A 144,179-nucleotide genomic window follows, 5' to 3' on the forward strand; every position below is an offset into this window, starting at 1 on the left:
CTTTACCCTCTTGATAGAAAAAACCATCTAACAAAGTGTTATTAGGTTTGTCTCTCAAGGGGAACCCAAGCTGACGACGAGCCAAAGCAGGGTTGTAGTTAATTTCTCCTTGTGTACCAATGAGAGGCACATTAGAAAATTCACCATAACTATCAATAATCTCCAAACTGCTTAAAGACGGATCATACCAAACTATATCATCATTAGTGAGAGACATAAGTCTCTGGGACCACCTTAGACATTGTTTGTTCTCCATAAAAGCAGGTGTCTGAGGAAAGTGAGAAATAAACCACTTGTACAAAAGAGGAATGCAACAGACAATAGTTCCACCACCCTTAGAATTCCTTAGATGCAAAGAGAAATACATATCACCCAACAAAGTAGGCACAGGATTCCCAATCAAGAAAAGTCTAATGGCGTTAACATCAACAAAACCATCAATGCTAGGGAACAAAGCCAATCCATAAATGAGAAACACAAAAATAGCTTCAAAAACATCCACACTACCGGCTTGAGCAAAAGCAGTAGCTTCCTTGATGAGGAAATCAGATGGCAACCCAAACAATCCTCCTTTTTTCACCCAATGAGCCTCTATCTTAGACTTCTTTAAGTGAAGAGCTTCAGCAATAAGATGAGATCTGGGAATCTCTTCCAATCCACTAAAAGGAACTCTACTAGAAACAGGTATCCCCAAAAGATGAGAATACTCCTCCAATGTAGGCACAAGATGAAAATCTGGGAAAGTGAAACAACGGTAGAGAGGATCATAGAACTGCACTAACACACTCAAGAATCCTCCAACCACATCTTGGGTTCCCCTTGAGAGACAAACCTAATAACACTTTCAAGTCGGGACATCTGAAACTGTACTTCTCAGTGTTCCTTCGTCCACAATCCATGGTCTGAAAATATTTGCAAATAATACCTCAGTTCCTTGAAATTTTCGTGTGATGAATGTTATGATGCGCATGAATGCATGAATGCAACAATCACAAATAAGGGATCACACACAAGGCAAACAAACAAAGGTCAAGGGATGAATCAAGTCATTATCAAGATCAATCATACATTTTGGTGGATTATGGTTTACACCTTATCAACACCCAAGTTCCATTGATATTGACAAGACTTGATTGGATCAACCAAGAATCAAGGGTTTGTTGTAAATCACAAGCATGGAGTCTAGGTAAGAACCATTCCAAAGGAGTGAACTAAGGATAAAAACTTGTAGATCATGTTCTAAAAAGTTCCTAGAGTCTTAATTCCATTTATCGGATATTACAGGTTAAGATGACTGACTCATCGACCCATAATATTCTCAAGAGAAACTCGTCTGAGTGTAGTGACGCGTAACAACTGTTATCAAGTCTACACTTGAACAGTTTCCACACTACGTCCTAAATAGTCCAAGAGGGGGTAAATTTTCTACGGTCCTCAGCTTCTCGGACCCAAATTAGAGATATTAATGCCTAACCACAAATACTTGTGTGACATTTCCAAATCTAAAAGAGTCTCCACTGAGCAGATGGATCTCAAGCCAACTTGTTAAGGACTACTCCACACAAGTCGAACATGACTATACCATCCTCTTATCTTAATTGCACTCAAGTTCGGGTTAGAACTTATCTCGCTACTCAGATATCACCAAGCACAACAAGCAGATTATATCACACATACATATATACAAACATCACATATATATATAAATATATACACACAAAAAGTAGGCTAAACCCACTGGAGACTACTCCCCAGTAGAGTCGCCACTTAATTTCTGTAGCGGTAACTTCATGACCATCAAGCTATGGATAAGTTAGAGATCAAATAACAAGAGTCGCCACCGCTCTTTTAATGTTTTCAAGGGAAAAGGGAAAAAGTACAAACAAAACCCAAAAGTAAGAAGTTTTCAAATCAAAACAAATAAAATGTCAGAGATCACAGGTAAGGGGGTTGGTTACACAGAGGGAAGGTCTTAGCTCCCAAAGTGTCCTAGGTACTCCTAGGGAGCCCTTTTTGTGTGCATATGTATTTGGTACAAAAATGATGTTTACAAAGAAATAGAATGAGGGGATGTGAAAAGAAGTCACAGGTTCAAACTAACAGCTTCACAATGATCATGTTGTAGATGAACTCAGAGGGATCTTGAATGATGTGTCAGAGGAAGTTCAAATTGCAAGCACTTGGTGTCTCAATAATTTGGCATTGGCCAAGTCCTTTAGCATAGGAATGTTGCCTAAGTTCTAAGTCCATTTGTCCAAGATCAAGCCAACAGTCCACACAAAAGTTTTTTAGGGTTTTTTGTTGTTATTATAAACATTAATGGTCAAAGACCACACAAACAAGCAAAGTATATACAAACAAGAAATATCACACAATATAGTCCAAGTGGACAAAGTGAAAATTTCATTAACATAAACAATTAGAATGATATGAACAATGGCAAATGAATAAAGGCTAGAATTAAATGACATTAAGATAAATGGCTTGAAATTAAAAGTTAGTTGTTAATGGGTTAGAAGTTAGTATTGTCTTGATTTTGCTTTTCATTTTTTTTAGACATTCTTTGGAGAACACTCAACCCACTTACCATAAGCATGTATCCTTGAGCCAAGACATCTTCCAAAAGGAAGGAAAAAAGGCCAAGTTTCCACACAATACCATGAAAGAGTGGAGACTTACAATCTCACTAACTAGAATGCTATGCCTTTTATGTCACAAATTTAGCGATCTGTTAAGCAATCGTAATTGGACTTATGTAGAAGTCACAACTATTTGAGGCTGGGCAATAGAATTTGAGTGTTAATGCATGTTAGATACATAGTATAATGGACTATGCTCATGAAACATACCACACACAAAAAGAAATATGCAAAAGAGGTGGCCTACTCTCATTCATACTCATATTAATCTTCAATCAACTAGCTTTAGGACTTTGAGATATCATAGGCCAAATGAGATGAATGCATAATGAAGGGGAATGAGATGAAGAGGGATGAGAATGGATCAAAACTCAAATTGATCAAAGGAGGACTTTTATCAAATTAGCTTTAGGACTTTGAGATATCATAGGTCAAACAAGGTCAAAGGACCTTGAAGAATTTTTTTTAGAATTTTTAAAGACTTACAAGTATTTTTAAACAATTAAAAACAAATGCAAAATCAATTAAATCATGAAAAATATTAATAATGATCCAAAAAATAATTTTAATTCATAATATGAAAGAGGAAATTACTTGAAATTTTTTGGTGAAACTCTCATATTTTTTGGATCAATATTAATATTAATATGAATTAATGAAAATAAAGCAATTAAAATGAAATTCAAATAATCAGAAAAAACGTGGACCACTTGATCTCCCTTATTAATTGAGGTGGCATATCAAGTGGTTGAGCCGGCGCGTTCCATGATGCGCCTGAGTCAAACATCCACACGCTTAGTAATCAATATGTATGCTCATGATTAAAACATTTTGAATCCATCTAATAGCTCTGGACCGTGCCATATCATTGCCGGAGCAAAGCGTCGGTCGTCTTCTCAGGCAGCCTTGGCCGGACTGGTCCATTTATCACCACATCATAAATGAAAAAGGAGGACATGATATGAAAGAAAAAATGGCGTAGAGCACGAATCTGACCTCAATTTTAACTAACTCCACATATATAGAAAGATATGAGGAGTTGAATTTTGAGGTGTGTGAACTGAGTTGCTTCTATTTGACCTCTAAGCAACTCAATCTTCTTGCCTACATTGGTAGGACTTCAGACAACCAAGGATCAAAGAGAATTGAGTGGAATTGAGAGAGAATCGAAGAGATGAAATTTTCTGGAAAATACCTTCAATGAAGGTGTGGATTCACTTGTTCTTGCTTTGGCTCGTGCTTGATCTTGCTCAGTATGCTTGCAGAAGTAGATTAGAATGCACAAAAGGTCTTGGATCCCTGGAGTTTTGAATCTCAAAATAGTGAGATTCAAACTCAATTTCCAAAGTAAATTCTTAGGATTATCCTCTCAAATGGAAAGGTTTGGTGTTTGGGATCAAAGCTGGCGCGAAGGGATTCTTAATTTTGGGCATATGGAGCTCTATTTATAGTTGGATCATTTGATATTTGCACCTTCCAAATGAGTTTCCAAAATTGGCAATGAGTGATGCATGTGCGCATGGGCGTGTACAGGCCCATGAGATCATTCCTTTAGGTCTATAATTGAGTGTGAACAAGTCTGAAATCAACTTGGAATGCAAGGCAAATTTATATGGAAGCTTGAAGTTTGATTCTTGCCAAATGATGATGCAATGTTCCAGCCCTGCGCAGCCCTAGCAAATCTTGTCCAAAATGGATGAAATTGGTCTTTTTGGAAAGGTTAGATCAACAGCAACAACTTTCATGTTCAACACTTTTTCATGTGGATCTTGGATCATGGAGAATTTTGAGGTGGAAGCTTGGAAATTTCAACATGTTGAAACTTTTTCTAAGTGTCAAGCCATATATCTCAATATTCCACCTTGCTTAACTTTTTATGTGAGCTTCAAATGAGAAAATTGTCTTCATCAAAGTTGTATTTATTTCAAATACCTTCAAAATGGTCACCAATTTCATGTCATTTGTATTTAGAATGATAGATTTATGCATTTTTGAAGTTTGGAAAAATCACTTGTTCAATGGTATAGGTCAAAAGTGACCTATAATGTAACCTCATATCACATGCTCATAAAAGTTGAATTTGCTTTCACTCCTAGCATCAAAGTTTAAGTAGACACCTTGAATTTGATTGTGAAACTTGTAAATCTTTCATCTCATAAAAATTGAGCAAGTTATGGCCTTGGGAAGTTGACTTTCAAATTAGGGTTTAGACAAAATGACCTATAATGTTTCAACATAGAAAATAATTTTACAAGCAAAACTAGCTCTAGGTCTAAACATGAAAGTTGTTTGGAATGTCATTTAGAGTAAATTTGATCTTCAAATCATTTTCATATGGTGAAAATTGTAGGAGATATGGTCTAGGGAGACCCAGTTTTGATCTTCAAATCATTTTCATGATGATGTAGATGATTTTTAGAAACATTTTGAGATGATGACAATGATGATGATTCACTTGTATAGTTGGCTTTGTGATGTGAGAATTATTAACGATGGTGTTATCACTAATTATATTATTCTTATGTTTGAATTGAATCATATAATAAGACACCCGGAAGAATATTCATTTTGTATCATATTAAAAAACCTTTTATTAGGCCATACCTAAGATCAATAACTTATGAGTTAGTTTAATGTTAAAAACAACAATTTCTTTAGAAACATAGTAATGTGCCATTAAACACTTTGACGATTAAGTTAGTTAGTTATCATGTTATTAATGTTTTCCCAATAGCAATGGTTTTCTATAAATTCTCTGGTAATGTTGACACTACTAAGGACATAAATTTCTTATCTCAATTTTAAATGTATTTTTCAATACATGGAAAAGTTACTAGTATGTGGCTTTGGACGTAAATAGTTCAACCATATTTTATTTAAGTTTGTTAAAAATGTAAGGTGGTGAGATAATATTTTTTTAGTGATATATTAGCTGAAAAAAAAACGTCGCCAAAGAGATTCAAACTCTCGCAGGGAAACCCCATGTACGTAGCAGGCACACGACTTAACCACTCAGCCAAAGCGACTTGTTAATAAATCTTTACAAATAAAAGTGATAATACGTGTATATGTGATGTGTATACGACATAACCTTAACATTAAATTTTTCACACTACCTATTCCTAATATGTATTCATTAAATTATCCATGACACTAAATATTTTAATATTCTTATCCTCTTAAATGCTTTACTTCACTTTATCACTAGCTTTTAATACATATGCTCCATAACCCAAGACGGCCTCTCTGTTGAACATCTCTATTAACTTATTGATGTCTTTGTTTTTTTTCATGAAATATAACTCTCAAATCTCCACTGACATTCATGTCTCTATGATCTAGTAACATGGGCTATGAAACAAAGGAAGAACTATGTCAAAGAACTGACACACATGTATTTTATACCTTTGAATTAAGTCATGGAACCCATTTCAAGCTCATGACAAACAATTTACAATTGAGTGATCTCCTTGTGTCTATAAATAAAAGGCTATATCCATTGTTTCGACTCGATTTCCTTGATGGTGGTTTTGTCCAACGACTCTTATGAAAGATGTTTGTTATGAGACCTTGACACATCATTGTTATTTATTTTTTTGGTGAAATTCAGTTGAGATCGGAAAACCTAAAAATTATAAGTCTAAAAAAAAAATAATGATGGGAAAAAATATATCCATGCAAGGTGAATGTGTTTTCTCAGCCACTACCTTAATGATTTAATTGTAATAAAAAAAGAATCCACCTCAAACTCGACCGTGAAGACTACATGTTAAAACAGTTATTTTGAGGGATATTCAGCTTTTGGATGGAAACTAAGGAAAGAGTTGTTATCGAAATCTCTTGATTTTAATTCATTAGATAATTTCATGAAATGAAATTGGGAGCATCTTTAAAAGTAGCATGACGAGGAACTGTTAGTCACGGGCTTACGAGAAGTAGGTTTCTAGCAAAATCCAAATGGAGCTCACCATTTTTGTTCTTAATAAAAGAAAGTTATTCTCCATTCTAAAATCTAGTGTGTCATTACTTTTGTACACTTTTTAACAAGTCCATAAAAAGGTTTCTAGACATCTGGACCCAAGTAAAGATGACGGTCAAGGAATCCTTTTGTTCGGTGGTGGAAGGCCATGATGATGCAGATGATTTTTAGAAATATTTTTAGATGGTGACAATGATGATGATTCACTTGTATAGCTGACTTTGTGATGTGTGAATTATTAATGATGGTGTTATCACTAACTATATCATTCTTATGTTAGAATTGAATCAGAGAACAAGAGACTTGGAAGAATATTCATTTTGTATCATATAAAAAAACGTTTTATTAGGTCATACCTAAGATCAATAATGTGAGAGAATTCTTTACCTTGAATTAATTTTTAATGATAGCAAATTGTGTGATCATCATCCAAATGTTGGTTGTGCATTGCATTACATGATACATGTGTGTTTTATTATATTTTTCATCCCACTCTATTGTTGCATAACTGTACATATAGACCTACATTGATACTTCCCTCAAAATAACAATTAAAATGCATTTGGTGTCAGTATGCATCAATACATAAACCTCTGCATCGATACACACAGCATGTGATAAATCACAAAACATTTTTGTTCAGTATGCATCGATGCATACGAGTCATGCATCAATACATGAAAGGCAAAAGACTCTATGCATCGATCCACATGATCCCTGCATCGATACATGACTAATTGAAACAGCCTGTGTATCAACACATACGCATCAGGCATCGATACATACTAGTGTAATAAGCACATGCATCGATACACACGACTTTTGCATCGATACATGAATAATCAATTTCACCAAAAATTCACATATCCTACAGTATGCATCGATGCACACTCTTATGTATCAATACATAAAGTTGTTTTGTGTTATAACAACAACTGTTTTTGCAGCATATATAAGACAAGTTATGAAAGCAGTGCAGACAACGAATTCATTGAGGGAAAAACAATTGAACACAAGATCAAAAGCAGTGTTGGAGCAATTGTTTGAGAGCAATTAGAAACCTGAAAGAGACTTCATCTTCTTCATCTTCTCAATCACTTTTCTTCAAGAACATTTACACATAACCATTCTTGTTCTTTGGATTAAAGAAGCATCGAGATAACGTTCAGTGGTACGATCAAGGATCTAGCTGTGGTTTGCAGTGGAACGATCGAGGATCTAGCTGAGTTGAAGATTGAAGGGGGTTTCTAGGAAAAACCTACTGGTTTGTCCTTCAAGAACTGGAGTGTTCTTGAGGGTTTGGGAGTCACGTTTGCAGAACATATTCAGCCGCAGCGTTGCGTTTGGAGATCGGAGGATTTCGCAAGCAGGTCGTGGAACCGGTGAATTGTTTGCAATTTCGTGTAGGAAAATCTTGATCGTGCTCAGATCAAGTGAAGGTTCATACAAGAAGAAGTTCTTAGAGTTTAGAATTCTGTCTTTGTATCATAACCTTGTATCAACGGAGTCGGCAAAAATTTATAATCAAAGTTCTCAATTTCATTTGAAATTAAGAGGGAGACGTACCCACACGCGAGGACGACGTGGGGAACTTCCTTACCAAATCTCTGGGTATCGTTTTCTTACCTTACTCCTCTTTACGTTTTAAAACTGTTTTCGTAATTTCAGTTAGTGTGTGGTGATTGTTCCTGTTGCAAGACAGCAGTGGCAAGAAAACTTTTAATCAAACTCCATTGTTGTTTATCATCGATCACATACACACCAACTGTTTGACAAAACGGTTAGCTAGATTTTATTCATTGGAAATAGACTTTAATGATAAGTGCATTCAATTAGTTAAAATTCTGGTGTGAATTGTTTCGGTCATTCTCATTAAAATCCAGCAATTAAACTTGTGTGTCCGGCTTTCTAGTAGCGGTTCAGAATAGACGGAAGTCGATTCGGGACTGATTTTTCCGCCAACTTTGAAAACTCTGATAAAATTTCAAATCCGTTAAATTTCAAAGAGGTGATCTATTCACCCCCCCTCTCGATCACTAGCCACACCGTCTAACAAGTGGTATCAGAGCGCCGGTTCGCTGGTGCTCTGTGGCTGCCTGTAACAGTATGGATTCTGAACCAAAGGGGGCGTATAATAGAGCGCCTATTTTCAACGGTGAAAATTATGGCTACTGGAAAGACTGCATGCGAGTTCATATAAATTCTGTGGATAGGTTAGTATGGGCTGCCATTGAAAACGGTCAGTTTCAAATTACTATGACTAATGCAGCTGGCGCCATAGTACCTAAACCAGAAGATGATTGGAATGAGAAAGATGAGAAAAAGTGGTCGTGTGATTGGAGAGCTCGAAACATGTTAATTTCAGCACTTGGTGTTGATGAGTATTATTGAGTATCCCATTGCACGACAGCTAAAGAAATGTGGGACGCTTTAGAAGTTGCCCATGAGGGTACTACTGAAGTAAAACAGTCCCGCATTAACACACTCAATCAAGAGTTTGAGCTCTTTCGCATGAAACAAGGAGAATCCATCTCTGACATGCAAAAGAGATTCACTCATCTAACTAACCGATTGAATGCTCTTGGAAAACCTATTTCCAATGAAATTGCTACTAATAAAATTCTCAGGTGTCTTAGCAGGGAGTGGCAACCTAAAGTAACAGCAATCAAGGAAGCCAACGATCTAACAAGACTTACGATTACAACCTTGTTTGGAAAGCTGGAAGAACATCAGCAAGCATTGGAAAGTCTTGAAAAATATGAGAACAAAAGTAAGAAGGAAAAGGAGAAGAAAAGAGACAAAGAGGGAGAGAAGAAGCCAATAGCTCTTGTGGCCTCTAGCTCTAAGTCCTCACGAAAAGAGCAAAGCGACAATGATTCAAGTAGTGACAAAGACTCTGATGATGAGGAAATGGGACTGTTTGTAAGGAGATATAATAGATTCATTCGAAAGAATGGAGTCAAGCATTCCGACAAAAATCTCATGAAATTTCGAAGACAATCTATAAATTCGAAACAAGAAGAGAACAAGAAGAGTAGAGGAAGAGGATCATGTTTTAATTGTGGTAAATCTGGACACTATAAAACGGACTGCCCTATGAAGTATAAGGACCAAAGAAAAGATTCGCCAAAAGGGTACAGCAAACAAAGAAGAGCGTATATTGCATGGGAAAGTGATAGTGATTCATCAAGCACACAAAGCTCAAGTGATGGTGATGAAGCTGCAAATCTGTGCCTTATGGCTCACACAAAAAATCTGCCCTACCACAAGAAGAAAAACAATGACAAAAAGGTAAAACAAGCTTATTACAATAATTTCTCCTCTATGTCTTTTTCGGAACTAAAAATAGCTTTTGAAAAACTGCATAACGAAGCTGTAGATGCTTTTAAAAGACTATCTTCCGACAAACATATCTTCTCTTTTTTGGAAAGTAAAGTAAACAAAGCTGAAATTGATTTAGAAGCATTGAAAACTAGTATTGCAGAAAATTCAAAAACTATTGACATTGACGGATGTAGTAGAGTTAGGTATTGTGACGCTTGTTATATTTGGCAAAAAGAGGTAAACACTCTTAAGGTCAAATTAGAGAAAGCGCTACAACCTAAAGTTACTTATGCCGTTGACCCCAAGTTGTTTAAGAAGTCATTGAATCCTCCATATGCAAAATACTCTTTTATTCTAAAGGATTCAATGAACAAGAAACAACAAACACATCATCATGGTTTATGTCATTATTGTTGCCATGCTGGCCATACCATTGAGAAATGCAAATTTAGGAGATTTCTTGTCCCTAAAGGCATTTATCAATGGAAGCCAAAAGGCAACCATGTTAGCACTTACCCACTTGGACCCAATGAAAATTGGGTACCAACTTCTCTCTTTTGATGTTGTAGGATGAGTGCCTTGCCTCCGAAGATAGAAGGTGGTTTCTTGACAGCGGCTGCTCGAGGCACATGACCGGTGACATATCGCTCTTTATAGACTTCAAGGCAAAGAAGAAGGGATATGTCACTTATGGAGACAACAACAAAGGAGCTATACTCGGCAAAGGTAGTGTAGGTAATCCCTCCACCACTACTATTTCAAATGTCCATTTAGTTGAGGGACTTAAACACAATTTGTTAAGCATAAGTCAACTATGCGACATGGGCTATAAAGTGTCGTTTACGAAAACTTGCTGCATAATTGAACATGTTGAACAAAACATTGTGTTTAAGGGTGTAAGAGTAAACAATATCTATATGCTTGACTTGTTTGATGTACCTTTAACAAATACCAAATGTCTAGTCACCTTGAATGATGATTCTTGGCTTTGGCATAGACGTTTAGCGCATGTTAACTTCGATCTGCTAAATAAGGTTGTATCTAAGGATCTAGTAGTCGGTCTACCAAAAATAAAATTTTCAAAAGACCACCTATGTGACGCGTGCCAAATGGGAAAGCAAACAAGGGTGTCTTTTAAATCTAAAAATGTAATCTCAACTTCACGACCCCTTGAGCTTCTCCATATGGACCTCTTTGGACCTTCTAGGACAAAGAGCCTAGGTGGAAATTACTATGGCTTTGTAATAGTTGATGACTACTCTAGATTCACTTGGACTATATTCCTTCATAGCAAAGATGAAACTTTTTCTGCTTTTAAAATTTTTGCAAATCTGTCCCAAAACAAAATGAATTCCAAAATAGTTACAATTCGTAGCGATCATGGTGGTGAGTTTCAAAATTATCACTTTGAGAAGTTTTGTGACAAGTATGGTATTGAGCATAACTTTTCAGCCCCTCGCACTCCACAACAAAATGGCGTTGTGGAGCGTAAAAATCGTGTTTTAGAGGAGTTGGCAAGAACAATGCTTAATGAGGGCGGATTGCCAAAATACTTTTGGGCTGATGCTGTTAGCACAGCCTGTTATGTTTTAAACAGAATCTTAATTCGCCCTATTTTAAATAAAACTCCTTATGAACTTTTGAAAGGAAGAAAACCAAACTTGTCACATCTTCACGTATTCGGTTGTAAATGTTTTGTTTTGAATAACGGTAAGGAAAACATTGGGAAGTTTGATGCAAAAGCGGATGAAGGTATCTTTCTTGGTTACTCACTGTCAAGTAAAGCATATAGAGTGTATAATAAGCGTTTACTTACTGTTGAAGAATCTGTTCATGTTTCTTTTGATGAGTCTTATCCGAAAAATGTCGGAAAAGGTATTTCTTTTGATGACGCAGGTGTATCTACAGAAGACATACTCAAGGAAGCTGTTGAGGAAACTGATCAGTCCAAAACAGCTGCCCATGAGGAGGAAAACACTAGTCATGAAGAAATTGAGGAAGAAAAGACAGCTGAAGTGAATGATCTTCCAACAACTTGGAGATCCTCAAAAGACCATCCCATTGACAACATCTTGGGAGACATTTCAAAGGGAGTAATGGCTCGTTCTAAGATAAGTAATTTTTGTTCTCACTTCGCGTTTGTTTCACAAGTAGAACCTAAGAATGCCAAAGAGGCCTTGATTGATGAATTTTGGCTAATGGCCATGCAAGAAGAGCTTAATCAATTTAAAAGAAATGACGTTTGGGAACTTGTCCCTCGTCCACGAGATCATCATATCATAGGCACTAAGTGGGTTTTTAGGAACAAGCTTGATGAAAACGGAGTGATTACTAGGAACAAGGCACGTTTAGTAGCACAAGGGTATAACCAAGAGGAGGGCATAGACTATGAGGAAACTTATGCTCCAGTTGCTCGCCTTGAAGCTATACGTCTTTTGCTTGCCTATGCGTGCTCTAAGGACTTTAAGCTTTACCAAATGGACGTAAAGAGTGCCTTTCTTAATGGTGTCATAAATGAAGAAGTATATGTTTCACAACCTCCCGGTTTTGAAAATGCTGAAAATCCAGATCATGTGTACAAATTAAAACGAGCTTTGTATGGTCTTAAACAAGCCCCTCGGGTTTGGTATGAAAGACTTAGCAAATTCCTAATTGATCATGGATATTCAAGAGGTAAAGTGGACAATACTCTCTTTATTAAACACAAAGGGAAGCACATTCTTTTAGTTCAAGTTTATGTCGACGATATCATATTTGGTTCAACTAACATACACTTGGTCGAAGAATTTTCTAAGGTTATGCAGGGTGAATTTGAGATGAGTCTAATGGGGGAGCTGAACTACTTCCTAGGACTGCAAATAAAGCAACTTGATGAGGGTACAGTAGTATGTCAAACAAAATACTGCAGAGAACTACTCAAGCTCTTTGGAATGAATGACTCAAAATCGATTGACACCCCAATGCCTACCAACGGAAATCTAGATTAGGATGAGCACGGTAAGTGTGTAGATGTCAAAAGGTTCAGAGGTATGATTGGATCTCTCTTGTATCTTTCTGCTTCTAGACCTGACATCATGTTTAGTGTTTGTATGTGTGCACGCTATCAATCAAATCCTAAGGAATCGCACCTAAAAGCGGTGAAGCGCATATTTAGATATCTTCATGGAACACCTAAATATGGGCTTTGGTATTCCAAAGGAAGTGATTGCAGCTTAGTAGGGTACTCCGATTCTGATTTTGCTGGCTGCAAATCAGATAGGAAAAGCACAAGTGGTACATGTCACCTGTTTTCAAATTCCTTGGTCAGTTGGCATAGCAAAAAGCAAGTTTCCGTGGCCTTGTCAACTGCAGAGGCAGAATACGTTGCAGCCGGTAGTTGTTGCGCTCAGATTTTATGGCTGAAGCAGCAACTACAAGACTTCAACATTCAACTAAAACGTATTCCTATCAAATGTGACAACACTAGTTCCATAAACCTTACAAAAAACCCTGTTTTACACTCACGCACTAAACACATAGAGATTAGACATCATTTCCTTCGTGATCATGTTGAAAAAGAAGACGTTGTCTTTGAGCACGTTGATTCCAAAAATCAGCTTGCTGATATTTTCACTAAACCGTTGGCAACGGAACCTTTCTTCAACATTCGTCGCGAATTGGGAATCTTAGATCTTTCTCAATTGATGTCATAAGCATGTTACCTCTTAATTATATTATGCCTCACTATGGTTGATAAGAGCTGTTTTAGATGTCAATTATCCATCACAAGAGTTCTCCAACAGAGGTAATATCAATCCTTTCTACAATTTCCTTATTGCTAAGTGATTGTGTATGTTAAAACAAATGTTCTCACTCTAATTGACATAAAATTTGATTGCATATATTCCTTGTCTATATTGTGTGCACATTAACAATCTGACTTCTGAATCTCTCTTGAGCATAATCATCATGACATAGTGCATAATGCATATTCATACTGCATTAAAATTCACTAAAAGCCAGTTCAGCATCAGTATGCATCGACACAAACGAAGCAAGCATCGATCCATACATTCTGAAATTCAATTTTTTAAAAACTGCTTCAGGATGCATCGATGCATCCATCGCATGTATCGATACACATGCCCATTGTGAATATTTGGCATCGACGCATGACCTCCTGCATCGATACATACTGATGCTATCTGAATTAAATGCATTTCTTTCTCTCTCATGCATCGACACATCAGCCAATCATATCACTTCCTATCTCAAGACTTCATATCATCTGCCCTCAAAAACCCCAAAACCAGTGGCTAACCCTAATCCTCCTCATCTTCACTCTCTCTCTAAAACCCTAAATCTCACATCACCATGCCTCCACGCACTATTCCAGCCAGAGCCAAAGGAAAAGGAAAGGGAAAGGAAACAGCCGGTACATCTCAGCAACCACCAGAAGTCCCTTCAAATGCCTTAGAGCTACTTCATCCTGCTGTTGCTGCTGAATTTGAAGAGTCCTTCAAGACAATGTTAGTCATGAAACCTCACGTCTTTGATAAAACAGATGCTATTCACCTACACCTAAATGAAGTGGTTGAACTCTTACAAGCACAAAGACTTGGGTCGTTTCTGTCCACAAAGGATGATTATCATGAGGATTTCATTCGGATCTTTTATGCTGGGTTACAAACTGGTAGAGGCTATATGTTTCGGTGTTCTATCGGAGTCAGAACATATACCTTTGAAGCCTCTGATTGGGAAACGGTATTTCAAATGCCGCCTCCGTCGATGGTTTTCAAGTGCTGGCATGACCTGCATTTTGATCCTGAATTTGACATGAAGGACTTTACAACTTCTATCCTAAAGATTGATAGACCCTTGAGTGAGGATGAACACGTCACGTCAGGTATGATCAAGCAAACTCCGCGTATTCTTCACTGGATTATCACACATATTCTGCGTCCAACAAACAGCGGACACTCTCGGTTGGATAGGCCTAGCATACATCTTCTCTACATTCTGCAAAATAAGGTTCTCCTAAATTGGGCGAACTACTTTGTAAAACGTCTATTTTTTGTGCGAGACAGCTCCAAGAATGTGGCTCTAGGTTATGCCTCTCAAATAATGAAAATTCTTAAGTTTTGGAAAGTTGCAATACCTATTGTTCCTTTCCTATCTCCATCTGCTGCCCAAGAGTTTGACTCTGCCACTCTATCGCATATGGGATATCGGTGGGACAAGGACCGCAAATGTGTCTATTTCTTCGAAAGAAAATCCAAAACCAGAATTTACAACTTTGACGTGCCCTCGGGACGCATCCATGTTGCTGAAGATCAGCCTGATGAAGAAATGCAGGATGCGGCTGAAACAGATGCACCACAAGCTGAGGCCAATACTGGTTGGGGTGATTGGGTGCCACGAAGGTGGTCTCCTACCAACTATGTACCTGAACCTACAGCCCCTCCGTTCTCCGGTGGTACTTCAGCCTCAACACCAAATGCGGACATCACTCATATGCTTCAACAGATGGAAATTGTCAACAAAGAACGCCATGAAGAAGCACGGTACTGGCATGTTCAACAATCTGAATGGCACAACGAGCATCGGGACTGGCATGATGAGCATACACGGATGTATCAGAGTCAACACGCTTGGCACCAAGACTTGGTTAAATGGCATCAGGTTTTCTACAACGAAATGTCCGGCTTTATGGATGACTGCCGTGAAAATCCTGGTATTATGGACAGCTTTAGAAGCATTGAAGTTCAGAACCGATTTAGGCAATACTCCTTCATGGGCCAAAATCCAGACACAATGCCTCCTCCTCCGCCTCCGCCAAGCTACAGAGATCCTGACAGACATGATGAGGAGTCCTGTGGTGGCAACAATCCAAATTAACCAACCATCTTTTCATCTCACTGCATTTCATTTCATATTGCTCAAGTTTTATTTTGTTGCACAATATATGGTTTAGCTTATGTAACTCTTAAACTCGTTCGTATCTTTAAAATGCTTTTATAATTCTGTTTATCTCTATTGTTATTGCCCTTATTCTTCATTCCTTGTGAATGATTCTTTACTTTGACGCTTCATTCTTTGTGATTGATAGCCTGTTATCCATTTTTTTGCCATGTCTTGCTACACTATGCTGCCTTGATAAATCTGTTTCTTCCTCTTTTTGATGTTGACAAAGGGGAAGAAAATGCAGATATGCACAAACTCAGGGGGAGTATCACACATCTTGCCAAGAATTTGCCATCATCAAAAAGGGGGAGTTTGTGAGAGAATTCTTTACCTTGAATTAATTTTTAATGATAGCAAATTGTGTGATCATCATCCAAATGTTGGTTGTGCATTGCATTACATGATACATGTGTGTTTTATTATATTTTTCATCCCACTCTATTGTTGCATAACTGTACATATAGACCTACATTGATACTTCCCTCAAAATAACAATTAAAATGCATTTGGTGTCAGTATGCATCAATACATAAACCTCTGCATCGATACACACAGCATGTGATAAATCACAAAACATTTTTGTTCAGTATGCATCGATGCATACGAGTCATGCATCAATACATGAAAGGCAAAAGACTCTATGCATCGATCCACACGATCCCTGCATCGATACATGACTAATTGAAACAGCCTGTGTATCAACACATACGCATCAGGCATCGATACATACTAGTGTAATAAGCACATGCATCGATACACACGACTTTTGCATCGATACATGAATAATCAATTTCACCAAAAATTCACATATCCTACAGTATGCATCGATGCACACTCTTATGTATCAATACATAAAGTTGTTTTGTGTTATAACAACAACTGTTTTTGTAGCATATATAAGACAGGTTATGAAAGCAGTGCAGACAACGAATTCATTGAGGGAAAAACAATTGAACACAAGATCAAAAGCAGTGTTGGAGCAATTGTTTGAGAGCAATTAGAAACCTGAAAGAGACTTCATCTTCTTCATCTTCTCAATCACTTTTCTTCAAGAACATTTACACATAACCATTCTTGTTCTTTGGATTAAAGAAGCATCGAGATAACGTTCAGTGGTACGATCAAGGATCTAGCTGTGGTTTGCAGTGGAACGATCGAGGATCTAGCTGAGTTGAAGATTGAAGGGGGTTTCTAGGAAAAACCTACTGGTTTGTCCTTCAAGAACTGGAGTGTTCTTGAGGGTTTGGGAGTCACGTTTGCAGAACATATTCAGCCGCAGCGTTGCGTTTGGAGATCGGAGGATTTCGCAAGCAGGTCGTGGAACCGGTGAATTCCTTGCAATTTCGTGTAGGAAAATCTTGATCGTGCTCAGATCAAGTGAAGGTTCATACAAGAAGAAGTTCTTAGAGTTTAGAATTCTGTCTTTGTATCATAACCTTGTATCAACGGATTCGGCAAAAATTTATAATCAAAGTTCTCAATTTCATTTGAAATTAAGAGGGAGACGTACCCACACGCGAGGACGACGTGGGGAACTTCCTTACCAAATCTCTGGGTATCGTTTTCTTACCTTACTCCTCTTTACGTTTTAAAACTGTTTTCGTAATTTCAGTTAGTGTGTGGTGATTGTTCCTGTTGCAAGACAGCAGTGGCAAGAAAACTTTTAATCAAACTCCATTGATGTTTATCATCGATCACATACACACCAACTGTTTGACAAAACGGTTAGCTAGATTTTATTCATTGGAAATAGACTTTAATGATAAGTGCATTCAATTAGTTAAAATTCTGGTGTGAATTGTTTCGGTCATTCTCATTAAAATCCAGCAATTAAACTTGTGTGTCCGGCTTTCTAGTAGCGGTTCAGAATAGACGGAAGTCGATTCGGGACTGATTTTTCCGCCAACTTTGAAAACTCTGATAAAATTTCAAATCCGTTAAATTTCAAAGAGGTGATCTATTCACCCCCCCTCTCGATCACTAGCCACACCATCTAACAAATAACTTATGATTAAGTTAGTCAAGAGTCATTAAAGTGAGGTTTTGAAGTTATTAATGTGTTAGTGAATAATGAGTTAGGTTTTATACAAAAAGGATTATGGTGTTAAAGTTCCATGTTTAAAACCCTTAAAGGATAACTTTCTATGAGAATGTTGTAGACAAATTAAGATATAATAGCCATCATACCATCTTGACCAATTCATTGACACTCCTTAGGCATCCTTAATGGGCGTGAGATGGCTTGCTAATTATCTTAAGGATTAGGAAGACATATTGGATGTTTAGTTAGTTATCATGGTATTAATGATTTCCCAATACCAATGGTTTTCTATATGTTCTCTGGTAATGCTGACACTACTAAGGACCAAAATTTCTTATCTCAATTTTAAATTTATTTTTCAATTCATGGAAAAGTTACTAGAATGTGGCTTTGGAGATAAATAGTTCAACCAAATTTTATTTGAGTTTGTTAAAAATGTAAGGTGGTGAGATAATATTTTTCTAGTGATATATTAGCTGAAAAAACAACATCGCCAAAGAGATTCGAACTCTCGCGGGGAAACCCCATGTACATAGCAGGCACACACCTTAACCACTCGGCCAAAGTGACTTGTCAATAAATCTTTACAAATAATAGTGATAATACGTGTATATGTGATGTGTATACGACATAACCTTAACCTTAAATTTTTAACACTACGTATTGCTAATATGTATTCATTAAATTATCCATGACACTAAATATTTTAATATTCCTATCCTCTTCAATGCTTTACTTCACTTTATCACTAGCTTTTAGTATATATGCTCTATAACCCAAGACGGCCTCTCTGTTGAACATCTCTATTAACTTATTGATGTCTTTGTTTTTTTTCATGATATGTAGCTCTCAAATCTCCACTGACATTACTATCTTTGTGATCTAGTAACGTGGGCTATGAAGCAAAGGAAGAACTATGTCAAAGAACTGACATACATGTATTTTATACCTTTGAATTAAGTCATGGCACCCATTTCAAGCTCATGACAAACAATTTACAATTGAGTGATCTCCTCGTGTCTATAAATAAAAGGCTATATCCATTGTTTCGACTTGATTTCCTTGATGGTGGTTTTGTCCAGCGACTCTATGAAATATGTTTGTTATGAGATCTTGACACATCATTGTTATTTATTTATTTTGGTGAAATTCAGTTTAGATCGTACAACCTAAAAATAATAAGTCTCAAAATAATAATAATGATGGGAAAAAATATATCCATTCAAGGTGAATGTGTTTTCTCAGCCACTACCTTAATGATTTAATTGTAATAAAAAAGGAATCCACCTCAGACTCGAACGTGAAGACTACATGTTATCACAATTATTTTGAGGGATATTCAGCTTTAGGATGGAAACTAAGTAAAGACTTGTTATCGAAATCTCTTGATTTAATTCATTAGAGAATTTCATGAAATGAAATAGGGAGCATCTTTAAAAGTAGCATGAGGAGGAATTGTTAGTCACGGGCTTACGAGAAGTAGATTTTTAGCTAAATCCAAATGGAGCTCACCATTTTTGTTCTTAATAAAAGAAAGTTATTCTCCATTCTAAAATCTAGTGTATCATTACTTTTGTCCACTTTTAAACAAGTCCATAAAAAGGTTTCTAGACATCTGGTCCGAAGTAAAGATGCCGGTCAAGGAATCCTTTTGTTCGGTGGTGGAAGGCCATGATGATGCAGATGATTTTTAAAACATTTTGAGATGATGACAATGATGATGATTCACTTGTATAGTTGGCTTTGTGATGTGTGAATTATTAATGATGGTGTGATCACAATTATGTCATTCTTATGTTAGAATTGAAACAGAGTACAAGAGACTTGGAAGAATATTCATTTTGTATCATATAAAAAAACCTTTTATTAGGTCATACCTAAGATCAATAACTTATGAGTTAGTTTAATTTTAAAAACAACACTTTCTTGACAAATAGGGTGATGTGCCATTAAACACTTTGACGATTAAGTTAGTCCAGAGTCATCAAAGTAAGGTTTTGAAGTTATTAATGTGTCAATGAATAATGAGTTAGGTTTTATACAAAAACGATTATGGTGTTAAAGTTCCAAGTTTGAAACCCTTAAAGGATAATTTTCTATGAGAATTTTATAGACAAATTAAGATATAACAACCATCATACCATCTTGACCTGTTCATTGACACTCCTTAGGCATCCTTAATGGGCGTGAGATGGCTTGCTAATTATCTCAAGGATTACGAAAACATATTGGATGTTTAGTTAGTTATCATGTTATTAAAATTTTCCCAATATCAATGGTTTTCTATAAGTTCTCTGGTAATGTTGACACTACTAAGGACCAAAATTTCTTATCTCAATTTTAAATGTATTTTTCAATACATGGAAAACTTACTAGTATGTGGCTTTGGACGTAAATATTTCAATCATATTTTATTTCAGTTTGTTAAAAATGTAAGGTGGTGAGATAATATTTTTCTAGTGATATATTAGCTAAAAAACAACATCGCCTAAGAGATTCGAACTCTCACTGGGAAACCACATGTACTTAGCAGCCACACGCCTTAACCACTCAGCCAAAGCGACTTGTTAATAAATCTTTACAAATAATAGGGATAATACGTGTATATGTGATGTGTATACGGCATAACCATAACATTAAATTTTTCACACTACCTATTCCTAATATGTATTCATTTAATTATCCATGACACTAAATATTTTAATATTCTTATCCTCTTAAATGCTTTACTTCACTTTATCATTAGCTTATAATACATATGCTCCATAACCCAAGACGACCTCTCTGTTGAACATCTCTATTAACTTATTGATGTCTTTGTTTTGTTTTTTCATGATATATAGCTCTCAAATCTCCACTGACATTACTATCTCAATGATCTAGTAACGTGGGCTATGAAACACAGGAAGAACTATGTCAAAGAACTGACACACGTGTATTTTAAACCTTTGAATTAAGTCATGGCACCCATTTCAAGCTCATGACAAAAAATTTACAATTGAGTGATATCCTTGTGTCTATAAAAGAAAGACTATATCCAATGTTTCGATTTGATTTCCTTGATGGTGGTTTTGTCCAGCGACTCTTATGAAATATGTTTGTTATGAGACCTTGACAAATCATTGTTATTTATTTTTTTGGTGAAATTCAGTTGAGATCGGACAACCTAAAAATAATAAGTCTCAAAATAATAATAATGATGGGAAAAAATATATCCATGCAAGGTGAATGTGTTTTCTCAGCCACTACCTTAATGATTTAATTGTAATAAAAAAGGAATCCACCTCAAACTCGACCGTGAAGACTACATGTTATCACAATTATTTTGAGGGATATTCAGCTTTTTGATGGAAACTAAGGAAAGACTTGTTATCGAAATCTCTTGATTTAATTCATTAGAGAATTTCATGAAATGAAATTGGGAGCATCTTTAAAAGTAACATGAGGAGGAATTGTTAGTCACACGCTTACGAAAAGTAGGTTTTAAGATAAATACAAATGGAGCTCACCATTTTTGTTCTTAATAAAAGAAAGTTATTCTCCATTCTAAAATCTAGTGTATCATTACTTTTGTCAACTTTTAAACAAGTCCATAAAAAGGTTTCTAGACATCTGGTCCGAAGTAAAGATGACGGTCAAGGAATCCTTTTGTTCGGTGGTGGAAGGCCGTGATGATGCAGATGATTTTTAAAACCTTTTTAGATGATGATTCACTTGTATAGTTGGCTTTATGATGTGTGAATTATTAATGATGATGTTATCACTAATTATGTCATTCTTATGTTAGAATTGAATCAGAGAACAACAGACTTGGAAGAATATTCATTTTGTATCATATAAAAAAACCTTTAATTAGGTCATACTTAAGATCAATAACTTATGAGTTAGTTTAATTTTAAAAACAACAATTTCTTGACAAATAGGGTGATGTGCAATTAAACACTTTGACGGTTAAGTTAGTCAAGAGTCATCAAAGTAAGGTTTTGAATTTATTAATGTGTCAATGAATAATGAGTTAGGTTTTATAGAAAAAGGATTATGGTGTTAAAGTTCAAAGTTTGAAACCCTTAAAGGATAACTTTCTATGAGAATGTTATAGACAAATTAAGATATAATAGCCATCATACCATCTTGACCAGTTCATTGACACTCGTTAGGCATCCTTAATGGGCGTGAGATGGCTTGTTATTGATCTCAAGGATTAGGAAAACATATTGCATGTTTAGTTATTTATCATGTTATTCATGTTTTCCCAATAGCAATGGTTTTCTATAAGTTCTCTGGTAATGTTTACACTACTAAGGACCAAAATTTCTGATCTCAATTTTAAATGTATTTTTTAATACATGGAAAAGTTACTAGTATGTGGCTTTGGACGTAAATAGTTCAACCATATTTTATTTCAGTTCGTTAAAAATGTAAGGTGGTGAGATAATATTTTTCTAGTGATATATTAGCTAAAAAAACAACATTGCCTGAGAGATTCGAACTCTCGCGGGGAAACCCCATGTACTTAGCAACCACACGCCTTAACCACTCGGCCAAAGCGACTTGTTAATAAATCTTTACAAATAATAGTGATAATACGTGTATATGAGATGTGTATACGGCATAACCTTAACATTAAATTTTTCACACTACCTATTCCTAATATGTATTCATTAAATTATCCATGACACTAAATATTTTAATATTCTTATCCTCTTAAATGCTTTACTTCACTTTATCACTAGCTTTTAATACATATGCTCCATAACCCAAGACGGCCTCTCTGTTGAACATTTCTATTAACTTATTGATGTCTTTGTTTTTTATTCATGATATATAGCTCTCAAATCTCCATTAACATTACTATCTCTATGATCTAGTAACGTGGGCTATGAAACAAAGGAAGAACTATGTCAAAGAACTGACACACGTGTATTTTATACCTTTGAATTAAGTCATGGCACCCATTTCAAGCTCATTTCAAACAATTTACAATTGAGCGATCTCCTTGTGTTTATAAATGAAAGACTATATCCATTGTTTCGACTTGATTTCCTTGATGGTGGTTTCGTCCAGCGACTCTTATGAAATATGTTTGTTATGAGACCTTAACACATCATTGTTATTTATTTTTTTGGTGAAATTCAGTTGAGATCGGACAACCTAAAAATAATAAGTCTCAAAATAATAATGATGATGGGAAATAATATATCCATGCAAGGTGAATGTGTTTTCTCAGCCACTACCTTAATGGTTTAATTGTAATAAAAAAGGAATCCACCTCAAACTCGATCGTGAATACTACATGTTATCACAATTACTTTGAGGGATATTCAGCTTTTGGATGGAAACTAAGGAAAGACTTGTTATCGAAATCTCTTGATTTAATTCATTAGAGAATTTCATGAAAGGAAATTGGGAGCATCTTTAAAAGTAGCATGAGGAGGAATTTTTAGTGACAGGCTTACGAGAAGTAGGTTTTTAGCTAAATCCAAATGGAGCTCACCATTTTTGTTCTTAATAAAAGAAAGTTATTCTCCATTCTAAAATCTAGTGTATCATTACTTTTGTACACTTTTTAACAAGTCCATAAAAAGGTTTCTAGACATCTGGTCCCAAGTAAAGATGACGGTCAAGCAATCCTTTTGTTCGGTGGTGGAAGGCCATGATGATGCAAATGATTTTTAGAAACATTTTGAGATGATGACAATGATGATGATTCACTTGTATAGGTGGCTTTATGATGTGTGAATTATTAATGATGGGGTTATCACTAATTATGTCATTCTTATGTTAGAATTGAATCAGAGAACAAGAGACTTGGAAGAATATTCATTTTGTATCATAGAAAAAAACCTTTAATTAGGTCATACTTAAGATCAATAACTTATGAGTTAGTTTAATTTTAAAAACAACAATTACTTGAGAAATAGGGTGATGTGCCATTAAACACTTTGACGATTAAGTTAGTCAAGAGTCATTAAAGTGAGGTTTTGAAGTTATTAACGTGTCAGTGAATAATGAGTTAAGTTTTATACAAAAAGGATTATGTTGTTAAAGTTCCAAGTTTAAAACACCTAAAGAATAACTTTCTATGAGAATGTTGTAGACAAATTAAGATATAATAGCCATCATACCATCTTGGCCAACTCATTGACACTCCTTAGGCATCCTTTATGGGCGTGAGATGGCTTGTTATTGATCTCAAGGATTAGGAAAACATATTGCATGTTTAGTTAGTTATCATGTTATTAATGTTTTCCCAATAGCAATGGTTTTCTATAAGTTCTCTGGTAATGTTGACACTACTAAGGACCAAAATTTCTTATCTCAATTTTAAATGTATTTTTCAATACATGGAAAAGTTACTAGTATGTGGCTTTGGACGTAAATAGTTCAACCATATTTTATTTCAGTTTGTTAAAAATGTAAGGTGGTGAGATAATATTTTTCTAGTGGTATATTAGCTAAAAAACAACGTCGCCTGAGAGATTCGAGCTCTTGCGGGGAAACCCTTATGTACTTAGCAGGCACACGCCTTAACCACTCGGCCAAAGCGACTTGTTTATAAATCTTTACAAATAATAGTGATAATACGTGTATATGAGATGTGTATACGGCATAACCTTAACATTAAATTTTTCACACTACCTATTCCTAATATGTATTCATTAAATTATCCATGACACTAAATATTTTAATATTCTTATCCTCTTAAATGCTTTACTTCACTTTATCACTAGCTTTTAATACATATGCTCCATAACCCAAGACGGCCTCTCTGTTGAACATCTCTATTAACTTATTGATGTCTTTGTTCTTTTTTCATTATATATAGCTCTCAAATCTCCACTAACATTACTATCTCTATGATCTAGTAACGTGGGCTATGAAACAAAGGAAGAACTATGTCAAAGAACTGACACACGTGTATTTTATACCTTTGAATTAAGTCATGGCACCCATTTCAAGCTCATTTCAAACAATTTACAATTGAGCGATCTCCTTGTGTCTATAAATGAAAGACTATATCCATTGTTTCGACTTGATTTCCTTGATGGTGGTTTCGTCCAGCGACTCTTATGAAATATGTTTGTTATGAGACCTTGACACATCATTGTTATTTATTTTTTTGGTGAAATTCAGTTGAGATCGGACAACCTAAAAATAATAAGTCTCAAAATAATAATAATGATGGGAAAAAATATATCCATGCAAGGTGAATGTGTTTTCTCAACCACTACCTTAATGGTTTAATTGTAATAAAAAAGGAATCCACCTCAAACTCGATCGTGAAGACTACATGTTATCACAATTATTTTGAGGGATATTCAGCTTTTGGATGGAAACTAAGGAAAGACTTGTTATCGAAATCTCTAGATTTAATTCATTTGAGAATTTCATGAAATGAAATTCGGAGCATCTTTAAAAGTAGCATGAGGAGGAATTATTAGTCACAGGCTTACGAGAAGTAGGGTTTTAGCTCAATCCAAATGGAGCTCACCATTTTTGTTCTTAATAAAAGAAAGTTATTCTCCATTCTAAAATCTAGTGTATCATTACTTTTGTACAGTTTTTAACAAGTCCATAAAAAGGTTTCTAGACATCTGGTCCCAAGTAAAGATGACAGTCAAGGAATCCTTTTGTTCGGTGGTGGAAGGCCATGACGATGCAGATGATTTTTAGAAACATTTTGAGATGATGACAATGATGATGATTCACTTGTATAGTTGGCTTTATGATGTGTGAATTATTAATGATGGTGTTATCACTAATTATGTCATTCTTATGTTAGAATTGAATCAGAGAACAAGAGACTTGGAAGAATATTCATTTTGTATCATATAAAAAAACCTTTAATTAGGTCATACTTAAGTTCAATAACTTATGAGTTAGTTTAATTTTAAAAACAACAATTACTTGAGAAATAGGGTGATGTGCCATTAAACACTTTGACGATTAAGTTAGTCAAGAGTCATTAAAGTGAGGTTTTGAAGTTATTAATGTGTCAGTGAATAATGAGTTAAGTTTTATACAAAAAGGATTATGTTGTTAAAGTTCCAAGTTTAAAACACTTAAAGAATAACTTTCTATGAGAATGTTGTAGACAAATTATGATATAATAGCCATCATACCATCTTGGCCAACTCATTGACACTCCTTAGGCATCCTTTATGGGCGTGAGATGGCTTGTTATTGATCTCAAGGATTAGGAAAACATATTGCATGTTTAGTTAGTTATCATGTTATTAATGTTTTCCCAATAGCAATGGTTTTCTATAAGTTCTCTGGTAATGTTGACACTACTAAGGACCAAAATTTCTTATCTCAATTTTAAATGTATTTTTCAATACATGGAAAAGTTACTAGTATGTGGCTTTGGACGTAAATAGTTCAACCATATTTTATTTCAGTTTGTTAAAAATGTAAGGTGGTGAGATAATATTTTTCTAGTGTTATATTAGCTAAAAAAACAACATTGCCTGAGAGATTCGAACTCTCGCGGGGAAACCCCATGTACTTAGCAGCCACACGCCTTAACCACTCGGCCAAAGCGACTTGTTAATAAATCTTTACAAATAATAGTGATAATACGTGTATATGAGATGTGTATACGGCATAACCTTAACATTAAATTTTTCACACTACCTATTCCTAATATGTATTCATTAAATTATCCATGACACTAAATATTTTAATATTCTTATCCTCTTAAATGCTTTACTTCACTTTATCACTAGCTTTTAATACATATGCTCCATAACCCAAGACGGCCTCTCTGTTGAACATCTCTGTTAACTTATTGATGTCTTTGTTTTTTTTCATGATATATAGCTCTCAAATCTCCACTAACATTACTATCTCTATGATCTAGTAACGTGGGCTATGAAACAAAGGAAGAACTATGTCAAAGAACTGACACACGTGTATTTTATACCTTTGAATTAAGTCATGGCACCCATTTCAAGCTCATTTCAAACAATTTACAATTGAGCGATCTCCTTGTGTCTATAAATGAAAGACTATATCCATTGTTTCGACTTGATTTCCTTGATGGTGGTTTCGTCCAGCGACTCTTATGAAATATGTTTGTTATGAGACCTTGACACATCATTGTTATTTATTTTTTTGGTGAAATTCAGTTGAGATCGGACAACCTAAAAATAATAAGTCTCAAAATAATAATAATGATGGGAAAAAATATATCCATGCAAGGTGAATGTGTTTTCTCAACCACTACCTTAATGGTTTAATTGTAATAAAAAAGGAATCCACCTCAAACTCGATCGTGAAGACTACATGTTATCACAATTATTTTGAGGGATATTCAGCTTTTGGATGGAAACTAAGGAAAGACTTGTTATCGAAATCTCTTGATTTAATTCATTAGAGAATTTCATGAAATGAAATTGGGAGCATCTTTAAAAGTAGCATGAGGAGGAATTGTTAGTCACAGGCTTACGAGAAGTAGGTTTTTAGCTAAATCCAAATGGAGCTCACCATTTTTGTTCTTAATAAAAGAAAGTTATTCTCCATTCTAAAATCTAGTGTATCATTACTTTTGTACACTTTTTAACAAGTCCATAAAAAGGTTTCTAGACGTCTGGTCCCAAGTAAAGATGACGGTCAAGGAATCCTTTTGTTCGGTGGTGGAAGGCCATGATGATGCAGATGATTTTTAGAAACATTTTGAGATGATGACAATGATGATGATTCACTTGTATAGCTGGCTTTGTGATGTGTGAATTATTAAGGATGGTGTTATCACTAATTATATCATTCTTATGTTAGAATTGAATCAGAGAACAAGAGACTTGGAAGAATATTCATTTTGTATCATATAAAAAAACATTTTATTAGGTCATACCTAAGATCAATAACTTATGAGTTAGTTTAATTTTAAAAACAACAATTACTTGAGAAATAGGGTGATGTGCCATTAAACACTTTGACGATTAAGTTAGTCAAGAGTCATTAAAGTGAGGTTTTGAAGTTATTAATGTGTCAGTGAATAATGAGTTAAGTTTTATACAAAAAGGATTATGTAGTTAAAGTTCCAAGTTTAAAACACTTAAAGATAACTTTCTATGAGAATGTTGTAGACAAATTAAGATATAATAGCCATCATACCATCTTGGCCAACTCATTGACACTCCTTAGGCATCCTTTATGGGCGTGAGATGGCTTGTTATTGATCTCAAGGATTAGGAAAACATATTGCATGTTTAGTTAGTTATCATGTTATTAATGTTTTCCCAATAGCAATGGTTTTCTATAAGTTCTCTGGTAATGTTGACACTACTAAGGACCAAAATTTCTTATCTCAATTTTAAATGTATTTTTCAATACATGGAAAAGTTACTAGTATGTGGCTTTGGACGTAAATAGTTCAACCATATTTTATTTCAGTTTGTTAAAAATGTAAGGTGGTGAGATAATATTTTTCTAGTGTTATATTAGCTAAAAAACAACGTCGCCTGAGAGATTCGAGCTCTTGCGGGGAAACCCCATGTACTTAGCAGGCACACGCCTTAACCACTCGGCCAAAGCGACTTGTTAATAAATCTTTACAAATAATAGTGATAATACGTGTATATGAGATGTGTATACGGCATAACCTTAACATTAAATTTTTCACACTACCTATTCCTAATATGTATTCATTAAATTATCCATGACACTAAATATTTTAATATTCTTATCCTCTTAAATGCTTTACTTCACTTTATCACTAGCTTTTAATACATATGCTCCATAACCCAAGACGGCCTCTCTGTTGAACATCTCTATTAACTTATTGATGTCTTTGTTTTTTTTCATGATATATAGCTCTCAAATCTCCACTAACATTACTATCTCTATGATCTAGTAACGTGGGCTATGAAACAAAGGAAGAACTATGTCAAAGAACTGACACACGTGTATTTTATACCTTTGAATTAAGTCATGGCACCCATTTCAAGCTCATTTCAAACAATTTACAATTGAGCGATCTCCTTGTGTCTATAAATGAAAGACTATATCCATTGTTTCGACTTGATTTCCTTGATGGTGGTTTCGTCCAGCGACTCTTATGAAATATGTTTGTTATGAGACCTTGACACATCATTGTTATTTATTTTTTTGGTGAAATTCAGTTGAGATCGGACAACCTAAAAATAATAAGTCTCAAAATAATAATAATGATGGGAAAAAATATATCCATGCAAGGTGAATGTGTTTTCTCAGCCACTTCCTTAATGGTTTAATTGTAATAAAAAAGGAATCCACCTCAGACTCGACCGTGAAGACTACATGTTATCACAATTATTTTGAGGGATATTCAGCTTTTGGATGGAAACTAAGGAAAGACTTGTTATCGAAATCTCTTGATTTAATTCATTAGAGAATTTCATGAAATGAAATTGGGAGCATCTTTAAAAGTAGCATGAGGAGGAATTGTTAGTCACAGGCTTACGAGAAGTAGGTTTTTAGCTAAATCCAAATGGAGCTCACCATTTTTGTTCTTAATAAAAGAAAGTTATTCTCCATTCTAAAATCTAGTGTATCATTACTTTTGTACACTTTTTAACAAGTCCATAAAAAGGTTTCTAGACGTCTGGTCCCAAGTAAAGATGACGGTCAAGGAATCCTTTTGTTCGGTGGTGGAAGGCCATGATGATGCAGATGATTTTTAGAAACATTTTGAGATGATGACAATGATGATGATTCACTTGTATAGCTGGCTTTGTGATGTGTGAATTATTAAGGATGGTGTTATCACTAATTATATCATTCTTATGTTAGAATTGAATCAGAGAACAAGAGACTTGGAAGAATATTCATTTTGTATCATATAAAAAAACATTTTATTAGGTCATACCTAAGATCAATAACTTATGAGTTAGTTTAATTTTAAAAACAACAATTACTTGAGAAATAGGGTGATGTGCCATTAAACACTTTGACGATTAAGTTAGTCAAGAGTCATTAAAGTGAGGTTTTGAAGTTATTAATGTGTCAGTGAATAATGAGTTAAGTTTTATACAAAAAGGATTATGTAGTTAAAGTTCCAAGTTTAAAACACTTAAAGAATAACTTTCTATGAGAATGTTGTAGACAAATTAAGATATAATAGCCATCATACCATCTTGGCCAACTCATTGACACTCCTTAGGCATCCTTTATGGGCGTGAGATGGCTTGTTATTGATCTCAAGGATTAGGAAAACATATTGCATGTTTAGTTAGTTATCATGTTATTAATGTTTTCCCAATAGCAATGGTTTTCTATAAGTTCTCTGGTAATGTTGACACTACTAAGGACCAAAATTTCTTATCTCAATTTTAAATGTATTTTTCAATACATGGAAAAGTTACTAGTATGTGGCTTTGGACGTAAATAGTTCAACCATATTTTATTTCAGTTTGTTAAAAATGTAAGGTGGTGAGATAATGACTTTCTAGTATTATATAAGCTAAAAAAACAACATTGCCTGAGAGATTCGAACTCTCGCGGGGAAACCCCATGTACTTAGCAGGCACACGCCTTAACCACTCGGCCAAAGCGACTTGTTAATAAATCTTTACAAATAATAGTGATAATACGTGTATATGAGATGTGTATACGGCATAACCTTAACATTAAATTTTTCACACTACCTATTCCTAATATGTATTCATTAAATTATCCATGACACTAAATATTTTAATATTCTTATCCTCTTAAATGCTTTACTTCACTTTATCACTAGCTTTTAATACATATGCTCCATAACCCAAGACGGCCTCTCTGTTGAACATCTCTATTAACTTATTGATGTCTTTGTTTTTTTTCATGATATATAGCTCTCAAATCTCCACTAACATTACTATCTCTATGATCTAGTAACGTGGGCTATGAAACAAAGGAAGAACTATGTCAAAGAACTGACACACGTGTATTTTATACCTTTGAATTAAGTCATGGCACCCATTTCAAGCTCATTTCAAACAATTTACAATTGAGCGATCTCCTTGTGTCTATAAATGAAAGACTATATCCATTGTTTCGACTTGATTTCCTTGATGGTGGTTTCGTCCAGCGACTCTTATGAAATATGTTTGTTATGAGACCTTGACACATCATTGTTATTTATTTTTTTGGTGAAATTCAGTTGAGATCGGACAACCTAAAAATAATGAGTCTCAAAATAATAATAATGATGGGAAAAAATATATCCATGCAAGGTGAATGTGTTTTCTCAGCCACATCCTTAATGGTTTAATTGTAATAAAAAAGGAATCCACCTCAGACTCGACCGTGAAGACTACATGTTATCACAATTATTTTGAGGGATATTCAGCTTTTGGATGGAAACTAAGGAAAGACTTGTTATCGAAATCTCTTGATTTAATTCATTTGAGAATTTCATGAAATGAAATTGGGAGCATCTTTAAAAGTAGCATGAGGAGGAATTGTTAGTCACAGGCTTACGAGAAGTAGGTTTTTAGCTAAATCCAAATGGAGCTCACCATTTTTGTTCTTAATAAAAGAAAGTTTTTCTCCATTCTAAAATCTAGTGTATCATTACTTTTGTACACTTTTTAACAAGTCCATAAAAAGGTTTCTAGACGTCTGGTCCCAAGTAAAGATAACGGTCAAGGAATCCTTTTGTTCGGTGGTGGAAGGCCATGATGATGCAGATGATTTTTAGAAACATTTTGAGATGATGACAATGATGATGATTCACTTGTATAGCTGGCTTTGTGATGTGTGAATTATTAAGGATGGTGTTATCACTAATTATATCATTCTTATGTTAGAATTGAATCAGAGAACAAGAGACTTGGAAGAATATTCATTTTGTATCATATAAAAAAACATTTTATTAGGTCATACCTAAGATCAATAACTTATGAGTTAGTTTAATTTTAAAAACAACAATTACTTGAGAAATAGGGTGATGTGCCATTAAACACTTTGACGATTAAGTTAGTCAAGAGTCATTAAAGTGAGGTTTTGAAGTTATTAATGTGTCAGTGAATAATGAGTTAAGTTTTATACAAAAAGGATTATGTAGTTAAAGTTCCAAGTTTAAAACACTTAAAGAATAACTTTCTATGAGAATGTTGTAGACAAATTAAGATATAATAGCCATCATACCATCTTGGCCAACTCATTGACACTCCTTAGGCATCCTTTATGGGCGTGAGATGGCTTGTTATTGATCTCAAGGATTAGGAAAACATATTGCATGTTTAGTTAGTTATCATGTTATTAATGTTTTCCCAATAGCAATGGTTTTCTATAAGTTCTCTGGTAATGTTGACACTACTAAGGACCAAAATTTCTTATCTCAATTTTAAATGTATTTTTCAATACATGGAAAAGTTACTAGTATGTGGCTTTGGACGTAAATAGTTCAACCATATTTTATTTCAGTTTGTTAAAAATGTAAGGTGGTGAGATAATGACTTTCTAGTATTATATAAGCTAAAAAAACAACATTGCCTGAGAGATTCGAACTCTCGCGGGGAAACCCCATGTACTTAGCAGGCACACGCCTTAACCACTCGGCCAAAGCGACTTGTTAATAAATCTTTACAAATAATAGTGATAATACGTGTATATGAGATGTGTATACGGCATAACCTTAACATTAAATTTTTCACACTACCTATTCCTAATATGTATTCATTAAATTATCCATGACACTAAATATTTTAATATTCTTATCCTCTTAAATGCTTTACTTCACTTTATCACTAGCTTTTATTACATATGCTCCATAACCCAAGACGGCCTCTCTGTTGAACATCTCTATTAACTTATTGATGTCTTTGTTCTTTTTTCATTATATATAGCTCTCAAATCTCCACTAACATTACTATCTCTATGATCTAGTAACGTGGGCTATGAAACAAAGGAAGAACTATGTCAAAGAACTGACACACGTGTATTTTATACCTTTGAATTAAGTCATGGCACCCATTTCAAGCTCATTTCAAACAATTTACAATTGAGCGATCTCCTTGTGTCTATAAATGAAAGACTATATCCATTATTTCGACTTGATTTCCTTGATGGTGGTTTCGTCCAGCGACTCTTATGAAATATGTTTGTTATGAGACCTTGACACATCATTGTTATTTATTTTTTTGGTGAAATTCAGTTGAGATCGGACAACCTAAAAATAATGAGTCTCAAAATAATAATAATGATGGGAAAAAATATATCCATGCAAGGTGAATGTGTTTTCTCAGCCACTTCCTTAATGGTTTAATTGTAATAAAAAAGGAATCCACCTCAGACTCGACCGTGAAGACTACATGTTATCACAATTATTTTGAGGGATATTCAGCTTTTGGATGGAAACTAAGGAAAGACTTGTTATCGAAATCTCTTGAATTAATTCATTAGAGAATTTCATGAAATGAAATTGGGAGCATCTTTAAAAGTAGCATGAGGAGGAATTGTTAGTCACAGGCTTACGAGAAGTAGGTTTTTAGCTAAATCCAAATGGAGCTCACCATTTTTGTTCTTAATAAAAGAAAGTTATTCTCCATTCTAAAATCTAGTGTATCATTACTTTTGTACACTTTTTAACAAGTCCATAAAAAGGTTTCTAGACGTCTGGTCCCAGGTAAAGATAACGGTCAAGGAATCCTTTTGTTCGGTGGTGGAAGGCCATGATGATGCAGATGATTTTTAGAAACATTTTGAGATGATGACAATGATGATGATTCACTTGTATAGCTGGCTTTGTGATGTGTGAATTATTAAGGATGGTGTTATCACTAATTATATCATTCTTATGTTAGAATTGAATCAGAGAACAAGAGACTTGGAAGAATATTCATTTTGTATCATATAAAAAAACATTTTATTAGGTCATACCTAAGATCAATAACTTATGAGTTAGTTTAATTTTAAAAACAACAATTACTTGAGAAATAGGGTGATGTGCCATTAAACACTTTGACGATTAAGTTAGTCAAGAGTCATTAAAGTGAGGTTTTGAAGTTATTAATGTGTCAGTGAATAATGAGTTAAGTTTTATACAAAAAGGATTATGTAGTTAAAGTTCCAAGTTTAAAACACTTAAAGAATAACTTTCTATGAGAATGTTGTAGACAAATTAAGATATAATAGCCATCATACCATCTTGGCCAACTCATTGACACTCCTTAGGCATCCTTTATGGGCGTGAGATGGCTTGTTATTGATCTCAAGGATTAGGAAAACATATTGCATGTTTAGTTAGTTATCATGTTATTAATGTTTTCCCAATAGCAATGGTTTTCTATAAGTTCTCTGGTAATGTTGACACTACTAAGGACCAAAATTTCTTATCTCAATTTTAAATGTATTTTTCAATACATGGAAAAGTTACTAGTATGTGGCTTTGGACGTAAATAGTTCAACCATATTTTATTTCAGTTTGTTAAAAATGTAAGGTGGTGAGATAATATTTTTCTAGTGTTATATTAGCTAAAAAACAACGTCGCCTGAGAGATTCGAGCTCTTGCGGGGAAACCCCATGTACTTAGCAGGCACACGCCTTAACCACTCGGCCAAAGCGACTTGTTAATAAATCTTTACAAATAATAGTGATAATACGTGTATATGAGATGTGTATACGGCATAACCTTAACATTAAATTTTTCACACTACCTATTCCTAATATGTATTCATTAAATTATCCATGACACTAAATATTTTAATATTCTTATCCTCTTAAATGCTTTACTTCACTTTATCACTAGCTTTTAATACATATGCTCCATAACCCAAGACGGCCTCTCTGTTGAACATCTCTATTAACTTATTGATGTCTTTGTTTTTTTTCATGATATATAGCTCTCAAATCTCCACTAACATTACTATCTCTATGATCTAGTAACGTGGGCTATGAAACAAAGGAAGAACTATGTCAAAGAACTGACACACGTGTATTTTATACCTTTGAATTAAGTCATGGCACCCATTTCAAGCTCATTTCAAACAATTTACAATTGAGCGATCTCCTTGTGTCTATAAATGAAAGACTATATCCATTGTTTCGACTTGATTTCCTTGATGGTGGTTTCGTCCAGCGACTCTTATGAAATATGTTTGTTATGAGACCTTGACACATCATTGTTATTTATTTTTTTGGTGAAATTCAGTTGAGATCGGACAACCTAAAAATAATAAGTCTCAAAATAATAATAATGATGGGAAAAAATATATCCATGCAAGGTGAATGTGTTTTCTCAGCCACTTCCTTAATGGTTTAATTGTAATAAAAAAGGAATCCACCTCAGACTCGACCGTGAAGACTACATGTTATCACAATTATTTTGAGGGATATTCAGCTTTTGGATGGAAACTAAGGAAAGACTTGTTATCGAAATCTCTTGATTTAATTCATTAGAGAATTTCATGAAATGAAATTGGGAGCATCTTTAAAAGTAGCATGAGGAGGAATTGTTAGTCACAGGCTTACGAGAAGTAGGTTTTTAGCTAAATCCAAATGGAGCTCACCATTTTTGTTCTTAATAAAAGAAAGTTATTCTCCATTCTAAAATCTAGTGTATCATTACTTTTGTACACTTTTTAACAAGTCCATAAAAAGGTTTCTAGACGTCTGGTCCCAAGTAAAGATGACGGTCAAGGAATCCTTTTGTTCGGTGGTGGAAGGCCATGATGATGCAGATGATTTTTAGAAACATTTTGAGATGATGACAATGATGATGATTCACTTGTATAGCTGGCTTTGTGATGTGTGAATTATTAAGGATGGTGTTATCACTAATTATATCATTCTTATGTTAGAATTGAATCAGAGAACAAGAGACTTGGAAGAATATTCATTTTGTATCATATAAAAAAACATTTTATTAGGTCATACCTAAGATCAATAACTTATGAGTTAGTTTAATTTTAAAAACAACAATTACTTGAGAAATAGGGTGATGTGCCATTAAACACTTTGACGATTAAGTTAGTCAAGAGTCATTAAAGTGAGGTTTTGAAGTTATTAATGTGTCAGTGAATAATGAGTTAAGTTTTATACAAAAAGGATTATGTAGTTAAAGTTCCAAGTTTAAAACACTTAAAGAATAACTTTCTATGAGAATGTTGTAGACAAATTAAGATATAATAGCCATCATACCATCTTGGCCAACTCATTGACACTCCTTAGGCATCCTTTATGGGCGTGAGATGGCTTGTTATTGATCTCAAGGATTAGGAAAACATATTGCATGTTTAGTTAGTTATCATGTTATTAATGTTTTCCCAATAGCAATGGTTTTCTATAAGTTCTCTGGTAATGTTGACACTACTAAGGACCAAAATTTCTTATCTCAATTTTAAATGTATTTTTCAATACATGGAAAAGTTATTAGTATGTGGCTTTGGACGTAAATAGTTCAACCATATTTTATTTCAGTTTGTTAAAAATGTAAGGTGGAGAGATAATATTTTTCTAGTGTTATATTAGCTAAAAAACAACGTCGCCTGAGAGATTCAAACTCTCGCGGGGAAACCCCATGTACTTAGCAGGCACACGCCTTAACCACTCGGCCAAAGCGACTTGTTAATAAATCTTTACAAATAATAGTGATAATACGTGTATATGAGATGTGTATACGGCATAACCTTAACATTAAATTTTTCACACTACCTATTCCTAATATGTATTCATTAAATTATCCATGACACTAAATATTTTAATATTCTTATCCTCTTAAATGCTTTACTTCACTTTATCACTAGCTTTTAATACATATGCTCCATAACCCAAGACGGACTCTCTGTTGAACATCTCTGTTAACTTATTGATGTCTTTGTTTTTTTTCATGATATATAGCTCTCAAATCTCCACTAACATTACTATGTCTATGATCTAGTAACGTGGGCTATGAAACAAAGGAAGAACTATGTCAAAGAACTGACACACGTGTATTTTATACCTTTGAATTAAGTCATGGCACCCATTTCAAGCTCATTTCAAACAATTTACAATTGAGCGATCTCTTTGTGTCTATAAATTAAAGACTATATCCATTGTTTCGACTTGATTTCCTTGATGGTGGTTTCGTCCAACGACTCTTATGAAATATGTTTGTTATGAGACCTTGACACATCATTGTTATTTATTTTTTTGGTGAAATTCAGTTGAGATCGGACAACCTAAAAATAATAAGTCTCAAAATAATAATAATGATGGGAAAAAATATATCCATGCAAGGTGAATGTGTTTTCTCAGCCACTTCCTTAATGGTTTAATTGTAATAAAAAAGGAATCCACCTCAGACTCGACCGTGAAGACTACATGTTATCACAATTATTTTGAGGGATATTCAGCTTTTGGATGGAAACTAAGGAAAGACTTGTTATCGAAATCTCTTGATTAATTCATTAGAGAATTTCATGAAATGAAATTGGGAGCATCTTTAAAAGTAGCATGAGGAGGAATTGTTAGTCACAGGCTTACGAGAAGTAGGTTTTTAGCTAAATCCAAATGGAGCTCACCATTTTTGTTCTTAATAAAAGAAAGTTATTCTCCATTCTAAAATCTAGTGTATCATTACTTTTGTACACTTTTTAACAAGTCCATAAAAAGGTTTCTAGACGTCTGGTCCCAAGTAAAGATAACGGTCAAGGAATCCTTTTGTTCGGTGGTGGAAGGCCATGATGATGCAGATGATTTTTAGAAACATTTTGAGATGATGACAATGATGATGATTCACTTGTATAGCTGGCTTTGTGATGTGTGAATTATTAAGGATGGTGTTATCACTAATTATATCATTCTTATGTTAGAATTGAATCAGAGAACAAGAGACTTGGAAGAATATTCATTTTGTATCATATAAAAAAACATTTTATTAGGTCATACCTAAGATCAATAACTTATGAGTTAGTTTAATTTTAAAAACAACAATTACTTGAGAAATAGGGTGATGTGCCATTAAACACTTTGACGATTAAGTTAGTCAAGAGTCATTAAAGTGAGGTTTTGAAGTTATTAATGTGTCAGTGAATAATGAGTTAAGTTTTATACAAAAAGGATTATGTAGTTAAAGTTCCAAGTTTAAAACACTTAAAGAATAACTTTCTATGAGAATGTTGTAGACAAATTAAGATATAATAGCCATCATACCATCTTGGCCAACTCATTGACACTCCTTAGGCATCCTTTATGGGCGTGAGATGGCTTGTTATTGATCTCAAGGATTAGGAAAACATATTGCATGTTTAGTTAGTTATCATGTTATTAATGTTTTCCCAATAGCAATGGTTTTCTATAAGTTCTCTGGTAATGTTGACACTACTAAGGACCAAAATTTCTTATCTCAATTTTAAATGTATTTTTCAATACATGGAAAAGTTATTAGTATGTGGCTTTGGACGTAAATAGTTCAACCATATTTTATTTCAGTTTGTTAAAATTGTAAGGTGGAGAGATAATATTTTTCTAGTGTTATATTAGCTAAAAAACAACGTCGCCTGAGAGATTCAAACTCTCGCGGGGAAACCCCATGTACTTAGCAGGCACACGCCTTAACCACTCGGCCAAAGCGACTTGTTAATAAATCTTTACAAATAATAGTGATAATACGTGTATATGAGATGTGTATACGGCATAACCTTAACATTAAATTTTTCACACTACCTATTCCTAATATGTATTCATTAAATTACCCATGACACTAAATATTTTAATATTCTTATCCTCTTAAATGCTTTACTTCACTTTATCACTAGCTTTTAATACATATGCTCCATAACCCAAGACGGCCTCTCTGTTGAACATCTCTATTAACTTATTGATGTCTTTGTTTTTTTTCATGATATATAGCTCTCAAATCTCCACTAACATTACTATCTCTATGATCTAGTAACGTGGGCTATGAAACAAAGGAAGAACTATGTCAAAGAACTGACACACGTGTATTTTATACCTTTGAATTAAGTCATGGCACCCATTTCAAGCTCATTTCAAACAATTTACAATTGAGCGATCTCCTTGTGTCTATAAATGAAAGACTATATCCATTGTTTCGACTTGATTTCCTTGATGGTGGTTTCGTCCAGCGACTCTTATGAAATATGTTTGTTATGAGACCTTGACACATCATTGTTATTTATTTTTTTGGTGAAATTCAGTTGAGATCGGACAACCTAAAAATAATGAGTCTCAAAATAATAATAATGATGGGAAAAAATATATCCATGCAAGGTGAATGTGTTTTCTCAGCCACTTCCTTAATGGTTTAATTGTAATAAAAAAGGAATCCACCTCAGACTCGACCGTGAAGACTACATGTTATCACAATTATTTTGAGGGATATTCAGCTTTTGGATGGAAACTAAGGAAAGACTTGTTATCGAAATCTCTTGATTTAATTCATTTGAGAATTTCATGAAATGAAATTGGGAGCATCTTTAAAAGTAGCATGAGGAGGAATTGTTAGTCACAGGCTTACGAGAAGTAGGTTTTTAGCTAAATCCAAATGGAGCTCACCATTTTTGTTCTTAATAAAAGAAAGTTATTCTCCATTCTAAAATCTAATGTATCATTACTTTTGTACACTTTTTAACAAGTCCATAAAAAGGTTTCTAGACGTCTGGTCCCAAGTAAAGATGACGGTCAAGGAATCCTTTTGTTCGGTGGTGGAAGGCCATGATGATGCAGATGATTTTTAGAAACATTTTGAGATGATGACAATGATGATGATTCACTTGTATAGCTGGCTTTGTGATGTGTGAATTATTAAGGATGGTGTTATCACTAATTATATCATTCTTATGTTAGAATTGAATCAGAGAACAAGAGACTTGGAAGAATATTCATTTTGTATCATATAAAAAAACATTTTATTAGGTCATACCTAAGATCAATAACTTATGAGTTAGTTTAATTTTAAAAACAACAATTACTTGAGAAATAGGGTGATGTGCCATTAAACACTTTGACGATTAAGTTAGTCAAGAGTCATTAAAGTGAGGTTTTGAAGTTATTAATGTGTCAGTGAATAATGAGTTAAGTTTTATACAAAAAGGATTATGTAGTTAAAGTTCCAAGTTTAAAACACTTAAAGAATAACTTTCTATGAGAATGTTGTAGACAAATTAAGATATAATAGCCATCATACCATCTTGGCCAACTCATTGACACTCCTTAGGCATCCTTTATGGGCGTGAGATGGCTTGTTATTGATCTCAAGGATTAGGAAAACATATTGCATGTTTAGTTAGTTATCATGTTATTAATGTTTTCCCAATAGCAATGGTTTTCTATAAGTTCTCTGGTAATGTTGACACTACTAAGGACCAAAATTTCTTATCTCAATTTTAAATGTATTTTTCAATACATGGAAAAGTTACTAGTATGTGGCTTTGGACGTAAATAGTTCAACCATATTTTATTTCAGTTTGTTAAAAATGTAAGGTGGTGAGATAATATTTTTCTAGTGTTATATTAGCTAAAAAACAACGTCGCCTGAGAGATTCGAGCTCTCGCGGGGAAACCCCATGTACTTAGCAGGCACACGCCTTAACCACTCGGCCAAAGCGACTTGTTAATAAATCTTTACAAATAATAGTGATAATACGTGTATATGAGATGTGTATACGGCATAACCTTAACATTAAATTTTTCACACTACCTATTCCTAATATGTATTCATTAAATTATCCATGACACTAAATATTTTAATATTCTTATCCTCTTAAATGCTTTACTTCACTTTATCACTAGCTTTTAATACATATGCTCCATAACCCAAGACGGCCTCTCTGTTGAACATCTCTATTAACTTATTGATGTCTTTGTTTTTTTTCATGATATATAGCTCTCAAATCTCCACTAACATTACTATCTCTATGATCTAGTAACGTGGGCTATGAAACAAAGGAAGAACTATGTCAAAGAACTGACACACGTGTATTTTATACCTTTGAATTAAGTCATGGCACCCATTTCAAGCTCATTTCAAACAATTTACAATTGAGCGATCTCCTTGTGTCTATAAATGAAAGACTATATCCATTGTTTCGACTTGATTTCCTTGATGGTGGTTTCGTCCAGCGACTCTTATGAAATATGTTTGTTATGAGACCTTGACACATCATTGTTATTTATTTTTTTGGTGAAATTCAGTTGAGATCGGACAACCTAAAAATAATGAGTCTCAAAATAATAATAATGATGGGAAAAAATATATCCATGCAAGGTGAATGTGTTTTCTCAGCCACTTCCTTAATGGTTTAATTGTAATAAAAAAGGAATCCACCTCAAACTCGACCGTGAAGACTACATGTTATCACAATTGTTTTGAGGGATATTCAGCTTTTGGATGGAAACTAAGGAAAGACTTGTTATCGAAATCTCTTGATTTAATTCATTAGAGAATTTCATGAAATGAAATTGGGAGCATCTTTAAAAGTAGCATGAGGAGGAATTGTTAGTCACAGGCTTACGAGAAGTAGGTTTTTAGCTAAATCCAAATGGAGCTCACCATTTTTGTTCTTAATAAAAGAAAGTTATTCTCCATTCTAAAATCTAGTGTATCATTACTTTTGTACACTTTTTAACAAGTCCATAAAAAGGTTTCTAGACATCTGGTCCCAAGTAAAGATGACGGTCAAGGAATCCTTTTGTTCGGTGGTGGAAGGCCATGATGATGCAGATGATTTTTAGAAACATTTTGAGATGATGACAATGATGATGATTCACTTGTATAGCTGGCTTTGTGATGTGTGAATTATTAAGGATGGTGTTATCACTAATTATATCATTCTTATGTTAGAATTGAATCAGAGAACAAGAGACTTGGAAGAATATTCATTTTGTATCATATAAAAAAACCTTTTATTAGGTCATACCTAAGATCAATAACTTATGAGTTAGTTTAATTTTAAAAACAACAATTTCTTGAGAAATAGGGTGATGTGCCGTTAAACACTTTAACGATTAAGTTAGTCAAGAGTCATTAAAGTGAGGTTTTGAAGTTATTAATGTGTCAGTGAATAATGAGTTAAGTTTTATACAAAAAGGATTATGTTGTTAAAGTTCCAAGTTTAAAACACTTAAAGAATAACTTTCTATGAGAATGTTGTAGACAAATTAAGATATAATAGCCATCATACCATCTTGGCCAACTCATTGACACTCCTTAGGCATCCTTTATGGGCGTGAGATGGCTTGTTATTGATCTTAAGGATTAGGAAAACATATTGCATGTTTAGTTAGTTATCATGTTATTAATGTTTTCCCAATAGCAATGGTTTTCTATAAGTTCTCTGGTAATGTTGACACTACTAAGGACCAAAATTTCTTATCTCAATTTTAAATGTATTTTTCAATACATGGAAAAGTTAATAGTATGTGGCTTTGGACGTAAATAGTTCAACCATATTTTATTTTAGTTTGTTAAAAATGTAAGGTGGTGAGATAATATTTTTCTGGTGATATATTAGCTAAAAAAAACAACGTCGCCTTAGAGATTTGAACTCTCGCGGGGAAACCCCATTTACTTAGCAGGCACACGCCTTAACCACTCGGCCAAAGCGACTTGGTAATAAATCTTTACAAATAATAGTGATAATACGTGTATATGAGATGTGTATACGTCATAACCTTAACATTAAATTTTTCACACTACCTATTCCTAATATATATTCACTAAATTATCCATGACACTAAATATTTTAATATTCTTATCCTCTTAAATGCTTTACTTCACTTTATCACTAGCTTTTATTACATATGCTCCATAACCCAAGACGGCCTCTCTGTTGAACATCTCTATTAACTTATTGATGTCTTTGTATTTTTTTCATGATATATAGCTCTCAAATCTCCACTAACATTACTATCTCTATGATCTAGTAACGTGGGCTATGAAACAAAGGAAGAACTATGTCAAAGAACTGACACACGTGTATTTTATACCTTTGAATTAAGTCATGGCACCCATTTCAAGCTCATTTCAAACAATTTACAATTGAGCGATCTCCTTGTGTCTATAAATGAAAGACTATATCCATTGTTTCGACTTGATTTCCTTGATGGTGGTTTCGTCCAGCGACTCTTATGAAATATGTTTGTTATGAGACCTTGACACATCATTGTTATTTATTTTTTTGGTGAAATTCAGTTGAGATCGGACAACCTAAAAATGATAAGTCTCAAAATAATAATAATGATGGGAAAAAGTATATCCATGCAAGGTGAATGTGTTTTCTCAGCCACTACCTTAATGATTTAATTGTAATAAAAAAGGAATCCACCTCAAACTCGACCGTGAAGACTACATGTTATCACAATTGTTTTGAGGGATATTCAGCTTTTGGATGGAAACTTAGGAAGGACTTGTTATCGAAATCTCTTGATTTAATTCATTAGAGAATTTCATGAAATGAAATTGGGAGCATCTTTAAAAGTAGCATGAGGAGGAATTGTTAGTCACAGGCTTACGAGAAGTAGGTTTTTAGCTAAATCCAAATGGAGCTCACCATTTTTGTTCTTAATAAAAGAAAGTTATTCTCCATTCTAAAATCTAGTGTATCATTACTTTTGTACACTTTTTAACAAGTCCATAAAAAGGTTTCTAGACATCTGGTCCCAAGTAAAGATGACGGTCAAGGAATCCTTTTGTTCGGTGGTGGAAGGCCATGATGATGCAGATGATTTTTAGAAACATTTTGAGATGATGACAATGATGATGATTCACTTGTATAGCTGGCTTTGTGATGTGTGAATTATTAAGGATGGTGTTATCACTAATTATATCATTCTTATGTTAGAATTGAATCAGAGAACAAGAGACTTGGAAGAATATTCATTTTGTATCATATAAAAAAACCTTTTATTAGGTCATACCTAAGATCAATAACTTATGAGTTAGTTTAATTTTAAAAACAACAATTTCTTGAGAAATAGGGTGATGTGCCGTTAAACACTTTAACGATTAAGTTAGTCAAGAGTCATTAAAGTGAGGTTTTGAAGTTATTAATGTGTCAGTGAATAATGAGTTAAGTTTTATACAAAAAGGATTATGTTGTTAAAGTTCCAAGTTTAAAACACTTAAAGGATAACTTTCTATGAGAATGTTGTAGACAAATTAAGATATAATAGCCATCATACCATCTTGGCCAACTCATTGACACTCCTTAGGCATCCTTTATGGGCGTGAGATGGCTTGTTATTGATCTTAAGGATTAGGAAAACATATTGCATGTTTAGTTAGTTATCATGTTATTAATGTTTTCCCAATAGCAATGGTTTTCTATAAGTTCTCTGGTAATGTTGACACTACTAAGGACCAAAATTTCTTATCTCAATTTTAAATGTATTTTTCAATACATGGAAAAGTTACTAGTATGTGGCTTTGGACATAAATAGTTCAACCATATTTTATTTTAGTTTGTTAAAAATGTAAGGTGGTGATATAATATTTTTCTAGTGATATATTAGCTAAAAAAACAACGTCGCCTGAGAGATTCGAACTCTCGCGGGGAAACCCCATGTACTTAGCAGGCACACGCCATAACCACTCGGCCAAAGCGACTTGTTAATAAATATTTACAAATAATAGTGATAATACGTGTATATGAGATGTGTATACGACATAACCTTAACATTAAATTTTTCACACTACCTATTCCTAATATGTATTCACTAAATTATCCATGACACTAAATATTTTAATATTCTTATCCTCTTAAATACTTTACTTCACTTTATCACAAGCTTTAAATACATATGCTCCCTAACCCAAGACGGCCCCTCTGTTGAACATCTCTATTAACTTATTGATGTCTTTGTTTTTTTTTCATGATATATAGCTCTCAGATCTCCACTAACATTACTATCTCTATGATCTAGTAACGTGGGCTATGAAACAAAGGAAGAACTATGTCAAAGAACTGACACACGTGTATTTTATACCTTTGAATTAAGTCATGGCACCCATTTCAAGCTCATTTCAAACAATTTACAATTGAGCGATCTCCTTGTGTCTATAAATGAAAGACTATATCCATTGTTTCGACTTGATTTCCTTGATGGTGGTTTCGTCCAGCGACTCTTATGAAATATGTTTGTTATGAGACCTTGACACATCATTGTTATTTATTTTTTTGGTGAAATTCAGTTGAGATCGGACAACCTAAAAATGATAAGTCTCAAAATAATAATAATGATGGGAAAAAGTATATCCATGCAAGGTGAATGTGTTTTCTCAGCCACTACCTTAATGATTTAATTGTAATAAAAAAGGAATCCACCTCAAACTCGACCGTGAAGACTACATGTTATCACAATTGTTTTGAGGGATATTCAGCTTTTGGATGGAAACTTAGGAAGGACTTGTTATCGAAATCTCTTGATTTAATTCATTAGAGAATTTCATGAAATGAAATTGGGAGCATCTTTAAAAGTAGCATGAGGAGGAATTGTTAGTCACAGGCTTACGAGAAGTAGGTTTTTAGCTAAATCCAAATGGAGCTCACCATTTTTGTTCTTAATAAAAGAAAGTTATTCTCCATTCTAAAATCTAGTGTATCATTACTTTTGTACACTTTTTAACAAGTCCATAAAAAGGTTTCTAGACATCTGGTCCCAAGTAAAGATGACGGTCAAGGAATCCTTTTGTTCGGTGGTGGAAGGCCATGATGATGCAGATGATTTTTAGAAACATTTTGAGATGATGACAATGATGATGATTCACTTGTATAGCTGGCTTTGTGATGTGTGAATTATTAAGGATGGTGTTATCACTAATTATATCATTCTTATGTTAGAATTGAATCAGAGAACAAGAGACTTGGAAGAATATTCATTTTGTATCATATAAAAAAACCTTTTATTAGGTCATACCTAAGATCAATAACTTATGAGTTAGTTTAATTTTAAAAACAACAATTTCTTGAGAAATAGGGTGATGTGCCGTTAAACACTTTAACGATTAAGTTAGTCAAGAGTCATTAAAGTGAGGTTTTGAAGTTATTAATGTGTCAGTGAATAATGAGTTAAGTTTTATACAAAAAGGATTATGTTGTTAAAGTTCCAAGTTTAAAACACTTAAAGGATAACTTTCTATGAGAATGTTGTAGACAAATTAAGATATAATAGCCATCATACCATCTTGGCCAACTCATTGACACTCCTTAGGCATCCTTTATGGGCGTGAGATGGCTTGTTATTGATCTTAAGGATTAGGAAAACATATTGCATGTTTAGTTAGTTATCATGTTATTAATGTTTTCCCAATAGCAATGGTTTTCTATAAGTTCTCTGGTAATGTTGACACTACTAAGGACCAAAATTTCTTATCTCAATTTTAAATGTATTTTTCAATACATGGAAAAGTTACTAGTATGTGGCTTTGGACATAAATAGTTCAACCATATTTTATTTTAGTTTGTTAAAAATGTAAGGTGGTGATATAATATTTTTCTAGTGATATATTAGCTAAAAAACAACGTCGCCTGAGAGATTCGAACTCTCGCGGGGAAACCCCATGTACTTAGCAGGCACACGCCATAACCACTCGGCCAAAGCGACTTGTTAATAAATATTTACAAATAATAGTGATAATACGTGTATATGAGATGTGTATACGACATAACCTTAACATTAAATTTTTCACACTACCTATTCCTAATATGTATTCACTAAATTATCCATGACACTAAATATTTTAATATTCTTATCCTCTTAAATGCTTTACTTCACTTTATCACAAGCTTTAAATACATATGCTCCATAACCCAAGACGGCCCCTCTGTTGAACATCTCTATTAACTTATTGATGTCTTTGTTTTTTTTTCATGATATATAGCTCTCAAATCTCCACTAACATTACTATCTCTATGATCTAGTAACGTGGGCTATGAAACAAAGGAAGAACTATGTCAAAGAACTGACACACGTGTATTTTATACCTTTGAATTAAGTCATGGCACCCATTTCAAGCTCATTTCAAACAATTTACAATTGAGCGATCCCCTTGTGTCTATAAATGAAAGACTATATCCATTGTTTCGACTTGATTTCCTTGATGGTGGTTTCGTCCAGCGACTCTTATGAAATATGTTTGTTATGAGACCTTGACACATCATTGTTATTTATTTTTTTGGTGAAATTCAGTTGAGATCGGACAACCTAAAAATAATAAGTCTCAAAATAATAATAATGATGGGAAAAAATATATCCATGCAAGGTGAATGTGTTTTCTCAGCCACTACCTTAATGATTTAATTGTAATAAAAAAGGAATCCACCTCAAACTCGACCGTGAAGACTACATGTTATCACAATTGTTTTGAGGGATATTCAGCTTTTGGATGGAAACTTAGGAAAGACTTGTTATCGAAATCTCTTGATTTAGTTCATTAGAGAATTTCATGAAATGAAATTGGGAGCATCTTTAAAAGTAGCATGAGGAGGAATTGTTAGTCACAGGCTTACGAGAAGTAGGTTTTTAGCTAAATCCAAATGGAGCTCACCATTTTTGTTCTTAATAAAAGAAAGTTATTCTCCATTCTAAAATCTAGTGTATCATTACTTTTGTACACTTTTTAACAAGTCCATAAAAAGGTTTCTAGACATCTGGTCCCAAGTAAAGATGACGGTCAAGGAATCCTTTTGTTCGGTGGTGGAAGGCCATGATGATGCAGATGATTTTTAGAAACATTTTGAGATGATGACAATGATGATGATTCACTTGTATAGTTGGCTTTGTGATGTGTGAATTATTAAGGATGGTGTTATCACTAATTATATCATTCTTATGTTAGAATTGAATCAGAGAACAAGAGACTTGGAAGAATATTCATTTTGTATCATATAAAAAAACCTTTTATTAGGTCATACCTAAGATCAATAACTTATGAGTTAGTTTAATTTTAAAAACAACAATTTCTTGAGAAATAGGGTGATGTGCCATTAAACACTTTGACGATTAAGTTAGTCAAGAGTCATTAAAGTGAGGTTTTGAAGTTATTAATGTGTCAGTGAATAATGAGTTAAGTTTTATACAAAAAGGATTATGTTGTTAAAGTTCCAAGTTTAAAACACTTAAAGGATAACTTTCTATGAGAATGTTGTAGACAAATTAAGATATAATAGCCATCATACCATCTTGGCCAACTCATTGACACTCCTTAGGCATCCTTTATGGGCGTGAGATGGCTTGTTATTGATCTTAAGGATTAGGAAAATATATTGCATGTTTAGTTAGTTATCATATTATTAATGTTTTCCCAATAGCAATGGTTTTCTATAAGTTCTCTGGTAATGTTGACACTACTAAGGACCAAAATTTCTTATCTCAATTTTAAAATACATGGAAAAGTTACTAGTATGTGGCTTTGGACGTAAATAGTTCAACCATATTTTATTTTAGTTTGTTAAAAATGTAAGGTGGTGATATAATATTTTTCTAGTGATATATTAGCTAAAAAACAACGTCGCCTGAGAGATTCGAACTCTCGCGGGGAAACCCCATGTACTTAGCAGGCACACGCCTTAACCACTCGGCCAAAGCGACTTGTTAATAAATTTTTACAAATAATAGTGATAATATGTGTATATGAGATGTGTATACGACATAACCTTAACATTAAATTTTTCACACTACCTATTCCTAATATGTATTCATTAAATTATCCATGACACTAAATATTTTAATATTCTTATCCTCTTAAATGCTTTACTTCACTTTATCACTAGCTTTTAATACATATGCTCCATAACCCAAGACGGCCCCTCTGTTGAACATCTCTATTAACTTATTGATGTCTTTGTTTTTTTTTCATGATATATAGCTCTCAAATCTCCACTAACATTACTATCTCTATGATCTAGTAATGTGGGCTATGAAACAAAGGAAGAACTATGTCAAAGAACTGACACACGTGTATTTTATACCTTTGAATTAAGTCATGACACCCATTTCAAGCTCATGACAAACAATTTAAAATTGAGCGATCCCCTTGTGTCTATAAATGAAAGACTATATCCATTGTTTCGACTTGATTTCCTTGATGGTGGTTTCGTCCAGCGACTCTTATGAAATATGTTTGTTATGAGACCTTGACACATCATTGTTATTTATTTTTTTGGTGAAATTCAGTTGAGATCGGACAACCTAAAAATAATAAGTCTCAAAATAATAATAATGATGGGAAAAAATATATCCATGCAAGGTGAATGTGTTTTCTCAGCCACTACCTTAATGATTTAATTGTAATAAAAAAGGAATCCACCTCAAACTCGACCGTGAAGACTACATGTTATCACAATTGTTTTGAGGGATATTCAGCTTTTGGATGGAAACTTAGGAAAGACTTGTTATCGAAATCTCTTGATTTAGTTCATTAGAGAATTTCATGAAATGAAATTGGGAGCATCTTTAAAAGTAGCATGAGGAGGAATTGTTAGTCACAGGCTTACGAGAAGTAGGTTTTTAGCTAAATCCAAATGGAGCTCACCATTTTTGTTCTTAATAAAAGAAAGTTATTCTCCATTCTAAAATCTAGTGTATCATTACTTTTGTACACTTTTTAACAAGTCCATAAAAAGGTTTCTAGACATCTGGTCCCAAGTAAAGATGACGGTCAAGGAATCCTTTTGTTCGGTGGTGGAAGGCCATGATGATGCAGATGATTTTTAGAAACATTTTGAGATGATGACAATGATGATGATTCACTTGTATAGTTGGCTTTGTGATGTGTGAATTATTAAGGATGGTGTTATCACTAATTATATCATTCTTATGTTAGAATTGAATCAGAGAACAAGAGACTTGGAAGAATATTCATTATGTATCATATAAAAAAACCTTTTATTAGGTCATATCTAAGATCAATAACTTATGAGTTAGTTTAATTTTAAAAACAACAATTTCTTGAGAAATAGGGTGATGTGCCATTAAACACTTTGACGATTAAGTTAGTCAAGAGTCATTAAAGTGAGGTTTTGAAGTTATTAATGTGTCAGTGAATAATGAGTTAAGTTTTATACAAAAAGGATTATGTTGTTAAAGTTCCAAGTTTAAAACACTTAAAGGATAACTTTCTATGAGAATGTTGTAGACAAATTAAGATATAATAGCCATCATACCATCTTGGCCAACTCATTGACACTCCTTAGGCATCCTTTATGGGCGTGAGATGGCTTGTTATTGATCTTAAGGATTAGGAAAATATATTGCATGTTTAGTTAGTTATCATATTATTAATGTTTTCCCAATAGCAATGGTTTTCTATAAGTTCTCTGGTAATGTTGACACTACTAAGGACCAAAATTTCTTATCTCAATTTTAAAATACATGGAAAAGTTACTAGTATGTGGCTTTGGACGTAAATAGTTCAACCATATTTTATTTTAGTTTGTTAAAAATGTAAGGTGGTGATATAATATTTTTCTAGTGATATATTAGCTAAAACAACAACGTCGCCTGAGAGATTCGAACTCTCGCGGGGAAACCCCATGTACTTAGCAGGCACACGCCTTAACCACTCGGCCAAAGCGACTTGTTAATAAATTTTTACAAATAATAGTGATAATATGTGTATATGAGATGTGTATACGACATAACCTTAACATTAAATTTTTCACACTACCTATTCCTAATATGTATTCATTAAATTATCCATGACACTAAATATTTTAATATTCTTATCCTCTTAAATGCTTTACTTCACTTTATCACTAGCTTTTAATACATATGCTCCATAACCCAAGACGGCCCCTCTGTTGAACATCTCTATTAACTTATTGATGTCTTTGTTTTTTTTTCATGATATATAGCTCTCAAATCTCCACTAACATTACTATCTCTATGATCTAGTAATGTGGGCTATGAAACAAAGGAAGAACTATGTCAAAGAACTGACACACGTGTATTTTATACCTTTGAATTAAGTCATGACACCCATTTCAAGCTCATGACAAACAATTTAAAATTGAGCGATCCCCTTGTGTCTATAAATGAAAGACTATATCCATTGTTTCGACTTGATTTCCTTGATGGTGGTTTCGTCCAGCGACTCTTATGAAATATGTTTGTTATGAGACCTTGACACATCATTGTTATTTATTTTTTTGGTGAAATTCAGTTGAGATCGGACAACCTAAAAATAATAAGTCTCAAAATAATAATAATGATGGGAAAAAATATATCCATGCAAGGTGAATGTGTTTTCTCAGCCACTACCTTAATGATTTAATTGTAATAAAAAAGGAATCCACCTCAAACTCGACCGTGAAGACTACATGTTATCACAATTGTTTTGAGGGATATTCAGCTTTTGGATGGAAACTTAGGAAAGACTTGTTATCGAAATCTCTTGATTTAGTTCATTAGAGAATTTCATGAAATGAAATTGGGAGCATCTTTAAAAGTAGCATGAGGAGGAATTGTTAGTCACAGGCTTACGAGAAGTAGGTTTTTAGCTAAATCCAAATGGAGCTCACCATTTTTGTTCTTAATAAAAGAAAGTTATTCTCCATTCTAAAATCTAGTGTATCATTACTTTTGTACACTTTTTAACAAGTCCATAAAAAGGTTTCTAGACATCTGGTCCCAAGTAAAGATGACGGTCAAGGAATCCTTTTGTTCGGTGGTGGAAGGCCATGATGATGCAGATGATTTTTAGAAACATTTTGAGATGATGACAATGATGATGATTCACTTGTATAGTTGGCTTTGTGATGTGTGAATTATTAAGGATGGTGTTATCACTAATTATATCATTCTTATGTTAGAATTGAATCAGAGAACAAGAGACTTGGAAGAATATTCATTATGTATCATATAAAAAAACCTTTTATTAGGTCATATCTAAGATCAATAACTTATGAGTTAGTTTAATTTTAAAAACAACAATTTCTTGAGAAATAGGGTGATGTGCCATTAAACACTTTGACGATTAAGTTAGTCAAGAGTCATTAAAGTGAGGTTTTGAAGTTATTAATGTGTCAGTGAATAATGAGTTAAGTTTTATACAAAAAGGATTATGTTGTTAAAGTTCCAAGTTTAAAACACTTAAAGGATAACTTTCTATGAGAATGTTGTAGACAAATTAAGATATAATAGCCATCATACCATCTTGGCCAACTCATTGACACTCCTTAGGCATCCTTTATGGGCGTGAGATGGCTTGTTATTGATCTTAAGGATTAGGAAAATATATTGCATGTTTAGTTAGTTATCATATTATTAATGTTTTCCCAATAGCAATGGTTTTCTATAAGTTCTCTGGTAATGTTGACACTACTAAGGACCAAAATTTCTTATCTCAATTTTAAAATACATGGAAAAGTTACTAGTATGTGGCTTTGGACGTAAATAGTTCAACCATATTTTATTTTAGTTTGTTAAAAATGTAAGGTGGTGATATAATATTTTTCTAGTGATATATTAGCTAAAACAACAACGTCGCCTGAGAGATTCGAACTCTCGCGGGGAAACCCCATGTACTTAGCAGGCACACGCCTTAACCACTCGGCCAAAGCGACTTGTTAATAAATTTTTACAAATAATAGTGATAATATGTGTATATGAGATGTGTATACGACATAACCTTAACATTAAATTTTTCACACTACCTATTCCTAATATGTATTCATTAAATTATCCATGACACTAAATATTTTAATATTCTTATCCTCTTAAATGCTTTACTTCACTTTATCACTAGCTTTTAATACATATGCTCCATAACCCAAGACGGCCCCTCTGTTGAACATCTCTATTAACTTATTGATGTCTTTGTTTTTTTTTCATGATATATAGCTCTCAAATCTCCACTAACATTACTATCTCTATGATCTAGTAATGTGGGCTATGAAACAAAGGAAGAACTATGTCAAAGAACTGACACACGTGTATTTTATACCTTTGAATTAAGTCATGACACCCATTTCAAGCTCATGACAAACAATTTAAAATTGAGCGATCCCCTTGTGTCTATAAATGAAAGACTATATCCATTGTTTCGACTTGATTTCCTTGATGGTGGTTTCGTCCAGCGACTCTTATGAAATATGTTTGTTATGAGACCTTGACACATCATTGTTATTTATTTTTTTGGTGAAATTCAGTTGAGATCGGACAACCTAAAAATAATAAGTCTCAAAATAATAATAATGATGGGAAAAAATATATCCATGCAAGGTGAATGTGTTTTCTCAGCCACTACCTTAATGATTTAATTGTAATAAAAAAGGAATCCACCTCAAACTCGACCGTGAAGACTACATGTTATCACAATTGTTTTGAGGGATATTCAGCTTTTGGATGGAAACTTAGGAAAGACTTGTTATCGAAATCTCTTGATTTAGTTCATTAGAGAATTTCATGAAATGAAATTGGGAGCATCTTTAAAAGTAGCATGAGGAGGAATTGTTAGTCACAGGCTTACGAGAAGTAGGTTTTTAGCTAAATCCAAATGGAGCTCACCATTTTTGTTCTTAATAAAAGAAAGTTATTCTCCATTCTAAAATCTAGTGTATCATTACTTTTGTACACTTTTTAACAAGTCCATAAAAAGGTTTCTAGACATCTGGTCCCAAGTAAAGATGACGGTCAAGGAATCCTTTTGTTCGGTGGTGGAAGGCCATGATGATGCAGATGATTTTTAGAAACATTTTGAGATGATGACAATGATGATGATTCACTTGTATAGTTGGCTTTGTGATGTGTGAATTATTAAGGATGGTGTTATCACTAATTATATCATTCTTATGTTAGAATTGAATCAGAGAACAAGAGACTTGGAAGAATATTCATTATGTATCATATAAAAAAACCTTTTATTAGGTCATATCTAAGATCAATAACTTATGAGTTAGTTTAATTTTAAAAACAACAATTTCTTGAGAAATAGGGTGATGTGCCATTAAACACTTTGACGATTAAGTTAGTCAAGAGTCATTAAAGTGAGGTTTTGAAGTTATTAATGTGTCAGTGAATAATGAGTTAAGTTTTATACAAAAAGGATTATGTTGTTAAAGTTCCAAGTTTAAAACACTTAAAGGATAACTTTCTATGAGAATGTTGTAGACAAATTAAGATATAATAGCCATCATACCATCTTGGCCAACTCATTGACACTCCTTTGGCATCCTTTATGGGCGTGAGATGGCTTGTTATTGATCTTAAGGATTAGGAAAAGATATTGCATGTTTAGTTAGTTATCATATTATTAATGTTTTCCCAATAGCAATGGTTTTCTATAAGTTCTCTGGTAATGTTGACACTACTAAGGACCAAAATTTCTTATCTCAATTTTAAAATACATGGAAAAGTTACTAGTATGTGGCTTTGGACGTAAATAGTTCAACCATATTTTATTTTAGTTTGTTAAAAATGTAAAGTGGTGATATAATATTTTTCTACTGATATATTAGCTAAAGCAACAACGTCGCCTGGGAGATTGGAACTCTCGCGGGGAAACCCCATGTACTTAGCAGGCACACGCCTTAACCACTCGGCCAAAGTGACTTGTTAATAAATTTTTACAAATAATAGTGATAATATGTGTATATGAGATGTGTATACGACATAACCTTAACATTAAATTTTTCACACTACCTATTCCTAATATGTATTCATTAAATTATCCATGACACTAAATATTTTAATATTCTTATCTTCTTAAATGCTTTACTTCACTTTATCACTAGCTTTTAATACATATGCTCCATAACCCAAGACGGCCCCTCTGTTGAACATCTCTATTAACTTATTGATGTCTTTGTTTTTTTTTTATGATATATAGCTCTCAAATCTCCACTAACATTACTATCTCTATGATCTAGTAATGTGGGCTATGAAACAAAGGAAGAACTATGTCAAAGAACTGACACACGTGTATTTTATACCTTTGAATTAAGTCATGACACCCATTTCAAGCTCATGACAAACAATTTAAAATTGAGCGATCCCCTTGTGTCTATAAATGAAAGACTATATCCATTGTTTCGACTTGATTTCCTTGATGGTGGTTTCGTCCAGCGACTCTTATGAAATATGTTTGTTATGAGACCTTGACACATCATTGTAATTTATTTTTTTGGTGAAATTCAGTTGAGATCGGACAACCTAAAAATAATAAGTCTCAAAATAATAATAATGATGGGAAAAAATATATCCATGCAAGGTGAATGTGTTTTCTCAGCCACTACCTTAATGATTTAATTGTAATAAAAAAGGAATCCACCTCAAACTCGACCGTGAAGACTACATGTTATCACAATTGTTTTGAGGGATATTCAGCTTTTGGATGGAAACTTAGGAAAGACTTGTTATCGAAATCTCTTGATTTAGTTCATTAGAGAATTTCATGAAATGAAATTGGGAGCATCTTTAAAAGTAGCATGAGGAGGAATTGTTAGTCACAGGCTTACGAGAACTAGGTTTTTAGCTAAATCCAAATGGAGCTTACCATTTTTGTTCTTAATAAAAGAAAGTTATTCTCCATTCTAAAATCTAGTGGATCATTACTTTTGTACAGTTTTTAACAAGTCCATAAAAAGGTTTCTAGACATCTGGTCCCAAGTAAAGATGACGGTCAAGGAATCCTTTTGTTCGGTGGTGGAAGGCCATGATGATGCAGATGATTTTTAGAAACATTTTGAGATGATGACAATGATGATGATTCACTTGTATAGTTGGCTTTGTGATGTGTGAATTATTAAGGATGGTGTTATCACTAATTATATCATTCTTATGTTAGAATTGAATCAGAGAACAAGAGACTTGGAAGAATATTCATTATGTATCATATAAAAAAACTTTTATTAGGTCATATCTAAGATCAATAACTTATGAGTTAGTTTAATTTTAAAAACAACAATTTCTTGAGAAATAGGGTGATGTGCCATTAAACACTTTGACGATTAAGTTAGTCAAGAGTCATTAAAGTGAGGTTTTGAAGTTATTAATGTGTCAGTGAATAATGAGTTAAGTTTTATACAAAAAGGATTATGTTGTTAAAGTTCCAAGTTTAAAACACTTAAAGGATAACTTTCTATGAGAATGTTGTAGACAAATTAAGATATAATAGCCATCATACCATCTTGGCCAACTCATTGACACTCCTTAGGCATCCTTTATGGGCGTGAGATGGCTTGTTATTGATCTTAAGGATTAGGAAAATATATTGCATGTTTAGTTAGTTATCATATTATTAATGTTTTCCCAATAGCAATGGTTTTCTATAAGATCTCTGGTAATGTTAACACTACTAAGGACCAAAATTTCTTATCTCAATTTTAAAATACATGGAAAAGTTACTAGTATGTGGCTTTGGACGTAAATAGTTCAACCATATTTTATTTTAGTTTGTTAAAAATGTAAGGTGGTGATATAATATTTTTCTAGTTATATATTAGCTAAAATAACAACGTCGCCTGAGAGATTCGAACTCTCGCGGGGAAACCCCATGTACTTAGCAGGCACACGCCTTAACCACTCGGCCAAAGCGACTTGTTAATAAATTTTTACAAATAATAGTGATAATATGTGTATATGAGATGTGTATACGACATAACCTTAACATTAAATTTTTCACACTACCTATTCCTAATATGTATTCATTAAATTATCCATGACACTAAATATTTTAATATTCTTATCCTCTTAAATGCTTTACTTCACTTTATCACTAGCTTTTAATACATATGCTCCATAACCCAAGACGGCCCCTCTGTGTAACATCTCTATTAACTTATTGATGTCTTTGTTTTTTTTCATGATATATTGCTCTCAAATCTCCACTAACATTACTATCTCTATGATCTAGTAATGTGGGCTATGAAACAAAGGAAGAACTATGTCAAAGAACTGACACACGTGTATTTTATACCTTTGAATTAAGTCATGACACCCATTTCAAGCTCATGACAAACAATTTAAAATTAAGCGATCCCCTTGTATCTATAAATGAAAGACTATATCCATTGTTTCGACTTGATTTCCTTGATGGTGGTTTCGTCCAGCGACTCTTATGAAATATGTTTGTTATGAGACCTTGACACATCATTGTAATTTATTTTTTTGGTGAAATTCAGTTGAGATCGGACAACCTAAAAATAATAAGTCTCAAAATAATAATAATGATGGGAAAAATGTAGGTGTTTAATTGGCTGCATTATATGGTAAAACACTAGATGGGTACTAATGTCTTGACTGATGTCATGACATGTATGTGTGACTACATTGTAGTTACTGCAGGACTAGCTAACACAGGATTTATTGAATGTCAAACTGGAAGCTGTGACATTCATACCTGGCAACAGATACTAAGGAATAGAATAGCAGGTGTTCTGTTAGAACTTAGTATTTATTTCCAGTCTGGTTATCAAGGAAAGACCAGACCTGGCATAAGGCCTACTGACTGAATGTCAAACTGGATGTTATGACATTCATCATTGACAGCAGCTACTGAACATTAGACAGAATGGTGTTCTGCTATACTTCAGCATGTAACTTAGTTTGTTCTTCAAGAGAATAAGAGAACTAACTTAAGGCCAAATGTGTAAATGTTAAGTTGGACACTTTGACATTTATTAATGTAAGCTGTTACTGTAGTATGGTCTTTTTGATCATGTACAGGTCACCAAAATTGTACAGTCTGTTTTCTGGAAAAACAGACTCAGCATATGGACCTTGATGTCAAGCTGAATGTCGTGACATTCATGCCTGACAGCATATGCTATATTGTAGGTTGTTCAGTTTTCTGTTTCAGCTTTTTCTCAGGCTATTCTTCAGGGATTCAACAACTGAGAGAAAATCCAGGAAATCAACAACCAAGCTACATTCAATGAACCTAACAAATAGCCTATTTGTTAGTAACCTAAATGTTGAATTTATGGGAACTCGCGTGACCTTAAATTCAGGAGAATACAGGTGCAAAAGCCCAGGACACTGCAATATAAAAGGAAGGCGTTCCTTCATTCAGTTTCAGGGATTTTGAGGCGTGAAGATTTTGTGTGTCCATCATACTTCACTGCTGTATTATTGTGAGTCTTGTATTAGACGTATCTTGTAAGCCAAGCCATTATCAAGTAGATGATAGCTGTGGCATAGGGTGTTCATTGAGTTGTAAGTGTTGTGTCACTCAAAGCTTTTAAGCGTGAGTGCTGTGTATCTTGATTAAAGCTATGAAGCACAATCAAGAGTTGTTTGAAGTGTGACTTCAACTTGTCTTTAATATTGTTTAAAGATAGTAATCACTGAGGTGATTGAGGGGGAGTGAGTAGGAACTCTGATCTTAGGTTAAGATTGAAATTGCATTGGGTAGGGATTAAGTGATAAGTTGTAAACGGGTGAGTTTAGCTTTGAATTGATACTACTAATAGTGGATTTCCTCCCTGGCTTGGTAGCCCCCAGATGTAGGTCATGTTGGACTGAACTGGGTAAACAATTACTTGTGTTATTTACTGCACTTACTGTTAAAGTCTACATAATCCCTGTCTGTGCAGAATTGGATGTCATAACAACCCGTGTTACATCCAAAGTCTGATAACTAGAATTTCAATTAGCATCAGAGCAGGCACCCTACCTGTGAATTTCTGGGTGAGATCTAGGGAAGTTACTTTCTAGTACCATGGACAAGGATTTAGGACACTCAAACAGACCACCCATGTTGGATGGCTCTAATTATGATGACTGGAAGCCTCGTATGATAGCCTTCTTAAGGTCTCTAGACAACAAAGTCTGGAGAGCTGTCAACAAAGGATGGGAACATCCAATGAGGACAGGTGAAGATGGAGTCAGTGTGCAAATTCCTGAAGAAGAGTGGGACAAGGAGCAAGAGGCATTAGCTCTTGGAAATTCCAAGGCCTTGAATGCATTGTTTAATGGAATCAGCAAGAACATCTTCAGGCTGGTACACCACTGTGAACTAGCTAAGGAAGTTTGGGATACCCTCAAGGTAACTCATGAAGGTACTTCCAAGGTGAAGATGTCCAAACTTCAGATGCTGACCACCAAGTTTGAAAATCTGAGGATGAAAGAGGATGAGACTATTCATGACTTTCACACGAATATTCTTGAAATTGCAAACACCTCTGGTGGACTAGGTGAGAAAATGGCTGAAGAGAAACTTGTAAGAAAGATTCTCAGGTCCTTGCCTAAGAGATTTGCTATGAAGGTCACAGCCATAGAGGAGGCGCAGGACATCTGCAACATGAAGGTGGATGAGCTCATTGGTTCCCTCCAAACCTTTGAAATGGGCTTAGGTGAGTATGCTGAGAAGAAGAACAAAAGCATAGCTTTTGTATCTAATGCTGAAGAGGAGTCAAAAGCAGGATATACTAGAGGTGATGAAAGTATATCACAAGCCTTAGCCATGCTTGGGAGACAGTTCAACAAGTTCGTGAAGAAGATTGATCAAAGAGGTAGACCCAATGTCAAGAACATCCCGTCTGACATTAAGAAAAGATCAACTTCTGATGAGAAGTTCAATCACGGCAAGGGAATCCAATGTCATGGTTGTGAAGGGTATGGACACGTCAGAGCTGAATGCCCTACTTACCTCAAATTGCAAAATAAGGGGTTAGCTATCACATGGTCTGAAGGAGACTCTGAAAGTGAATCTGAAGGAGAATCTGCCAAACATGTCACTGCACTAACCAGTGTTTGTGCCTCTGAAGATGACTCAAGTGCAGATGAACTGACCTTTGGTGAACTTGCTGCAGCCTATAAGAAGCTGTGTTCCACCAGTGCAAAAGTGCGCGCACAAGGAGAAAAGCAAAAGAAACTCATCAAGGAACTGGAAGATGAGAGACAGAAGCAACTGTCTGTCATAGAGAGTCTAAATGGTGAGATAACCCTGCTGACCACCAAGCTGAATCAGATGACTAAATCCATCAGAATGATGAATAAGGGAACTGACACCTTGGAAGAGATTCTAAAAGTGGGACAGCAGTCTGGAACCAAATCTGGCCTTGGATTTGGGAAAAGATCCTCAACTGAACACAAACGCCCAAAGGCTAAAGTTCAGAAGCTCAAGCAGAAGTCAAAGCCAATGTCTCAACATCGAGGAACTAGGATGAATGATCATCAGAAGAGGAAATACCAGGAGTGGAGGTGTCACTACTGTGGTAGGCTTGGTCATATAAAAGCCTTCTGCTACTGGATTCATGGTTTCCCTAACCAAGCCTTGCATGTTAAGCCTAAGCATAAAACACATAAGCGCTATGTTCCCATTAAGAAGCAACAATGGTATGCTAGGATAGCACACACTGCTCTAAGGGCTTCTACCAGAGAAGACTGGTACTTTGACAGTGGATGCTCAAGACATATGACTGGTATGGAAAATCTACTGGTAGATATTCAACCTCACACTACCAGCTATGTGACCTTTGGTGATGGTGCCAAAGGAAAAATAAAAGGTGTGGGCAAACTGGACTGTTCTGGAGTGCCAAAACTGAATAATGTGTTGTTAGTAAGAGGACTAACTGCAAACCTCATCAGCATAAGTCAGCTGTGTGATCAAGGGTTTCATGTTCAGTTTACTAAGGAGCTATGCATTGTGACAAATGGTGACAATCAGGAAGTTATGAGAGGAACCAGGTCCAAAGATAACTGCTACCTGTGGGAACCTGAAGTCTCTAACTTTTCCACAACATGCTCCTCAGCCAAGGAAGAACAGGATGTAAAGCTGTGGCATAGACGTCTTGGACATCTCCACTTACGGGGAATGAAGAAGATTATATCCAAGGAAGCAGTCAGAGGAATTCCAAAGCTTCTGATTGATGAAGGAAGAGTCTGTGGAGAATGTCAGGTGGGCAAGCAAACCAAGATGTCACATCCGAAGCTGGGACATCCCACAACCTCCAGAGTTCTGGAACTGTTGCACATGGACCTAATGGGACCTATGCAGGTTGAAAGTCTTGGTGGGAAGAAATATGCATATGTGGTGGTGGATGACCATTCCAGATACACGTGGATAAACTTCATCAGAGAGAAGTCAGATACATTTGATGTCTTCAAAGACCTGTGCGTAAAGACTTCAAAGGGAAAAGGACAGTTGTGTGGTCCGGATTAGAAGTGATCATGGTACGGAGTTCAAGAATTCCAAGTTTGATGAGTTTTGCTCATCTGAAGGAATAAGTCATGAGTTCTCCTCCCCTATAACTCCTCAGCAGAATGGAATAGTTGAAAGAAAAAATAGAACTATTCAAGAATCTGCCAGAGCAATGATTCATGCAAAGAAGCTCCCCATGCACTTCTGGGCTGAAGCAATGAATACCGCATGCTATGTTCACAACAGAGTCACCTTGAGAAAAGGAACCTCCTCCACTCTATATGAAATATGGAAAGGCAGAAAACCCACTGTGAAGTACTTGCATATCTTTGGAAGTAAATGCTACATTCTCACAGATCGTGAACAGAGAAGGAAGCTAGATCCCAAAAGTGATGAAGGTATATTTCTGGGATACTCCACTAACAGCAGAGCCTACAGAGTGTTCAACTACAGGACCAATGTCCTGATGGAATCCATAAATGTCATTGTGGACGATAAAGAGGAAGGAACCGATGTCATGGAGGATGTTGAAACATTCCTTGACAGTTCAACTGACAGTCCAGTCAAGTCTGAAGAAGTACAGGAACCTCCTCCTGAATGTGAAGTAGATGCAACCACCAGAGTGCCATCTATCAGAATTCAGAAAGACCACCCTAAGGATCTTATCATAGGGGATCCCACCAGTGGTGTAACTACCAGGTCAAGAGGAATAAACTCAAATTCCTGCTTTGTATCCAAGGTTGAACCAAAGAATTTGAAAGAAGCCCTGACTGATGAATACTGGATCACTGCCATGCAAGGGGAACTTGAGCAGTTCAAAAGGAATGAAGTCTGGGAGCTAGTTCCAAGACCTGAAGGGACCAACATCATTGGTACCAAGTGGATATACAAAAACAAATCTGATGAGAAAGGAGTAATTACTAGGAATAAAGCAAGACTAGTAGCTCAAGGATACACTCAAGTTGAAGGGGTAGATTTTGATGAGACATTTGCTCCTGTGGCTAGGCTTGAGTCCATCAGATTGCTGTTGGGGGTAGCATGCATCCTGAAGTTTAAGCTATTCCAAATGGATGTGAAGAGTGCATTCTTGAATGGCTACCTGAATGAGGAAGTCTATGTGGAACAACCTAAAGGGTTATGTGATCCTAACCAACCTGAGCATGTATACAAGTTGAGGAAAGCCTTGTATGGGTTGAAACAAGCACCTAGAGCACGGTATGAAAGGTTAACCGAATTTCTGACCTCAAATGGATACAGAAAGGGTGGCATAGATAAAACCCTATTTGTGAAGGATGAAGAAGGCAAAATCATGATAGCTCAAATCTATGTTGATGATATAGTCTTTGGTGGAATGTCAGAACAAATGGTTCAAAAATTTGTTCACCAAGTGCAGTCTGAGTTTGAAATGAGTCTAGTGGGAGAACTGACCTATTTCCTTGGAATGCAAGTAAACCAAATGGAGGACTCTATGTTTCTCTCCCAAAGCAAGTATGCCAAGAACATAGTTAAGAAGTTTGGTATGGATAATGCTAGGCACAAGAGGACTCCTGCTCCCACTCATCTGAAGTTGACCAAAGATGATGGAGGGCCTAGTGTTGATCAATGCCTGTATAGAAGCATGATAGGTAGTCTGCTGTACCTAACTGCAAGTAGACCTGACATTTCTTATGCAGTTGGAGTGTGTGCCAGATATCAAGCAGAGCCTAAAGTGAGCCACTTGAATCAAGTCAAACGGATTCTCAAGTACATCAATGGGACCTGTGACTATGGGATGCTGTATTCACATGGGTCTGAGCCTGTCCTATCTGGGTATTGTGATGCAGACTGGGCTGGGAGTGCTGATGACAGAAAAAGCACATCAGGTGGATGCTTCTTCTTAGGAGACAACCTCATATCTTGGTTCAGCAAGAAGCAGAATTGTGTTTCTCTGTCCACTGCAGAGGCTGAATACATAGCAGCAGGAAGCAGTTGTTCCCAACTGGTTTGGATGAAACAAATGCTCACTGAGTACAATGTCACTCAAAATGTCATGACATTGTTCTGTGATAATCTCAGTGCCATCAATATCTCCAAGAATCCCATCCAACACAGCAGGACCAAACATATTGACATTAGGCACCACTTCATCAGAGATCTGGTGGAAGACAAGGTGATCACTTTGGAACATGTAGCCACGGATCTTCAACTGGCTGACATATTTACAAAGGCTCTGGATGCTACTCAGTTTGAAAACTTAAGGAGCAAACTGGGAATATGTCTCTCTGAGACCTTATAGCAACCACTGATGGTTGGGATAAATTGGTTAATATCTCTGCCTATTAAACAATTTGTACTAGGCTATGATTGGTCAACAGATCATAGCTATGCCACTTGCAACAAGGGTGGATACAAGAGGGTAAGGAGACACCCTACTGTGAGAAGGCCAATGTACCTGCAGGAGTTCAAGGATGTTGTTCATGCAGGAGTGATTCTGGATGTCAGAAACAACATCATGGCATCTGATATGGTGGTACCTACTGTAAAGCAAAAGTGGGTGATTACTTGATCAAAGCTGTGAAGCAAGATCAAGTGGATGGTAACTTGGTTGAAACTGTGAAGTAAAACCAAGTCTGTAACTCTGTCGTTATTCTCTGGTTATGTTGTTGGCTTTGGCAACATTTTTGACAAAAAGGGGGAGTAACCCCTGACAAACAGAGTGGGTGTCTCTACAACAGACTCTCATGACGACAGATTCCTCCCCTGCAGCGATTGTGTGTGAAGTTTTTATTTAACTTCTGTATGTGTGTGAGTGTGCTGCCACTCTGAGTGTATTAGCTAGTATTGATTTCTGCTAGGTGTGTAATTCCGCTGCTATGAACTCTGTTATGGGGATCAAAGTGTTTTAGCCAAAAATTTGCCAAAGGGGGAGTTTGTAGGTGTTTAATTGGCTGCATTATATGGTAAAACACTAGATGGGTACTAATGTCTTGACTGATGTCATGACATGTATGTGTGACTACATTGTAGTTACTGCAGGACTAGCTAACACAGGATTTATTGAATGTCAAACTGGAAGCTGTGACATTCATACCTGGCAACAGATACTAAGGAATAGAACAGCAGGTGTTCTGTTAGAATTTAGTATTTATTTCCAGTCTGGTTATCAAGGAAAGACCAGACCTGGCATAAGGCCTACTGACTGAATGTCAAACTGGATGTTATGACATTCATCATTGACAGCAGCTACTGAACATTAGACAGAGTGGTGTTCTGCTATACTTCAGCATGTAACTTAGTTTGTTCTTCAAGAGAATAAGAGAACTAACTTAAGGCCAAATGTGTAATTGTTAAGTTGGACACGTTGACATTTATTAATGTAAGCTGTTACTGTAGTATGGTCTTTTTGATCATGTACAGGTCAGCAAAATTGTACAGTCTGTTTTCTGGAAAAACAGACTCAGCATATGGACCTTGATGTCAAGCTGAATGTCGTGACATTCATGCCTGACAGCATATGCTATATTGTAGGTTGTTCAGTTTTCTGTTTCAGCTTTTTCTCAGGCTATTCTTCAGGGATTCAACAACTGAGAGAAAATCCAGGAAATCAACAACCAAGCTACATTCAATGAACCTAACAAATAGCCTATTTGTTAGTAACCTAAATGTTGAATTTATGGGAACTCGCGTGACCTTAAATTCAGGAGAATACAGGTGCAAAAGCCCAGGACACTGCAATATAAAAGGAAGGCGTTCCTTCATTCAGTTTCAGGGATTTTGAGGCGTGAAGATTTTGTGTGTCCATCATACTTCACTGCTGTATTATTGTGAGTCTTGTATTAGACGTATCTTGTAAGCCAAGCCATTATCAAATAGATGATAGCTGTGGCATAGGGTGTTCATTGAATTGTAAGTGTTGTGTCACTCAAAGCTTTTAAGCGTGAGTGTTGTGTATCTTGATTAAAGTTGTGAAGCACAATCAAGAGTTGTTTGAAGTGTGACTTCAACTTGTCTTTAATATTATTTAATGATAGTAATCACTGAGGTGATTGAGGGGGAGTGAGTAGGAACTCTGATCTTAGGTTAAGATTGAAATTGCATTGGGTAGGGATTAAGTGATAAGTTGTAAACGGGTGAGTTTAGCTTTGAATTGATACTACTAATAGTGGATTTCCTCCCTGGCTTGGTAGCCCCCAGATGTAGGTCATGTTGGACTGAACTGGGTAAACAATTACTTGTGTTATTTACTGCACTTACTGTTAAAGTCTGCATAATCCCTGTCTGTGCAGAATTGGATGTCATAACAACCCGTGTGACATCCAAAGTCTTATAACTAGAATTTCAAAAAAATATATCCATGCAAGGTGAATGTGTTTTCTCAGCCACTACCTTAATGATTTAATTGTAATAAAAAAGGAATCCACCTCAAACTCGACCGTGAAGACTACATGTTATCACAATTGTTTTGAGGGATATTCAGCTTTTGGATGGAAACTTAGGAAAGACTTGTTATCGAAATCTCTTGATTTAGTTCATTAGAGAATTTCATGAAATGAAATTGGGAGCATCTTTAAAAGTAGCATGAGGAGGAATTGTTAGTCACAGGCTTACGAGAAGTAGGTTTTTAGCTAAATCCAAATGGAGCTCACCATTTTTGTTCTTAATAAAAGAAAGTTATTCTCCATTCTAAAATCTAGTGTATCATTACTTTTGTACAGTTTTTAAAAAGTCCATAAAAAGGTTTCTAGACATCTGGTCCCAAATAAAGATGACGGTCAAGGAATCCTTTTGTTCGGTGGTGGAAGGCCATGATGATGCAGATGATTTTTAGAAACATTTTGAGATGATGACAATGATGATGATTCACTTGTATAGTTGGCTTTGTGATGTGTGAATTATTAAGGATGGTGTTATCACTAATTATATCATTCTTATGTTAGAATTGAATCAGAGAACAAGAGACTTGGAAGAATATTCATTATGTATCATATAAAAAAACCTTTTATTAGGTCATATCTAAGATCAATAACTTATGAGTTAGTTTAATTTTAAAAACAACAATTTCTTGAGAAATAGGGTGATGTGCCATTAAACACTTTGACGATTAAGTTAGTCAAGAGTCATTAAAGTGAGGTTTTGAAGTTATTAATGTGTCAGTGAATAATGAGTTAAGTTTTATACAAAAAGGATTATGTTGTTAAAGTTCCAAGTTTAAAACAGTTAAAGGATAACTTTCTATGAGAATGTTGTAGACAAATTAAGATATAATAGCCATCATACCATCTTGGCCAACTCATTGACACTCCTTAGGCATCCTTTATGGGCGTGAGATGGCTTGTTATTGATCTTAAGGATTAGGAAAATATATTGCATGTTTAGTTAGTTATCATATTATTAATGTTTTCCCAATAGCAATGGTTTTCTATAAGTTCTCTGGTAATGTTGACACAACTAAAGACCAAAATTTTTTATCTCAATTTTAAAATACATGGAAAAGTTACTAGTATGTGGCTTTGGACGTAAATAGTTCAACCATGTTTTATTTTAGTTTGTTAAAAATGTAAGGTGGTGATATAATATTTTTCTAGTGATATATTAGCTAAAACAACAACGTCGCCTGAGAGATTCGAACTCTCGCGGGGAAACCCCATGTACTTAGCAGGCACACGCCTTAACCACTCGGCCAAAGCGACTTGTTAATAAATTTTTACAAATAATAGTGATAATATGTGTATATGAGATGTGTATACGACATAACCTTAACATTAAATTTTTCACACTACCTATTCCTAATATGTATTCATTAAATTATCCATGACACTAAATATTTTAATATTCTTATCCTGTTAAATGCTTTACTTCACTTTATCACTAGCTTTTAATACATATGCTCCATAACCCAAGACGGCCCCTCTGTTGAACATCTCTATTAACTTATTGATGTCTTTGTTTTTTTTTCATGATATATAGCTCTCAAATCTCCACTAACATTACTATCTCTATGATCTAGTAATGTGGGCTATGAAACAAAGGAAGAACTATGTCAAAGAACTGACACACGTGTATTTTATACCTTTGAATTAAGTCATGACACCCATTTCAAGCTCATGACTAACAATTTAAAATTGAGCGATCCCCTTGTGTCTATAAATGAAAGACTATATCCATTGTTTCGACTTGATTTCCTTGATGGTGGTTTCGTCCAGCGACTCTTATGAAATATGTTTGTTATGAGACCTTGACACATCATTGTAATTTATTTTTTTGGTGAAATTCAGTTGAGATCGGACAACCTAAAAATAATAAGTCTCAAAATAATAATAATGATGGGAAAAAATATATCCATGCAAGGTGAATGTGTTTTCTCAGCCACTACCTTAATGATTTAATTGTAATAAAAAAGGAATCCACCTCAAACTCGACCGTGAAGACTACATGTTATCCCAATTGTTTTGAGGGATATTCAGCTTTTGGATGGAAACTTAGGAAAGACTTGTTATCGAAATCTCTTGATTTAGTTCATTAGAGAATTTCATGAAATGAAATTGGGAGCATCTTTAAAAGTAGCATGAGGAGGAATTGTTAGTCACAGGCTTACGAGAAGTAGGTTTTTAGCTAAATCCAAATGGAGCTCACCATTTTTGTTCTTAATAAAAGAAAGTTATTCTCCATTCTAAAATCTAGTGTATCATTACTTTTGTACAGTTTTTAACAAGTCCATAAAAAGGTTTCTAGACATCTGGTCCCAAGTAAAGATGACGGTCAAGGAATCCTTTTGTTCGGTGGTGGAAGGCCATGATGATGCAGATGATTTTTAGAAACATTTTGAGATGATGACAATGATGATGATTCACTTGTATAGTTGGCTTTGTGATGTGTGAATTATTAAGGATGGTGTTATCACTAATTATATCATCTTATGTTAGAATTGAATCAGAGAACAAGAGACTTGGAAGAATATTCATTATGTATCATATAAAAAAAACCTTTTATTAGGTCATATCTAAGATCAATAACTTATGAGTTAGTTTTATTTTAAAAACAACAATTTCTTGAGAAATAGGGTGATGTGCCATTAAACACTTTGACGATTAAGTTAGTCAAGAGTCATTAAAGTGAGGTTTTGAAGTTATTAATGTGTCAGTGAATAATGTGTTAAGTTTTATACAAAAAGGATTATGTTGTTAAAGTTCCAAGTTTAAAACACTTAAAGGATAACTTTCTATGAGAATGTTGTAGACAAATTAAGATATAATAGCCATCATACCATCTTGGCCAACTCATTGACACTCCTTAGGCATCCTTTATGGGCGTGAGATGGCTTGTTATTGATCTTAAGGATTAGGTAAATATATTGCATGTTTAGTTAGTTATCATATTATTAATGTTTTCCCAATAGCAATGGTTTTCTATAAGTTCTCTGGTAATGTTGACCCTACTAAGGACCAAAATTTCTTATCTCAATTTTAAAATACATGGAAAAGTTACTAGTATGTGGCTTTGGACGTAAATAGTTCAACCATATTTTATTTTAGTTTGTTAAAAATGTAAGGTGGTGATATAATATTTTTCTAGTGATATATTAGCTAAAACAACAACGTCGCCTGAGAGATTCGAACTCTCGCGAGGAAACCCCATGTACTTAGCAGGCACACGCCTTAACCACTCGGCCAAAGCGACTTGTTAATAATTTTTTACAAATAATAGTAATAATATGTGTATATGAGATGTGTATACGACATAACCTTAACATTAAATTTTTCACACTACCTATTCCTAATATGTATTCATTAAATTATCCATGACACTAAATATTTTAATATTCTTATCCTCTTAAATGCTTTACTTCACTTTATCACTAGCTTTTAATACATATGCTCCATAACCCAAGACGGCCCCTCTGTTGAACATCTCTATTAACTTATTGATGTCTTTGTTTTTTTTCATGATATATAGCTCTCAAATCTCCACTAACATTACTATCTCTATGATCTAGTAATGTGGGCTATGAAACAAAGGAAGAACTATGTCAAAGAACTGACACACGTGTATTTTATACCTTTGAATTAAGTCATGACACCCATTTCAAGCTCATGACAAACAATTTAAATTGAGCGATCCCCTTGTGTTTATAAATGAAAGACTATATCCATTGTTTCGACTTGATTTCCTTGATGGTGGTTTCGTCCAGCGACTCTTATGAAATATGTTTGTTATGAGACCTTGACACATCATTGTAATTTATTTTTTTGGTGGAATTCAGTTGAGATCGGACAACCTAAAAATAATAAGTCTCAAAATAATAATAATGATGGGAAAAAATATATCCATGCAAGGTGAATGTGTTTTCTCAGCCACTACCTTAATGATTTAATTGTAATAAAAAAGGAATCCACCTCAAACTCGACCGTGAAGACTACATGTTATCACAATTGTTTTGAGGGATATTCAGCTTTTGGATGGAAACTTAGGAAAGACTTGTTATCGAAATCTCTTGATTTAGTTCATTAGAGAATTTCATGAAATGAAACTGGGAGCATCTTTAAAAGTAGCATGAGGAGGAATTGTTAGTCACAGGCTTACGAGAAGTAGGTTTTTAGCTAAATCCAAATGGAGCTCACCATTTTTGTTCTTTAATTAAAGAAAGTTATTCTCCATTCTAAAATCTAGTGTATCATTACTTTTGTACACTTTTTAACAAGTCCATAAAAAGGTTTCTAGACATCTGGTCCCAAGTAAAGATGACGGTCAAGGAATCCTTTTGTTCGGTGGTGGAAGGCCATGATGATGCAGATGATTTTTAGAAACATTTTGAGATGATGACAATGATGATGATTCACTTGTATAGTTGGCTTTGTGATGTGTGAATTATTAAGGATGGTGTTATCACTAATTATATCATTCTTATGTTAGAATTGAATCAGAGAACAAGAGACTTGGAAGAATATTCATTATGTATCATATAAAAAAAACCTTTATTAGGTCATATCTAAGATCAATAACTTATGAGTTAGTTTATTTTAAAAACAACAATTTCTTGAGAAATAGGGTGATGTGCCATTAAACACTTTGACGATTAAGTTAGTCAAGAGTCATTAAAGTGAGGTTTTGAAGTTATTAATGTGTCAGTGAATAATGAGTTAAGTTTTATACAAAAAGGATTATGTTGTTAAAGTTCCAAGTTTAAAACACTTAAAGGATAACTTTCTATGAGAATGTTGTAGACAAATTAAGATATAATAGCCATCATACCATCTTGGCCAACTCATTGACACTCCTTAGGCATCCTTTATGGGCGTGAGATGGCTTGTTATTGATCTTAAGGATTAGGAAAATATATTGCATGTTTAGTTAGTTATCATATTATTAATGTTTTCCCAATAGCAATGGTTTTCTATAAGTTCTCTGGTAATGTTGACACTACTAAGGACCAAAATTTCTTATCTCAATTTTAAAAATACATGGAAAAGTTACTAGTATGTGGCTTTGGACGTAAATAGTTCAACCATATTTTATTTTAGTTTGTTAAAAATGTAAGGTGGTGATATAATATTTTCTAGTGATATATTAGCTAAAACAACAACGTCGCCTGAGAGATTCGAACTCTCGCGGGAAACCCCATGTACTTAGCAGGCACACGCCTTAACCACTCGGCCAAAGCGACTTGTTAATAATTTTTTACAAATAATAGTAATAATATGTGTATATGAGATGTGTATACGACATAACCTTAACATTAAATTTTTCACACTACCTATTCCTAATATGTATTCATTAAATTATCCATGACACTAAATATTTTAATATTCTTATCCTCTTAAATGCTTTACTTCACTTTATCACTAGCTTTTAATACATATGCTCCATAACCCAAGACGGCCCCTCTGTTGAACATCTCTATTAACTTATTGATGTCTTTGTTTTTTTTTCATGATATATAGCTCTCAAATCTCCACTAACATTACTATCTCTATGATCTAGTAATGTGGGCTATGAAACAAAGGAAGAACTATGTCAAAGAACTGACACACGTGTATTTTATACCTTTGAATTAAGTCATGACACCCATTTCAAGCTCATGACAAACAATTTAAAATTGAGCGATCCCCTTGTGTCTATAAATGAAAGACTATATCCATTGTTTCGACTTGATTTCCTTGATGGTGGTTTCGTCCAGCGACTCTTATGAAATATGTTTGTTATGAGACCTTGACACATCATTGTAATTTATTTTTTTGGTGAATTCAGTTGAGATCGGACAACCTAAAAATAATAAGTCTCAAAATAATAATAATGATGGGAAAAAATATATCCATGCAAGGTGAATGTGTTTTCTCAGCCACTACCTTAATGATTTAATTGTAATAAAAAAGGAATCCACCTCAAACTCGACCGTGAAGACTACATGTTATCACAATTGTTTTGAGGGATATTCAGCTTTTGGATGGAAACTTAGGAAAGACTTGTTATCGAAATCTCTTGATTTAGTTCATTAGAGAATTTCATGAAATGAAATTGGGAGCATCTTTAAAAGTAGCATGAGGAGGAATTGTTAGTCACAGGCTTACGAGAAGTAGGTTTTTAGCTAAATCCAAATGGAGCTCACCATTTTTGTTCTTAATTAAAGAAAGTTATTCTCCATTCTAAAATCTAGTGTATCATTACTTTTGTACACTTTTTAACAAGTCCATAAAAAGGTTTCTAGACATCTGGTCCCAAGTAAAGATGACGGTCAAGGAATCCTTTTGTTCGGTGGTGGAAGGCCATGATGATGCAGATGATTTTTAGAAACATTTTGAGATGATGACAATGATGATGATTCACTTGTATAGTTGGCTTTGTGATGTGTGAATTATTAAGGATGGTGTTATCACTAATTATATCATTCTTATGTTAGAATTGAATCAGAGAACAAGAGACTTGGAAGAATATTCATTATGTATCATATAAAAAAAACCTTTTATTAGGTCATATCTAAGATCAATAACTTATGAGTTAGTTTTATTTTAAAAAACAACAATTTCTTGAGAAATAGGGTGATGTGCCATTAAACACTTTGACGATTAAGTTAGTCAAGAGTCATTAAAGTGAGGTTTTGAAGTTATTAATGTGTCAGTGAATAATGTGTTAAGTTTTATACAAAAAGGATTATGTTGTTAAAGTTCCAAGTTTAAAACACTTAAAGGATAACTTTCTATGAGAATGTTGTAGACAAATTAAGATATAATAGCCACCATACCATCTTGGCCAACTCATTGACACTCCTTAGGCATCCTTTATGGGCGTGAGATGGCTTGTTATTGATCTTAAGGATTAGGTAAATATATTGCATGTTTAGTTAGTTATCATATTATTAATGTTTTCCCAATAGCAATGGTTTTCTATAAGTTCTCTGGTAATGTTGACACTACTAAGGACCAAAATTTCTTATCTCAATTTTAAAATACATGGAAAAGTTACTAGTATGTGGCTTTGGACGTAAATAGTTCAACCATATTGGACGTAAATAGTTCAACCATATTTTATTTTAGTTTGTTAAAAATGTAAGGTGGTGATATAATATTTTTCTAGTGATATATTAGCTAAAACAACAACGTCGCCTGAGAGATTCGAACTCTCGCGGGGAAACCCCATGTACTTAGCAGGCACACGCCTTAACCACTCGGCCAAAGCGACTTGTTAATAATTTTTTACAAATAATAGTAATAATATGTGTATATGAGATGTGTATACGACATAACCTTAACATTAAATTTTTCACACTACCTATTCCTAATATGTATTCATTAAATTATCCATGACACTAAATATTTTAATATTCTTATCCTCTTAAATGCTTTACTTCACTTTATCACTAGCTTTTAATACATATGCTCCATAACCCAAGACGGCCCCTCTGTTGAACATCTCTATTAACTTATTGATGTCTTTGTTTTTTTTCATGATATATAGCTCTCAAATCTCCACTAACATTACTATCTCTATGATCTAGTAATGTGGGCTATGAAACAAAGGAAGAACTATGTCAAAGAACTGACACACGTGTATTTTATACCTTTGAATTAAGTCATGACACCCATTTCAAGCTCATGACAAACAATTTAAAATTGAGCGATCCCCTTGTGTCTATAAATGAAAGACTATATCCATTGTTTCGACTTGATTTCCTTGATGGTGGTTTCGTCCAGCGACTCTTATGAAATATGTTTGTTATGAGACCTTGACACATCATTGTAATTTATTTTTTTGGTGAAATTCAGTTGAGATCGGACAACCTAAAAATAATAAGTCTCAAAATAATAATAATGATGGGAAAAAATATATCCATGCAAGGTGAATGTGTTTTCTCAGCCACTACCTTAATGATTTAATTGTAATAAAAAAGGAATCCACCTCAAACTCGACCGTGAAGACTACATGTTATCACAATTGTTTTGAGGGATATTCAGCTTTTGGATGGAAACTTAGGAAAGACTTGTTATCGAAATCTCTTGATTTAGTTCATTAGAGAATTTCATGAAATGAAATTGGGAGCATCTTTAAAAGTAGCATGAGGAGGAATTGTTAGTCACAGGCTTACGAGAAGTAGGTTTTTAGCTAAATCCAAATGGAGCTCACCATTTTTGTTCTTAATAAAAGAAAGTTATTCTCCATTCTAAAATCTAGTGTATCATTACTTTTGTACACTTTTTAACAAGTCCATAAAAAGGTTTCTAGACATCTGGTCCCAAGTAAAGATGACGGTCAAGGAATCCTTTTGTTCGGTGGTGGAAGGCCATGATGATGCAGATGATTTTTAGAAACATTTTGAGATGATGACAATGATGATGATTCACTTGTATAGCTGGCTTTGTGATGTGTGAATTATTAAGGATGGTGTTATCACTAATTATATCATTCTTATGTTAGAATTGAATCAGAGAACAAGAGACTTGGAAGAATATTCATTTTGTATCATATAAAAAAACCTTTTATTAGGTCATACTAAGATCAATAACTTATGAGTTAGTTTAATTTAAAAACAACAATTTCTTGAGAAATAGGGTGATGTGTCATTAAACACTTCGACGATTAAGTTAGTCAAGTGTCATTAAAGTGAGGTTTTGAAGTTATTAATGTGTCAGTGAATAATGAGTTAAGTTTTATACAAAAAGGATTATGTTGTTAAAGTTCCAAGTTTAAAACACTTAAAGGATAACTTTCTATGAGAATGTTGTAGACAAATTAAGATATAATAGCCATCATACCATCTTGGCCAACTCATTGACACTCCTTAGGCATCCTTTATGGGCGTGAGATGGCTTGTTATTGATCTTAAGGATTAGGAAAATATATTGCATGTTTAGTTAGTTATCATATTATTAATGTTTTCCCAATAGCAATGGTTTTCTATAAGTTCTCTGGTAATGTTGACACTACTAAGGACCAAAATTTCTTATCTCAATTTTAAAATACATGGAAAAGTTACTAGTATGTGGCTTTGGACGTAAATAGTTCAACCATATTTTATTTTAGTTTGTTAAAAATGTAAGGTGGTGATATAATATTTTTCTAGTGATATATTAGCTAAAACAACAACGTCGCCTGAGAGATTCGAACTCTCGCGGGGAAACCCCATGTACTTAGCAGGCACACGCCTTAACCACTCGGCCAAAGCGACTTGTTAATAAATTTTTACAAATAATAGTGATAATATGTGTATATGAGATGTGTATACGACATAACCTTAACATTAAATTTTTCACACTACCTATTCCTAATATGTATTCATTAAATTATCCATGACACTAAATATTTTAATATTCTTATCCTCTTAAATGCTTTACTTCACTTTATCACTAGCTTTTAATACATATGCTCCATAACCCAAGACGGCCCCTCTGTTGAACATCTCTATTAACTTATTGATGTCTTTTTTTTTTTTTCATGATATATAGCTCTCAAATCTCCACTAACATTACTATCTCTATGATCTAGTAATGTGGGCTATGAAACAAAGGAAGAACTATGTCAAAGAACTGACACACGTGTATTTTATACCTTTGAATTAAGTCATGACACCCATTTCAAGCTCATGACAAACAATTTAAAATTGAGCGATCCCCTTGTGTCTATAAATGAAAGACTATATCCATTGTTTCGACTTGATTTCCTTGATGGTGGTTTCGTCCAGCGACTCTTATGAAATATGTTTGTTATGAGACCTTGACACATCATTGTAATTTATTTTTTTGGTGAAATTCAGTTGAGATCGGACAACCTAAAAATAATAAGTCTCAAAATAATAATAATGATGGGAAAAAATATATCCATGCAAGGTGAATGTGTTTTCTCAGCCACTACCTTAATGATTTAATTGTAATAAAAAAGGAATCCACCTCAAACTCGACCGTGAAGACTACATGTTATCACAATTGTTTTGAGGGATATTCAGCTTTTGGATGGAAACTTAGGAAAGACTTGTTATCGAAATCTCTTGATTTAGTTCATTAGAGAATTTCATGAAATGAAATTGGGAGCATCTTTAAAAGTAGCATGAGGAGGAATTGTTAGTCACAGGCTTACGAGAAGTAGGTTTTTAGCTAAATCCAAATGGAGCTCACCATTTTTGTTCTTAATAAAAGAAAGTTATTCTCCATTCTAAAATCTAGTGTATCATTACTTTTGTACAGTTTTTAACAAGTCCATAAAAAGGTTTCTAGACATCTGGTCCCAAGTAAAGATGACGGTCAAGGAATCCTTTTGTTCGGTGGTGGAAGGCCATGATGATGCAGATGATTTTTAGAAACATTTTGAGATGATGACAATGATGATGATTCACTTGTATAGTTGGCTTTGTGATGTGTGAATTATTAAGGATGGTGTTATCACTAATTATATCATTCTTATGTTAGAATTGAATCAGAGAACAAGAGACTTGGAAGAATATTCATTATGTATCATATAAAAAACCTTTTATTAGGTCATATCTAAGATCAATAACTTATGAGTTAGTTTAATTTTAAAAACAACAATTTCTTGAGAAATAGGGTGATGTGCCATTAAACACTTTGACGATTAAGTTAGTCAAGAGTCATTAAAGTGAGGTTTTGAAGTTATTAATGTGTCAGTGAATAATGAGTTAAGTTTTATACAAAAAGGATTATGTTGTTAAAGTTCCAAGTTTAAAACACTTAAAGGATAACTTTCTATGAGAATGTTGTAGACAAATTAAGATATAATAGCCATCATACCATCTTGGCCAACTCATTGACACTCCTTAGGCATCCTTTATGGGCGTGAGATGGCTTGTTATTGATCTTAAGGATTAGGAAAATATATTGCATGTTTAGTTAGTTATCATATTATTAATGTTTTCCCAATAGCAATGGTTTTCTATAAGTTCTCTGGTAATGTTGACACTACTAAGGACCAAAATTTCTTATCTCAATTTTAAAATACATGGAAAAGTTACTAGTATGTGGCTTTGGACGTAAATAGTTCAACCATATTTTATTTTAGTTTGTTAAAAATGTAAGGTGGTGATATAATATTTTTCTAGTGATATATTAGCTAAAAAAACAACGTCGCCTGAGAGATTCGAACTCTCGCGGGGAAACCCCATGTACTTAGCAGGCACACGCCTTAACCACTCGGCCAAAGCGACTTGTTAATAAATTTTTACAAATAATAGTGATAATATGTGTATATGAGATGTGTATACGACATAACCTTAACATTAAATTTTTCACACTACCTATTCCTAATATGTATTCATTAAATTATCCATGACACTAAATATTTTAATATTCTTATCCTCTTAAATGCTTTACTTCACTTTATCACTAGCTTTTAATACATATGCTCCATAACCCAAGACGGCCCTCTGTTGAACATCTCTATTAACTTATTGATGTCTTTGTTTTTTTTTCATGATATATAGCTCTCAAATCTCCACTAACATTACTATCTCTATGATCTAGTAATGTGGGCTATGAAACAAAGGAAGAACTATGTCAAAGAACTGACACACGTGTATTTTATACCTTTGAATTAAGTCATGACACCCATTTCAAGCTCATGACAAACAATTTAAAATGAGCGATCCCCTTGTGTCTATAAATGAAAGACTATATCCATTGTTTCGACTTGATTTCCTTGATGGTGGTTTCGTCCAGCGACTCTTATGAAATATGTTTGTTATGAGACCTTGACACATCATTGTAATTATTTTTTTGGTGAAATTCAGTTGAGATCGGACAACCTAAAATAATAAGTCTCAAAATAATAATAATGATGGGAAAAAATATATCCATGCAAGGTGAATGTGTTTTCTCAGCCACTACCTTAATGATTTAATTGTAATAAAAAAGGAATCCACCTCAAACTCGACCGTGAAGACTACATGTTATCACAATTGTTTTGAGGGATATTCAGCTTTTGGATGGAAACTTAGGAAAGACTTGTTATCGAAATCTCTTGATTTAGTTCATTAGAGAATTTCATGAAATGAAATGGGAGCATCTTTAAAAGTAGCATGAGGAGGAATTGTTAGTCACAGGCTTACGAGAAGTAGGTTTTTAGCTAAATCCAAATGGAGCTCACCATTTTTGTTCTTAATAAAAGAAAGTTATTCTCCATTCTAAAATCTAGTGTATCATTACTTTTGTACAGTTTTTAACAAGTCCATAAAAAGGTTTCTAGACATCTGGTCCCAAGTAAAGATGACGGTCAAGGAATCCTTTTGTTCGGTGGTGGAAGGCCATGATGATGCAGATGATTTTTAGAAACATTTTGAGATGATGACAATGATGATGATTCACTTGTATAGTTGGCTTTGTGATGTGTGAATTATTAAGGATGGTGTTATCACTAATTATATCATTCTTATGTTAGAATTGAATCAGAGAACAAGAGACTTGGAAGAATATTCATTATGTATCATATAAAAAAACCTTTATTAGGTCATATCTAAGATCAATAACTTATGAGTTAGTTTAATTTTAAAAACAACAATTTCTTGAGAAATAGGGTGATGTGCCATTAAACACTTTGACGATTAAGTTAGTCAAGAGTCATTAAAGTGAGGTTTTGAAGTTATTAATGTGTCAGTGAATAATGAGTTAAGTTTTATACAAAAAGGATTATGTTGTTAAAGTTCCAAGTTTAAAACACTTAAAGGATAACTTTCTATGAGAATGTTGTAGACAAATTAAGATATAATAGCCATCATACCATCTTGGCCAACTCATTGACACTCCTTAGGCATCCTTTATGGGCGTGAGATGGCTTGTTATTGATCTTAAGGATTAGGAAAATATATTGCATGTTTAGTTAGTTATCATATTATTAATGTTTTCCCAATAGCAATGGTTTTCTATAAGTTCTCTGGTAATGTTGACACTACTAAGGACCAAAATTTCTTATCTCAATTTTAAAATACATGGAAAAGTTACTAGTATGTGGCTTTGGACGTAAATAGTTCAACCATATTTTATTTAGTTTGTTAAAAATGTAAGGTGGTGATATAATATTTTTCTAGTGATATATTAGCTAAAACAACAACGTCGCCTGAGAGATTCGAACTCTCGCGGGGAAACCCCATGTACTTAGCAGGCACACGCCTTAACCACTCGGCCAAAGCGACTTGTTAATAAATTTTTACAAATAATAGTGATAATATGTGTATATGAGATGTGTATACGACATAACCTTAACATTAAATTTTTCACACTACCTATTCCTAATATGTATTCATTAAATTATCCATGACACTAAATATTTTAATATTCTTATCCTCTTAAATGCTTTACTTCACTTTATCACTAGCTTTTAATACATATGCTCCATAACCCAAGACGGCCCCTCTGTTGAACATCTCTATTAACTTATTGATGTCTTTGTTTTTTTTCATGATATATAGCTCTCAAATCTCCACTAACATTACTATCTCTATGATCTAGTAATGTGGGCTATGAAACAAAGGAAGAACTATGTCAAAGAACTGACACACGTGTATTTTATACCTTTGAATTAAGTCATGACACCCATTTCAAGCTCATGACAAACAATTTAAAATTGAGCGATCCCCTTGTGTCTATAAATGAAAGACTATATCCATTGTTTCGACTTGATTTCCTTGATGGTGGTTTCGTCCAGCGACTCTTATGAAATATGTTTGTTATGAGACCTTGACACATCATTGTATTTATTTTTTTGGTGAAATTCAGTTGAGATCGGACAACCTAAAAATAATAAGTCTCAAAATAATAATAATGATGGGAAAAAATATATCCATGCAAGGTGAATGTGTTTTCTCAGCCACTACCTTAATGATTTAATTGTAATAAAAAAGGAATCCACCTCAAACTCGACCGTGAAGACTACATGTTATCACAATTGTTTTGAGGGATATTCAGCTTTTGGATGGAAACTTAGGAAAGACTTGTTATCGAAATCTCTTGATTTAGTTCATTAGAGAATTTCATGAAATGAAATTGGGAGCATCTTTAAAAGTAGCATGAGGAGGAATTGTTAGTCACAGGCTTACGAGAAGTAGGTTTTTAGCTAAATCCAAATGGAGCTCACCATTTTTGTTCTTAATAAAAGAAAGTTATTCTCCATTCTAAAATCTAGTGTATCATTACTTTTGTACATTTTAACAAGTCCATAAAAAGGTTTCTAGACATCTGGTCCCAAGTAAAGATGACGGTCAAGGAATCCTTTTGTTCGGTGGTGGAAGGCCATGATGATGCAGATGATTTAGAAACATTTTGAGATGATGACAATGATGATGATTCACTGTATAGTTGGCTTTGTGATGTGTGAATTATAAGGATGGTGTTATCACTAATTATATCATTCTTATGTTAGAATTGAATCGGAGAACAGAGACTTGGAAGAATATTCATTATGTATCATATAAAAAACTTTTATTAGGTCATATCTAAGATCAATAACTTATGAGTTAGTTTATTTTAAAAACAACAATTTCTTGAGAAATAGGGTGATGTGCCATTAAACACTTTGACGATTAAGTTAGTCAAGAGTCATTAAAGTGAGGTTTTGAAGTTATTAATGTGTCAGTGAATAATGAGTTAAGTTTTATACAAAAAGGATTATGTTGTTAAAGTTCCAAGTTTAAAACACTTAAAGGATAACTTTCTATGAGAATGTTGTAGACAAATTAAGATATAATAGCCATCATACCATCTTGGCCAACTCATTGACACTCCTTAGGCATCCTTTATGGGCGTGAGATGGCTTGTTATTGATCTTAAGGATTAGGAAAATATATTGCATGTTTAGTTAGTTATCATATTATTAATGTTTTCCCAATAGCAATGGTTTTCTATAAGTTCTCTGGTAATGTTGACACTACTAAGGACCAAAATTTCTTATCTCATTTTAAAATACATGGAAAAGTTACTAGTATGTGGCTTTGGACGTAAATAGTTCAACCATATTTTATTTTAGTTTGTTAAAAATGTAAGGTGGTGATATAATATTTTTCTAGTGATATATTAGCTAAAACAACAACGTCGCCTGAGAGATTCGAACTCTCGCGGGGAAACCCCATGTACTTAGCAGGCACACGCCTTAACCACTCGCCAAAGCGACTTGTTAATAAATTTTTACAAATAATAGTGATAATATGTGTATATGAGATGTGTATACGACATAACCTTAACATTAAATTTTTCACACTACCTATTCCTAATATGTATTCATTAAATTATCCATGACACTAAATATTTTAATATTCTTATCCTCTTAAATGCTTTACTTCACTTTATCACTAGCTTTTAATACATATGCTCCATAACCCAAGACGGCCCCTCTGTTGAACATCTCTATTAACTTATTGATGTCTTTGTTTTTTTTCATGATATATAGCTCTCAAATCTCCACTAACATTACTATCTCTATGATCTAGTAATGTGGGCTATGAAACAAAGGAAGAACTATGTCAAAGAACTGACACACGTGTATTTTATACCTTTGAATTAAGTCATGACACCCATTTCAAGCTCATGACAAACAATTTAAAATTGAGCGATCCCCTTGTGTCTATAAATGAAAGACTATATCCATTGTTTCGACTTGATTTCCTTGATGGTGGTTTCGTCCAGCGACTCTTATGAAATATGTTTGTTATGAGACCTTGACACATCATTGTATTTATTTTTTGGTGAAATTCAGTTGAGATCGGACAACCTAAAATAATAAGTCTCAAATAATAATAATGATGGGAAAAATATATCCATGCAAGGTGAATGTGTTTTCTCAGCCACTACCTTTAGGATTAATTGTAATAAAAAAGGAATCCACCTCAAACTCGACCGCGAAGACTACATGTTATCACAATTGTTTTGAGGGATATTCAGCTTTTGGATGGAAACTTAGGAAAGACTTGTTATCGAAATCTCTTGATTTAGTTCATTAGAGAATTTCATGAAATGAAATTGGGAGCATCTTTAAAAGTAGCATGAGGAGGAATTGTTAGTCACAGGCTTACGAGAAGTAGGTTTTTAGCTAAATCCAAATGGAGCTCACCATCTTTGTTCTTAATAAAAGAAACTTATTCTCCATTCTAAAATCTAGTGTATCATTACTTTTGTACAGTTTTTAACAAGTCCATAAAAAGGTTTCTAGACATCTGGTCCCAAGTAAAGATGACGGTCAAGGAATCCTTTTGTTCGGTGGTGGAAGGCCATGATGATGCAGATGATTTTTAGAAACATTTTGAGATGATGACAATGATGATGATTCACTTGTATAGTTGGCTTTGGGATGTGTGAATTATTAAGGATGGTGTTATCACTAATTATATCATTCTTATGTTAGAATTGAATCAGAGAACAAGAGACTTGGAAGAATATTCATTATGTATCATATAAAAAAACCTTTATTAGGTCATATCTAAGATCAATAACTTATGAGTTAGTTTAATTTTAAAAACAACAATTTCTTGAGAAATAGGGTGATGTGCCATTAAACACTTTGACGATTAAGTTAGTCAAGAGTCATTAAAGTGAGGTTTTGAAGTTATTAATGTGTCAGTGAATAATGAGTTAAGTTTTATACAAAAAGGATTATGTTGTTAAAGTTCCAAGTTTAAAACACTTAAAGGATAACTTTCTATGAGAATGTTGTAGACAAATTAAGATATAATAGCCATCATACCATCTTGGCCAACTCATTGACACTCCTTAGGCATCCTTTATGGGCGTGAGATGGCTTGTTATTGATCTTAAGGATTAGGAAATATTGCATGTTTAGTTAGTTATCATATTATTAATGTTTTCCCCAATAGCAATGGTTTTCTATAAGTTCTCTGGTAATGTTGACACTACTAAGGACCAAAATTTCTTATCTCAATTTTAAAATACATGGAAAAGTTACTAGTATGTGGCTTTGGACGTAAATAGTTCAACCATATTTTATTTAGTTTGTTAAAAACGTAAGGTGGTGATATAATATTTTTCTAGTGATATATTAGCTAAAACAACAACGTCGCCTGAGAGATTCGAACTCTCGCGGGAAACCCCATGTACTTAGCAGGCACACGCCTTAACCACTCGGCCAAAGCGACTTGTTAAAAATTTTTACAAATAATAGTGATAATATGTGTATATGAGATGTGTATACGACATAACCTTAACATTAAATTTTTCACACTACCTATTCCTAATATGTATTCATTAAATTATCCATGACACTAAATATTTTAATATTCTTATCCTCTTAAATGCTTTACTTCACTTTATCACTAGCTTTTAATACATATGCTCCATAACCCAAGACGGCCCCTCTGTTGAACATCTCTATTAACTTATTGATGTCTTTGTTTTTTTTTCATGATATATAGCTCTCAAATCTCCACTAACATTACTATCTCTATGATCTAGTAATGTGGGCTATGAAACAAAGGAAGAACTATGTCAAAGAACTGACACACGTGTATTTTATACCTTTGAATTAAGTCATGACACCCATTTCAAGCTCATGACAAACAATTTAAATTGAGCGATCCCCTTGTGTCTATAAATGAAAGACTATATCCATTGTTTCGACTTGATTTCCTTGATGGTGGTTTCGTCCAGCGACTCTTATGAAATATGTTTGTTATGAGACCTTGACACATCATTGTAATTTATTTTTTTGGTGAAATTCAGTTGAGATCGGACAACCTAAAAAAATAAGTCTCAAAATAATAATAATGATGGGAAAAAATATATCCATGCAAGGTGAATGTGTTTTCTCAGCCACTACCTTAATGATTTAATTGTAATAAAAAAGGAATCCACCTCAAACTCGACCGTGAAGACTACATGTTATCACAATTGTTTTGAGGGATATTCAGCTTTTGGATGGAAACTTAGGAAAGACTTGTTATCGAAATCTCTTGATTTAGTTCATTAGAGAATTTCATGAAATGAAATTGGGAGCATCTTTAAAAGTAGCATGAGGAGGAATTGTTAGTCACAGGCTTACGAGAAGTAGGTTTTTAGCTAAATCCAAATGGAGCTCACCATTTTGTTCTTAATAAAAGAAAGTTATTCTCCATTCTAAAATCTAGTGTATCATTACTTTTGTACAGTTTTAACAAGTCCATAAAAAGGTTTCTAGACATCTGGTCCCAAGTAAAGATGACGGTCAAGGAATCCTTTTGTTCGGTGGTGGAAGGCCATGATGATGCAGATGATTTTTAGAAACATTTTGAGATGATGACAATGATGATGATTCACTTGTATAGTTGGCTTTGTGATGTGTGAATTATTAAGGATGGTGTTATCACTAATTATATCATTCTTATGTTAGAATTGAATCAGAGAACAAGAGACTTGGAAGAATATTCATTATGTATCATATAAAAAAACCTTTTATTAGGTCATATCTAAGATCAATAACTTATGAGTTAGTTTAATTTTAAAAACAACAATTTCTTGAGAAATAGGGTGATGTTCCATTAAACACTTTGACGATTAAGTTAGTCAAGAGTCATTAAAGTGAGGTTTTGAAGTTATTAATGTGTCAGTGAATAATGAGTTAAGTTTTATACAAAAAGGATTATGTTGTTAAAGTTCCAAGTTTAAAACACTTAAAGGATAACTTTCTATGAGAATGTTGTAGACAAATTAAGATATAATAGCCATCATACCATCTTGGCCAACTCATTGACACTCCTTAGGCATCCTTTATGGGCGTGAGATGGCTTGTTATTGATCTTAAGGATTAGGAAAATATATTGCATGTTTAGTTAGTTATCATATTATTAATGTTTTCCCAATAGCAATGGTTTTCTATAAGTTCTCTGGTAATGTTGACACTACTAAGGACCAAAATTTCTTATCTCAATTTTAAAATACATGGAAAAGTTACTAGTATGTGGCTTTGGACGTAAATAGTTCAACCATATTTTATTTTAGTTTGTTAAAAATGTAAGGTGGTGATATAATATTTTTCTAGTGATATATTAGCTAAAACAACAACGTCGCCTGAGAGATTCGAACTCTCGCGGGGAAACCCATGTACTTAGCAGGCACACGCCTTAACCACTCGGCCAAAGCGACTTGTTAATAAATTTTTACAAATAATAGTGATAATATGTGTATATGAGATGTATACGACATACCTACATTAACATTAAATTTTTCACACTACCTATTCCTAATATGTATTCATTAAATTATCCATGACACTAAATATTTTAATATTCTTATCCTCTTAAATGCTTTACTTCACTTTATCACTAGCTTTTAATACATATGCTCCATAACCCAAGACGGCCCTCTGTTGAACATCTCTATTAACTTATTGATGTCTTTGTTTTTTTTTCATGATATATAGCTCTCAAATCTCCACTAACATTACTATCTCTATGATCTAGTAATGTGGGCTATGAAACAAAGGAAGAACTATGTCAAAGAACTGACACACGTGTATTTTATACCTTTGAATTAAGTCATGACACCCATTTCAAGCTCATGACAAACAATTTAAAATTGAGCGATCCCCTTGTGTCTATAAATGAAAGACTATATCCATTGTTTCGACTTGATTTCCTTGATGGTGGTTTCGTCCAGCGACTCTTATGAAATATGTTTGTTATGAGACCTTGACACATCATTGTAATTTATTTTTTAGGTGAAATTCAGTTGAGATCGGACAACCTAAAAATAATAAGTCTCAAAATAATAATAATGATGGGAAAAAAATATCCATGCAAGGTGAATGTGTTTTCTCAGCCACTACCTTAATGATTTAATTGTAATAAAAAAGGAATCCACCTCAAACTCGACCGTGAAGACTACATGTTATCACAATTGTTTTGAGGGATATTCAGCTTTTGGATGGAAACTTAGGAAAGACTTGTTATCGAAATCTCTTGATTTAGTTCATTAGAGAATTTCATGAAATGAAATTGGGAGCATCTTTAAAAGTAGCATGAGGAGGAATTGTTAGTCACAGGCTTACGAGAAGTAGGTTTTTAGCTAAATCCAAATGGAGCTCACCATTTTTGTTCTTAATAAAAGAAAGTTATTCTCCATTCTAAAATCTAGTGTATCATTACTTTTGTACAGTTTTTAACAAGTCCATAAAAAGGTTTCTAGACATCTGGTCCCAAGTAAAGATGACGGTCAAGGAATCCTTTTGTTCGGTGGTGGAAGGCCATGATGATGCAGATGATTTTTAGAAACATTTTGAGATGATGACAATGATGATGATTCACTTGTATAGTTGGCTTTGGATGTGTGAATTATTAAGGATGGTGTTATCACTAATTATATCATTCTTATGTTAGAATTGAATCAGAGAACAAGAGACTTGGAAGAATATTCATTATGTATCATATAAAAAAACCTTTTATTAGGTCATATCTAAGATCAATAACTTATGAGTTAGTTTAATTTTAAAAACAACAATTTCTTGAGAAATAGGGTGATGTGCCATTAAACACTTTGACGATTAAGTTAGTCAAGAGTCATTAAAGTGAGGTTTTGAAGTTATTAATGTGTCAGTGAATAATGAGTTAAGTTTTATACAAAAAGGATTATGTTGTTAAAGTTCCAAGTTTAAAACACTTAAAGGATAACTTTCTATGAGAATGTTGTAGACAAATTAAGATATAATAGCCATCATACCATCTTGGCCAACTCATTGACACTCCTTAGGCATCCTTTATGGGCGTGAGATGGCTTGTTATTGATCTTAAGGATTAGGAAAATATATTGCATGTTTAGTTAGTTATCATATTATTAATGTTTTCCCAATAGCAATGGTTTTCTATAAGTTCTCTGGTAATGTTGACACTACTAAGGACCAAAATTTCTTATCTCAATTTTAAATACATGGAAAAGTTACTAGTATGTGGCTTTGGACGTAAATAGTTCAACCATATTTTATTTTAGTTTGTTAAAAATGTAAGGTGGTGATATAATATTTTTCTAGTGATATATTAGCTAAAACAACAACGTCGCCTGAGAGATTCGAACTCTCGCGGGGAACCCCATGTACTTAGCAGGCACACGCCTTAACCACTCGGCCAAAGCGACTTGTTAATAATTTTTACAAATAATAGTGATAATATGTGTATATGAGATGTGTATACGACATAACCTTAACATTAAATTTTTCACACTACCTATTCCTAATATGTATTCATTAAATTATCCATGACACTAAATATTTTAATATTCTTATCCTCTTAAATGCTTTACTTCACTTTATCACTAGCTTTTAATACATATGCTCCATAACCCAAGACGGCCCCTCTGTTGAACATCTCTATTAACTTATTGATGTCTTTGTTTTTTTTTCATGATATATAGCTCTCAAATCTCCACTAACATTACTATCTCTATGATCTAGTAATGTGGGCTATGAAACAAAGGAAGAACTATGTCAAAGAACTGACACACGTGTATTTTATACCTTTGAATTAAGTCATGACACCCATTTCAAGCTCATGACAAACAATTTAAATTGAGCGATCCCCTTGTGTCTATAAATGAAAGACTATATCCATTGTTTCGACTTGATTTCCTTGATGGTGGTTTCGTCCAGCGACTCTTATGAAATATGTTTGTTATGAGACCTTGACACATCATTGTAATTTTTTTTTTGGTGAAATTCAGTTGAGATCGGACAACCTAAAAATAATAAGTCTCAAAATAATAATAATGATGGGAAAAAATATATCCATGCAAGGTGAATGTGTTTTCTCAGCCACTACCTTAATGATTTAATTGTAATAAAAAGGAATCCACCTCAAACTCGACCGTGAAGACTACATGTTATCACAATTGTTTTGAGGGATATTCAGCTTTTGGATGGAAACTTAGGAAAGACTTGTTATCGAAATCTCTTGATTTAGTTCATTAGAGAATTTCATGAAATGAAATTGGGAGCATCTTTAAAAGTAGCATGAGGAGGAATTGTTAGTCACAGGCTTACGAGAAGTAGGTTTTTAGCTAAATCCAAATGGAGCTCACCATTTTTGTTCTTAATAAAAGAAAGTTATTCTCCATTCTAAAATCTAGTGTATCATTACTTTTGTACAGTTTTTAACAAGTCCATAAAAAGGTTTCTAGACATCTGGTCCCAAGTAAAGATGACGGTCAAGGAATCCTTTTGTTCGGTGGTGGAAGGCCATGATGATGCAGATGATTTTTAGAAACATTTTGAGATGATGACAATGATGATGATTCACTTGTATAGTTGGCTTTGTGATGTGTGAATTATTAAGGATGGTGTTATCACTAATTATATCATTCTTATGTTAGAATTGAATCAGAGAACAAGAGACTTGGAAGAATATTCATTATGTATCATATAAAAAACCTTTTATTAGGTCATATCTAAGATCAATAACTTATGAGTTAGTTTAATTTTAAAAACAACAATTTCTTGAGAAATAGGGTGATGTGCCATTAAACACTTTGACGATTAAGTTAGTCAAGAGTCATTAAAGTGAGGTTTTGAAGTTATTAATGTGTCAGTGAATAATGAGTTAAGTTTTATACAAAAAGGATTATGTTGTTAAAGTTCCAAGTTTAAAACACTTAAAGGATAACTTTCTATGAGAATGTTGTAGACAAATTAAGATATAATAGCCATCATACCATCTTGGCCAACTCATTGACACTCCTTAGGCATCCTTTATGGGCGTGAGATGGCTTGTTATTGATCTTAAGGATTAGGAAAATATATTGCATGTTTAGTTAGTTATCATATTATTAATGTTTTCCCAATAGCAATGGTTTTCTATAAGTTCTCTGGTAATGTTGACACTACTAAGGACCAAAATTTCTTATCTCAATTTTAAAATACATGGAAAAGTTACTAGTATGTGGCTTTGGACGTAAATAGTTCAACCATATTTTATTTTAGTTTGTTAAAAACGTAAGGTGGTGATATAATATTTTTCTAGTGATATATTAGCTAAAACAACAACGTCGCCTGAGAGATTCGAACTCTCGCGGGGAAACCCCATGTACTTAGCAGGCACACGCCTTAACCACTCGGCCAAAGCGACTTGTTAATAATTTTTACAAATAATAGTGATAATATGTGTATATGAGATGTGTATACGACATAACCTTAACATTAAATTTTTCACACTACCTATTCCTAATATGTATTCATTAAATTATCCATGACACTAAATATTTTAATATTCTTATCCTCTTAAATGCTTTACTTCACTTTATCACTAGCTTTTAATACATATGCTCCATAACCCAAGACGGCCCCTCTGTTGAACATCTCTATTAACTTATTGATGTCTTTGTTTTTTTTCATGATATATAGCTCTCAAATCTCCACTAACATTACTATCTCTATGATCTAGTAATGTGGGCTATGAAACAAAGGAAGAACTATGTCAAAGAACTGACACACGTGTATTTTATACCTTTGAATTAAGTCATGACACCCATTTCAAGCTCATGACAAACAATTTAAAATTGAGCGATCCCCTTGTGTCTATAAATGAAAGACTATATCCATTGTTTCGACTTGATTTCCTTGATGGTGGTTTCGTCCAGCGACTCTTATGAAATATGTTTGTTATGAGACCTTGACACATCATTGTAATTTATTTTTTAGGTGAAATTCAGTTGAGATCGGACAACCTAAAAATAATAAGTCTCAAAATAATAATAATGATGGGAAAAAATATATCCATGCAAGGTGAATGTGTTTTCTCAGCCACTACCTTAATGATTTAATTGTAATAAAAAAGGAATCCACCTCAAACTCGACCGTGAAGACTACATGTTATCACAATTGTTTTGAGGGATATTCAGCTTTTGGATGGAAACTTAGGAAAGACTTGTTATCGAAATCTCTTGATTTAGTTCATTAGAGAATTTCATGAAATGAAATTGGGAGCATCTTTAAAAGTAGCATGAGGAGGAATTGTTAGTCACAGGCTTACGAGAAGTAGGTTTTTAGCTAAATCCAAATGGAGCTCACCATTTTTGTTCTTAATAAAAGAAAGTTATTCTCCATTCTAAAATCTAGTGTATCATTACTTTTGTACAGTTTTTAACAAGTCCATAAAAAGGTTTCTAGACATCTGGTCCCAAGTAAAGATGACGGTCAAGGAATCCTTTTGTTCGGTGGTGGAAGGCCATGATGATGCAGATGATTTTTAGAAACATTTTGAGATGATGACAATGATGATGATTCACTTGTATAGTTGGCTTTGTGATGTGTGAATTATTAAGGATGGTGTTATCACTAATTATATCATTCTTATGTTAGAATTGAATCAGAGAACAAGAGACTTGGAAGAATATTCATTATGTATCATATAAAAAAACTTTTATTAGGTCATATCTAAGATCAATAACTTATGAGTTAGTTTAATTTTAAAAACAACAATTTCTTGAGAAATAGGGTGATGTGCCATTAAACACTTTGACGATTAAGTTAGTCAAGAGTCATTAAAGTGAGGTTTTGAAGTTATTAATGTGTCAGTGAATAATGAGTTAAGTTTTATACAAAAAGGATTATGTTGTTAAAGTTCCAAGTTTAAAACACTTAAAGGATAACTTTCTATGAGAATGTTGTAGACAAATTAAGATATAATAGCCATCATACCATCTTGGCCAACTCATTGACACTCCTTAGGCATCCTTTATGGGCGTGAGATGGCTTGTTATTGATCTTAAGGATTAGGAAAATATATTGCATGTTTAGTTAGTTATCATATTATTAATGTTTTCCCAATAGCAATGGTTTTCTATAAGTTCTCTGGTAATGTTGACACTACTAAGGACCAAAATTTCTTATCTCAATTTTAAAATACATGGAAAAGTTACTAGTATGTGGCTTTGGACGTAAATAGTTCAACCATATTTTATTTTAGTTTGTTAAAAACGTAAGGTGGTGATATAATATTTTTCTAGTGATATATTAGCTAAAACAACAACGTCGCCTGAGAGATTCGAACTCTCGCGGGGAAACCCCATGTACTTAGCAGGCACACGCCTTAACCACTCGGCCAAAGCGACTTGTTAATAAATTTTTACAAATAATAGTGATAATATGTGTATATGAGATGTGTATACGACATAACCTTAACATTAAATTTTTCACACTACCTATTCCTAATATGTATTCATTAAATTATCCATGACACTAAATATTTTAATATTCTTATCCTCTTAAATGCTTTACTTCACTTTATCACTAGCTTTTAATACATATGCTCCATAACCCAAGACGGCCCCTCTGTTGAACATCTCTATTAACTTATTGATGTCTTTGTTTTTTTTTCATGATATATAGCTCTCAAATCTCCACTAACATTACTATCTCTATGATCTAGTAATGTGGGCTATGAAACAAAGGAAGAACTATGTCAAAGAACTGACACACGTGTATTTTATACCTTTGAATTAAGTCATGACACCCATTTCAAGCTCATGACAAACAATTTAAAATTGAGCGATCCCCTTGTGTCTATAAATGAAAGACTATATCCATTGTTTCGACTTGATTTCCTTGATGGTGGTTTCGTCCAACGACTCTTATGAAATATGTTTGTTATGAGACCTTGACACATCATTGTAATTTTTTTTTTAGGTGAAATTCAGTTGAGATCGGACAACCTAAAAATAATAAGTCTCAAAATAATAATAATGATGGGAAAAAATATATCCATGCAAGGTGAATGTGTTTTCTCAGCCACTACCTTAATGATTTAATTGTAATAAAAAAGGAATCCACCTCAAACTCGACCGTGAAGACTACATGTTATCACAATTGTTTTGAGGGATATTCAGCTTTTGGATGGAAACTTAGGAAAGACTTGTTATCGAAATCTCTTGATTTAGTTCATTAGAGAATTTCATGAAATGAAATTGGGAGCATCTTTAAAAGTAGCATGAGGAGGAATTGTTAGTCACAGGCTTACGAGAAGTAGGTTTTTAGCTAAATCCAAATGGAGCTCACCATTTTTGTTCTTAATAAAAGAAAGTTATTCTCCATTCTAAAATCTAGTGTATCATTACTTTTGTACAGTTTTTAACAAGTCCATAAAAAGGTTTCTAGACATCTGGTCCCAAGTAAAGATGACGGTCAAGGAATCCTTTTGTTCGGTGGTGGAAGGCCATGATGATGCAGATGATTTTTAGAAACATTTTGAGATGATGACAATGATGATGATTCACTTGTATAGTTGGCTTTGTGATGTGTGAATTATTAAGGATGGTGTTATCACTAATTATATCATTCTTATGTTAGAATTGAATCAGAGAACAAGAGACTTGGAAGAATATTCATTATGTATCATATAAAAAAACCTTTTATTAGGTCATATCTAAGATCAATAACTTATGAGTTAGTTTAATTTTAAAAACAACAATTTCTTGAGAAATAGGGTGATGTGCCATTAAACACTTTGACGATTAAGTTAGTCAAGAGTCATTAAAGTGAGGTTTTGAAGTTATTAATGTGTCAGTGAATAATGAGTTAAGTTTTATACAAAAAGGATTATGTTGTTAAAGTTCCAAGTTTAAAACACTTAAAGGATAACTTTCTATGAGAATGTTGTAGACAAATTAAGATATAATAGCCATCATACCATCTTGGCAACTCATTGACACTCCTTAGGCATCCTTTATGGGCGTGAGATGGCTTGTTATTGATCTTAAGGATTAGGAAAATATATTGCATGTTTAGTTAGTTATCATATTATTAATGTTTTCCCAATAGCAATGGTTTTCTATAAGTTCTCTGGTAATGTTGACACTACTAAGGACCAAAATTTCTTATCTCAATTTTAAAATACATGGAAAAGTTACTAGTATGTGGCTTTGGACGTAAATAGTTCAACCATATTTTATTTTAGTTTGTTAAAACGTAAGGTGGTGATATAATATTTTTCTAGTGATATATTAGCTAAAACAACAACGTCGCCTGAGAGATTCGAACTCTCGCGGGGAAACCCCATGTACTTAGCAGGCACACGCCTTAACCACTCGGCCAAAGCGACTTGTTAATAAATTTTACAAATAATAGTGATAATATGTGTATATGAGATGTGTATACGACATAACCTTAACATTAAATTTTTCACACTACCTATTCCTAATATGTATTCATTAAATTATCCATGACACTAAATATTTTAATATTCTTATCCTCTTAAATGCTTTACTTCACTTTATCACTAGCTTTTAATACATATGCTCCATAACCCAAGACGGCCCCTCTGTTGAACATCTCTATCAACTTATTGATGTCTTTGTTTTTTTTTCATGATATATAGCTCTCAAATCTCCACTAACATTACTATCTCTATGATCTAGTAATGTGGGCTATGAAACAAAGGAAGAACTATGTCAAAGAACTGACACACGTGTATTTTATACCTTTGAATTAAGTCATGACACCCATTTCAAGCTCATGACAAACAATTTAAAATTGAGCGATCCCCTTGTGTCTATAAATGAAAGACTATATCCATTGTTTCGACTTGATTTCCTTGATGGTGGTTTCGTCCAGCGACTCTTATGAAATATGTTTGTTATGAGACCTTGACACATCATTGTAATTTATTTTTTTGGTGAAATTCAGTTGAGATCGGACAACCTAAAAATAATAAGTCTCAAAATAATAATAATGATGGGAAAAATATATCCATGCAAGGTGAATGTGTTTTCTCAGCCACTACCTTAATGATTTAATTGTAATAAAAAAGGAATCCACCTCAAACTCGACCGTGAAGACTACATGTTATCACAATTGTTTTGAGGGATATTCAGCTTTTGGATGGAAACTTAGGAAAGACTTGTTATCGAAATCTCTTGATTTAGTTCATTAGAGAATTTCATGAAATGAAATTGGGAGCATCTTTAAAAGTAGCATGAGGAGGAATTGTTAGTCACAGGCTTACGAGAAGTAGGTTTTTAGCTAAATCCAAATGGAGCTCACCATTTTTGTTCTTAATAAAAGAAAGTTATTCTCCATTCTAAAATCTAGTGTATCATTACTTTTGTACACTTTTTAACAAGTCCATAAAAAGGTTTCTAGACATCTGGTCCCAAGTAAAGATGACGGTCAAGGAATCCTTTTGTTCGGTGGTGGAAGGCCATGATGATGCAGATGATTTTTAGAAACATTTTGAGATGATGACAATGATGATGATTCACTTGTATAGCTGGCTTTGTGATGTGTGAATTATTAAGGATGGTGTTATCACTAATTATATCATTCTTATGTTAGAATTGAATCAGAGAACAAGAGACTTGGATGAATATTCATTTTGTATCATATAAAAAAACCTTTTATTAGGTCATACATAAGATCAATAACTTATGAGTTAGTTTAATTTTAAAAACAACAATTTCTTGAGAAATAGGGTGATGTGCCATTAAACACTTTGACGATTAAGTTAGTCAAGAGTCATTAAAGTGAGGTTTTGAAGTTATTAATGTGTCAGTGAATAATGAGTTAAGTTTTATACAAAAAGGATTATGTTGTTAAAGTTCCAAGTTTAAAACACTTAAAGGATAACTTTCTATGAGAATGTTGTAGACAAATTAAGATATAATAGCCATCATACCATCTTGGCCAACTCATTGACACTCCTTAGGCATCCTTTATGGGCGTGAGATGGCTTGTTATTGATCTTAAGGATTAGGAAAACATATTGCATGTTTAGTTAGTTATCATATTATTAATGTTTTCCCAATAGCAATGGTTTTCTATAAGTTCTCTGGTAATGTTGACACTACTAAGGACCAAAATTTCTTATCTCAATTTTAAAATACATGGAAAAGTTACTAGTATGTGGCTTTGGACGTAAATAGTTCAACCATATTTTATTTTAGTTTGTTAAAACGTAAGGTGGTGATATAATATTTTCTAGTGATATATTAGCTAAAACAACAACGTCGCCTGAGAGATTCGAACTCTCGCGGGGAACCCCATGTACTTAGCAGGCACACGCCTTAACCACTCGGCCAAAGCGACTTGTTAATAGATTTTACAAATAATAGTGATAATATGTGTATATGAGATGTGTATACGACATAACCTTAACATTAAATTTTTCACACTACCTATTCCTAATATGTATTCATTAAATTATCCATGACACTAAATATTTTAATATTCTTATCCTCTTAAATGCTTTACTTCACTTTATCACTAGCTTTTAATACATATGCTCCATAACCCAAGACGGCCCCTCTGTTGAACATCTCTATTAACTTATTGATGTCTTTGTTTTTTTTTCATGATATATAGCTCTCAAATCTCCACTAACATTACTATCTCTATGATCTAGTAATGTGGGCTATGAAACAAAGGAAGAACTATGTCAAAGAACTGACACACGTGTATTTTATACCTTTGAATTAAGTCATGACACCCATTTCAAGCTCATGACAAACAATTTAAATTGAGCGATCCCCTTGTGTCTATAAATGAAAGACTATATCCATTGTTTCGACTTGATTTCCTTGATGGTGGTTTCGTCCAACGACTCTTATGAAATATGTTTGTTATGAGACCTTGACACATCATTGTAATTTATTTTTTAGGTGAAATTCAGTTGAGATCGGACAACCTAAAAATAATAAGTCTCAAAATAATAATAATGATGGGAAAAATATATCCATGCAAGGTGAATGTGTTTTCTCAGCCACTACCTTAATGATTTAATTGTAATAAAAAAGGAATCCACCTCAAACTCGACCGTGAAGACTACATGTTATCACAATTGTTTTGAGGGATATTCAGCTTTTGGATGGAAACTTAGGAAAGACTTGTTATCGAAATCTCTTGATTTAGTTCATTAGAGAATTTCATGAAATGAAATTGGGAGCATCTTTAAAAGTAGCATGAGGAGGAATTGTTAGTCACAGGCTTACGAGAAGTAGGTTTTTAGCTAAATCCAAATGGAGCTCACCATTTTTGTTCTTAATAAAAGAAAGTTATTCTCCATTCTAAAATCTAGTGTATCATTACTTTTGTACAGTTTTTAACAAGTCCATAAAAAGGTTTCTAGACATCTGGTCCCAAGTAAAGATGACGGTCAAGGAATCCTTTTGTTCGGTGGTGGAAGGCCATGATGATGCAGATGATTTTTAGAAACATTTTGAGATGATGACAATGATGATGATTCACTTGTATAGTTGGCTTTGTGATGTGTGAATTATTAAGGATGGTGTTATCACTAATTATATCATTCTTATGTTAGAATTGAATCAGAGAACAAGAGACTTGGAAGAATATTCATTATGTATCATATAAAAAACCTTTTATTAGGTCATATCTAAGATCAATAACTTATGAGTTAGTTTAATTTTAAAAACAACAATTTCTTGAGAAATAGGGTGATGTGCCATTAAACACTTTGACGATTAAGTTAGTCAAGAGTCATTAAAGTGAGGTTTTGAAGTTATTAATGTGTCAGTGAATAATGAGTTAAGTTTTATACAAAAAGGATTATGTTGTTAAAGTTCCAAGTTTAAAACACTTAAAGGATAACTTTCTATGAGAATGTTGTAGACAAATTAAGATATAATAGCCATCATACCATCTTGGGCAACTCATTGACACTCCTTAGGCATCCTTTATGGGCGTGAGATGGCTTGTTATTGATCTTAAGGATTAGGAAAATATATTGCATGTTTAGTTAGTTATCATATTATTAATGTTTTCCCAATAGCAATGGTTTTCTATAAGTTCTCTGGTAATGTTGACACTACTAAGGACCAAAATTTCTTATCTCAATTTTAAAATACATGGAAAAGTTACTAGTATGTGGCTTTGGACGTAAATAGTTCAACCATATTTTATTTTAGTTTGTTAAAAACGTAAGGTGGTGATATAATATTTTCTAGTGATATATTAGCTAAAACAACAACGTCGCCTGAGAGATTCGAACTCTCGCGGGGAAACCCCATGTACTTAGCAGGCACACGCCTTAACCACTCGGCCAAAGCGACTTGTTAATAAATTTTTACAAATAATAGTGATAATATGTGTATATGAGATGTGTATACGACATAACCTTAACATTAAATTTTTCACACTACCTATTCCTAATATGTATTCATTAAATTATCCATGACACTAAATATTTTAATATTCTTATCCTCTTAAATGCTTTACTTCACTTTATCACTAGCTTTTAATACATATGCTCCATAACCCAAGACGGCCCCTCTGTTGAACATCTCTATCAACTTATTGATGTCTTTGTTTTTTTTTCATGATATATAGCTCTCAAATCTCCACTAACATTACTATCTCTATGATCTAGTAATGTGGGCTATGAAACAAAGGAAGAACTATGTCAAAGAACTGACACACGTGTATTTTATACCTTTGAATTAAGTCATGACACCCATTTCAAGCTCATGACGAACAATTTAAAATTGAGCGATCCCCTTGTGTCTATAAATGAAAGACTATATCCATTGTTTCGACTTGATTTCCTTGATGGTGGTTTCGTCCAACGACTCTTATGAAATATGTTTGTTATGAGACCTTGACACATCATTGTAATTTATTTTTTAGGTGAAATTCAGTTGAGATCGGACAACCTAAAAATAATAAGTCTCAAAATAATAATAATGATGGGAAAAATATATCCATGCAAGGTGAATGTGTTTTCTCAGCCACTACCTTAATGATTTAATTGTAATAAAAAAGGAATCCACCTCAAACTCGACCGTGAAGACTACATGTTATCACAATTGTTTTGAGGGATATTCAGCTTTTGGATGGAAACTTAGGAAAGACTTGTTATCGAAATCTCTTGATTTAGTTCATTAGAGAATTTCATGAAATGAAATTGGGAGCATCTTTAAAAGTAGCATGAGGAGGAATTGTTAGTCACAGGCTTACGAGAAGTAGGTTTTTAGCTAAATCCAAATGGAGCTCACCATTTTTGTTCTTAATAAAAGAAAGTTATTCTCCATTCTAAAATCTAGTGTATCATTACTTTTGTACAGTTTTTAACAAGTCCATAAAAAGGTTTCTAGACATCTGGTCCCAAGTAAAGATGACGGTCAAGGAATCCTTTTGTTCGGTGGTGGAAGGCCATGATGATGCAGATGATTTTTAGAAACATTTTGAGATGATGACAATGATGATGATTCACTTGTATAGTTGGCTTTGTGATGTGTGAATTATTAAGGATGGTGTTATCACTAATTATATCATTCTTATGTTAGAATTGAATCAGAGAACAAAGACTTGGAAGAATATTCATTATGTATCATATAAAAAAACCTTTTATTAGGTCATATCTAAGATCAATAACTTATGAGTTAGTTTAATTTTAAAAACAACAATTTCTTGAGAAATAGGGTGATGTGCCATTAAACACTTTGACGATTAAGTTAGTCAAGAGTCATTAAAGTGAGGTTTTGAAGTTATTAATGTGTCAGTGAATAATGAGTTAAGTTTTATACAAAAAGGATTATGTTGTTAAAGTTCCAAGTTTAAAACACTTAAAGGATAACTTTCTATGAGAATGTTGTAGACAAATTAAGATATAATAGCCATCATACCATCTTGGGCAACTCATTGACACTCCTTAGGCATCCTTTATGGGCGTGAGATGGCTTGTTATTGATCTTAAGGATTAGGAAAATATATTGCATGTTTAGTTAGTTATCATATTATTAATGTTTTCCCAATAGCAATGGTTTTCTATAAGTTCTCTGGTAATGTTGACACTACTAAGGACCAAAATTTCTTATCTCAATTTTAAAATACATGGAAAAGTTACTAGTATGTGGCTTTGGACGTAAATAGTTCAACCATATTTTATTTTAGTTTGTTAAAAACGTAAGGTGGTGATATAATATTTTTCTAGTGATATATTAGCTAAAACAACAACGTCGCCTGAGAGATTCGAACTCTCGCGGGGAAACCCCATGTACTTAGCAGGCACACGCCTTAACCACTCGGCCAAAGCGACTTGTTAATAGATTTTTACAAATAATAGTGATAATATGTGTATATGAGATGTGTATACGACATAACCTTAACATTAAATTTTTCACACTACCTATTCCTAATATGTATTCATTAAATTATCCATGACACTAAATATTTTAATATTCTTATCCTCTTAAATGCTTTACTTCACTTTATCACTAGCTTTTAATACATATGCTCCATAACCCAAGACGGCCCCTCTGTTGAACATCTCTATCAACTTATTGATGTCTTTGTTTTTTTTTTCATGATATATAGCTCTCAAATCTCCACTAACATTACTATCTCTATGATCTAGTAATGTGGGCTATGAAACAAAGGAAGAACTATGTCAAAGAACTGACACACGTGTATTTTATACCTTTGAATTAAGTCATGACACCCATTTCAAGCTCATGACGAACAATTTAAAATTGAGCGATCCCCTTGTGTCTATAAATGAAAGACTATATCCATTGTTTCGAATTGATTTCCTTGATGGTGGTTTCGTCCAACGACTCTTATGAAATATGTTTGTTATGAGACCTTGACACATCATTGTAATTTATTTTTTAGGTGAAATTCAGTTCAGATCGGACAACCTAAAAATAATAAGTCTCAAAATAATAATAATGATGGGAAAAAATATATCCATGCAAGGTGAATGTGTTTTCTCAGCCACTACCTTAATGATTTAATTGTAATAAAAAAGGAATCCACCTCAAACTCGACCGTGAAGACTACATGTTATCACAATTGTTTTGAGGGATATTCAGCTTTTGGATGGAAACTTAGGAAAGACTTGTTATCGAAATCTCTTGATTTAGTTCATTAGAGAATTTCATGAAATGAAATTGGGAGCATCTTTAAAAGTAGCATGAGGAGGAATTGTTAGTCACAGGCTTACGAGAAGTAGGTTTTTAGCTAAATCCAAATGGAGCTCACCATTTTTGTTCTTAATAAAAGAAAGTTATTCTCCATTCTAAAATCTAGTGTATCATTACTTTTGTACAGTTTTTAACAAGTCCATAAAAAGGTTTCTAGACATCTGGTCCCAAGTAAAGATGACGGTCAAGGAATCCTTTTGTTCGGTGGTGGAAGGCCATGATGATGCAGATGATTTTTAGAAACATTTTGAGATGATGACAATGATGATGATTCACTTGTATAGTTGGCTTTGTGATGTGTGAATTATTAAGGATGGTGTTATCACTAATTATATCATTCTTATGTTAGAATTGAATCAGAGAATAAGTGACTTGGAAGAATATTCATTATGTATCATATAAAAAAACCTTTTATTAGGTCATATCTAAGATCAATAACTTATGAGTTAGTTTAATTTTAAAAACAACAATTTCTTGAGAAATAGGGTGATGTGCCATTAAACACTTTGACGATTAAGTTAGTCAAGAGTCATTAAAGTGAGGTTTTGAAGTTATTAATGTGTTAGTGAATAATGAGTTAAGTTTTATACAAAAAGGATTATGTTGTTAAAGTTCCAAGTTTAAAACACTTAAAGGATAACTTTCTATGAGAATGTTGTAGACAAATTAAGATATAATAGCCATCATACCATCTTGGGCAACTCATTGACACTCCTTAGGCATCCTTTATGGGCGTGAGATGGCTTGTTATTGATCTTAAGGATTAGGAAATATATTGCATGTTTAGTTAGTTATCATATTATTAATGTTTTCCCAATAGCAATGGTTTTCTATAAGTTCTCTGGTAATGTTGACACTACTAAGGACCAAAATTTCTTATCTCAATTTTAAAATACATGGAAAAGTTACTAGTATGTGGCTTTGGACGTAAATAGTTCAACCATATTTTATTTTAGTTTGTTAAAACGTAAGGTGGTGATATAATATTTTTCTAGTGATATATTAGCTAAAACAACAACGTCGCCTGAGAGATTCGAACTCTCGCGGGGAAACCCCATGTACTTAGCAGGCACACGCCTTAACCACTCGGCCAAAGCGACTTGTTAATAATTTTTACAAATAATAGTGATAATATGTGTATATGAGATGTGTATACGACATAACCTTAACATTAAATTTTTCACACTACCTATTCCTAATATGTATTCATTAAATTATCCATGACACTAAATATTTTAATATTCTTATCCTCTTAAATGCTTTACTTCACTTTATCACTAGCTTTTAATACATATGCTCCATAACCCAAGACGGCCCCTCTGTTGAACATCTCTATCAACTTATTGATGTCTTTGTTTTTTTTTCATGATATATAGCTCTCAAATCTCCATAACATTACTATCTCTATGATCTAGTAATGTGGGCTATGAAACAAAGGAAGAACTATGTCAAAGAACTGACACACGTGTATTTTGTACCTTTGAATTAAGTCATGACACCCATTTCAAGCTCATGACAAACAATTTAAAATTGAGCGATCCCCTTGTGTCTATAAATGAAAGACTATATCCATTGTTTCGACTTGATTTCCTTGATGGTGGTTTCGTCCAGCGACTCTTATGAAATATGTTTGTTATGAGACCTCGACACATCATTGTAATTTATTTTTTTGGTGAAATTCAGTTGAGATCGGACAACCTAAAAATAATAAGTCTCAAAATAATAATAATGATGGGGAAAAATATATCCATGCAAGGTAAATGTGTTTTCTCAGCCACTACCTTAATGATTTAATTGTAATAAAAAAGGAATCCACCTCAAACTCGACCGTGAAGACTACATGTTATCACAATTGTTTTGAGGGATATTCAGCTTTTGGATGGAAACTTAGGAAAGACTTGTTATCGAAATCTCTTGATTTAGTTCATTAGAGAATTTCATGAAATGAAATTGGGAGCATCTTTAAAAGTAGCATGAGGAGGAATTGTTAGTCACAGGCTTACGAGAAGTAGGTTTTTAGCTAAATCCAAATGGAGCTCACCATTTTTGTTCTTAATAAAAGAAAGTTATTCTCCATTTTAAAATCTAGTGTATCATTACTTTTGTACACTTTTTAACAAGTCCATAAAAAGGTTTCTAGACATCTGGTCCCAAGTAAAGATGACGGTCAAGGAATCCTTTTGTTCGGTGGTGGAAGGCCATGATGATGCAGATGATTTTTAGAAACATTTTGAGATGATGACAATGATGATGATTCACTTGTATAGCTAGCTTTGTGATGTGTGAATTATTAAGGATGGTGTTATCACTAATTATATCATTCTTATGTTAGAATTGAATCAGAGAACAAGAGACTTGGATGAATATTCATTTTGTATCATATAAAAAAACCTTTTATTAGGTCATACATAAGATCAATAACTTATGAGTTAGTTTAATTTTAAAAACAACAATTTCTTGAGAAATAGGGTGATGTGTCATTAAACACTTTGACGATTAAGTTAGTCAAGAGTCATTAAAGTGAGGTTTTGAAGTTGTTAATGTGTCAGTGAATAATGAGTTAAGTTTTATACAAAAAGGATTATGTTGTTAAAGTTCCAAGTTTAAAACACTTAAAGGATAACTTTCTATGAGAATGTTGTAGACAAATTAAGATATAATAGCCATCATACCATCTTGGCCAACTCATTGACACTCCTTAGGCATCCTTTATGGGCGTGAGATGGCTTGTTATTGATCTCAAGGATTAGGAAAACATATTGCATGTTTAGTTAGTTATCATATTATTAATGTTTTCCCAATAGCAATGGTTTTCTATAAGTTCTCTGGTAATGTTGACACTACTAAGGACCAAAATTTCTTATCTCAATTTTAAAATACATGGAAAAGTTACTAGTATGTGGCTTTGGACGTAAATAGTTCAACCATATTTTATTTTAGTTTGTTAAAAATGTAAGGTGGTGATATAATATTTTTCTAGTGATATATTAGCTAAAACAACAACGTCGCCTGAGAGATTCGAACTCTCGCGGGGAAACCCCATGTACTTAGCAGGCACACGCCTTAACCACTCGGCCAAAGCGACTTGTTAATAAATTTTTACAAATAATAGTGATAATATGTGCATATGAGATGTGTATACGACATAACCTTAACATTAAATTTTTCACACTACCTATTCCTAATATGTATTCATTAAATTATCCATGACACTAAATATTTTAATATTCTTATCCTCTTAAATGCTTTACTTCACTTTATCACTAGCTTTTAATACATATGCTCCATAACCCAAGACGGCCCCTCTGTTGAACATCTCTATTAACTTATTGATGTCTTTGTTTTTTTTTCATGATATATAGCTCTCAAATCTCCACTAACATTACTATCTCTATGATCTAGTAATGTGGGCTATGAAACAAAGAAAGAACTATGTCAAAGAACTGACACACGTGTATTTTATGCCTTTGAATTAAGTCATGACACCCATTTCAAGCTCATGACAAACAATTTAAAATTGAGCGATCCCCTTGTGTCTATAAATGAAAGACTATATCCATTGTTTCGACTTGATTTCCTTGATGGTGGTTTCGTCCAACGACTCTTATGAAATATGTTTGTTATGAGACCTTGACACATCATTGTTATTTATTTTTTTGGTGAAATTCAGTTGAGATCGGACAACCTAAAAATAACAAGTCTCAAAATAATAATAATAATGATGGGAAAAAATATATCCATGCAAGGTGAATGTGTTTTCTCAGCCACTACCTTAATGATTTAATTGTAATAAAAAAGGAATCCACCTCAAACTCGACCGTGAAGACTACATGTTATCACAATTATTTTGAGGGATATTCAGCTTTTGGATGGAAACTAAGGAAAGACTTGTTATCGAAATCTCTTGATTTAATTCATTAGAGAATTTCATGAAATGAAACTGGGAGCATCTTTAAAAGTAGCATGAGGAGGAATTGTTAGTCATAGGCTTACGAGAAGTAGGTTTTTAGCTAAATCCAAATGGAGCTCACCATTTTTGTTCTTAATAAAAGAAAGTTATTCTCCATTCTAAAATCTAGTGTACCATTACTTTTGTACACTTTTTAACAAGTCCATAAAAAGGTTTCTAGACATCTGGTCCCAAGTAAAGATGACGGTCAAGGAATCCTTTTGTTCGGTGGTGGAAGGCCATGATGATGCAGATGATTTTTAGAAACATTTTGAGATGATGACAATGATGATGATTCACTTGTATAGTTGGCTTTGTGATGTGTGAATTATTAAGGATGGTGTTATCACTAATTATATCATTCTTATGTTAGAATTGAATCAGAGAATAAGAGACTTGGAAGAATATTCATTATGTATCATATAAAAAAACCTTTTATTAGGTCATATCTAAGATCAATAACTTATGAGTTAGTTTAATTTTAAAAACAACAATTTCTTGAGAAATAGGGTGATGTGCCATTAAACACTTTGACGATTAAGTTAGTCAAGAGTCATTAAAGTGAGGTTTTGAAGTTATTAATGTGTCAGTGAATAATGAGTTAAGTTTTATACAAAAAGGATTATGTTGTTAAAGTTCCAAGTTTAAAACACTTAAAGGATAACTTTCTATGAGAATGTTGTAGACAAATTAAGATATAATAGCCATCATACCATCTTGGGCAACTCATTGACACTCCTTAGGCATCCTTTATGGGCGTGAGATGGCTTGTTATTGATCTTAAGGATTAGGAAAATATATTGCATGTTTAGTTAGTTATCATATTATTAATGTTTTCCCAATAGCAATGGTTTTCTATAAGTTCTCTGGTAATGTTGACACTACTAAGGACCAAAATTTCTTATCTCAATTTTAAAATACATGGAAAAGTTACTAGTATGTGGCTTTGGACGTAAATAGTTCAACCATATTTTATTTTAGTTTGTTAAAAACGTAAGGTGGTGATATAATATATTTCTAGTGATATATTAGCTAAAACAACAACGTCGCCTGAGAGATTCAAACTCTCGCGGGGAAACCCCATGTACTGAGCAGGCACACGCCTTAACCACTTGGCCAAAGCGACTTGTTAATAAATTTTTACAAATAATAGTGATAATATGTGTATATGAGATGTGTATACGACATAACCTTAACATTAAATTTTTCACACTACCTATTCCTAATATGTATTCATTAAATTATCCATGACACTAAATATTTTAATATTCTTATCCTCTTAAATGCTTTACTTCACTTTATCACTAGCTTTTAATACATATGCTCCATAACCCAAGACGGCCCCTCTGTTGAACATCTCTATTAACTTATTGATGTCTTTGTTTTTTTTTCATGATATATAGCTCTCAAATCTCCACTAACATTACTATCTCTATGATCTAGTAATGTGGGCTATGAAACAAAGGAAGAACTATGTCAAAGAACTGACACACGTGTATTTTATACCTTTGAATTAAGTCATGACACCCATTTCAAGCTCATGACAAACAATTTAAAATTGAGCGATCCCCTTGTGTCTATAAATGAAAGACTATATCCATTGTTTCGACTTGATTTCCTTGATGGTGGTTTCGTCCAGCGACTCTTATGAAATATGTTTGTTATGAGACCTTGACACATCATTGTAATTTATTTTTTTGGTGAAATTCAGTTGAGATCGGACAACCTAAAAATAATAAGTCTCAAAATAATAATAATGATGGGAAAAAATATATCCATGCAAGGTGAATGTGTTTTCTCAGCCACTACCTTAATGATTTAATTGTAATAAAAAAGGAATCCACCTCAAACTCGACCGTGAAGACTACATGTTATTACAATTGTTTTGAGGGATATTCAGCTTTTGGTTCGAAACTTAGGAAAGACTTGTTATCGAAATCTCTTGATTTAGTTCATTAGAGAATTTCATGAAATGAAATTGGGAGCATCTTTAAAAGTAGCATGAGGAGAAATTGTTAGTCACAGGCTTACGATAAGTAGGTTCTTAGCTAAATCCAAATGGAGCTCACCATTTTTGTTCTTAATAAAAGAAAGTTATTCTCCATTCTAAAATCTAGTGTATCATTACTTTTGTACAGTTTTTAACAAGTCCATAAAAAGGTTTCTAGACATCTGGTCCCAAGTAAAGATGACGGTCAAGGAATCCTTTTGTTCGGTGGTGGAAGGCCATGATGATGCAGATGATTTTTAGAAACATTTTGAGATGATGACAATGATGATGATTCACTTGTATAGTTGGCTTTGTGATGTGTGAATTATTAAGGATGGTGTTATCACTAATTATATCATTCTTATGTTAGAATTGAATCAGAGAACAAGAGACTTGGAAGAATATTCATTATGTATCATATAAAAAAACCTTTTATTAGGTCATACATAAGATCAATAACTTATGAGTTAGTTTAATTTTAAAAACAACAATTTCTTGAGAAATAGGGTGATGAGTCATTAAACACTTTGACGATTAAGTTAGTCAAGAGTCATTAAAGTGAGGTTTTGAAGTTGTTAATGTGTCAGTGAATAATGAGTTAAGTTTTATACAAAAAGGATTATGTTGTTAAAGTTCCACGTTTAAAACACTTAAAGGATAACTTTCTATGAGAATGTTGTAGACATATTAAGATATAATAGCCATCATACCATCTTGGCCAACTCATTGACACTCCTTAGGCATCCTTTATGGGCGTGAGATGGCTTGTTATTGATCTCAAGGATTAGGAAAACATATTGCATGTTTAGTTAGTTATCATATTATTAATGTTTTCCCAATAGCAATGGTTTTCTATAAGTTCTCTGGTAATGATGACACTACTAAGGACCAAACTTTCTTATCTCAATTTTAAAATACATGGAAAAGTTACTAGTATGTGGCTTTGGACGTAAATAGTTCAACCATATTTTATTTTAGTTTGTTAAAAATGTAAGGTGGTGAGATAATATATTTCTAGTGATATATTAGCTAAAAAAACAACGTCGCCGAAGAGATTCGGATTCTCGCAGGGAAACCCCATGTACTTAGTAGGCACACGCCTTAACCACTCAGCCAAAGCGACTTGTTAATAAATCTTTACAAATAATAGTGATAATACGTGTATATGATATGTGTATACGGCATAACCTTAACATTAAATTTTTCACACTACCTATTCCTAATATGTATTCATTAAATTATCCATGACACTAAATATTTTAATATTCTTATCCTCTTAAATGCTTTACTTCACTTTATCACTAGCTTTTAATACATATGCTCCATAACCCAAGACGGCCCCGCTGTTGAACATATCTATTAACTTATTAATGTCTTTGTTTTTTTTCATGATATATAGCTCTCAAATCTCCACTAACATTACTATCTCTATGAACTAGGAACATGAGCTATGAAACAAAGGAAGAACTATGTCAAAGAACTGACACACGTGTATTTTATACCTTTGAATTAAGTCATGGCACCCATTTCAAGCTCATGACAAACAATTTAAAATTGAGCGATCTCCTTGTGTCTATAAATGAAAGACTATATCCATTGTTTCGACTTGATTTCCTTGATGGTGGTTTCGTCCAGCGACTCTTATGAAATATGTTTGTTATGAGACCTTGACACATCATTGTTATTTAGTTTTTTGGTGAAATTCAGTTGAGATCGGACAACCTAAAAATAATAAGTCTCAAAATAATAATAATGATGGGAAAAAATATATCCATGCAAGGTGAATGTGTTTTCTCAGCCACTACCTTAATGATTTAATTGTAATAAAAAAGGAATCCACCTCAAACTCGACCGTGAAGACTATATATTATCACAATTATTTTGAGGGATATTCAACTTTTTGATGGAAACTAAGGAAAGACTTGTTATCGAAATCTCTTAATTTAATTCATTAGAGAACTTCAAGAAATGAAATTGGGAGCATCTTTAAAAGTAGCATGAGGAGGAATTGTTAGTCACAGGCTTTCGAGAAGTACGTTTTTAGCTAAATCCAAATGGAGCTCACCATTTTTGTTCTTAATAAAAAAAATTTATTCTCCATTCTAAAATCTAGTGTATCATTACTTTTGTACACTTTTTAACAAGTCCATAAAAAGGTTTCTAGACATCTGGTCCCAAGTAAAGATGACGGTCAAGGAATCCTTTTGTTCGGTGGTGGAAGGCCATGATGATGCAGATGATTTTTAGAAACATTTTGAGATGATGACAATGATGATGATTCACTTGTATAGCTGGCTTTGTGATGTGTGAATTATTAAGGATGGTGTTATCACTAATTATATCATTCTTATGTTAGAATTGAATCAGAGAACAAGAGACTTGGAAGAATATTCATTTTGTATCATATAAAAAACCTTTTATTAGGTCATACCTAAGATCAATAACTTATGAGTTAGTTTAATTTTAAAAACAACAATTTCTTAAGAAATAGGGTGAAGTGCCATTAAACACTTTGATGATTAAATTAGTCAAGAGTCATTAAAGTGAGGTTTTGAAGTTATTAATGTGTCAGTGAATAATGAGTTAAGTTTTACACAAAAAGGATTATGTTGAAGTTCCAAGTTTAAAACACTTAAAGGATAACTTTCTATGAGAATGTTTTAGACAAATTAAGATATAATAGTCACCATACAATGCAGCCAATTAAACATCTACAAACTCCCCCTTTGGCAAATTTTTGTCTAAAACACTTTGGTCTCACAACAGAGTTCATAGCAGCGGAAATCTCACATCTAGCAGGAAATTAACCTAGCTAATACACTCAGAGTGGCAGCACACTCACACACTTGGAAGTTAAATAAAAACTTCACATATTGTAACACCTCAAAATTTTCCCTCCTCTCTTGGGACTAGCTTAGCATATTGCATCTCATATTTAGGACTTTAGGCATTACATCTTTGCATATCATGTGAAATAAGCAAGTCATCTTCCTAGGTCTTTATCAGAAGATAGAGGGGTTAAAAGATTCAAGCCTGAGGGTCTCATGAATTGATCACTAATCATTTGAGGTTTGTGCTTCAATTAGGGTTTTTTTGGTTCCTCAAGAAGGTTGGGTATTATCTTAGTTGAAATGGTACACCATCATCATCATGGTTCATTATTCCTGATCAGATTCCTTGGGATTAGGGTTTTGACCTCTGGTCAACCCTAATCAGTTGCATTCTACCAGCCAGGGTTTTTTAAGGAGAGGAGGTCTTTATTGAGATGGAGATATTCATGTGATTTTATTGAGCTTGTATAAGCTAGGGTTTCATTTTGGTGCCATTTCATCAAGTGGTTGAGGCTCAAAATCATCTATGCATGATCAAGTCAACAGAAAGTCAACTGTGGATTTGGAGGTGGGAAGTGGCTAGAAATACTTCATTCATGTTCAAACAAGTCTCATTTGACATTTCAAACATCAACATTGAAGAATTTAAAGTCAGGTCAAAACTTTCTAAAAATAGAAATTGACCTATAATTTGAATTTGCCCAAAATGGAAAGGTTTTAACCTAGCTTCAACTTCAAATTACATCATCAAGAAAGCTTCAAATGAAATTTTGTTGAACATGAAAGTTGTAGATCTTTCTCTCCCATTTCCAAAAAGTCCAAGATCATAAATTTCTCATGTGTGGTTGAAGAGATATGATCAAATCATGGCAAGGTGTACTTGAAGATTCAAATGGGCATAACTTCTCAACCAAAGCTCCAAATTGGATGGCTCTTTTTGCATTGTTCTTCTTTTAACCTCTACTTTCCAAACCATGCATTACATGACATGCATTATATTCATATGAGCATTTGATAATTCATTGGCTTTTTGGAGGGAAAAATTAAAATTAAAATTGTGTGCACCATTTGAACATTTCACCATTGCCATTGGCTCCAAAATGGATTTTTAAGTGGAAATGAGCCAATTTCGTGTACTGTTCATACATGCATTTCCATGCATAAGGGTGAAAATCACATTTGCACATACACCTCATTTTTGTTAATCTCATTAACATTTGCTTAAGCATGATTAAAAGAGTGATTAGCACAGCCTATATAAGCTAAAACCCTAACTGTTTTTCAGTTTAACAACACCATTTTCAGATCTAGATCTAAAACTCTCAAAATTTTCTCTCAAACTTTTCTTGCAAATTCTTCACATCCAAGCATTTTTTCTTGATTAATTCTTGTTCTTGAAGAGTTCATGAGAAGGTTTACACGTGGAATTGAAGAAAACAGTGCAAGATTGAAGCATTCTCCAAGCTTGAAGCAACAATGGTGAATTCAGATTTTGGTGAGATCGTGTGCAATTGAGCTCCATTTTCTTCTCCAATTACTTACATAAGCATCATAGAGGAGTATTGAAGCCATTACAAAGCCCGAATCCAAGCAAATTCCAGATCTGCTCTTCAAGAGGTCATGAATCGAATCTCCTAATTTTGAAATCTATTATGCTATTGTTGTTGATCTTGTTATGCTGATTATTATGAGCTTTGAACCATGAGATTTCGTGCAAAATTGACTGAGATAGGTTAGTTTGAAGTTTCATGCATGATTCTTAATGTCTTCGATCCGTGCTTGTCTTGTTGTTTTATGTTAAAATGATTATGGATCTTGAATGTGCGTTGCATGAGGAATTGATTGGTATGCTCAATGTTAATTTCTGGACACTTTGGTTTTTTCTGGAAAATCCAGATGAAGATCTTCATGATCTTCATCTTCGACCTTCATATGTTCTTCACGTTTCCAGAATGCCTGCAGTTTTTGCTGCGGATATTTTAGGTTAGCTGCAGATTTGCTTAGGCTACGTTTTTGGATCCTTATGGCAATGTTTTCTGTTGCCTTTGCTTTGGCGCTAGGGTTTGAGTATGAAACGACGTCGTTTCACCGCGCGCCACATTTGAATTGCACCTGGCTTCGATTCCTCGTTGCAACATTATTTTCAAACGCTTCACATATTTTCCACTTTCCCTCCTTATTTCATATGCTTGCTTCACATGTTTTTTTTTATTTTTTCTCCAACTTCATAAAATCATAAAAAATAGAAAAATGCATCAATTTGATCCCAATTTTTTCCTACTTGCTCCTTGCTTTGTCTACTATTTCTTGATCATTTTTTCCAAAATTGTGCTTGGCTGGATATTTTTTGGTGCTAGGATGATTGAACATGTATCCATATTTGACCTTGCCATGCTATATCCTTTGTGAAATGCTGGTCTTTGATCCAATGAATGTGAAATTTTGCATGCTATAACTAGACACATTGCTTGACATTTTGGTGTTGATTTGGTGTTTTTATCACTTACCATTTCTGTTTTATGATCATGCTAAGTGGGTGTGACAATTTGTGTCACACCTTGTGATGTTCAACTTGAATGATGTGTTTGCCATGCCAATTGATATTCAATTGCCCTGATTTTTTGTGTGATGCATATTATAGATGTTGTGATTGCGCATGAATTTTGTTGGAATTATTTGGATCATTTCTGATTTAATTGAGATTTTTCATTTTGGATGGTCACATTTGAGCTTTAAAATTGCCTTGAACTTCATTTGATCATAAAATGCTTGTTTCTTATCCAATGCTTCTGAATTTTTGCATACTATTTCTAGACATGTTGTGTGTTGTTTTGGCTTTGGTTTGAGGCTTTTACCATGATCCATCCCTGATTTATGCCTATGCTAACTTGGTGTGACAATTTGTGTCTCACACGTGCTTGTTGTGCTTGTCTTGACTTATGCTATGTGATTGCCATGCTTAATGATGTCCAATGCCTCTAATTTTTTGTGTGATGATCATGTTGTATGTCCTGTTTACTCATGAATTCTGCCAAGATTATTTGAATCATTTTTTATTTAATGTGCATTTATTGCTTCTGATGTCACAATGTGGTCACAATTTGCATACCTTGCCATATTTGGTTCATGAAATGCTTTTGGTTAATGATATTGATATGGGACCTTTCGGAATGTGTTCTTGATTGAATGAAGTTGATTCATGTTAAAATTCATGTTCTGTTTTGAATGTTTGACCCTCTTTTGACCCTAGGCTTTGACCTAGTGGTTTGAACTCACTGTTTGGATTGTGGATTTCAGGTTAAGAAGCACATTACCATGGTTGAAGTGGTTCACTCATTTGGATTGATTAGTTAATTGATGTTGGCTAACCTTATGTTGTTTTGTAGGTTGATGCCAAGTCATTTGTGTTGTGCCTATTGGCTTGTGCCTTGCATATTGTTGCATGATGCTTTGTCTGTCTGTGTGATTGACTGTTGTCTGTCTGCTTGTTTGAATTGTAAACTGATTGGTTTAGATTTTTTTAGGTACCTAAGTTGCTTTGAGTTCTTTTGAACTTGCTTTGCTAGCTTGTGGGTTGCTTAACCTAGGTATAATTCTCTGACTTTATGTAGTCTGGAAGACCTGTCCTGTTATGTGGGCAGGCACCTGTCTGAAGTCCTCCTTAAGAGGCAATGCTTGTGATTGTTTATCTTTTGTGCCAAGCAGGGAAAGACCTCTTAAGAGGCAATTGGCAGATAAAAGAGATATGTAATCCATCTCCTGCTACTCAGTGTGTCATTCACTTTGCTCACACACCTTGTGTTGATGCATTGTGGATATTAACCCAAGATCTTTGTTGTGTCAGTCATATGTGGAGAAGAGTTCCTACTTTCTGAACTCCCACCCTTTCATTTGTCTGAAGCTCTCCCAGGCCAGGGATAAGAGCTGTGAGGTCTTACCCTCACTTCCCATTTCATCTGCTTCACCCTAACTCTCAATGTTAGGGTTAAGAGCTAACTACACCCGATTCCAGTTGGCTTGTGCCTCACAGTCTAACCTTGTATGAGCCCAATTGTGTGCATATAGTGTGTGTGCTTGCTTTTTGTGCTTGTATGACTTTGCCTGTGCTGTTTAGGATAGCTTGCTCCCTGTGCAAGTTAGATAGAAACCTCAACCTAGGACCATTGGGGATTACATGATAACTATTAGGCTCGAGTCAGGCTCCCTTCTAGTTTGTCATTTCCCAGTCTCTGGTTAGGTTAGAAGTTCTTTCCCTGTTAAGGGGAACTACGTCGCCCTGATCCTCATACCAGATGAGGTATGTAGGCAGGAGATCGTGCGAGATCTCTCCGGGCACCCTTTTTCTTTTTGTGTGTGTTTGCTTGACAGCTAGCAGGCTCGAGTACCAGACTCCCTGTTAGCTTGTTTGTTCAACTTTTTTGTTGCTTTTGACGACTCAGCGTCCGGTTAACCTCTTGTTTGTTTGGAGTCTGACGTAAGTCCAACGATTGGCAGTTGGTTTCCGGTGTGTGTTTGTTTGTTTGGAGTCTGATGTAAGTCCAGCGATTGGCATTCGGTTTCCAGTTTGTGTTTGTGTGTTTGTTCTGACGTCTCATCGTCTGTGCGTGTGTTTTGTTTCGGCGTGCGTGAGCCGAACTACGATAGCTCTGATTCTCATTCCAGATGAGATACGTAGGCATAGGATGCGATATCCTAGCAAGCCCGTTCCCCTCTCTTTCCATCTGTGTTTTATTCCAGCGTGTGTGCATTCTTTGAGCAGTTTGAGCAACCTTATTCTATCTTTCTGAGCATGGATCCCGTCGAGTACGACGGATGCGTAGGGGTGCTAATACCTTCCCTTCGCATAACCGACTCCCGATCCCATCTCTCTCTGGTCGCGAGACCATGTCTTTTCCAGGTTTACTTTGAGCGTTCCCTTTCCCTCTTTTGGGATAAATAACGCACGGTGGCGGCTCTATTTGTTTTGTTTTCCCGCCGGTTGTTTTTCGCGGATGCGACAGCTGGCGACTCCACTGGGGACTACTGAAGTTGACCTCTTGCTGGTCCATCTTCCCTAAGCGAGTCACTCCTAGCGTTCTCTAGGATAGTTTAGGTTGCTTGTGTTGCTCTATTTATTGCACTTATGATTATTATGTTGTGTATATATTTGCATAAATGTTTGCATGCATCATACTATCATTGTGCTGTCTTCTGTACAAGTGGTTCCTCTGATTAGGGGTGGGTGTTCTGACTGGGGCTAAAACCCCGGCCCGAGTATACACCTAGGATTAGTGTGGTCTCATGTCGCCTTTCATGTTAGGTCAACATGTTTTTAGCGACGTGACATACCACAAGCCGAACGAGGTTCTTTTGAAGGAGCTCTTCCTTTGTGGAGTATCCACTTTGGCTGAGTCACTTCATCTGAGCTATTGACTTCGGTGACCGATCTTTCCCGGATCTTTGGTTTAGACGATTTTAAGAGAGCTGCAACGGCACACCCGAAAGGGCAAACCCGTTGAGTATATTTGCCCGATTGTCGAGACCATTATCCGCCTTAGGATGACCTGATTAGAATTCACCTGTGAGGGGAGGGTTGATTCTTACAGATGCATGGTCTGATGGTGACTTTGATGGTGACTAATGGTTCAGCTATTGATCAGAGTCCTATTTATAAGTCGGATTTATGGATATTTATATCTGAGACGCCGGAGTGCTGTCCGCGGTATTTATCAGTAGGGATCCGTTTATTTCAGGATTCCCTGGGTTGATGCAGATGTTGTGGTTATCAGTTCAGTGTTTTCTCTGTGATGATGGTGATGATGATGATGTATCCTTCCGTTCCGTTTATTTCGGAACCCTGAGTTGGATTTGTGGTTACTCGGTACCTCAGATGGTTGTGATCAGTTCAGAGATCGGGGCTTCTGTACAGTTGATGATCAGATGACTTGGAGGATGGCACAGTGCATTGCATTCATACATCAGCATCATTCACATTTTGCATTTATCTGCATCTAACACATGTTTATCCATATGCAGGGGACATTCTTGATCGAGATCTTGGTTGAGAGACTTCTTTGTTCCAAACATGAGGACCGGTTTGAAGGACGATCTTGTCTACAACTTCTTTGACCCATAGATTGGTGTGCTGAGAGATATGATAGCACTGATTACGCCTGACCGTGTGGGGATGTTCCGTGAGGCATACGGTGGTATTCTGAAGTTGGTTTTCAGGCTCACAGACAGTGATAGGAGCACCATCCATACTCTTCTCCAGTTTTATGACCCGGGTTTGAGATGCTTCGTGTTCCCAGATTACTTATTGGGGCCTTTGATGGAGGACTATGCCAGCTTCCTGGGTATTGAGATCAGAGATCAGATTCCTTTCTATGTCACCAAGGGGGAACCTGATATTGTGGAGATTTCTTGTGCTCTTTATTTGAGCCCAGAGATGACTAAGGGGGGTTTGAAAGAGAAGGGAAAGTTACCTGGTTTTCATCTGAGTTTCTTGGAGGCTAGAGCCAAGGAGCATGTTGTTGTGGGTAATTGGAGGGCCGTCTGTGCTTTGATTGTTGTGAGCATCTATGGAATCATCATGTTTCCTAACCAGAAGAACTTTGTGGACATTAATGCCATCCGGTTGTTTATACAGAGCAATCCTATTCCTACTCTGGTTAGGGATGTTTATTACTCGGTCCATAATCGGAACGAGAAGCGGCGTGGGGGATTGGTCTGATGTTGTGCTCAGCTGTTGTACAAATGGTTCATGGGGTATTTGCCTTCCAGAGGTGCCTTTGCTTTTCTTGACCCTACTGTCAAGTGGTCAGTCAGGTTGATGGGTTTGCGAGCCAATGACATAGCTTGGACTCACAATGGTATGGCTGGACAGGATTTCATTTACAGTTGTGGGAGTCTTCCCAATGTGCCTCTTATAGGAGTTCAAGGTTGCATTAATTACAACCTGGTGCTTCTTAGGAGACAGATGGGGTTTGCTGTGGAGGGTCCTCCTCTTGGACGAGAGATTCAGGAGTCTTTCTACTTCCCAATTGAGGGCAATCAGACAAAGTTGAGGCAAGTGTCTGATGAGTGGCGTGACATTCAGAGAAAGGGCAAGGTTCCTTTTGGCAAGGTTAACAACAGGTCTTTTCCTCCGTTTGATGATTGGCTTGGGAAGAGGATTGATCTCACACATCTACCATTTCCTGGAGGTGATCCTTGGTGTCCAGTGATTGAGGGGCCACATTCTTCTGTTAGCATGGAAGAGTTCCTTGAGATGAAGAAAGCCAGAGATCAGCTGCGAGCAGAGAAGACTGAGTTGGAGATGAGTGTTGCTAGAATTCAGATGGCTAATCAGGAGATCAAAGGGAAAATGGAAGACCAGGATAAGAGGCATGCTCTTGTGGTGAAGCGCTTTGAGATAGACACCGCTTATTACCGCAAGGTCAGCCAAGCTTTGGAGTCATCCACGAAGGAGCATGACGTCACCAAGGAGAGGTTGGCTAGAGCTTCGAAGGTCATCGAAGATAAGAAGAGGAGAAAAATCCTTGTGAGGGATCAGAGGGACAACAGAGTCATAACCCTTATCGCCGAGTGGGAGGCAAAGCTGAAGATTAAGGAAGCGGAAAACGCGAAGATCATTGCCGAGAGAGATCACTACATTGCTGAGAGAGATCATTATTTTCGACAGATGAAGATTCACCAAAAGGAGATAGGAAGATTGCAGCAGGAGAACACCGAACCCAGGTTTGCTGTGAAGTTTACCAAGATGGTAGATGATGCGGAGCCTTCTGTGGGGCCTTCTTCAGCGTAGCCTCTTGTTATCATTTGTGTTGGATTACCGTCAGGCCTGTTGACGGAATTCACTTGTTTGTATTTTCTTTCTGTTTCTGGAGAATTGTATGTGATTTATATCAGACTTGATGTATGACTCTCGCACATATGGTGAACTTTTGATATGCCATGTGTAAGACCCCAATTTTGCCCCTAAGATCCCTCATGGCATCATATCATATCATTTCATTGCCTCAAGGATTATAGTGCACCTTGCTTCCTTCCCTGTGGGTTGGTTATCTTTTTTGAGAGTGGTTCTTGATCACCAAGCATATTTTGCATTTGTATATCATTGCATTTCTTTTTATCACTAACTAAAAGTACAAAAATATGTCATCTAACCCTTGTCTTGCAGATAAAGCAATCAACAGTCAAGGCAGTCAAAGGCAGTCATTGAGCAGTAGATGGTGGCCATTCTTGAGAATTTGGACCCCATAAACATTATCAAGAGTTCATATGAGCCATGTTATCATTTTGAATCAAAATCCCAAGTGGTAGAGGCTTGAATCTCATCAGAACATTTGCTAGGTCAACTGGAAGCCTAGAAAGTCAACTGCAAAGTCAACTGTGGATTTGGAGGTGGGAAGTGGTTAGAAATACTTCATTCATGTTCAAACAAGTCTCATTTGACATTTCAAACACTCACATTGGAGAATTTGAAGTCAGGTCAAGAATTTCCAAAAATAAAAAGTGACCCATAATTTTAACTTTCCAAAAATGGAAAGATTTTGGACCAACTTCAACTTAATATTACATCATCAAGAAGGCTTAAAATGAAATTTTGTTGAACATGAAAGTTGTAGATCTTTCTCTCCCATTTCCAAAATGTCCAAGATCATGGATTTCTAACGTGTGGTTGAGGATATATGATTAAATCATTGCCAAATATGCACGGGACTTCAAATGGCCATATCTTTTGATTCAAAGCTCCAAAATGAGTGTTTCTTTTTGCAATATTCTCCTTTTGACTTCTAATTTCCAAATCATACATCACATTACATAAAATCTCATCACATAATCACTTGCATATCCATGCCTTTTTTGGAGGGAAATTGCAAAATTCAAAAATGGTGCATTGTATGGATTTTCTACCATTGCCATTGAGTTTAAAAAATGATTTTAAGTGAAAATGATGAAGGGTGTGGTACTGTTCACGTGTAATTACTACATGCACCATGCAAATTTTGATTTTTGCAAAACACCTTATTTTCATTAGCCAAATTAAACATGGATTAGCAAGGTGATTAGTAAAGCATATATATACTCTAACCCAAACAGAATTGAAGGAGGTTAATCATTTTTCACATTTCTAGATCCAAATTTCTCTCTCACTTCAAATTTTTCTCTCATTCATAACTTAATTTTTTTTCAAAGAACCTTGCAATTTTACTTCATATACTTGTTGCCTAGCTTTGATTCTGTGCAGATCAAGTGTTGAATTGGTGAATTCGTGCAAGAATCAAGTGGTGGAAGTTCATGAAGATGACAATGGAGTTTCTGTTTTGAGCTAGATCTACACGTGTGCAAGCTTCCTTTTCTTCACCAAACATCATTTCAAGCATTGTAGAGTGGATTTGGATACTTACAAGCTGTGGATCGTGCAAAATCAAGAACTGCTCTTCAAGAGGTTCAGTTTTCGAATCTCTTAATTCTTAAATTCATGTATATATTCTGGTAGATCTTGTTCTCCTGGTGATTCTGATCTAAATTTCGTGTGATTTGATGCATTATTAAGAGAGATATGCTTAATTGAAGTCTTGAATGTTAATTTGATTTTGCTTCGTTTTGCATGAATCATGATGAATTAACATGAAATATTGCTTGATCTATAACCTACATGTCATGAGGATTTGTTTGATGTATTTGTTTTTGAGTTCTGGAAAAAATTCTGGAAAAACGTTGAAGCTCGCGCACTGTTCATCTTCTTCTTCATGAAGAAGATGAAGATCTTCAGCTATGCGTCGACCATACAGCAATGTTGCGTCGACAGCTTTGAGTCGACCGTAGCTGGTCTTGCGCTGACCCGAAGCTCTGGCTGTGTTTCTTTGAGTCGACCATAGCTGGCCATGCGTCGACCCTTCTCTGGTTAGGGTTTTGTGCTGGCGCGCTCAATTTGAATTTGTACAGGGTTCGATCCCTGCTGAGCGCTGGTTTTCAAAATTCATTTCATATTTTCATCCTTTCCCTCCATATGCCAAGCTATGTGTTTTCTTTCATTTTTATTATTTTCTCCAACTTCATAAAATCATAATAAATTGAAAAATGCATCAATTCACCTCCAACTTTTTGCTACTTGCTCCTCTGTTTGTCTATTATTTTATGATCATAATTTCCAAATTTGTGCACGGCTGGATTTTATTTGGTGCTAGGGTTTGTAAACATGTATGCATTTTGTACCTTGCCTTGCCATATCATTTGTGAAATGCTGAGCTTTTATCCAATAAATCTGAAATTTTGCATGATGAAATTAGACTCTTGGCTTGACATTTTGGTGTTGATTTGGTATTTTTAACATTTATCATTTATGTTTTATGATCATGTTAAGTTGGTGTGACAATTTGTGTCACACCTTTGCTTGTCCAACTTATGTGATGAATTTGCCATGCCTATTGAATTCCAATTGTCCTGATTTTTTGTATGACGCTTGATATGGTTGTTGTGATTTAGCATGAATTTTCTTGGAATTATTTGGTTGATTTCTGATTTGATTGAGTTTTTTCATTCTGGTTGGTCACATTTGAGCTTTAAAATAGTCTTGAACTTCAATTGATCATGAAATGATTTTGGTATATGATATTGATGTGAGACCTTTTGGATTGTTTCAAGATGTTTTTGAAGTTGATTCATGTTAATTTTCAGCTTCTGTTTTGAATTTTTTCTCCATCTTTGACCCTAGGCTTTGACCTAGTGATTTGCTTCTCATGTTTGAGCTTTGATTTCAGGTTGAACATCCAAGTTATATGGTTCATGATGCTCCATCATTTGAGCATTTGATTCATCTGTGCATATCTGCTTGAGTGTGCCTTTGTGCATTTATCATCATCATTTGTATATCATTTCATAAACTTTGCTTTATAGCATTTTGCTTTGTCCATGGAGGAGACAAGCATAAGTCCATTACTTGGTAGTTGTTCCTATGATATGGTGTGAGACTAGTATAAGTCCATTGATTGGCATCTGGTATCATTGTTTTGTTTTAGGAGATTGGTGTAAATGCATTGATTGGTATCCGGTATCCACCTTTGTTTGTGAGATTAGTGTAAGTCCATTGATTGGCATATGGTATCATTGTTTTGTTTTAGGAGATTGGTGTAAGTCCATTGATTGGCATCCGGTATCCATTTGCTTTGCTCATTGCCTATTCCAAAGGAATCACTTGGATCATCTACATATGATCTCAAGAGGTGAACATCTAAGAAGTTTTACACTCCCTCACCCACCCACCTTTTGTTTCTTTAAACCTCTTTGCATGTTAATCTCAACCTGAAAAATATTGTGCAAACATCTTCATCTCTTTTCAAATTAGAAACCTAGGCTTTAGGCCTTTGATTTTTCAAACTCCATTTCATAATACTTCTTTGAATTGAATTCTAATCAAACTTTGACCATCTTTTGTGAACAAATCCTAATTGGTTAATTTCACTCATTCAATTGTTTTGTGGCTTTGTCCATTCTTGATAAGTTTTCATACATTAGCCATAGGTTTGATTTATCCTAGTTGGTTGATGTTAATCTCATCTTTTGTCCTTAGTGATTGAATTGTAAGACTTCCTTGCTTATTATAGGGTTAACCCCTCACTAGCAAGTTGAAGCTTTTCTCACATGGTGGACTTGTTGTTTGTATAAGGTTGAGTTTTCTCCCGTGGATAACGAAAGACCTTAGGGCTTTTGTTTAAAATGAACCCACTCATATTTTGGAAATCTTTTAGCCGAACTGCGGCGTTTTGATCCTTACCTTCCATGGAAAGGTACGTAGGCAACGGGTTCATCCGTTCAAATACAAAAATAATAACTTGTGTATTCTTTTCTCATCCTTTCAATCCATGTTTGCACAATAAATATTTCATAAACAAATAACATTTCATACAACGAGTGTGAAAAGGGCTCCCTAGGAGTACCTAGGACGTTTTGGGTGCCTAACACCTTCCCATTGCGTAATTAACCCCTTACCCAGATCTCTGATCTTTTCATTAGTTTTCTATGAGTAAAACTTCTTAGGATTTTGTTCGCTTTTTAGCCATTCCTTTGGATAAATAAAAGTGCGGTGGCGACTCGATTCTTTGTATGCTTTGCTTTTGATTTAATCAATAAATCATAAAGTGACGAATACACCGCTACACCATGGTTGTTTTCATTCAGGGATCGATCTTCAAGCTTTATTTGATTTCCTGTATGCACTCACATCACACACACATGGTTGGGTGATATCTTTGCTAACTCATAATTCTCTTATCTGTATGATGAAATCATTCGATGAATGTCAGAATATTGCTGCCGAATTATTATCTGTCTCGATGAAGCCAGGATCGAAAGACAGAGTGTTCCTCATATGGATAGACATTGCATTCATGCATAATCATAATAACTTGTCTTCTATTTTGAAGGTGTCAGTTTCTAACGTGCTTGATTGTTTCAGGAATCATTGCTCGTGCGCGTAGAGTCATTCCCTTGCACACGACCCGTCCGCACAGATACTTTACCAGACGCAACACACCCAGGCGGATGGATCTACCCAATGCAGATTTTCTCGAGCTGAAGGAGAAAATGAATGAACTGATCAATGTCATGCAAGGGTTTGCCGTGGGGCAAAAAGCACTTGCTGATAAAGTGGAGAAGCTCGAGCGGGCTTCGGCTGCCAACAGTGGTATTAACTTGGAGGGTGTCTCCAATCATGGCCTTGGAGGTTCCAGGGATGGAGGGGATCTCGGAAAGAGGACAACTGTTGGTGTAGTGACTAATAATGCTAGGGGTTTTGGTGCTGCCACAAGCGGTAGACCGGGTCCGATGGGAAACAATATGAAGGATAGCCTGTTTCCTCCTTTCTTCGGGGCTGAAGAGGATAGGGAGGAAGACAGAGAAGCAGATCAATTCTCCATGTTAAATGAACAGTTTGGCCAGTATGGTGTCCAACCACCAAACAAAGAGATTCAGGTGCTGGCGGAGAAAATCAGGGCTCTTGAAAGCTATGCTACTCCAGGGGTTGTCAACATGTCGAATATGGGGCTGGTTGAGGGGATTGTGATCCCACAAAAATTCAAAGCGCCTGCATTTGACAAATACAATGGGAGTTCTTGCCCAGAAACTAATCTCCAGGCCTTCGTCCGTAAGATTTCTGCTTATACAATGGACCAGAAGTTATGGATGTACTTCTTCCAGGACAGTTTGTCTGGAGGGTCTTTGGAATGGTACACCAAATTGAAATCTTCTGACATCAAGAGCTGGCAGGATCTTGGTGATGCATTCTTTAAACAGTACCAATTCAACACTGATATGGCTCCTAGCCGTACCCAATTGCAGGGTATGTCTCAGAAGACTAACGAGGGGTTTAAGGAATATGCACAGAGGTGGAGGGAGCTAGTTGCCAGAGTTCAACCACCGTTGATAGACCGAGAAATGTCGGATCTGTTTATGGGTACCCTTCAGGGGACATTTGCAGAAAGAATGGTTGGATGTCCGGTTACTAACTTTGCTGATATAGTGGTGGCTGGAGAAAGAATTGAAAGTTGGTTGAAGCTGGGGAAGATACAGGGTAACGCTTCATCGTCTGGATCGAAGAAGCCCTTTGGAAATGGTCAGAGGAAGAAGGAGGGTGATACAAGTGCCGTGTATGCTCAAAAAGGACAGAGTAGGGATCGTTACTACCAACACACTGTTGCGGTAACCATTCCTGTTGATAATCAACAACAGCAACAGCAACAACAACAACAACAACGGCATCCATTTCAACAGAGAACGCAGAGGCTGGGTATCAGGTGCGGGGGCGAATGACTGATAGTCAATTTGATAGGCCACCTGTGACCTATTCATTCCTGTTGAAGAAGTTGAAGGACTTGGGGTTGGTTCAGCTAAGAGCGTTGGCTCCGTTGAGACCTGATCAGAGGCCTCCCAGTTTTGATGAGAACGCCAAATGTGAATTTCACTCAGGTGCCCCTGGACACAACGTAGAAAATTTTAAAGCTTTTAAGCATGTGGTCCAGGACTTAGTGGATTCCAAGGAAATCAATTTTGCACCGTCTCCAAATGTGAATGCTAATCCCATGCCTGCGCATGGTCAAATGGGGGTGAATGCAATTTTTGAAGATGGTAGAAGAATGGGGCTGTTGAGTGTGGATCAGTTGAAGACTCCGTTGGCTGACGTCAAAAGACAATTGTTGAAGAATGGGGTCTTTCCGGGCTGTGATAATTGTTGTGCTGCGTGCACTGTTGCTATCAATGGGTGTGTTTTCTTGAGGGAGGCTGTCCAGAAGATGATGGATGAGGGAAGCCTCCGATTTGAGAAGGTTGATTTGGTGAAGGAAGATGTCTCCACCATAACCATTTACTTCGACCTAGTTGATTTGTCAACGCTGGCAGACGTGGCTCCAATTACCATCCAAGATTTCAATCTTGTCCTTATTGCTGAGCTCCGAGGGGCATAGGGAGGCTTTGTTGAAAATACTGAAAAGAGCCTATGTTCCTCAGGAGATAACAATCAATCAGTTAGAGACGGTGGTGTCAAATGTCAATGCCAGTCATGGGCTGGGTTTCACTGATTTAGATCTAACTGTGGATGGGAGGAATCATAATAGGGCATTACACATTGCTATGGAATGTAAGGGAGTCGTGCTCTCGCATGTGTTGGTTGATACCAGTTCCTCTTTAAATGTGTTGCCAAAGAAAGCCTTGGCGAAGCTGAACCGTGAAGGGTTGATCTTGACGCCCACTGACCTGATAGTGAGAGCTTTCGACGGTTCAAAAAGGGCAATGTTCGGGGAAGTGGAGCTCCCGGTGAAGATTTGGCCCGAGGTGTTCAAGTCGGTATTTTATGTCATGGATATTCAGTCGGCATACAGTTGCCTGTTGGGTCGCCCATGGATCCATGCTGCTGGGGCAGTGACTTCGACTTTGCACCAGAAATTGAAGTATATCTGGGACGGGCAGGTCGTCACAGTCTGCGGAGAGGAGGATATCTTCGTCAGCCACCTATCATCGTTCAAGTACGTGGAAATGGACGGTGAGATATGGGAAACACCAAGTCAAGCATTCGAAACCGTCAAGGTGGAGAATTCTCTCTTTGCCAAAAAAGAGGAGAAGCCGTCCATTTCTTCGTATAAGCAGGCTGCTGAGGTGGTGAAGAGTGGGGAAGCTCCTGGTTGGGGGAAGATGATGGACATCGCCGCAAAGAAAGACCGATTTGGAGTGGGTTATCAGCCGGGCCGAGGCTCGTCTGGACAAGGTAGAGGACGTCATCCGTCAGTCACATTCACCAGTGCTGGAATGCTAGATCCAGATCATATCTGTATGGTGGGTGAAGAATTTGACAGTGACTGTGAGATTGATCAATGGATAAAGCCGTGCGTACCAGGGATGGAAGTCCAAAACTGGAAGGCTGAAAAGATCATCACTGTCACTCTGCTTGAAGAGTAATATTTTCTGTTTTCAATTTTATTTGCATGGAAGCCTTACGTTTTGCCCAAAACGTAATGGTTCATTGTAAGGGCCACATCATGTTTCATTTTGCAATTTTTTGCATCATAAATAAAAGGATGTTTTCAATTAAAAGCGGTGTTCCCTATTTTTCATTTATTTTTGCAGTTTAAAAAAAACAAAAATAAAAATGGCAATGTTTTCATTTTCTTTTTCAATTTGTTTCACTGCGGTTCTAAAGCAGTGCATGAATCAACATTCATGCAGATGCGATCTTTCTCCGGATTTCATTGATAACAATCCTGTTACACCCTCATATGACTTCGACAATCCGATCTATCATGCCGAAGAAGAAGGCGAAGAAGATTGTGAACTGCCAGAGGAATTAGCCAGGTTGTTAAAACAAGAGGAGAAGGTGATTCAGTCGCACGAGGAGCAAGTTGAGATTGTGAATCTGGGTACCGACGAGGTCAGAAAGGAAGTGAAAGTTGGGGCTGCTTTTGAGGCGAGTGTTAAGAGCAGAATGGTAGCATTGTTGAAAGAATATGTTGATATCTTTGCCTGGTCTTATCAAGATATGCCAGGGTTGGATACCGATATCGTTGTGCACAAGTTACCATTGAGAGCAGGTTGTCCTCCAGTGAAGCAGAAGTTGCGCAGAACTCGACCTGAGATGGCCATGAAAATTAAAGAGGAAGTGCAGAAGCAGTTGGATACTGGTTTCCTCGCAGTCACCAATTATCCGCCTTGGGTCGCGAATATTGTGTCGGTCCCGAAGAAGGATGGGAAGGTGAGAATGTGTGTGGACTACCGGGATTTGAACAGAGCTAGCCCGAAGGATGATTTTCCATTACCTCACATTGATGTGTTGGTAGATAATACAGCTCAATTCTCGGTGTTTTCCTTCATGGATGGCTTTTCTGGCTATAATCAAATCAAAATGTCGCCAGATGATATGGAGAAAACAACATTCATCACACCGTGGGGAACTTTCTGTTATAAGGTGATGCCATTTGGTCTCAAGAACGCCGGTGCTACTTATCAAAGAGCCATGGTGACTTTGTTTCATGATATGATTCATCATGAAATCGAATGCTATGTTGATGACATGATAGCGAAGTCCCAAACAGAAGAGGGGCACTTGGTGGATCTGGCCAAGTTGTTTGACCGGCTGAGACAATTCAGACTGAGGTTGAATCCGAATAAGTGCACTTTCGGAGTGCGGTCTGGTAAATTGCTGGGGTTCATTGTAAGTGAAAGAGGAATCGAGGTTGATCCTGCTAAAGTAAAAGCAATACGAGAAATGCCTGAACCGAGAACAGAAAAGGTGGTTCGTGGTTTCTTAGGTAGATTGAACTACATTTCACGGTTCATATCTCATCTAACCGCCACGTGTGAACCTATATTCAAGTTATTGAGGAAAGATCAAACGGTCAGGTGGAATAATGATTGCCAAGCGGCATTTGAAAAGATAAAAGAGTATTTGCAGGAGCCTCCGATTCTGATGCCTCCTGTGGAGGGACGACCGTTAATCCTGTACTTGACGGTCCTCGAGGGGTCTATGGGGTGTGTACTGGGGCAGCATGACGAGTCTGGTCGAAAAGAGCATGCCATATACTACCTTAGCAAAACGTTTACCGACTGTGAAACAAGATATTCACTGCTCGAGAAAACTTGTTGTGCTTTGGTCTGGGCTGCTCGCCGACTGAGGCAGTATATGCTGGTTCATACCATTTTATTGATTTCCAAGATGGATCCAATCAAGTACATTTTTGAGAAGCCAGCATTGACCGGACGGGTTGCGAGGTGGCAAATGATTTTGACTGAGTATGATATACAGTATACTTCTTAGAAGGCAATCAAGGGGAGTGTATTGTCTGATTACCTCGCCCAACAACCTATTGAGGATTATCAACCGATGAAGTTTGAGTTCCCTGATAAGGACATCATGTTTCTCAAATCGAAAGATTGTGAGGAACCGATCCCGGAGGAGGGGCCTGACCCTGAATCCGAATGGATTTTGATGTTTGATGGGGCCATTAACGTAAATGGTAGCGGAGTTGGTGCTGTTTTGGTTACGCCGAAAGGGTCCCACATTCCTTTTGCTGCCCGGCTAACATTTGAGTGCACCAACAACGTGGCTGAATACGAAGCTTGTATATTGGGGATTGAAGAGGCGATTGATTTGCGGATCAAAAACCTTGTTATATATGGAGATTCAGCTTTGGTTGTGAATCAGGTTAACGGAAAATGGTATACGCATCAATCTCATTTAATTCCATATCGGGATTATACGAGAAGATTGTTGACGTTTTTCACCAAGGTGGTATTGCATCATGTGCCTAGAGAAGAGAATCCTTTGGCTACTCTGGCCGCCTTGATTAAGGTGCAGTGGTGGAATCAGTTCCCCAGTGTTGAGGTGGGACGTCTGGATATACCAGCTTATGTGTTTGATGTTGACACAGCACCTGACGATGAGAAGCCGTGGTATTACGATATCAAGCGCTATCTGGAGACCCAAGAATATCCTAAGGGAGCATCCAAGAAGGACCGAAAGACTCTGAGGAGGTTGGCCATGGTGTTTTATTGGAACAAGGATGGGGTTTTGTACAAGCGGAATTTCGATTGGGTTTTGCTCAGATGTGTTGATGATAAAGAAGCAAGCCAATTGATGAAAGAGGTTCACGAAGGGTCGTTCGGTACCCATGCCAGTGGGAATGCAATGGTGAAGAAGCTGTTGAGAGCCGGGTATTATTGGATGACAATGGAGGCCCAATGTTTTAACTTCGTGTGGAAGTGTCATAAATGCCAGATTTATGCTGACAAGGTGCACGTGCCTCCAAATCCGTTGAGTTTGATGTTATCTCCGTGGCCGTTTGCTATGTGGGGCATTGATATGATTGGGAAGATTGAGCCTACGGCTTCGAATGGGCACCGATTCATATTAGTGGCTATTGATTACTTCACCAAGTGGGTGGTGTAACACCTCAAAATTTGCCCTCCTCTCTTGGGACTAGCATAACATATTGCATTACATTTTTAGGTCATTAGGCATAGCATATTGCATAGCATGTGGTTACATTGTGCAAGTCATCCTCATAAGTCTTGATCAGGAGATGAAGAGGTCATGGAGATGCAGGCCTAGGGTTTTATTGACTAATCATTAGCCATCTGAGGATTGGGCTATGAATTAAGGTTTCATGATTTCTCAAGGAGATTGGTCTTGATCTTGGTTGCAATGATACATCATTATCATCATGGTCTTGTTATCATCCAGAGATTCAAGTGATTTATCAGCTACCTTGAGATTAGGGTTTTGACCATTGGTCAACCCTAATTAGTTGCATTGGGCCAATCAGGGCATGGCATGGAGATGGGGTCTACAATGGATATGGGGATCATCACATGATTATATTGAGCTTATGGAGGCTAGGGTTGCATCATTGAGCCATTTCATCAGAGGATTGGGGCTCAACTTGATCAGTGCATTGCCAAATTCATCTATCAGTTGAAAAGTCAACTGTGGTCAACTGTGCTTGATTTTATGGATTTGGAGGTGGGAGAGAGTTGGATACACTTAATTCATGTTGAAACAAGTTTCATTTGACATGTCAAAGCTCAAGAATGAAGAAAATAAAGTCAGGACAAAAATTGCCAAAAATAGAAAGTGACTTGTAATGGAAGTTTCCAAAAATGGAAAGTTTTTTCACCACAAAATTACATGTCCAAACAAGCTTCAAATGAAAATTTGTCCAACATGAAAGTTGTAGATCTTGCTCTCACCTTTCCAAAAAGTCCAAGAACTTGAAATTCTCATGTATGGTTGACAAGTTATGGTCCATTCATTTTCCAAAAATGCCTAAAATCAAAGTGGCATAACTTTCACATGGAATGTCCAATTTGAGTGATCTTTTTGTGAGCAAACCCCATTTCACATGTACTTTCATGTTGTATAATCAAAATTCATCAAAAATGGTCAAGGCAAAAAGTCAAATTTCAAGTGGACTATTTAGCATTTTTGGTGTGAGATAGTGAATTTGAGATTTACAAGGCCAATGCTCATGAGACCAATTCCAACACACTCCAAATGCCAAATAGAACATGTTTGGGCTGTCATGAGCTGTCACATTGCATTATTTGGAAAGGTCATTTTTGCCCTTGCACTTAAAAGCTCATTAGTGCTAATCACTTCCAATTTTGATAATTGAGATTAAGGATTGGATTAAGGAGTGAGTATAAATCACTAATCCTAACAGAATTGTAATCACAATCACATTTCTCAAGAATCATAACTGCTTTTCCCTCCAATTCTCCAATTTTCATCTAACTTTTTTCATCAATTTTGATCCAAATCTTCATCATTCTTGTTCAATCTTCGTGGATCCATGCTCTACATGTGGTATTGAAGGACTGTTTTGAAGAATTCGTGGCTAAACATTGCTGGATTTGGACTGTCACAAGCTTGCACAACAATGGCATCTTCATGATTCTTGCAATTGGTGCTGTTTCGAGCCAAGCTAGCTTCTCCATTCAACTTTCTCATCAATAAGCATCATCTGTTTTTGCTTTTCACGCTTTGAAACATCCAAATTCGCATCTGCCATCTTCAAGAGGTACATTTAGTTGCTTACAGTTCCTTGAGAACTTGCTTGCTGTTGCTTGGTTTTTAAACCAATTGAGGTAGAATTTCTATTCTCCATGTAGTCTGGAAGACCTGGCCTGTTACTTGGCCAGGCAACTGTCTGAAGTCCTCCTTAAGAGGCGATGTTTGTGATTGTTTACTTTTGTGCCAAGCAGGTAAAGACCTCTATGAGGCAATTGGCGGAACCCAAGGGATATGCAATCTATCCCCCGCTATTCTGTTGAGTCGTCCCTCTGCTCACACCACCGTGTTGACGCATTGGGATACAAACCCAAGATCTTGTGCTTTTGTACAGTCGAGTCAGAGTCTTGAGCGTAGAAGGGTCCCTCCATTCTGGACCCACGCTCCTTTGTCTGAAGCTCTCCCTAGTCAGGGATAAGAGCTGTGAAGTCTAATCTTCACTCACCTTTCATCTGCTTCACCCTGACTCTCAATGTCAGGGTTAAGAGCGAACACTACCCTGTACAGATGACTTGCCTCGACAGTCCACCCTTGTTTGAGCCTCACTTGACTGGATATAGTGTGTGCTATGTGAATGTTTGCTTTATTTTGATTGATGCTTGCATGCTTGTTTTTCCTAGTTAGGATTAGCTTGCCGTTGTGCGAGTAGATAGAAACCATAACATAGGGCAATGATGCATGATAACACTAGGCTCGAGTATAGCTCCCTGGTAGTGTGTCTCCCCTTGGTTTCTGGCTAGAATTTCTTTCCCTTTCAGGGGAACTACATCGCCCTGATCCTCATACCAGATGAGGTACGTAGGTAGGAGACCGTGCGAGGTCTCTCCGGGCACTTTTCTTTCTTTTTGTGTGTGTGCTTGACGGTTATAGGCTCGAGTTCCCGACTCCCTATTAACTTGTTGGTTGTTGTGTGCTTGGAAGCTGATGTAAGTCCATCGAGTGGCATTCGGGTTCCAGTGTGCGTGTGTTTGGTTTGGATGCTGATGTAAGTCCAGTGATTGGCGTTCGGGCTCCATGTTTGCCTGTTTTTGTGTGTGTCTTGTTTGGCGTGCGTGAGCCGAACTACGGCAGCTCTGATTCTCGTTCCAGACGAGATACGTAGGCATAGAATGCGATGTTCTAGCGAGCCCCCTTTCTCTTAACCCCACCTGCGTTGTCTTCGGTGTGTGTGTGTGATGTTTGTTTAGCAACCTTTTCTTTTCTTAGAGCGTGGATCCCGTCGAGTACGACGGACGTGAGGGGTGCTAATACCTTCCCCTTGCGTAACCGAGTCCCTTACCCTTTCTCTTTGGTCGCGAGACCATGCTTTTTCCAGGTTTCTCTGAGCGTTTCCTTTCCCTATCTTGGGATAAATAACGCGCAGTGGCGGCTCTGTGTTGTTTTTGTTTCAGCCCGCCGGTTGTTTTTCGCGGATGCGACAGCTAGCGACTCTGCTGGGGATTCTGCAAGATGTTGACCTGTGCTGGTCCATCTTCCCTAAGCGAGTCGCTCCTAGCGTTCTAGGATAGTTTAGGTTGCTTGTGTTCTATTTATTGCATTTATTATTCTGACTGTGTATATATTTGCATTAATATTTGCATGCATCATACTATCATGTTGCCGTCCTCTGTGCAGGTGGTTCCTCTGTTTTGGGGTGGGTGTTCTGAGTGAGGCCCAATACCCAGGCCTAAGTACACACCTAGGATTAGCGTGGTCTCATGTCTCTTCACATGTTGTACGACATGATGCGGAGACATGTCACCACAGCAGGACGAGGTTCATTTGAGAGAGTCTTGCCGGGTGGAGTTATTCCGCTTAGGTTGGATTATCTCTTTTGGGCTATTGACTTCGGTGACCGATCATTTCCCGGATCTGTGGTTTAGACGATCTCAGGAGAGCTACAATGGCACACCCGAAAGGGCAAACCCATTGAGTATCTTTGCCCGATTGTCGAGACTATTATCCGCCGTAGGATGACCTGATTAGAATTTACCTGTGAGGGGAGGGTGTTTCTTTCAGATGCATGTTCAGATGGTGACTTTGATGGTGACTATCGATTCAACCGTTGATCAGAGTCCTATTTATAAGTCGGATTTATGGTCATTTATTGCCGAGACGCCGGAGGGCTGTCCGAGTTATTTATCAGTGGGGATCCGTTTATTTCAGGATTCCCCGGGCCGATTCAGAGGTTTTCAAGGTATCTGCTCAGAGTTTGTCCTGTGATGATGATGATGTATCTGTCAGTTCCGTTTATTTCGGAACCCTTGAGTTGGATTTGTGGTTACATAGTCCTTCAGATGGTTGTGATCGGTTCGGAGATCAGGGTTTCAGTGCAGTAAATGTTCAGCTGACTTGGGAGGATGGCACAATGCATTGCATTCATACATCTGCATCATTCTCATTTTGCACTCATCTGCATCGAACCTATGTCTAGCCATATGGGGAGAATTATTGATTGAGATTCTGGTTGAGAGACATCATGAATTTCAGAATGTGGATGCCGGATTATTATCTGTCTCGATGAAACCAGAATCAAAGGACAGAATCTTCCTCATATGGATAGACGTTGCATTCATGCATATTAACCTGTTTGCTGTTTTGTAGGTGTCGGGTTCTGACGTGCTTGATTGTTTCAGGAATCATTGCTCGCGCTCGTAGAGTTGTACCTTTGCACTCAACCCGTCCTCACAGATACTTCACCAGACGCAATACTCCCAGACTAATGGATATCCCAAACACAGATATCCTCGAGCTGAAGGACAAGATGACTGAGCTGATCAACATCATGCAGGGTTTTGCAGTTGGTCAGAAGGCTCTGGCCGATAAGGTCGAGAAGCTCGAGCGAGCTTCAGCTGCTAATAGTGTTGTTAACCTGGATGGTGTCTCCAACCAGGGGTTGGGTGGATCCAGAGACGGTGAAAAAAGAGCAACCGTAGGTATGGTGAACAACAATGCTGGTGGACTTGGTGCTGCTACTGGTGGTGGGCCCGGTCTGGGGCATAATCTGAAGGATAGCCTCTTCCCTCCATTCTTTGGGGTTGATGACGACAGAGAGGAGGATCGAGAAGCTGATCAATTCTCCATGCATAACGAACCGTTCGGCCAGTATGGTGCCCAACCTCAGAATAAGGAGATTCAGTTGCTGGCTGAGAAGATCAGAGCTCTTGAAAGTTATGCCACTCCCGGTGTGGTAAATATGTCAAACATGGGGCTGGTTGAGGGGATTGTGATCCCACAGAAGTTCAAGGCGCCCGCATTTGATAAGTATAATGGGAGTTCCTTCCCGGAGACTCACCTTCAAGCCTTTGTCCGCAAGATCTCTGCATACACTACAGATCAAAAGCTTTGGATGTACTTCTTCCAAGACAGTCTGTCTGGAGGATCCTTGGAATGGTATACCAAGCTGAAATCTTCTGATATCAAAAGCTGGCAGGATCTTGGCGATGCCTTCTTTAAACAGTACCAATTCAATGCTGACATGGCTCCTAGTCGTACCCAGCTGCAGGGTATGTCTCAGAAGTCAAGTGAAGGGTTTAAAGAATATGCTCAGAGGTGGAGGGAGTTGGCTGCCAGAGTGCAACCTCCACTGGTGGACAGAGAGATGTCTGATCTCTTCATGGGTACCCTGCAGGGGGCATTTGCTGAAAGAATGGTGGGTTGTCCCGTCACTAACTTTGCTGACATTGTGCTGGCTGGGGAGAGAATTGAAAGTTGGCTAAGAATGGGGAAGATCCAGGGTGGTAATGCTTCGTCATCAGGATCGAAGAAGCCCTTCGGTAACGGCCAAAGGAAGAATGAGGTTGAATCAAGTGTTGTGTATGCCCAGAGAGGACACGGTAGGGATCGTTACTACCAGCACACTGCTGCGGTAACCACCCCTGCTGGTAATCAGTCAGCACGACAGCAACGTCAGCCACCTCAACAGAGAGCCGAGTATCAAGTGAGAGGAAAAGGGATTGATCGTCATTTCGACAAGTCGCCCGTGACATATGTTGTTTTGTTCAAAAAGCTGATGGATCTTGGGTTGGTTCAGCCGAGGACGATGGTTCCGATGAGATCAGATCAGAGGCCTCCTAACTATGATGAGATCGCCCAGTGCGAATTTCATTCTGGAACACCGGGGCATAACATTGAGGGCTGTAGAGCATTCAAGAATGTTGTCCAGGATCTGGTAGACTCCAAGGCTATCAATTTTGCGCCATCACCGAATGTTAATGTTAATCCCATGCCGGCACATGGTCAGGCGATGGTGAGTGCAATTGCTGTAGATTCGGATCACGCCTGTGGGATGGGTGAAGAGACTGATGGTAACTGCAAGTTTGATGGTTGGATAAAGCCGTGCGTACCAGAACTGGAAGGCCTAAAAAAAAGATCATCACTGTCTCTCTACTTGAGGAGTAATGTTTCTTGTTTTCAGTTTTATTTGCATGAAAGCCATACGTGTTGCCCGACACGTAATGGTTCATTGTAAGGGCCACCTCATGTTTCATTTTGCAACATTTTGCATCATAAATAAATGGATGTTTTTCAGTCAAAAAGCGGTGTTCCCTGTTTTTCATTTATTTTTGCAGTTTAAAAACAAATAAAAATGGCAATGTTTATTTTCATTTTTCCTCTTTTGATTTGTCTCGTTCCGATATCGAAAAAAATAATTCTCCGGATCTCATTGATAACAATTTGGTTACACCCCATATGACTTCGACAATTCGATCTATCATGCCGAAGAAGAAGGCGAAGAAGATTGTGATCTGCTGGAATTAGCCAGGTTGTTGAAACAAGAGGAGAGGGTGATTCAGCCGCATGAAGAGCGAGTTGAGATTGTAATTCCAAGTGCCGCCGAGGTCAGAAAGAAAGTGAAAATTGGGGCCGCTTCAGGGGCAAGTCGAGAGCAGAATGGTAGCCCTGTTGAAGGAGCATGTGGATATCTTCGCCTGGTCATGTCAAGATATGCCAGGGTCGGATACCGATGTCGGTGTGCACAAGCTACCATGGAGAGGAGACTGTCCTCTAGAGAAGCAGAACTCCGGTGCCACGTATCAGAGTGACTTTGTTTCATGATATGATTCATCATGGAATCAAATGCTATGGTGATGACATAATAGCAAGGTCCCAAGCAGAAGATGGGCATCTGGCAGACCGGGGCAAGTCGTTTGATCGGTTAAGACAATTCAAACTAAGGTTGAATTCAGATAAAGTGCACTATCAGAGTGCGGTCCGGTAAGATGTTGGGGTTCATTGTAAGAGAGGAATCGAGGTTGATCCTGCTTAAAAAAAAGAGAAGAAAAAATAAAGAAAGAAAACAAAACAAGAAATGCCTGAACCGAGAATGGAAAGAGAGGTTCGTGGTCTATTAGGTAGATTGAACTACATGTCATGGTTCACATCTCACCTAACAGCCACGTGGGAACCCATTCAAGTTGTTGAGAAAAAAGATATCAAACGGTCAGGTGAAATAATGATTGCCAAGGGGCATTGAAAAGTAAAAGAATAAGTTGCAGGAGCTTCCGATTCTGATGTCTCCATATGGAAAGAGACTGTTAATCTGTTCTTGACATCCTTCAAGGGGTCTATGAGGTGTAATAGGGCAGCATGACGAGTCTTGTCGAAAAGAGCATGCAATTTACCATAGCAAAAAGTTTGCCGACTGTGAAACAATACATTCACTGTTCGAGAAAACTTGATGTACTTTGGCATAGGCTGCTCGCCGACTGAGACAGTATATGCTGGTTCATACCACTTTGTGGATTTTCAAGACGGATCTGATCAAGTACATATCTGAGAAGTCAGCATCGACCGGATGGGTTGCGAGAGGACAAGTGATTTTGATTGAATATGATATACAGTATACCTCTCAGAAAGCAATCGAGGGGAGTGTATTGTCTGATTACCTCGCCCAGCAACCCATTGAGGATTATCAACCAAGGAAGTTTGAGTCCCCTGATGAGGACATCTTGAGGTGCTCAAATCGAAAGATTGAGAGTAACCGATCCCGGAGGAGGGGCCTGACCCCGAATCCGAACGGATTCTGATGTCTGATGGGGTTAATATGGATGAGTCAGTGCCGTGTTGGTTACGCAAAAAAGGGATCCCATGTTCCCGTCGTTTCCCGGATAATATTTGAATGCACCAACAAGGGTGGCTGAATACGAAGCTTGCATTGCCTGGGTATCGAACATCGGTGCGCACATCTACTGGGGCAACTCCTTTCTCGTTGGTGTATGGAAGCGGTGTTACCGGTTGAGGTTCAGATTCCCTCTTTGAGAGTCCTGATGGACGTGAAATTGCAAGAGGCTGAATGGGTAAGGACCCGGTATGAGGAGCTTGTAAGAACAAAAATTGTTCTACAACAGATTCCATGATTTTGATGATAACAAAGGATGAAACCAAAAATGGCACCCTAACGAAAAGTTTCTAAGTGTGCAGGGTTCTAAAGAAAGAAGGAAGAGATCTGATGATGTCATCAGATACAGAACCAGATCAGATACAAATTATCAGAAGATAAGAAGCATTTGAAGTAGAAACACGTTCAAGAAAGTCTAACTCTGAGCAAAACAGCAAAATATCATAAGCATCTGAACAAGAAGTACGCTCTAGAAATTCTGATTCTGAACAACAGTATGTCAAACTTCAGAAGCTCTTGGCGCTATCTGAAGAAATCATCAGAACTCAAAAGATCAACATCAGAAGCTAGATAGCAGATTCCAAGATCTCCAGAAACATGAAGACTCTGATTATGGAATTGCTAAATAAGGAAGAGTAACGTTAACTTCAAATAAAGTTATGGAAATGGATTTCCTAATACAGGAAGAGACGTTAACTCCAAAAATACAAATGATAAGGAACTATTTGTGGTAAGTAGTCATTCAAGAAGTGAAAGTTGCTTTGACAACAAGCAACATAAGATATGGCACTAATTATTATTCAAGAGTTATTATCTGCCATGATTTTTCAACGGATCCTTCTCTTCTATATAAAGGACTGCAAATCAACATTCAGCACACACAATATATACAACAAGATTTTTACTGAAACATCAACACACAAAAATACTGTTTATTCTCTCAATCTTCACGAAGCTTTTGCTTAGTACGTGAAATACTTTGTTCTTATTGTTGTAATATTTGCTTATCTTAGAAGCACTCTAGATTACATAAGCTTTCATCTATTGTTTTATTTTCCTCAAGTGACTCTGTGTAGTCTGTAGACTTGAGAGGACTAAGAGATCTTTCTCTTAGATGTTGTTTGTAAACAATCTTTCAAGATTAGTGGATTAAGTCCTTGTTGAAGGCGAAATCACCTTGGCCGGGTGGACTGGAGTAGCTTTGTGTTATAAGCGAACCAGTATAAAATCCTTGTGTGATTTCCATTTTGAAAAAGCGCTTATTTTCCAAAAAATTCAAACCCCCCCTTTCTTGTTTTTCTCACCTTCAATTGGTATCAGAGCTCCGGCTCTGTTATTGATTTTCTAATCAAACACTTAACAGTGAAGAGAGATCCAGAAAGAGAAAAACTATGGCCCACACAAATGAAAAGGATAGTTACAATGCTAAGCCTCCTGTCTTTGATGGAGAGAAATTCGATTACTGGAAAGATAGAATTGAAAGTTTCTTTCTAGGCTATGATGCTGATCTCTGGGAGATTGTCACAGATGGATACAAACCTCCTGTCACAGAGGATGGAGCTGAAGTTCCCAGAAGTAAGATGTCAGATGATCAGAAACGAGTTTTCAAGAATCATCACAAGGCCAGAACCATACTCCTAAATTCTATATCTTACAACGAGTATGAAAAGATCACCAATAGAGAAACAGCCAAAGACATACTTGACTCTCTAAGGATGACTCATGAAGGAAACTCTCAAGTCAAAGAGACAAAGGCTCTGGCGCTTATCCAGAAATATGAAGCCTTCAAAATGGAGGATGATGAAGCCATAGAGACAATGTTCTCTAGATTCCAAACTCTGATTGCAGGTCTCAAGGTTCTAGACAAAGGATACACAACTGCAGACCATGTCAAAAAGATAGTCAGAAGTCTGCCAAAGAAATGGAGACCCATGGTTACTGCTCTGAAGCTGTCAAAGGATCTGAACAATATAAGTCTTGAAGAACTTGTCAGTTCCCTCAGAAGCCATGAGATAGAACTAGAGGAAGATGAGCCTCAGAAAAGGAACAAGTCCGTAGCATTAAAGTCCAGATATGAAAGACGCAAACCTGACAGAACCAAAGCTCTCCAGGCAGAAACTGAAGATACTGATGACTCTGAACCAGAAGATTCTGATGATGAAGAAGAATTGTCCCTCCTGACCAGAAGAGTTAAACAACTCTGGAAAAAGAGAAACAACAACTTCAGAAGATCAAGACCCAGAGGGGATCGATCAGAATCAACCTTCAAAGGTAAAACTAACAAAGATATTACTTGTTATGAATGTAAAGAAACAGGTCACTACAGGAATGAATGCCCCAAGCTAAAGAAAGACAATCCTAGAAAAGAAAGTTTCAAGAAAAATACCTTCAGGACAAAGATAGGATTAATGGCTACCTGGGATGATAGTGAATCTGGGTCATCAGAATCTGACTCTGATGAAAAGGCCAACGTGGCACTTATGGCTACCACATCCAGGAGCAGCTCAGATGAAGAATCTGAAGAGGTATTTTCTGAACTCTCTCGATCTGATCTAGAATCATGCTTGTCAGAAACTCTTAGCTCATATCAGAAACTAAAACAAAAGCTTAAAAACATAAAAGGCTGTCTTAAAGCAAAATTTGAAGAATGTGGCAAGCTTGAGATGACAATTCTAGCGCGAGAAGATACAATCAGATCTTTAACACTAGAAAGAGATGGAGCAAAAAGAAAAAGCTTAGAATTAGAAGAAGCGTTGTCTCAAGCACCACAAACTTCAAATAAAATTATTTTTGAATACGAAGAAGCCTTTCAAGAATTTCTGAAAAATGGAATAGGTAGGAGTATTATGGCATCCATGATTTATGGAGTCAGTCAGAACAATAAAAAGGGAATTTGGTATGATCCAAAGGAAGTTAAAACTTCTTCTAGTGACCAACTTAAATCTCCATTTTCATATCACTATACACACACACAAGAACAAAAATTTGAAAATGCTAGAAAACCCAAAGTTATAAGAAACTCTGGGAAGACTAATCAAAAAGGACCCAAGAGATTCTGGGTACCAAAGGATAAGATTGTCTATGTTGCAGATATCCTATGCAGCAAAGTTCAGACACCAGTCATGGTACCTGGACTCTGGATGCTCGCGACACATGACGGGAAGAAAGTCTATGTTCCAAAGTCTGGAACTTAAAGACGCTGGATTTGTAGGCTTTGGAGGAGATCAGAAAGGAAGGATCAGAGGCTCCGGAACTATTGGTAATGGTACTCTTCCCTCTATATATGATGTCCTTTACGTAGAAGGATTGATGCATAACTTGTTATCCATAAGTCAATTAAGTGATAACGGTTATGATGTAATCTTTAATCAAAAAAACATGTAAAGCCATTAATCAGAATGATGGCTCCGTCCTTTTCACAGGCAAGAGGAAAAACAACATTTATAAAATTAATCTTTCTGATTTAAAAGAACAAAATGTTAAATGTCTGATGTCTGTTCACAAAGAGCAATGGATATGGCATAGACGCTTGGGCCACATTAGCATGAGGAAACTTTCTCAGCTAAATAAACTCGAGTTAGTCAGAGGCCTACCTAAACTGAAGTTTTCTTCAGATGCTCTGTGTGAAGCATGCCAGAAAGGAAAATTTTCAAAAACATCCTTTAAAAAGAAAAATGTTGTTTCTACCTCTAAGCCTCTGGAACTTCTCCACATTGACTTATTTGGTCCTGTGAAAACAGCATCAGTCAATGGAAAGAAGTATGGACTAGTCATTGTTGATGATTACAGTCGCTGGACATGGGTGAAATTCCTAAAGCACAAGAGTGAGTCTCACTCTGTATTCACTAGTTTCTGCTCCAAAGTGCAAAAAGAATTTGATGCTAAAATTGTTAGAGTCAGAAGTGATCATGGTGGAGAATTTGAAAACAAAGATTTTGAAGAATTATTTGACTCTAATGGAATATCCCATGATTTCTCCTGCCCTAGAACTCCACAACAAAATGGAGTTGTAGAGAGGAAGAATAGGACACTCCAAGAGATGGCCAGAACCATGATCAATGAAACTAATGTGGCAAAGCATTTTTGGGCAGAAGCTGTAAATACAGCGTGTTACATTCAGAATAGAATCTCTATAAGACCTATTCTGGAAAAGACTCCCTATGAACTGTGTAAAGGAAGAAAACCAAACATTTCATATTTTCATCTTTTTGGATGTTCTTGCTTTATCTTAAACACTAAAGAACATCTGAACAAGTTTGATTCCAAAGCACAGAAAGGTATTATGTTAGGATACTCAGAACGCTCTAAAGGCTACAGAGTATACAACACAGAAACCAAAATTGTGGAAGAATCAATTCATGTCAGATTTGATGATAAGCTTGACCCTGAAAAGTCAAAGCTAGTTGAAAATTTTGCAGATTTAGAAATCACTCTTGCAGGTTTTGATAAAGCCCTAGAAGCAACTGTCACTCAGAACTCTGAAGAAATTAAATCCCCAGAAATCCCAAAGAAAGTCAAAAGTCGTATCAACATATCTGAAGATCTGATTCTGGGAAACAAAGACGAACCTGTTAGAACCAGATCTACCTTCAGGACCTCTGAAGATACTCCTCTGGGACTAGTGTCTCTGATTGAGCCTATGTCCTGTGATGAAGCACTTCAAGATAACGACTGGGTTTCAGCCATGCAAGAAGAATTAGATCAATTCACAAAGAATGATGTCTGGGATCTTGTTCCAAAGCCCAGAGGCACTCACGTTATTGGAACCAGATGGGTATTCAGAAACAAGCTGAATGAGAAAGGAGAAGTCGTCAGAAACAAAGCTCGACTGGTAGCTCAAGGTTATAGTCAACAAGAAGGTATTGATTATAATGAAACTTTTGCTCCAGTCGCAAGGTTAGAATCTATTCGTCTTCTTGTATCTTTTGCTATTAACCATTCTATTAAATTATATCAAATGGATGTCAAGAGTGCATTCCTTAATGGTTATATATCAGAAGAAGTGTATGTCAACCAACCTCCAGGTTTTGAAAATCCAAACTTTCCAGAACATGTTTTTAAACTTAAAAAATCTTTATATGGACTTAAACAAGCTCCGAGAGCTTGGTATGAACGTTTAAGCAATTTTCTTCTGGAACACAATTTTATCAGAGGGAAAGTTGACTCCACACTTTTCTGTAAGAACCTTAACAATGATCTCATGATATGCCAGATATACGTTGATGACATTATTTTTGGTTCAGTTAACGCCTCTGTTTGTCAAGAATTCTCTAAGTTAATGCAGGCAGAATTTGAAATGAGCTTAATGCAAGAACTAAAGTTCTTTCTAGGAATTCAAATTAACCAAACCTCAGAAGTTACATATGTTCATCAAAGCAAATATATTAAAGATGTTCTGAAGAAATTTGACATGGCTGACTGCAACTCTGCAAAAACTCCAATGCATCCAACATGCATTCTTGAAAAGGAAGAAGTAAGCGCAAAGGTTTGTCAGAAGCTCTATCGAGGTATGATAGGCTCTCTTCTCTATCTGACTGCTACTCGTCCTGATATTCTCTTTAGTGTCTATCTCTGTGCCAGATTCCAATCAGATCCTAGAGAATCTCATCTAACAGCAGTTAAGAGAATTCTTAAGTATCTGAAAGGAACTCCTAACCTGGGCCTGATGTATAAGAAAACATCAGAGTATAGACTTTCTGGTTACTGTGATGCAGATTATGAAGGAGATAGACTAGAACGAAAAAGCACATCTGGAAATTGCCAGCTTCTGGGAAACAATCTAATATCCTGGGCTAGCAAAAGACAGTCAACAATTGCTCTATCAACTGCAGAAGCAGAATACATCTCAGCATCACTGTGCACAACTCAGATGCTCTGGATGAAGCATCAGTAAGAAGATCTGCAAATCTTTGAGAGTAACATTCCTATCTTTTGTGATAATACTGCTGCTATTTGTCTAAGTAAGAATCCCATTCTACATTCCAGAGCCAAACACATTGAAATAAAACATCATTTTATCAGAGGCTATGTTCAGAAAGGGATAGTAACATTGAAGTTCATTGATACAGATCATCAATGGGCAGATATCTTTACTAAGCCTCTAGCTGAAGATAGATTTCTTTTTATCTTAAAAAATCTGAACATTCAAAATTGTCCTGAATGAATTGTGCCTCTGAGAATGTAAAATGAGACTCTGATGTAAACAAATGTATTTCTGCCTCTGACTCTGATACTTCTACCAGTTAAGAAGATATCTGAGTTAGAAATCTCCAGGAACCAATCCTTTGGTATTCCTGAAGATCAGATATATCAACACGTGGAGCACTTAGCGTCTAACCCTAGAACTTATAGACAGCTGTCCAGAACAAGATCAAAGGTGAAACGTTTGAGATCTCCTCGAGCAGTGTGCATACTGTTGGGATTAGACATTCATTAATTAGCCTTAATCATTTCTCCCCCAAGCGTGCTAACTTGAAATTTGTGCTAACGCTGAATGATGTGTCGTTTTGCATGTGTTTTAACTTAGGGTATTTAAACACTTTTCTCACATTTCACACACTTATCACTCTCACTCACTCTCAAACCCTTTCTAAACCCTCTCTGAAGCATTTCCACAAACACTTCATCTTCATCAATCTTCATCTTCTTCTTCAACTATGGATGCTCAACAACAAGAAGTTTTCAACTTTTCTCAACAAATGGAATCCAACGCCACCGCTCAAAGCTCAAGCTTTCCAACTCCAACTGTTACAGGAGTTTCCATTACTCCAGTGTACAAGGAACCCCATATCCTTGATCGTCTACCTCACGTAAACCTAGCAACTCCATTTGAGGGATTGGAAGTTTTGTGTGAAACTCTAGTAGACTTTCAAAACATGAAGAGAAATGGCGTTGATCTTACTGAAGAACTTCGTCAACAAGGGTGGGAAAACTACTTCCAAAGGCTTTATGGTCCTGTTTACCCACTTCTCATCAAGGAGTTCTGGAGATTTGCAGACGCTGATGACCATTTCATCGTCTCTTATGTGTTGGGGGTAAAGATAGTAATTACTGAAAAGTCAATTGCTTCTTTACTGAACATGGAAAGAGATGGAGGAAAAAGGATTTACAACATCAACCCTAGGTCAAGGCGCATTGCTGAAGTGATCAATCCAACCATCTTCAAACATAACACTGAAGGAAATCCTTCAAAGAACAAAGAGCTTCATCAGAACCTCAGAGTGTGGCTTAAGATCATTCTGGGAACTATTCACCACCGCCCAGCATCTAACTCCTCTGACTACATCAATGCAGATCAGAAGTGCATTCTGTATTGCATTCAAAAGGGTGTGAAGATCTGCCTTCCTGCACTACTCTTCAGATACCTCAGAGACTCTGTCAGGGAGACTAGAAACAACATGAAGCCTAGAACCTACATCCCTCTAGGAAGATTGTTATCTGATGTCTTCATCGAGAATGGGCTGGTAGATCATCTGGAGAAGGCCAAATTGATGGAGGATCTAGCTATAGATACTGGAAAGCCTCTGAATGCCAGAAATCTCAAGAGTATGGGAATTCTGAAGAAAATTCAAGTCAGACCCACTATGGATACCTCCTGGGATTCCTTGAAAGATCAGAGGAAGCTGCCTCATGGTCTTGCTAGGTTCTACAAGAATGAACCCAGAGATGCGGTTGCTATCTACCTTCAGCGTCTGCTGGATGAAGGTGTTGACATCTCTGACTTCAGACTCGACGATTGTCTAGATTCAGAAGAAGACTTCGTCAGGTACAAGAGAGGTCTCTCTGAGAAAAAGATAGCATCACAGGCAAAGAAGGCAAGAATTGGAGAAACTTCTGGAAGCAGATCTCCAGCGCCTCTGCAAGAAACTACTGGTATGTCTGCTCCCTCTATTCCCTCTGAACACATTTTGGCTTCTTCTTCTAATCCTCTCCCAACACCACCCATATATACAACCTCTGACACCCCACCTTCTATAACCAGAACTTCACAACCTCCACCAAATGTTAATCTTTCTCACACTACCACTTCCTCTTCATCATCTTCAGCCCCAGAATCACCTCCATATCTTAACCTCTCCTCTGACCAAGAATACTCTGACCCTGACTCTCCAACCTTAGCCCAAATTCAGGCTCAAAACTTTGCTTCACAACAACCAACACAAACACAATCTGAAGCAACTTCACCTCCACCAGAACAAACAACCAACATTACTTCTGAAGACCAACCCTCTGAAACTCAACCCTCTGACCTCCACACCTCTGATATCACCCCTCCAAACACCTCCGCTGAACCTGAACCTGAAGCTGAAACTGAACCTTTAGACTTAAACCCTCTTTACGCTTCACCCCAAAGATCTGAACCTCAACCTGAAGCAGAATCTGAACCTCTCACATTAAATCTCAGCCCTCCAATTTCTTCACCTCAAACCTTTAAACCAAACCTTTCTGTACCTACCCTTGAGGAAGCCATAATGCTTGTCGCAGGGGCTTCAGTACAAAAGGTCAAGTCTCTGACCACTAACTCTGAAGTCAGTGATGATCCTGACTCTGTAAGGACACACTGGAACAAAGTCATTGGCTGGATGACCTCTGAGGCTTTTAGACTGAAGCACATCTCTGAACAAGTCAGAAATGGCTACATCAGAGATGCTGAGGCAAGACTCCAGGAAAGACTTGCAAGAGAAGCTGAAGCCAGAAGGCTGGAAGAAGAGAGATTAGCAAGAGAAGCTGAAAATGAGGCTAGAAGGCTGGAGGAAGAAAGAGCAAGAGAAGCTGAAGTTCTAAGGATAAAGGAAGCTGAAGCACAAGCTGCTGCTGAAGCACAGCAGGCTCTGACTCAGGGGGAGTCTTCTTCTTCTGTTATCCCTATGGTTCTCCAGACGCTGAAAGAACTTAAGCAAGATCAGAATGAACTCCGTGCCAGAATGGATAAACAAGACACTGTCAACGACAACATTCAGAACATGCTGGCTATGTTGCTTCAGAGAATGCCTCCGCCTCCGAACCCCTAGGCACTTAGGACTTATTGCTTGTTGCTCTGATTTCTCTGTTTCTGATGTTTACTTGTTCTTTTTTCCTCTGTTGCTTTTTATCTAAATACAATGTTTTTCTCTTCAATTATTTATTTTTTGCTATGTCTTTTGATTCTGACAAAAAGGGGGAGAAGTCATTAATAGCTCTGATGAAAATATTGTCTAAATACCTTAAGCATTCTGCAACATATTTTTCTTAAAAATAAATTTATCTAACCTGGACTTAAGAAATTGCAGAAGGTATCAAGAAACCTCTTTACTTAGAAGCTCTGGTAAGAACTTCTGAACTCCCTAGCACTATCTCAGGGGGAGCTCTTGTCTATCTGATCTGATATTTCATATGTTTCATCTGCTAATTAAGATTGTTTTGTCATCATCAAAAAGGGGGAGATTGTAAGAACAAAAATTGTTCTACAACAGATTCCATGATTTTGATGATAACAAAGGATGAAACCAAAAATGGCACCCTAACGAAAAGTTTCTAAGTGTGCAGGGTTCTAAAGAAAGAAGGAAGAGATCTGATGATGTCATCAGATACAAAACCAGATCAGATACAAATTATCAGAAGATAAGAAGCATCTGAAGTAGAAACACGTTCAAGAAAGTCTAACTCTGAGCAAAACACCAAAATATCAGAAGCATCTGAACAAGAAGTACGCTCTAGAAATTCTGATTCTGAACAACAGTATGTCAAACTTCAGAAGCTCTTGGCGCTATCTGAAGAAATCATCAGAACTCAAAAGATCAACATCAGAAGCTAGATAGCAGATTCCAAGATCTCCAGAAACATGAAGACTCTGATTATGGAATTGCTAAATAAGGAAGAGTAACGTTAACTTCAAATAAAGTTATGGAAATGGATTTCCTAATACAGGAAGAGACGTTAACTCCAAAAATACAAATGATAAGGAACTATTTGTGGTAAGTAGTCATTCAAGAAGTGAAAGTTGCTTTGACAACAAGCAACATAAGATATGGCACTAATTATTATTCAAGAGTTATTATCTGCCATGATTTTTCAACG

At 35.5% G+C, this 144,179-nt stretch overlaps 38 non-coding genes across 38 annotated transcripts; all 38 read right to left on the reverse strand.

Moving 5' to 3' along the window:
* Nucleotides 1-18,414: 18,414 nt before the first annotated feature.
* On the reverse strand, nt 18,415-18,496 carry TRNAS-GCU (transfer RNA serine (anticodon GCU)). The gene has a single exon. It is a non-coding gene; the product is annotated as a tRNA-Ser (tRNA).
* A 3,899-nt stretch (nt 18,497-22,395) lies between these two features.
* TRNAS-GCU (transfer RNA serine (anticodon GCU)) lies at nt 22,396-22,477 on the reverse strand. Its single transcript has one exon. It is a non-coding gene; the product is annotated as a tRNA-Ser (tRNA).
* Nucleotides 22,478-26,391: 3,914 nt separating this feature from the next.
* On the reverse strand, nt 26,392-26,473 carry TRNAS-GCU (transfer RNA serine (anticodon GCU)). Its single transcript has one exon. It is a non-coding gene; the product is annotated as a tRNA-Ser (tRNA).
* Nucleotides 26,474-28,386: 1,913 nt separating this feature from the next.
* Nucleotides 28,387-28,468, reverse strand: TRNAS-GCU (transfer RNA serine (anticodon GCU)). Its single transcript has one exon. It is a non-coding gene; the product is annotated as a tRNA-Ser (tRNA).
* Nucleotides 28,469-30,383: 1,915 nt separating this feature from the next.
* Nucleotides 30,384-30,465, reverse strand: TRNAS-GCU (transfer RNA serine (anticodon GCU)). Its single transcript has one exon. It is a non-coding gene; the product is annotated as a tRNA-Ser (tRNA).
* A 1,915-nt stretch (nt 30,466-32,380) lies between these two features.
* Nucleotides 32,381-32,462, reverse strand: TRNAS-GCU (transfer RNA serine (anticodon GCU)). The gene has a single exon. It is a non-coding gene; the product is annotated as a tRNA-Ser (tRNA).
* Nucleotides 32,463-34,377: 1,915 nt separating this feature from the next.
* TRNAS-GCU (transfer RNA serine (anticodon GCU)) lies at nt 34,378-34,459 on the reverse strand. The gene has a single exon. It is a non-coding gene; the product is annotated as a tRNA-Ser (tRNA).
* Nucleotides 34,460-36,373: 1,914 nt separating this feature from the next.
* TRNAS-GCU (transfer RNA serine (anticodon GCU)) lies at nt 36,374-36,455 on the reverse strand. Its single transcript has one exon. It is a non-coding gene; the product is annotated as a tRNA-Ser (tRNA).
* Nucleotides 36,456-38,368: 1,913 nt separating this feature from the next.
* TRNAS-GCU (transfer RNA serine (anticodon GCU)) lies at nt 38,369-38,450 on the reverse strand. Its single transcript has one exon. It is a non-coding gene; the product is annotated as a tRNA-Ser (tRNA).
* A 1,914-nt stretch (nt 38,451-40,364) lies between these two features.
* On the reverse strand, nt 40,365-40,446 carry TRNAS-GCU (transfer RNA serine (anticodon GCU)). The gene has a single exon. It is a non-coding gene; the product is annotated as a tRNA-Ser (tRNA).
* A 1,916-nt stretch (nt 40,447-42,362) lies between these two features.
* Nucleotides 42,363-42,444, reverse strand: TRNAS-GCU (transfer RNA serine (anticodon GCU)). Its single transcript has one exon. It is a non-coding gene; the product is annotated as a tRNA-Ser (tRNA).
* Nucleotides 42,445-44,360: 1,916 nt separating this feature from the next.
* Nucleotides 44,361-44,442, reverse strand: TRNAS-GCU (transfer RNA serine (anticodon GCU)). The gene has a single exon. It is a non-coding gene; the product is annotated as a tRNA-Ser (tRNA).
* A 1,915-nt stretch (nt 44,443-46,357) lies between these two features.
* Nucleotides 46,358-46,439, reverse strand: TRNAS-GCU (transfer RNA serine (anticodon GCU)). The gene has a single exon. It is a non-coding gene; the product is annotated as a tRNA-Ser (tRNA).
* A 1,904-nt stretch (nt 46,440-48,343) lies between these two features.
* Nucleotides 48,344-48,425, reverse strand: TRNAS-GCU (transfer RNA serine (anticodon GCU)). The gene has a single exon. It is a non-coding gene; the product is annotated as a tRNA-Ser (tRNA).
* A 1,905-nt stretch (nt 48,426-50,330) lies between these two features.
* Nucleotides 50,331-50,412, reverse strand: TRNAS-GCU (transfer RNA serine (anticodon GCU)). Its single transcript has one exon. It is a non-coding gene; the product is annotated as a tRNA-Ser (tRNA).
* A 1,905-nt stretch (nt 50,413-52,317) lies between these two features.
* On the reverse strand, nt 52,318-52,399 carry TRNAS-GCU (transfer RNA serine (anticodon GCU)). The gene has a single exon. It is a non-coding gene; the product is annotated as a tRNA-Ser (tRNA).
* Nucleotides 52,400-54,304: 1,905 nt separating this feature from the next.
* On the reverse strand, nt 54,305-54,386 carry TRNAS-GCU (transfer RNA serine (anticodon GCU)). Its single transcript has one exon. It is a non-coding gene; the product is annotated as a tRNA-Ser (tRNA).
* Nucleotides 54,387-56,290: 1,904 nt separating this feature from the next.
* On the reverse strand, nt 56,291-56,372 carry TRNAS-GCU (transfer RNA serine (anticodon GCU)). Its single transcript has one exon. It is a non-coding gene; the product is annotated as a tRNA-Ser (tRNA).
* Nucleotides 56,373-66,505: 10,133 nt separating this feature from the next.
* TRNAS-GCU (transfer RNA serine (anticodon GCU)) lies at nt 66,506-66,587 on the reverse strand. The gene has a single exon. It is a non-coding gene; the product is annotated as a tRNA-Ser (tRNA).
* A 1,905-nt stretch (nt 66,588-68,492) lies between these two features.
* Nucleotides 68,493-68,574, reverse strand: TRNAS-GCU (transfer RNA serine (anticodon GCU)). The gene has a single exon. It is a non-coding gene; the product is annotated as a tRNA-Ser (tRNA).
* Nucleotides 68,575-70,477: 1,903 nt separating this feature from the next.
* TRNAS-GCU (transfer RNA serine (anticodon GCU)) lies at nt 70,478-70,558 on the reverse strand. The gene has a single exon. It is a non-coding gene; the product is annotated as a tRNA-Ser (tRNA).
* A 1,930-nt stretch (nt 70,559-72,488) lies between these two features.
* On the reverse strand, nt 72,489-72,570 carry TRNAS-GCU (transfer RNA serine (anticodon GCU)). Its single transcript has one exon. It is a non-coding gene; the product is annotated as a tRNA-Ser (tRNA).
* Nucleotides 72,571-74,472: 1,902 nt separating this feature from the next.
* TRNAS-GCU (transfer RNA serine (anticodon GCU)) lies at nt 74,473-74,554 on the reverse strand. Its single transcript has one exon. It is a non-coding gene; the product is annotated as a tRNA-Ser (tRNA).
* Nucleotides 74,555-76,458: 1,904 nt separating this feature from the next.
* On the reverse strand, nt 76,459-76,540 carry TRNAS-GCU (transfer RNA serine (anticodon GCU)). Its single transcript has one exon. It is a non-coding gene; the product is annotated as a tRNA-Ser (tRNA).
* A 1,898-nt stretch (nt 76,541-78,438) lies between these two features.
* TRNAS-GCU (transfer RNA serine (anticodon GCU)) lies at nt 78,439-78,520 on the reverse strand. Its single transcript has one exon. It is a non-coding gene; the product is annotated as a tRNA-Ser (tRNA).
* A 1,892-nt stretch (nt 78,521-80,412) lies between these two features.
* On the reverse strand, nt 80,413-80,493 carry TRNAS-GCU (transfer RNA serine (anticodon GCU)). Its single transcript has one exon. It is a non-coding gene; the product is annotated as a tRNA-Ser (tRNA).
* A 1,894-nt stretch (nt 80,494-82,387) lies between these two features.
* Nucleotides 82,388-82,468, reverse strand: TRNAS-GCU (transfer RNA serine (anticodon GCU)). The gene has a single exon. It is a non-coding gene; the product is annotated as a tRNA-Ser (tRNA).
* A 1,900-nt stretch (nt 82,469-84,368) lies between these two features.
* Nucleotides 84,369-84,449, reverse strand: TRNAS-GCU (transfer RNA serine (anticodon GCU)). The gene has a single exon. It is a non-coding gene; the product is annotated as a tRNA-Ser (tRNA).
* A 1,902-nt stretch (nt 84,450-86,351) lies between these two features.
* Nucleotides 86,352-86,432, reverse strand: TRNAS-GCU (transfer RNA serine (anticodon GCU)). The gene has a single exon. It is a non-coding gene; the product is annotated as a tRNA-Ser (tRNA).
* A 1,900-nt stretch (nt 86,433-88,332) lies between these two features.
* TRNAS-GCU (transfer RNA serine (anticodon GCU)) lies at nt 88,333-88,414 on the reverse strand. The gene has a single exon. It is a non-coding gene; the product is annotated as a tRNA-Ser (tRNA).
* A 1,902-nt stretch (nt 88,415-90,316) lies between these two features.
* Nucleotides 90,317-90,398, reverse strand: TRNAS-GCU (transfer RNA serine (anticodon GCU)). Its single transcript has one exon. It is a non-coding gene; the product is annotated as a tRNA-Ser (tRNA).
* A 1,903-nt stretch (nt 90,399-92,301) lies between these two features.
* On the reverse strand, nt 92,302-92,383 carry TRNAS-GCU (transfer RNA serine (anticodon GCU)). Its single transcript has one exon. It is a non-coding gene; the product is annotated as a tRNA-Ser (tRNA).
* A 1,901-nt stretch (nt 92,384-94,284) lies between these two features.
* On the reverse strand, nt 94,285-94,365 carry TRNAS-GCU (transfer RNA serine (anticodon GCU)). Its single transcript has one exon. It is a non-coding gene; the product is annotated as a tRNA-Ser (tRNA).
* Nucleotides 94,366-96,265: 1,900 nt separating this feature from the next.
* On the reverse strand, nt 96,266-96,347 carry TRNAS-GCU (transfer RNA serine (anticodon GCU)). The gene has a single exon. It is a non-coding gene; the product is annotated as a tRNA-Ser (tRNA).
* A 1,903-nt stretch (nt 96,348-98,250) lies between these two features.
* TRNAS-GCU (transfer RNA serine (anticodon GCU)) lies at nt 98,251-98,332 on the reverse strand. Its single transcript has one exon. It is a non-coding gene; the product is annotated as a tRNA-Ser (tRNA).
* Nucleotides 98,333-100,236: 1,904 nt separating this feature from the next.
* TRNAS-GCU (transfer RNA serine (anticodon GCU)) lies at nt 100,237-100,318 on the reverse strand. Its single transcript has one exon. It is a non-coding gene; the product is annotated as a tRNA-Ser (tRNA).
* A 1,903-nt stretch (nt 100,319-102,221) lies between these two features.
* On the reverse strand, nt 102,222-102,303 carry TRNAS-GCU (transfer RNA serine (anticodon GCU)). The gene has a single exon. It is a non-coding gene; the product is annotated as a tRNA-Ser (tRNA).
* A 1,908-nt stretch (nt 102,304-104,211) lies between these two features.
* Nucleotides 104,212-104,293, reverse strand: TRNAS-GCU (transfer RNA serine (anticodon GCU)). Its single transcript has one exon. It is a non-coding gene; the product is annotated as a tRNA-Ser (tRNA).
* Nucleotides 104,294-144,179: the final 39,886 nt, after the last annotated feature.

The sequence above is a fragment of the Lathyrus oleraceus genome, chromosome 4 (genome assembly GCF_024323335.1).
Source record: "Lathyrus oleraceus cultivar Zhongwan6 chromosome 4, CAAS_Psat_ZW6_1.0, whole genome shotgun sequence".
In the NCBI taxonomy this organism is placed as follows: domain Eukaryota; kingdom Viridiplantae; phylum Streptophyta; class Magnoliopsida; order Fabales; family Fabaceae; genus Lathyrus; species Lathyrus oleraceus.